This window comes from Loxodonta africana, chromosome 3, assembly GCF_030014295.1.
Source record: "Loxodonta africana isolate mLoxAfr1 chromosome 3, mLoxAfr1.hap2, whole genome shotgun sequence".
NCBI classification, from domain to species: Eukaryota; Metazoa; Chordata; class Mammalia; order Proboscidea; family Elephantidae; genus Loxodonta; species Loxodonta africana.
This window is the reverse complement of record NC_087344.1, coordinates 31,397,096-31,519,650: the sequence shown is the minus strand read 5'-3', so window position 1 is coordinate 31,519,650 and position 122,555 is coordinate 31,397,096. Positions and strand designations below refer to the sequence as shown.

Here is a 122,555-nt window from a genome sequence, read left to right as displayed (position 1 = left end):
CCCCAAGCTGCGCCCTCAGGGCCGCTGAGGCTTCTCAGGACCAGCCCTCCGACCTAATTGACCTAATTAGAGGTTTCCCTGGTGGCCTAGTGGTTAAGTGCTACGGCTGCTAACCAAAAGGTCGGCAACCAGGCGCTCCTTGGAAACTCTACGGGGCAGTTCTACTCTGTCCTCTAGGATCGCTAAGAGTCGGAATCTACTCGACGGCAGTCGGTTTGGCTTGGTTTTTGGTCTGGCAACTCTGCCTCGAGGCCTCAGCCTAGACTCGGCCGCCTGTGCCCAGTCAGCTCTCAGAGCTGCACTTGGGGTGCGGGTGGGTGTGGGAGTGTCTCAAGACCCTCAAGGGCATGAAGGATAATTATAGGTAACATTTATGAGCAGTACTTCCGTGCCTAGCAGTGTTCTCAACACTTTATGTATTTAACCGCCACACCAACCCATAAGGTAGGTATTGTTTATCCACGTTTTATGGTGAGGAAACTGAGGCCAGGGAGGTTAAGTGACTTTCCCAGGCTCCAAAGTGAGAAGTTGGTTTTTGAATGCAGACCTGTAAGACTCAGAGGCCAAACTTTTTTTTACTATTCTTTAAAATAATTTTATTGTGGTGAAAATATAGGTAACAAGACATACACCATCTCAACAATTTCTACATGTATATCAGTGACATTTGATTATACTCTTTGAGTTGTACAACCATTCTCAATATCCTTTTTCAGGAGGCCAAGGGGGCAAATGGTTGGTAGTTCGAACCCACTCAGTGGTGCCTTTGAAGACAGGCCTGGCAATCTGCTTCCAAAAGGTCATGGCCTTGAAAACTCTATGGAGCAGTTCTAACTCTGCACACATGCGATCACCATGAGTCGGAATTGACAGCAACCAGCAAGAAGCTCTTGGTCGATATGGTTTCCTGATTCTCAGAGATTGATGGTCCCAACTGCGTGCTTGGGCTCAGGGCCTCACGTCACTTGCTGGAGCACACAGAGAAGCCTGGAGACTCGCCTGAGGATTTTCCAGAAGATGGCCCCAGCTTCTCCTACTCCCTTCCACCCCAGCTTATTCATCTGCTAATTAGTTCTGGTCAAGAAACACTTCAGCCAGAGCCATTGACCTTCACAGGCCTTACCCTCTGTGGTATTTTTATACTATTGACCACCTTCCCTCTGGAAATTCTCTTTCTTGACACCTCATTTCTCCTACCACCTACCTCCCTTTCTTGGGTACTGCGTCTCATTCCATTGCAGTCTTTTTTGGAGGTCTCTGCTTGTCCCTGAGCAGTGCAAATGGTGAACATGCTTGGCTGCAAACAAAGTTTAGAGGTTCCATTCCCCTGCTCCAAGGCATCTCAGAAGAAAAGCCTGGTGATCTAGTTCTAAAAAATCAACCATTGAAAACTCTCTGGAGCATAGTTCTATTCTGACACACGTGGAGTTGCCATGAGTCTGAGTTGACTCAATGGCAACTAGCAACTTCTTGTTCCTTAAGTGTCGGTGTTCCACATGGTTCTTTCTGTCCTAAGTCCTTTCTTCCAGTATCTCCACACTATTTCTCGGTTCTTTACCCATAGTCCAGTCATGCTTGCATGTCCGAGTGGGTTTGCCAAAGATAGTTTAAACTTAACATGTCCACAACTGAGCTCATCTTCCACTTAGGTGAGGGCAGTGGTGGTTCAGTGGTAGAATTCTCGCTACGTGGGAGACCCAAATTTGATGCCTGACCAATGCCCCTCAGGTGCAGCCACCACGCATCTGTCAGCGGAGGCTTGCATGTTGCTATGATGCTGAACAGTGGAGCTTCCAGACTCAGATGGACTAGGAAGAAGTCCTGGTGATCTGCCTCCAAAAATCAGCCCATGAAAATCCTATGGATCACGATGGTCTGATCTGAAACGGATCATGGGGGGTGACGTAGGACCAGGCGGTGTTTTATTCTGTTGTGCTTGGATCGTTGACTTGATGGCAGACAACAACTTCCACTCAGACATGCGTGTCTTGAATTACCTTCTGTGAAACCTAAGTCTCTGACATCTTTCACCCCTCGCATCCTGGAGCTTCTAAATAGCTCTTGAATTTTGCTCTTCCATTTCCATTTGTTACAGTCAGGTCCTTATATTTCTCCACTGGTCTTCCTGCTCTTTTTCTCTAATCCAGCCTCCACCCTGTAGAATGTTCACTTTAAAACACTTACCTTATTACATCCATCCCTTGCTTAAAATCCTTCAGAGAGCCCCCAGCAGCATAACACCCCAGTCTTTAACCTAGCGTACACCCCACATAATCTAGTCTTCACCTCACCCTGTGATTCACCGATACCTCATGGGGTTGGGAACTCCCCAAGAGCTGAGCTGAGACAGGTTAAAGAAGCGTGGATCGCTTAAGCCAAGTGCTGAGGCATGAGGATGACCAAAACAGTATCCTGAGATTACAGCCTAAGTGGGTGGCAAGAAGGGAGAAAACAGACACGTAAGGGGTAACTTCAGTCTTAACAATGGTAGCACACATAGAGAAGGGGGTTATACTTTATTCAGTGATATTCCCAGCAAACAAGAGCCTGTTGCCGTCGAGTAGATTCCAGTTTGTGGCAACACCATGAGTGAAACTGAGCTCCATGGCTTTTTTTTTGGTGGTCGTAACCTTTACAGAAGCAGATCACCAGGCCTTCTGTGGCGCTGCTGGGTGGGTTCAAATCACTAGCCTTTTGGTTAGCACCTGAGCACAAACCATCTATCTGTGCCACCCAGGCAACGGACAGTGTTAGATAAATGTCAAATTAATATGTTTTTAATTGTACTTGTTAACAGAAACCTGTTTGCATATGCACTTAATTTTTTCGTCTTTCACTTCTCTTTTTGATCCCTCCTCCACCTGCCCTCCCCTGAAATAACCCGTTGTGGTTGAGTCAGTTCCTACTCATAGAAACCCTACAGGACAGACTAGAACATGGGGTTTCCAAGGCTGTAAATCTTTAAGGAAGCAGACAGGCTGGTGAGTTCGAACTGCTGATCTTCCAGTAAGCAGCTGAGTGCTTTAACCACTGCACTACCAGGGCTCCTTCCCCCAAAATAAAGGGACTGCAATTCAGGCAGTGAAACTGGAGTCATCTTGGACACTCCAAGTTCTGTCAGCTCACTCTTGAGGTTGCTTCCTTCAGATCGTCTCTTTCCTCCCGTTCCTTGGCAACCACTGTCCTTATCCTGGTCTTCTTGCCTCTAGTCTGCCACACCCTTCCCATTGTTGTTGGGTGTCGTGAAGTCAATTCCGACTCATGTCATGGTGACAGAGTAGAACTGCCCCATAGGGTTTTCTTGGCTGTAATCTTTTATGGAAGCAGATTGCCAGGTTTTTTCCTCCTGCGGAGCAGCTGGTTGGATTCGGAGCAGCTGGTTGGATTCGAACCGCCAATCTTTTGTTTAGCAGCTGAGCTGTTTGCATCACTAAGGCTTCTTACCCCCCCTTAAAACCCAAAAAAGCCCCAAACCTGTTGCCTTCAAGAGTCGATTTTGACATCCTTTCTTAAAATGAATGCTAAATGGATTTTCCTAATGCAGTACTTAGTCTTCCGTGGCTCTGCACTCTAGACCAAATTAAGTTAAATCTAGGCTTTCATCAGTCTGGACCCAGCCTACCCAGCTTTCTTACTTCTGCAACACACAGAAGGTCTTAACCAAACAGGTCCTGTGCTTTCCTGACTCAGGTTACGTGGGCCATCTTCCCTGCTCCTATCACCATCTATTAAAATTCTACTCATTCTTGATAGCCTGGTTCAGGCAAGATTGGGGATAACTAAGAACAGGAGCTTTTGTGTTACTGAGACAAAGTGCTCTCATCTGTAATATGAAGAACATAATTGTTGAATCATGAAGTCATGATATAAAGCCAGTAAAATTTGCTAAGTTCTTGGCACAGTTACCTTCCCATCAATTGACCAAATATTGAGAAGCAAAGTTGCTGGTATGGGCCCACACATTCTAAAACTGACACAAGTTGTAGTTTATGTAAAAATTTATTTGACCAAAATGTAGAAAAAGAGATACTATTACATATGATACAGTTGCAAGAATCTAAATGAAAAGTGTGGGTTTTATTCAATTGCACAATTTGCTAGTGTGTCTCCTGGTAGTGTGATGCTTAATAAATAGGAGTGAAGGGGAGGGGTTGTGGATAAGCTAGAAGCAGGGTGATTTTGTCCAGAATTGTAAACTTGAGTTGGCCCCCACGCTGCTGGGGAATGTGGAATGTTTGAGCTCTGAGATGTTAACTGAGAAAGCAGAAATATAACAAAGCCAATATGTGCAGCCCTGTCTACAAAATACTCCATTATCCAGTTTAATCAGGAGTTTCTTGGTCTTTTATTAACTTGGTCCCGAAGAAGGAAATGAAGTCCTAAATCAGTAAATCTTCCATCTGCCATTCCCTGAAGTATGGAGGAGATGAAGTTGGGCCAATTATTTTTTCATCTCTACTTTCCTGCCATAGAGGCCCCTTCTGCCCAATGTTTGTTAATAGAAAAATCTCTTTGGTCTCTTTGGTCCAATTTATTGGTGGCTAGCAGTCTTCTGACATGGCAGCCTTGGGCAGGACTGAACACCATATCATTCCTGCTGAGTAGATGGCCTCATATCACAGCAGACAAGCATGGAATAAGACATCTTCTCAAAGGCCAACTTTAGAATGAAAGAAACATGTAGAAGAGCATAACATCAAGGATTGTCCAGCAAACATTTGCATTGTTACTATGACTATTTCCCAAGCATTCTCATGCTGACTACTCAGAGGATGTTTGCCCGGTGGAGTGTGGAAAAGGGCCAAGATGATTAGGCTAATCTGTCTGCGGTTTATGACTTCCCACTACAGTCCCTTTTTTTTTTTTTTTTGGCTCTGGATGGAAAATCCCCACCCATATTAAGTGATGGTCCCTGGCCTCCTGTAGTGTGATCAGTGGTGGCCCAGAAGGCTTTATTCTTGAGCCTTTTAAATCAACACACGACTAGATATTCGAGTCTGTGTTCTTGAAAGTGTGGGGTCGTCTATTCTCCCAGGAGCCAAATGCCCTCATCTGAAGAGAGTATTTTTTTTTTTTAGAGTATGCTCAATATAAAATACCCTGTCTATCTTAGAAGTAAATGCAACTTAAGGATAAAAATAGAGCTGAAAAAGCTGGTGCCATTTGAAAAAAGGGAAGGAATCAGATTGAACTGGTGCTCAAAGCTTCTCTGATACAAAATATTTGGTCATGTATTCCTAATTTGCTCAACATTTCCAGCAAAGAGAAGATGCAGTAACAAAAGAAACTTCTTAAAAGAGAAGAGAAAGATACGGAGCTCTGGAATTTCTGTTGGAACAAAACTCTTCTGTTCTGGTTATATACAGTTAAGTTCGTTTAGTGTCTGATCCAGTGTCTGATGTAAGCCCACGTTCTCTTCTTTGGCCTGGGCAAGTTTTTCTGGTGAGGATTAAGAGTGAAGAGAAAAAGAAATTAGTACCATTGTTAAACATCTTTGTTTCCTTTAACAAATTGTTAAGGGGTGGGGGGCGGGGGGAAGTGTCTAAACCGCAAACTGCCAGAGTGAAAGCCATACCAGAGGAAATACTTTGAATTTTAATTACAACAGCACACCATGGAATACTAGGCAGGGACCACGTACCAAAATTTGGGAGTAAGAAGCGTTGTCAGATAAAATACAGGGCACTTGGAAACCCTGGTGGCATAACGGTGAAGTGCTGTATGGCTGTAACCAAAAGGTCGGCAGTTCCAATCCACCAGGCGCTCCTTGGAAACTCTATGAGGCGGTTCTGCTCTGTCTTATAGGGTTGCTATGAGTCAGAACCAACTTGACAGTAACGGGTTTGGTTTTGGTTTTTCGGTTAAATTTGAATTTCAGATAAACAACAAATAATTTTTTAGTATGCCTCAAATGTTGCCTGAGACACACCAAAAATTACTCATCAACTATCTGAAATTCAAATTTTACTCGGTGTCCTAATTTTTTGTTTTAGTTTGCTAAATTTGGCAACTGTACAGTCAACACCTGGATTTAAGCCTAACTTATCTAAGCTTTCTAGGTCTCAGTTTTCCCATCGGTTATGGGGTTTATTATGAGGCACACATGGGAAATGTGGTGCTAGGAGGTACTGCACAAACTTAGGATTTTAGTCCTAGATATGGGCGATTTAATATTCCCCTTGTTGTTGGGTGCCGTCGAGTCGATTCTGACTAATAGCGCCGCCCCATGTGATAAGAGTAGAACTGCCCCATTGAGTTTCCTAGGCTGTATGCTTTATGGGAACAGATTGCCAGGTCTTCTCTCCCATGGGAGAACTGGTGGGTTAAGCTGAGTGCTTAACCACTGCACCACCAGGGCTCCTTAGATATTCCCCTAGTGCTAGTCAATTTATCCTCAAGCCTTTGATAGGAAAATACACTCCTATAACCCATCTTTCCTGTGGTGTTTCTGGGAATGGTTGGTTGAATTCCAGTCAAAATTGTGTCATCGTGTCTGTGTATGCAGCGCCTTGTAGTCAAACCCCACGTAAATGCAACGTGATAGAGACTTAAACTAGACTATGGCCAGTGGCTCTGCAGGAGAAAGGCCTGGCAAACTGCTTCTGTAAAGATTACAGCCAAGAAAACCCATGGAACGGTTCTATTCCGTCACACAGGGTCGCAATGAGTTGGAATCTACTCGACAGCAATGGATTTTTTTTTTTTTTTTTAAAGTGGGCATGTTATCAAGTGACTGAGCTGATGAAATAAAACAAAAACAAAAGTAAAATGCCAACTAGCGCTACGCGTGACAGAGCACAAGAGAACTGGTTTGTAAATGAGTGACAAGGGACTCAGCCACGATTGATTAAAATACTGGAGGAAAGCAAAATGCCTCATAAGATAGGAGATGATCAACCAGGAAATTTTCAGAAGGAAAAAAAAAAGTCAATGCAGAGAATGGCAGCCTTTCTACTGTGACTGCTGACCCTTTCACTTGACATGGCACTTAAAAAAAACCTAAGCGACCATGATCTGGAAGCAGTCCATCACAGGAAGAACACTGGCCTGGGTTTACCCAGTCTGGATGGACAAATTTTAATCGGGTGCCTAATATGTGTGAGCCAATTTCTCCATCATCTCATTTAATCCTCACGATAACTGAGATATCGCCTGTATTTTGCAGAAAAGCTAAGGCTACACAAGATACAATGACGTGTGGAGCTAGGATCCAAACCCGGGCTTCCTGACTACAAATCCTGCCCTCATTTCCCCTTGCCACCCAAATCCTGGCATCTACTTCGTTCTTTGTTGTTGTTAGCTGCTATCAAGTCAACTGACTCCTGGTGACCCCACGTGTGTCAGAGTAGAACAGTACTCCTTTTGGAAGCAGATCGCCAGTCCTGTCTTCAGAGGTGCCTCTGTGTGGGTTTAAACCACCAGCCTTTCAGCTAGTCCAGTGCTTAACTGCACCACCCAGGGACTCCATCTGAAATAAAATAACTTTCCCTTAAAGAGTTAACTGCTCTTGTGAGTTGTCAACAGGTAGGAGCAGAACTCCACAGCACTAATCTCTGCAAATGAAGTTCCACCTAGCTGCTTACTTGGGCAGAATGACTGGATAGGCAGCGCTGCAGTTATTTTAAAGGGTGGAGGTGAAAAAATGTCTGGAAAAACCCTGGAAGCAAATATGCAGAGAGAGCAAACCAAAAACACCCACCCCAACATGCTCTAACGTTATTTTCCAAGGGCATGTGTATGGCATGTGTGAGGGGAGTGGGTAGTTCATGCAGAAGGTCAGGATGGGTGGTGAATGTGGAGAGGTCAGGGGTGGAAGGGTGTGAGCAGTTTAGGGAAAATGTGTTTTGGCGGAATAACTACAAAGAAAAATTGGGATGGAGGTTCCCACCTGAATAAAAAACTATGAGACATAACAAGCTATGTTGTTACTGTTGTTAGTTGCTGTCAAGTGGATTCCAACTTGTGTGCAGAACAGAACTGTGCCATAGGGTTTTCCAGGCTGTAACCTTTCAGAAGCACATTGCCAGACCTTACTTCCGAGGCACCTCTGGATAGGTGTGAACTGTCAACCTTTCAGCTAATAGTCAAGCACTTAACCATCTGTGCCACCCAGAGACTCCATAACAAAAAACTGATGATCTAATTGGTGACTTTCCTGCCAGTTCCAGCTACAAGGGGAAGTTTGGAAGATGTGGCTTGGACTGTGGAATGTCAGTGCTCCTGGGACATTCTGAGGTGGTGAAGCAGAGAAGAACTGGACAGAGTGGAATTTGGATTATCTCGGAAAAATCTATAAGCATGACCTTTTAGCACCCACGGGCCAACTGTGAGTTCTTACTAAACCAAGGCAAGGTTCTGGTTACAGCTTATTCAAGTGTGAGGGAAGGTAGAAGTCAGTGCCTCAGTCAACTGTCCTTGGAAACAAAGAAGAACTGCCTCATTTCCTTGGAAAGAAGAACTGCCTCATTTCCTTTCTCTGGCACCACAGCAGCTCCCAGTCCCTTCCCCTCCTAATGGGGTGCTCTTTAATCCTTTGTGCAGGCTTGTTCTAAGGGCAGGGTACAGAGGTGAGCTTCAGTGGGAACTTCCTCCCGGATCCGGGAGCTAGATGAACATTCCATGAATGATGAAGACAGGGAACCCCAGGCACCATTCCCAGAGAGTGTAGCACAAAGAGGACAAATGAGAAAAGGAGGAATAAGGAGACCAGAATGCCATTGCCACTATTTGAATTCGTAGCCCAAATCCCATTTGAGGACAGCCTCCTTTTAGACCCAGGCCTGCTGGTCTTTGCCAGTTTCGCTGACTATTAAGATGCCCAAGAGGTTTAAAAGGATGAGCTCCATTCAAAACAATATCTGTTTAAGGGAAAACCACTACTGGCAGCTGCAGTGAGCAAGACACCCTACTTGAGGGCTCCTGCCAAGTTGGCTTTTGTTTCCACGTTTCAGGAGAGCATCACGTGGGCATAATTTTCTCTCTGGAGCAATTTTTGAAACACACTCTTCATTTGTGAGCGCAAGAAGGTGGATAACCTGCCTTCTGTTCCAGCTGTGGTCAAGGGCGTCACAGCTACTGCTCAAAAGCGGCAAGTGGAGAAAAATGAAAATGAGAGGGTGTGAAGACGAGGGCTACCTGTCTTTATTTTGGTCACATAGTCACAGACACATCAGAAGAAGGCTTGAGAGATTAAACCAGGAAGCAGGACACCGGAGCTCCCGGCAGCCCATGGGAGCGTAGGCACACAGTAAGAAGACAGACTTCGGTATTGCTAGGACAGAGGGCAGCACCAAGCAGCCCCTCAGAGAGAGGTCATGTCGTTGAGAGCATGGTCCAGCTCCTCGCTGATAGCTTTGTACTTGAGCTTCTGAGCATATAACTCGTCTAGAGGGTGGAGGTTCCCAGGGAAAGGGTTCGGAAGAAGAGGTATAGGGGAGAGAATGCGAGGGTCGGAATGGAGAGCCATAGATGAGCAATGTGAGGAAGGAAAAAAAAAGTGAGAAAACAAAGCATGAACTGGGAGAAAGAGTTGCGTTCTACGTACAACTGACAAAAACGTCTGTGGAGTGGTTGATAAGTGGTTTGAGGTCCTACAGGGGGTTAGCCATAATGAGAGAGCAAACGAACATTTAAAAGCACAGTGACTAGAAATGGACAGAGCTCTGCCAGCCCCCTGGTTATTTCTGACCTCCAATGATGTCATCCAGTGCAAAGGTTATACTTTGAAACGGGGCATTTTCCCTTATATGGAAACCTCACTTCCCAAACCAAACAGTGGAATGCCTGGACTGACAAATGATTTGTATAGCCTTTCTGGGTAGGACAGGCTGTTTAGATGATTTCTCTTTGAACCCCAAGATTCTGGAATTTCCGGGCTATTCCATGAAGAACAAGGGGCAACATTTTAAAAATTGGAATTCTCCATGCAATTCTGTGATATGTGGGCACCAGACTTGCAGTCTTTATTCAGATATCTAACCAGGATCAGCTGCCAACAGGTCGATTCTGACTCCTGGCGACCCCATGTGTGCAGGGTGGAACCGCTCCATAGGGTTTTCAAGGCTGTGACCTTTTGGAAGCAGATAGCCAGGCCTTTCTTCCAAGGCATCTCTGGGTGGGTTTGAACCTCTAACCTTTTGGCTTGTGGTCAGGTTTTAACTGCTTGTGCTGCCCAGGGACTCTAAATTCTGTATATTTCCATTTTCTCATTTTGCGATAAGCTTGGAGCTCTCTGGGAGAGAGCCTCTGTAAAAATACATCTCCCAGAAATGTACAAACTAAAAGAATTTCTAAACAAACAAAAAAAATCAGAGAGCTGTATTTGGGTCTCTGTACTCACATGTGGAGCTAATTATGCAGAGATTATTTTTTATTTCTTGAAAACGGCCAACTCAAGTCTGACTTTGATTTGCGCTATCCTGTTCCCATGCTCCAGACTCCCAGATGTGACATCACTCCGCACTTTACTTTCTTAAAGGGAACAAAGCCCAGCTCCAGCCCTCCAGGGACCTCCCCTGACTGACTGGCTGGGGATCCATCATCTTTAGAGAGGTACCGCAAACATATTCAGATGATAAGTTCATACCTTCCAGGTCATCAATGGTCTTTTCCAGTTTTGCAACCGTTCTCTCTGCAAACTCAGCACGGGTCTCAGCCTGGAGAAGAAGACAGGAGTCACCATTGTTGCTTCAGGACCAGTCCCCCCCCCACATCACGCCCCCCCCGAAACTTGAACCAGCTGGGTGTAATCATACCTCTTTCAGTTTGTCAGACACAAGTTTAATTTCTTCTTCATATTTATCCTCCTTTTCAGAATACTGTGGGGGAAATCAAAATACAGCTTTAGAAAAAAAAAAAAAAAAAGGAATAAAAGAATGCAGGCTCCAAATTCCCGGAAGAAAAGTATCCTTCAGGCACTGTCAATATGCCAAGAGTTCCTAAGAAGCAAAGCAGAGGCAGGCACCTTTCCAGGCAGAGGAAACGTGCGTGAAATCTGTGGGCGATCCCTCTAGAATGGTAGTGACCTGAAGGTCTGAGCTGACAACTTAGATAAAAGCGTGATGAAGAAAATGGTACAACCACTGTGGAAAACAGTTTGGCAGTTCCTCAAAAAGTTGAACATAGGACCAGCATATGACCCAGCAATGCCACTGCTATGTGTATACCCAGAAGAAGTGATGGCAGGAACGCAAACAGAAACTTATACACCGATGTCCATTATAGCACTTCATACAACCGTCAAAAGGTGGCCCCAACCCAAATGTCCATCAACAGGTGAATGGATAAACAAAATGTCGTGTATACACACAATAGAACAGTCCTCGGCCATAAAGAGAAATGAAATCCTGATGTGTGCCACAACATGGGTGATCCTAGAAAACATGCTGAGTAAACAGTCACAAAGGGAGAAATACTATATGATCTCACGTATACGAAATAAGCAAATATATCGAAAATAAAGATTGTTGCTGGTTACCAGGAGTGGGAGGGCCCTGGTGGTGCAACAGTTAACTACTTGACTGCTAATCGAAAGGCTGGCAATTTGAATCCACCCAGTGGCTCTGCAGGAGAAATACCTGGCGATCTGCTCCTATAAAGATTAACCTTATGGGGCAGTTCTACGCTGTAACACATGGGGTCGCTATGAGTCAAAAATCGACTCAAGGGCCCCTAACAACACAACAACCAGGGATGGGAGGGAAGGGGAAAGGAGGAGTCTTCGCTTAGGGGGCAGTAAGGTTGTGTTAATGGTGGTGGAATGATGTGGAAAAGGATAGCGAGAGCGGTTATATAGCTCGAGCAATATAATCAGTGTTCCTAAATTGTAGAAATTGCTGAGAGGGCCTGTGTTTTCTTGTGCGTATTTTTACCACAGTAAATTTTTTAAAAGTTAAAAAAAAAAAAAAGTGTGATGAACATGGGGCAGATAACTGAACAGAAAAACACTCCGCTCAAGGGCGTTCATAGAGTTGACCTGGCCTGTGTTTCGAACCCCATCTTCCACAAGCTTCCCCAAGGGGCTGGCCACACTCTGAAGACACGTTCTTCTGTCTCCCAGCCCTTGCCTATGAGTGTGCACCCTAGCGTGGAATGTTCCTTTTCCCATTACTACCTGTCGGAGGAGTAGACCTGTCAGAAACCGTATTTGTCCTTCAAGGCTCAACTCAGATTAATATCGTTGTGAACTGCCATCAAGTCGGCCTCTGACTCATGATGACCTCATGCACAACACAGTGAAACGCTGCCCAGTCATGTACCATCCCCGTGATTGGTGGCCGATTGGACCATTGTGATCTGTAGGATTTTCACTGGCTGATTTTTGGAAGTCAGTCGCCAGGCCTTTCTTCCTGGTCTGTCTTAGCCTGGAAGCTCCATTGAAACTTATCCACCTTGGGTGACCCTGCTGGTATTGAAATATTGGTGGCTTAGCTTCCAGCAGCATACCAACATGCAAGGCACCAAGGTATGACAGATTGGCAGATGAGTGGTATACTCATCCTTTAGGCCTCGACTAAAACATCTCTTCTGAGATTTCTCATCTGGGTTGGTTGTTTCTCTTCTGTGTAGCCTATTTCTTTCATTACCTGTCATGGTTTACCACATTTATTGTAATGAATCAATGAATTGTGTGCCTTCCTTGCTAGATTCCAGCTTTTAAGGATAGTACCCTATCTGTCTTTTTCAGAGATGTATCTCTACTACTAGCACTGTACCTGGCACATATTTGATCCTCAGATAATTACTGAATAAATGCAGTGCATATGTGCTTGCTAAAAGTTGCCCTAGGCCTTGGGGGTAGATACCCCTTGAAGAGCTCAGATTCTGGTCTAGAGGAAGAGACTGACATACCAAGTAACAGAGTGCTTTGGGAGTGAGACAGGGGATCCTTGGTAAGTTGGCAAAGAGGTGACATCAGACAAGGCTGTAGAGCTGGAGGAGGGCATCATGTTTGGTGAAGTAGAAGGCCAGCAAGGGTGAGGGAGACCCTCGGTGAGGTGAATTGGCACAACAGCTGCAACAATGGACTTGTATATGCAGGTGATAGTGAGGATGGCCCAGGACTGGGCAATGTTTCATTCCATTGTGCACGGGGTGGCCATGAGTCAGAGCTGACTTGACAGCAGCTACTAATAGCAAACAAATGAGTAGGATTTTATCGAGTACAGAAAAGAGGGAAAGTGACTCCAGGCTGAGTGAACAGCTCAAAGAACTGGATGAGAGGGGAAAACACAGAATGTTTGTGAGACTGAAGCTCAGAGCAGATGGAGGGCAGGAGAAGGAGGGAGAAGGCTGAGGCTGGGAATTCAGCAGGGCCGGACGAGCGTGTACACTGCTCCTAACGTGGTTCTGTCCTGCAGTGACTGCTCTGGGAGCTGTTTCAATCCAAAAGCCCAATCCCACCTCTGGTATCTGCTGTTCAACCATCGAGAAGGTATTTCTGGAGGAACCTGGGGATTCAGGTGAGCGTGGGCTTTGTACTTACACAAGTATGCCCAGATCTTCCTAAGAAGAGCCTTAAACCCCAAAAAACCAAACCCACTGCCACCGACTTGATTCTGACTCATGGTGGCCCCACATATGTGGAGTGGAATTGTGCTCCAAAGGGTTTTCAAGGCTGTAACTTTTGGAAGCAGATCGCCAGGCCTTTCTTCCAAGGTGCCTCTGAGTAGGTTTGAACTGCCAACCTTTCAGTTAGTAGTCAAGCGCTTAGCCATTTGCACCACACGATGACTCCTTAAACCAAAAACAAACTCTCCCCAAAACAAACGACAACCAAACCCACTGCTGTCAAGTTGACTTTGACCCATGAGACCCCACGTGTGTCACAGCAGAACTGTGCTCCATAGGGTTTTCAAGACTGTGACCTTTCAGAAGCAGATCTCCAGGACTTTCTTTCATGGCGCTGCTGAGTTTGAACCACCAACCTTTAAGTTAGTAGTCAAGTACAAACCATTTGCACCAGCCAGGGGCCTAGGGACTCCTCACCAGGTACCAGTCTCCTACTTCATCTCCAGCCTCATCCAAAGTGGAGATAAAAGATGGTTCCAAGACCCCATGGAAGAAGACCTAAGAGCTTGTATGGGAAATCAAGCCACTGGACACCTCCTCATACGAGAAAAGAACTGAGCTGCTGGGCAAAAAACTACTGTTAACAACCAAAGGTCAGATTCCTGATACACCTTGGCACACTCAATGTCCCTTGGGGAAAGACAAGAACAAAGCCAGCAAGTCGCCCTCAAAAGTAGTCACCACCAACCAACCTTTTCTGAGGCCGCCTCCAGCGATTTCAGATTGTTTGTGACATTCTTGAGTTCTTCTTCCAGGTCACCACATTTTCTGCACAAAGACAAAGGGTTTTTGTGACTCGTCCTCCCTCGGAGCAAGTAATTTCTCCCAGAAGAAGTTTTCACAATGGGCCCCCAGAAGGAATGTGGGAAAACATTTTTAGTGGATTTTTCTGAGAGGGAAGGCTGTGTACTTATCAAACCCCAGTCATACCAGGCCAAGGCGCGGCTAGCCTGGGAATATTTGAGAGGTTTGTAAAGGGCTTCTGGGGTCCTGCCAAGGGTGAGGCAACATGGCCTTGTGAAATCTATGATTGATGAGGCCAACCCCAGAAGGTATAAGGACGAGACCGAGGACAGGAGGTTGGGAGACAGCAATCAGAGACTTGGGACGGGTTGTGAAATGAGAGCTCTCTCAGCACTGCGGGAAGCACTCGGAGCCAGGCTCCTCAGCCACTGCCAACAGGGGAGGCCTTCCATTTTTTGGAGCTTGCTGGATTCTGGTCAGGCTTCTCACTCTCCCCAGGAATGTGTCACAGCCAAACACTGACACGAGGAGACGAGCATGTAGACATTGCTGGGGTGGGACGGGCTCCCGAGAAAGCCTCTTTAGGAAAACGGGACTGTGGGGTTCTCTCCTACCACCCCTCTCTCACAATGTCACGGACTGAATTGTGTCCCCCCAAAATATGTGTTGGGATCCTAACCCCTATGCCTGTGGAATAATCCTATTTGGGAAAAGAGTTTTTCTTTGTCGTGTTAATGAGGCCATATCAGACTACGGTCTGTCTTAATAAGCTAATAACTTTTGCAATATAAAAGAAGCAGATTAGGCACAGAGGCAAGGAAGCACAGATGGGGGAGACAGATGCCACATAAAGATCTCCAAGGCTGAAAAGAGACAAGGAACTTCCTCCAGAGCCCATAGAGAGAGCCTTGCCCTAAGCTGGCACCTTGAATTCCGACTTCTATTCTCCTGAACTGTGAGCAAATAAACTTCTGTTCTTTAAAGCTGCCCACTTGTGGTATTTCTGTTACAGCAATTCTAGCAAACGAAGACACACGCCAGTTCCCCAACATCTTTGTAGGAACAATTCACACGTGGGCAACGTCTCCCAGGGCAAGAATAAACAGGTACCATTTCTCTTTGTCACCCATAGAGGCAATGAGGAGGGACCGAGCAGGGTGTCCCAGGTGCTCAGCCACTTCAGCAGAGACCCTGGCCAGAGTCAGTTCCTACCACAGGCAATTCCCGCCTGCTCCCGCCCATGAGCCAGGCCAGACCCCAACCCGTCCGGTTCTGCCACTCACAGTTCAGCCACCTCTGCACGTTCCTCTGCTCGCTCCAGCTCGCCCTCCAGGACGACCAGCTTACGAGCTACCTGTGGAGACAGAAAGGCTCGACTGAGACTGATCCCTGACACCCCTGTCCTGTAGGAGGCCTTCCCCCAAAGGCCCCTATGCAGACAGCAAAGCCACAGACCCAAACCATCTACAGTGTGGGGCTTCCTGCTGGTTCTTCAACCCTGGGGCCTGTTTTTTTTTTTTTTCAGTTGCTGTTAAGTTTCTTCAGAGGTTCTGACTCATGGCAATCCCACGTGTAACAGAGTAAAACTGCTCTATATGGCTTTCAAGGCTGTGACTTTTCAGAAACAGATTGCCAGGACTTACTCCCAAGGTGCCTCTTGAACAAACAAAAAAAACACCAAACCCAGTGCCATCGAGTTGATTCCGACTCATAGTGACCCTACAGGACAGAGTAGAACTGCCCCATAGAGTTTCCAAGGAGTGCCTGGCGGATTCGAACTGCCAAGCCTTTGGTTAGCAACCGTAGCACTTAACCACTATGCCACAAGGTGAGTTTAAACTGCAAACCTTTCTGTTAGAAGTCTAGCACTTAATCATCTGTGCTACCCAGAGGCTCCCTTCCATGGGCTTTTAATGGCTGATCTTTTGGAAGTAGATTGCCAGGCCATTCTTCTGAGGTGCCTCTGGGTGGATTTGAACCTCCAACCTTCCAGTTAGCAGCTGAACCTGTTCACCATTTGCACCACCCACTGACTCCTGGAGAAAATGTAAATTCTCACCCTTACGCCCCAGGAGTAAGGCATACGAGGAAGGGGAGAAGCGCTGAGCTAGGGTGGTGCACCAGAGGGCCTGGGCTTTTCTGGTCTGCAGATTGTGGCCGAGGACCATGCATCTTGATTTTAGCCACACTGTGCAGCCCAAAGGTCCCTTGTGGTCAGCAGCTCACCTAAAGGTGGGTAGTTTGAACCCAACCAGTGGCTCCGTGGAAGGAAGGCTTGGTGATCTGCTTCCGTAAAGATTATAGCCAAGAAAACCTTAGGAAGCACTTCTACTCTGTAACACGTGGGGTCACCATGAGTTGGAATCAACTGGACAGCCACGGGTTTGCATTTTTTTGGTTTGTGCTGCCAAAACATCCAGGTGACAGACAAGAGCGGTTTGATTATCTGGTTTTTCCACCAAACAGAGCTCCCCAGGACCTCTGGCCCTGTGGAAGTTATGGTTTTCTGGCCAAGTGGCCAACTCTGGAAAAACAGATGTGGCTGCAGAAGGACAGCTGACCTAACCAAGAGTTTCTATTAAGCAGCCCTGGGCTCTCTCTATCAGCAGACCCGTTTCCTCCCCACTTCCTGCTGCTGCTGCTGCCATCCGCCAGCCCTGCTCACCTCCTCGTATTTGCGGTCGGCCTCCTCAGCAATGTGCTTGGCCTCTTTGAGCTGCATCTCCTGGATTTCCATCTTCTCCTCGTCTTTCATGGCCCGGTTCTCTATCACCTTCATGCCTCTGCAAGGAGCAACTTCATAAGACCACCGTCCACTCTCACATTGCCCCAAGTCTGTGCATTTCAACATCATCTCCGATCTTTCTTAGAGATTGAACTGTGCCCCCAAAATATGCTGGAATCCTGACCTCTATACATGTGAATGTAATTGCATTTGGGTTTTCTTCGTTATGTTAACGAGGGTGGGTCTCTACCCTAATCACTCCTGAGTTATAACGAGCAGCGTAGACACTGGAGTTGTTGTTAGTTACTGTTGCATCAGTTTCAACCCATGGTGACCCCATGTGTGCGGAGTAGAACTGTGCTCCATAGGGTTTTTAAGGTTATGACCTTTCAGAAGCAGGCTGTCAGGACTGTCTTCTGAGGTGCTTGTACGTGGGCTTTAACTGCTGACCTTTCAGGTAGTAGTTGAATGCTTCGCTGTTTGTGCCACCCAGGGGCTCCACAGCACAGACACAGAAAAAAGCAAATGGAGGGAAGACAGATGCCACGTGGAGATCGCCAGGAACTGAGGAATGCTGGGGCTACAGAAGCTGAGCCAAGGACCTTCTCCCAGAGCCAACGGAAAGAGAGGCTTTCCATAGAGTGGGTGCCTTGAATTCAGACTTCTAGGAGTTTCTGGATGACACACACATGAAGTCTCCATGAGTCGGAATCAACTCGATGGCAACTAACAACAACAACAGCCTCCTAAACTGTGAGAACATAAACTTCTGTTCTTTAAAACCACTTACTCTGGTCTTTGTGTTACAGCAGCTCTAGGGCACTCACTGATTACCAGGCACTGTTCTACGTGCCTCAACCTTTATAACCACCCTGTGAAAAAGGTGCGTTAGCACAGAGAGGTCAAGCTCAAGGTTTGTGGTGGTTGTTTGCTGCTGTCGAGTGAGCTCTGACTCGCGGGGACCCCATGCAAACAGAATGAAATGCTGCTCAGTCCTGAATCATCCCTATAATTGGCTGTGGATCGAACCTCTGGGATCCATTGGGTTTTCTTTCACTGGCTGGTTCCCAGAAGCAATTCGGTAGGCCTTACTTCCAGTGCACCTCTGGGTGCTTTTGAACTTCCGATCTTTCAGTTAGTAGTCCAGTGGTTAACTATTTGCACCTCCTGAGGACACCTTCAGATATTAGAGAACTTCAAAGAGGCTGATCCAGGTTAACATATCAACATGTGTGGAGCCTGCCCAGAGTGGAGCAACATAGACTTCTTGCTGGACTCCAACACGTCCCTTTGGTCTGTCACACAACGCTCAGCTAACTGTCAACACACCCTCTAGTCCTGCACAAGGCCTTACCCTTGGTGTGAGAGCAAGCACACTGACTCTTGGGAAGCACTTTGCAGTGCCTGGAGATCAAAGCGACCTGCTCGCATAGTAAGTGGCAGTGGAGGGCTTGAATCTGAATCCTTCAGTTCCGTGTCAGAACTCTTTTCACCAAAGAAAAAAAAAAAAAGAAACAAAAAACCCCACATCCCAAACCTGTTGCTGTTGAGTCAATTCCAACTCCTGGCAGCCCCGTATGTTACCAAGTAGAACTGCTCCATAGGGTTTTCTTGGCTGTGATCTTTACGGAAGCAGATCACCAGGGCCTTATTCCATGGAGCTGCTGGGTGGCTTCAAACCACCAACCTTTAAGGTAGTAGCTGAGTGCAAACCATCGATGCAACCCAGGGACCTATCAAAACACAGTGGTCTCCAACACATGTGTCACCAAAGACCTCTGGTGATGCTGTGCAAACCTGTGAGTGGCCTTCCCAGGCTCTCTGCCACTAGGGAGATCCTTGAAGTGAGACATCTGCCTGGGCTGGGCTGACTGTGAACATGGCCAGCAGAAGCCTGCACTGGGGTCCATGCCCCTGGCACTGGCTCTTCCATTGCAGGAAACCTTTTCTACTTGTTGTGGATTGAATTGTGTCCCTCCAAAATATATGTTGTAAATCCTCACCCCTGTACACATGGAAGGAGCCCTGGTGGCACAGTGGTCAAGTGCTCCACTGCTAACCAGTTTGAACCTACCACGTGTTCCACAGGAGAAAGATGCGGCAGTCTGCTTCCGTAAAGATTAGACATGGGTACCCTATAGGGCAGTTCTATGTTCTGCTCTGCTCTGTAGGGTGGCTACGAGTTGGAATTGACTCAATGGCAATGGGTATACCTGTGGATGTCATTCCATTAGGGAATCGGATTTTTCTTTGTTATGTTAACGAGGCCGTATCAGTGTAGGGGGAGGTCTTAAACCTACTCACTTTTGAGATATAAAGAGGAGATGAGGCACAGAGAAGCAGGCACAAATGAGGGGAGACAGATGCCATGGAGAGATGGCCAAGGAACTGAGGACTCCAGATTTACAGAAGCTGAAAGACAAGGCCCTTCCCCGAGAGCCGCCAGAGAGAGCCTTTCCTTAGAGCTGGTGCCCTGAATTTGGACTGCCAGCTTCCTGAACTGTGAGAAAATAAATTTCTGCTCATTAAGGCCACCCATTTGTGGCATTTCTGTTACAGCAGATCTAGGAAACTAAGACACCACTTGAACAACTCAAGTCTCTACTTGCTTTTGAATCTCCAGCTTACGGTCCCAACAGCACAGTAAGAAATGACTCATTTGGAGTTTATGCTAGAAGGCCGCTGTGGATGGGCCCAGTGAGGATTCTGGTGTGTTCACGTGGCAGATAGGCTCTGACCACTGTCTGGCCCATGCTGTCACCACAGAGGACCCCACTGGCTACCACACAGAGTCCTCTGCTCTGTGAATCACACAATCCACCCTCAGTCCTTCAGGCCTGTGCCAAAGCATGCCAGAGAGAGAGCCCGCCAGGAGGACACACAGCCCTGCTTCTGGCTGAGCATGGCAGATGCCACGGAGGTGAGCGCTGTCAGTCTTGAGTGCATTCACGGCCCTGGTTTGCATGTGTCCCTGACGTAACAGTGGTCACGGCCTGCTGTGGATTGAATTTGTCATTGTTGTCCATCAAGTTGATTCTGACTCATAGCAGTCCTACAGGACAGAGCAGAACTGCCCCATAGGGTTTCTAAGGCTGTAATCTTTATGGGAGCAGATTGCCAGGTCTTTTCTCCCATCGTGCAGCTGGTTCGAACTGCTGACCTTGTGGTTAGCAGTCGGGTGCTTAACCATTGCGCCACCAGCGTTCCTTCTGTCCCCCCAAACCTCTTTATCTGCGGATGTAATAACATTTGGGAATAGAGTTTTCTTTGTTATATTAATGAGGCCATATGTGCATAGGGTGTGCCTAAACCTAATCACTTTTTTTTTTTATTTGAACATTTTATTGTAGTTTGGGTGAAAGTTTACAGAGCAAATTAGCTTCCCATTCAACAACTTACACACATTTTGTTTTGCGACATTAGTTGCAATCCCTTCAATGTGACAGCATTCTACCCACTTCCTTCCTGGGTTCCTCATTTCTATTCGCCTATCTTTTCTGCCCCTTCCTGCCTTCTGAACTTTGTTTTCGGGCAAGTGCTGCCCTTTTGGTCTCACAGTGTTATTTTCACTTTACAGGACTGTCTATTGTTTGGTTGAAAGGTGATCTCCAGAAGCAGGTTCAGTTCCAGGTCTGATGGGTGTCTAAGGGCCATAGTCTTGGGGGTTCCACCAGTCTCTATCAGACCAGTAAGTATGGTCTTTTTTTTATGAATTTGAATTTTGTTCTACATTTTCTCCCACTCTGTCCAGGATCTTCTACTGTGATTGTGATCAGAACTGTCAGTAGTGGTAGTGGGGCACTATCTAGTTCTTTTGGTCTCATGCTAGCGGAGGCTGTTAAACCTAGTCATTTTTGAAATATAAAAGGGGCAGATTTGACACAGAAAGAAAGAAGCACAGATGGTGGAAGATAGATGCCACATGGAGATCACCAAGAAACCAAGGAAGAGAAGCTGAAAGAGACAAGAACCTTCCCCCAGAGCTGACAGAAAGAACCTTCCCCCCAGAGCTGGTGCCCTGAATTCAGACTGCCAGCCTCCTCAACAGTTAGAAAATAAGTTTCTGCTCTTTAAAGCCACTCACTTGTGCTGTTTCTGATATAACAGCACTAGGAGACTAAGACATTGCCCAACTGCCTAAAGCCCTGCCTGAGAGCATGCCTCACCCGGACAGCTTTTGAACCAGGGTGGGACTGCTCATCATGGTAACTATTCCTGTTGTCTGCTGTCTGTGAGTAATTAAAACAGTTTTCACTGTTGCCAAAACCAGGTACCTGTCTTGTGTGTAGAACATGATCAGGCTAAATGGACATAACACCCAGGGGTTGGTGCCACTGGGTGAGATTCTCATCCCAGTAGTCTGGGGGCTACCTGGGATCCAGATGCAGCCTTTAAGGCAGTGGTTAAGTGTTTGGCTGCTACCTAAAAGGTTGGGAGTTTGAATCCACCAGCCACTCTTTGGAAATTGCACAGGGCAGTTCTACTCTGGCCTATACGGTCTCTATGAGTAGGAATCAACCCGATGGTAACGGGTTTGGTTTTGTGTGTGTGCAATGCAGATCTCACTGACTTTCACCCCAGCTCTGGGAGGTCAGCCGTATGACCACTTTTTTCCAGAAGCAAACGCCGATGCCACTGCATCCTAGGCATCCTTACCTCTCACTTTCATCTGCAGCCTTCTCCGCCTCCTCCAGTTTCTGCAGGGCCGCAGCCAGGCGCTCCTGAGCCCTGTCCAGCTCCTCCTCCACAAGCTGGATGCGTCGGTTGAGAGCTGCCACATCACCTTCAGCCTGGAGAGAGGGGGCAGAGGGCAGCCAGGTTAAGAAATAACAGGAATGCCAGTAGTGGGAGCCACCCCCCGCCCCCCACACCATGCCCCTTCCCTCAGCGAGCACACTCCCTCACCAAAGCCCACCAGGAACCCAGGCAGTAAGGCATCCTTGCTCTTGTCTGGAGAGGGAATGTCAAGTTCCAGTATGATTGTCTCCCAAAATGCCAGGGAACATCTGTCACTCAATAACTAAAGGTGTGTGCCCCAGCACAGGATGGGAGGTCAGGTCAGAACCAGAAGAGAGACATGGAGCATGTCATGGGCTCTGAGACAACAGAGCTGGCCTATCCAAAAACTTGTAATGAACCCAAATGGTAAGGCCCCTGAAAAAGCACAGTGGGTAGACTGCTAGAGTTCCTAAAGTGCAAGCCCATTGGTAACCTGGCTCACCCTGCCATAGAGGGTCTATTCACAATTATGTGAAGGGCAGATAAATGCAAGAATATGGGAGCCTCATTCTGTAGAAGAATCCTGATCAAAAGGGGGGAAAATGTGGAACAGAACCTCAAAGTCTCATTGAATTCAGACTTCCTGGAGCTGTTGAGGCAGGATGAATCCCTGAAACTGCTGCCTTGAGGAAATCTTTAAACCTTAAACCAAAACTATCCCCTGAAGTCATTCTTTAAACCAAACAAACAATAGTTTAGCTGAATTGTAAAAGAATACCTTGCACTTTTTTTGTTTTAAAGAATTATACATATGAGATCAAACTGACAACGGCAACTTGAGAGGTTAAATGAGAAGCTTAGGAGGGCTGTAAGTTTGTGCTAATGATGGTGAAATAATTTGGAAAAGGATATCAAGAAAAGTGGCACAACCTAAAGAATATAATCGATGCCACTGAATTGTACACGTAGAAATGGTTGAATTGGTGTATGTTTTCCTGTGTATATTTTCATAGAAAAATTTAATTGGAAAAGGAATCACTGAGTGGTTAAAAACAACAACAACAAAAAAGAATATGGGAGCCTCACCATAATGAAATACCACCTCACCCCCGTTAGAATGGCAAGGATTTAAAAAAAACAAAAAAACGGAAAACGGGTGTTGGTGAGGTTGTGGAGGAACTGGAACCTTCCTCCATTGCTGGCGGGAATGTAAAATGGTACAGCCGCTGTGGAGAACAGTTTGGGGGTTCCTCAAACAGTCGGGCATAGAACTACCATACGATCCAGCAATTCCACTCCCAGGTGTACACCCAGAAGTGAAGGCAGAAACGTGTCCTCCAATGTTCACTGCAGCCCTTTTCATAACAGCCAAAAAGCGGCAACAAATCAAATGTCCACCCACACGTGAACGGATAAACACAACGTGGTCTATACATACGATAAAATACTAACCCCCAAAACACTAAAGAGAAATAAAATCCTGATACGTGCCACAACACAGACAAACTCTGAAAACATCATGCTGAGTGGAAATAAGTCAGACAAGTATTGTATGATCTCACTTATATGAAATAAGCAAATATACAGAAACCAGTGGAAACCCTCCGCGGCAGTTCTACTCTGTCCTATAGGGTCGCTATGAGTCAGAATCGACTCAACAGCAGTGAGTTAATTAGTGGTTTCCAGGGTTGGGGGCAGGAAACCCTGGTGGCATGTAGTTAAGTGCTACGGCTGGTAACCAAACGGTCAGCAGTTTGAATCCGCCAGGTGCTCCTTGGAAACTCTGTGGGGCAGTTCTACTCTGTCCTATAGGGTCGCTATGAGTTGGAATTGACTCGATGGCACTGGGTTTAGGGGTGGGAGTGGGGGTTAAAGGAGGAGTTTTTGCTTGGGTGGGCACTGAGTTTAAGTTAATGATGGTAGAACAATTAGAAAAAAGATAGGGGTATGGGTTGCACAACACGAAGAGAGTAATCAATGCCATTGAATGGAGCATGTAGAAACTTGAGTCGGTGAATGTGTTATTGTGTATACTTGCACCACACACACAAAAAAAAGAATATGGGAGTCTCACTTAAATGTTGGCTATACAGTTGTGGGGGAGGGGGAATGGAGGATTGGACAAAAAGGTATGCAAAGGAAAGAAAACCTTGTTACAGGCACAGAAGCTGTGTCTGAATGGTGCTGTTGGCTTTGCAACGTGTCTTCATCTACAGTGAAGGTACCATGGTAGAACGTATAAACACAGGACTCGGGTTAGAATCCTGGTCTTGCCACTCTGTAGCCACGTGGCAATGGGCAGGTTGTAGGACCTCTCTGAGCCTCTCTACTCTCCCACCTGCTGTGAGGACTATAACTGAAGGGCGTGGCATTGTACTTGGCACATACCAAAAAAAAAAATAAATAAAACCCAAAAAACCAAACTAGTTGTTATCAGTTGCCCTTGAGTCGATTCTGACTCATGGCGACCCCATGTGTGCAGAGTAAAACTGCTCCATAGGGCTTTCAAGGCTGTTACCTTTCAGAAGCAAATCACAAGGCCTGTCTTCCAAGGCACGTCTGGGTGGGTTCGAACCACCAGCCTTTCGGCTAGTAGCTGAGCACTTAACCATATATGCCTATGTATGTATATACATATTTTTGAAAAAATGCTTGTCACTGCTAGTCATTTAGGGCTCCACCTCTTCCTGCAATCAAAGCCTTCCATACTCTACAAAGGATTTCCCTTATAAGGTAAAAGAGGCTCGCTAGATACATGTGGCAAAGGAACAGGAAGATGTCGGTTAATCACACAAAAATCTAAACGAAACCAGCTGTCTGGAGGCTGCCCCAGAAGTCTGCCACACGCCGGCTCTTGGCTTTCTCTTCCAGCCGAGAGAGGCTTTTTTTTTTTTTTTTGTCTCTCGGCTTAGTTCCTTTGCCCAGAAACCTTCCCCAGCTTCCCCTGCCCAGGAGAAGCACGGTTTGTAAAGGGAAGTTTTTAAGAAGTCCTAAACTTTCCAAGCACATCTTTCCTCCCAACTGGCCTGTCCCATTACTACTAAGTCTTGGCACACAGCTAAAGGCCATTTTTAAGCAGAAGTAATTGTCCTCCTGTGACATGACTTGGGATGAGATCAGACAGAGGTTATGTATATGAAAGAGGCCAAACCAGCTACTGTTTAAGGCACACACAGTTTTCTAAGGCCTCTTCTGGCCAAAGCAGCCTTACAGGATTAACTGCCCAGCAGTTTGGGGAGGAGAAGGCTTCTGGCCTGGGTGCTCTCCGGGATTTGTCCATACACCTCGAAACTCCTCTTCTCCTTCTGGGTCCCAACCTGGAGGTCTGGTGCCCCAGATTCCAGGGCCCCTGGCTTCCCATCCCCCCAACTTCCTTGCCTCTGAGCCTTTGCACACTGAGGTCCCTTGTCCCAGGAAACTCTTATTCATTCTTTAAAACCCTACTCATCCTCCATTTTGAGACCTCCTTCCCTCTGCCATGTTCCCATAACAGAGCCTAGAGAACCCCCATAACACTAACCACACCCCCACCTCATTTGTGTGTCCCTACAACCCCCCGTCCATTATGCTGTGAACTCCCGGGAGAAAGGGAGAGGAGAAAAGCCCTAATTGAGCACCTACTATGTGCCCACCCCCATGCTGGGGTCCTCATCTATGCCCAATGAGGTAGGCACTATTATCACCCCTACTTTACAGGTGGGGAAATAGGTTCCAGGAGGTCAACTACAGAGCTGGACAAGGTGTTAGGTAGTATGCTAGGTAAGATGAGACTAGAATCCAGGTGTCTCCCCATTATAGGTGTGGCCACTCTCTATGCTGAGAGGTGGTGGGGATGATGAGGGGGCGGTGGCGACGGTGAGGGGGAGTCGAAGCCTCTCCTCACCCTTTATACCTCAGGCCCCACTGCATGCTGCGCAGGCACACAGCAGACACACAGATGAGCGTGGGTGGCGAGTTCCATGCTAGCTAGTATCCCGGTCCCTGGTCCCTGCAGGGCCCGGCAGGCTGCTCAGGCAGCACTTCCGCCCCGCGCCCCCCCCCCCCCGCCCGCCCAGGGCAGACACGTCGCTGCCGCGCCCCGGGAAAGTTCGGTGGGAGCCCGGCAGAGCTGTAGAGCCAGAAAGTGAGCCGCCCCAGTGTGCTCCACCGGCCTTGCCCCACACAATAGCAGCTCAGCGTCCCCCCACTCTCCACCCCGGGCCAGGCCGGGCTCCTATCGCGCAAGGAGCATCCCCCTACCCCGGTCGCGCACCCCGCCCCTCCCCCCATTTCCCGTTCCCCGGCCCCGCCTCGCCTGGCTGTGGCGCCCCCTCCCCGGGCCCTGAGGGAGGACTGCGGCAGACCGGGGGTCTCGGCTACGGCCCCGGTGGGGGACTGCGGCGGGGCCCGAGGGCGCGAAGGCGGCTCAAGTGGGCCGCGGGCGCTGAGCGCGGGAACCGGGCGGCACCGAGAGAAAGGAAGAAAGGAGGGGCGCGGGGCAGGAGACGCCCGGGGGCGAGGGGTCCCGGGGCGTGTGGGCCGGGGGACGAGGGGATCGCCGGGGCGGGGATCTCCGGCAGGAGACCTGGGGAGCACGCGGCGGAGGACCCCGGGGTGGGCGCGGGACGCCGGAAGGGATTCTTAAGGGGAGCCGGGCAGGAGGTCCCAGGTGGGGGGCGTCGGGTGCGTGGCTGGAGGCGCCGGGAAGGGTCCCCGGGGAACGCAGCTTCAGGGGGCGCGGGGCTGGAGGCGGCAGGGCGGGTAAGGGGTTCTGGGGGGGCGCCCGTGGGGGGTGCCAGGGCGGAGATCACGGGGCCCGGGCCGGGAGGCGCCAGGCGGGGAGTCCGGGGCAAGAGGCACTGGGAAGGGGTCCCGGGGGCGGGGCGCCGGGAGGGGATCGCGGGGTCCCAGAAGGCGCGGGGCGCCAGACTGGGATTCCTGGGGCCGAAGGGATGGAGGCGCCGGGGCGGGGATGCTGGGGAGGCGGGGCCCGGGCGGGGGTGGCGGGGTCCCGGTGGGAGTGCGGGGCGCAGGGCCGGGGGTGGCGGGGCTCCGCGCGCTCACTTTCTCTCGCCGCTCGCGTTCGCCGTCCAGCTCGCGCTGCAGGCCCTGCGCGCGGTCCTCCGCTTCATCCGCCTGCTGCTGCAGGGCCTGGATCTTGCGCTTCACCGCCTCCAGCGAGTTGAGGCCGGCCATTGCGGGACGCGGCGGAACGCGGGGCGCAGGCTTGGCTAGACAACGTTGCAGCACCGCCGCCCCGGCCGCCAGCCTTTGGAGCGCCGGCAGCCCCCGCCCGTCCCCGCCCCCGGCCCGGCCGCCGTCGGGGTGAGGTCAGCGCGGCCGGGGCGACGTCACACCCCGGGGGCGGGCCTGACGTCTGCACCGCTGGCCGCAGCTGCTGGAGAAGGCCCCGATTCGAGACATATTTGGAGAAAGCGCCTGGAATGCTCCTCCTTTCCCTCCGGCGCGCCCTCCGGCCCTGGACCCTGTAGACCCTGCCGCGCGCGCCCCCGTTACTGCGCACGTACATCGGAGGCTTTCTTCTCAGTCAGCTCCAGCTTCTCCTGCGCGTCCTTCAGGTTCTCCGAGTACATGTCCAGCTCGTCTTCCGTCCCCTTCAGCTTTTTCTGGAGGTGTGTTAGCTCCTCCTCCACCTGGGGACAGATGGGGGCACTTGTCAACCTGGGGGACACCTCCCCGTGGCGCAGGGTTGTCCCCCATGTTCACAAGAACCCGCTGTCTCTCCCTGGGTCTCAGTTTCCTCCTCTGTAAAACAGGGAAAACAATAGTATGTTGTTAATTGCCCTCCAGTAATTCCGACTCATGGTGATCTCAAATGTGCAGAGTAGAACTGCCACTCCATGGGGCTTTCAAGGCTGTGACCTTTCTGGAGCAGATCGTCTCTAGGTGGCTTTGAACCACCAGCTTTTCAGTTAGCAGCCAAGCGCTTGACCATTTGCACCACCCAGGGAATTCTACATAATATGCATTGTCAGTTAAGTCAATTTTGACTTATAGTGACCCATGTGTCAAAGTAGAACTGCCCCATAGGATTTTCTTTGCTATAATTTTTACAGAAACACATCGCCAGGTCTTTCTCCTGAGGAGCCACTGTGTGGGTTCAAACCGCCAACCTTTCCTTTAGCAGCCGAGCGCTTAACCATTGTACCACGAAGGTACGTAAACCCACTGCCGTCGAGTCGATTCCGACTCATAGCGACCCTATAGGACAGAGTAGAACTGCCCCATAGAGTTTCCAAGGAGCGCCTGGCGGATTTGAACCGCTGACCTCTTGGTTAGCAGCCATAGCTCTTAACCACTGAGCCACCAGCGTTTCCAAATAGTATGTGGTGCTCAAAAATGTTACCTGTTAGTATTATTTTCAAGGCCTCTAGGTGGCGCAAACGGTTTGTGGTCGGCTGCTAACCCAGAGGCTGGCAGTTCAGACTCACCCAGCAGTACTTTGGAAGAAAGGCCTGGTGATCTGGTTCCATAAAAACCCTACAGACCAGTTCTACTCTGTAACACATGGAGTAGACATGAGTTGGAATTGACTCCAGCAACAGTACTATTTTCACAGCCTCCATTCTCCCTGCAGCTCTGACCTGGGGACCAGCTGTTCTTATCCTTTTAGGGGTTCCCAATACCCTTGCAGAATCGAGCACAGCTTTCGGGAAGCTGATAGAAGTCCCGACACATTTCCCAGAAAAATACATCCAGTTTTGCATCTCAGTTTCAGGGGGTGGTGCCTCTTCATGATACTAGGTTAAGCAGAAAGGGGGTCTCATTTTCTGGGCCTGAACCCTCCCTCACATCCATCCCCAGCCTATCCCCTGTAGGCCTGCCTCTCTCCACACACACGCTCACACTCACACACTGGCAGCCACAGAAACTTTCTAACCACGTATCTGCCTTTCTTCTGCTTATAACTATCTATGGCTCCCCATTGCCCTCAGGCATCAATTCTTAGACTGTCTCACCAAAACACCCCCTAAGGGCTGTGGGGCTCAGACGCCCCCAATCCAAGACTTTAGGGGTTTGACTAGAAGAGGCCAACCCCTCAAAGACCACTTTCTTTGACGGCCCAAGTTAAATCTTTTAAACTCTTGCACATTTGCCTATGTTTGAATAAAAATGTCCCTTTCCCAAATTTTCAGTCCTCTCCGTTTATCCTGAGGGTCTGTCCCCATTCCCCACGCCACCCCCCTTTGAGAAGCTCAGGTCTGGGGGATACAGGTTCCAGACCGCATGACCTCTCCATACCCTACTCACTCACACCACATAGGTCAAAGGTCAGCTTGGGGAGCCTTCCCTGTCCCTTCTGGCCACACTCACTAGGGTGGTCAAGTTCAGCCTGGAGTCTGGTGCAGCCTTGCTCTAGCTGTGTCTCTGGTGGTTTGACCCCTGGTCCCCCAGGGTGGGCAGACAGCTGCCACTCAGGCCGTGTTCAGTCTCCTGCCTCCTTCTCAGCAGGAGGCCCAGAGAGGTGAAATCACTTTCCCCAGGTCACACAGCGTGGGATTTAAACCCAGCACTTCTGTACATCAACCCCTAGCCTGTCCCTCACCCCGGGCCTGCCCTCCTGATCCCTCCCTTACTTGCTTATCTTCTGTTCTTCCCCGAAGAGGCTGCGCTATAAGAGTTGCTGTTCCCTCGGCTTCTAAACCCAGCTCTGAATCTGGGTTGCAACGCTCACCTGAGATGATGTGCAGAATATACCAGGTACAAAGTACCAGGTGCAAGGTATCAGGTTAAAGTACCAGGTGCAAGGGACCAGGGGCTGTGTGACTGTGTGTGTTTGTGTGTGGATTGGTACAAATTCTTAAAAGGGCCCCTGTCTGGGCTTCTTGTCTCTGGGCCTGCTGAGTGTCCTGCTGAGCTGGGTGGGGTGGGGAGGGGGTGGGGTGGCAGCTGAGGCAGGGCTGGGAGGTTCGGTTGAAGTCACAGAGGTGTCCTGTGGTGGTCCCTAGCTGAGGCACTGCAGAGAGCAGGGAGGGCTGGTCTGTAAAAGGTCTCAAGGGCCACCCAGGCTCCTGTTCTGGGGATGTCCGTGGTGGCTGAGGGAGGTAGCAGGGCCTAGCCCAAGGAGGGTGGGACAGCTCAGGCCAAAGTCGGAATCTGCAGGGCCTGACACTGACCTCCATGCAGGGATCCCAGAAGCCTGACTTCCCATCCTGTGTGTGTGACCCTGTGCCTTTTTCTGGCCTCAGTGTCCTCATCTACAAAACGAAAGCCCCCACACGGCGGTCTCAACCCCCGCCTTGCCTGGGAAATGAGCTGGTTTCCTTACAGGTGTTCCCAGGCCAGCTGACACCCCTGGGGTCACCTGACTTCCTTCCAGTTCTGTGGGGCTTGGCTTTTACTGGGCACCGGCTACGCACCTGGCACAGCACTGTCATAACACGTAAGAGTGAGAGCAGAATTTTCAGCATTGGGCTCATCAGGGTGGAAAGATGGGTTGGGGTCTTGAAGACTTTTTCTGACCACGTTTGGACAGAAACATTGGGGTGGGAACTGAGATGGGGTGGGCAGGGGGCTATGGAACATTTAGAATATGCCAAAACCCAAACCAAACCCATTACCGTCGAATTAATTCCAACTCGTGGGGACCCCATGTGTTGCAGGGTAGAACTGCTCCGTAGAGTTTTCTTGCCTGTAAAGATTATTACGGAAGCAGATCGCCAGGTCTTTCTTCTGAGGTGCTGCTGGGTGGATTTACACCACCAACCTTACGGTTAGTGAAACCAAAAACCAAACCCGTTGCTGTTGAGTCGATTCCAATTCATATCAACCCTATAGGACAGAGTATAACTGCCCCCTAGGGTTTCCAAGGAGCATTTGGTGGATTCAAACTGCTAACATTTTGGCTGGCAGCCGTAACCCTTAACTACTGCACCACCAGAGCGTCACTTAGTAGTCAAGTGCAAACCATTTGAACCAGGCGCATTAAAATACCATCTCCCTGAGCCCCTCTACTACAGTAGGGTAAACTGAGCCTCAGAAGGAGGAATTTGCCCGAGGCCATGAAGAACGGAGATTTGATCCCTTGGCAGTTTGAGCACTATGCTTGCTCTGTCCACTGCTCACCACCTTCTGCTGAGGCGGGGAGCTTCTACTGACCCTTGACACCCCATCCCCAATGCCCCCTGCCCTGGACAGAGACCTCACCACTGCTCGGGGCTGCCCCAGCCCTCCCTCTAGCCCAGCCTTGAGCCTTGAGGCTGGGGGCATCTGTGTCTGGCTGTGTCTCCCCTGGCTTGGGGGCTCTTCCAGAATTAGGCCTGGAGCTGAGGTCACTCTGGGCCTCAGTAGCCCCCAGCCTGGGGCTGGCTCTGATACTCACAGTGGGAGTATAGGGGAAGTTTGTGGAATGAATAAATGCTCTCACACCAAATCCTGCAGTGGAAGGAGGCTAAGTATGAGAATAAAGAACAGTGGCATGAATCAGGTTCCTGTCCCTTCTGTCTGGATTCCATGTACCAGGCATATGCTAGTGTGGAGAGCTAAGCCTGGAAGGCGGAACCTAGCCTGGGAGGCAGAGCTTGGCCCTGGCTCTGCAAGGTCTCAGGCAAGTCACTGTCCCTTGGACCTCAGTTTCCCCATCTGTAAACTGGTCAGAAGGCTGCACACCTTTATCCCTGCAAACAGGGCTGAGGCAGGATGTGGGGTCAAAGGCCAGTTGTGGCGGATATCACTGCCCTGGGAGGGGAGCGGCAGGAAGGGGGAGCTGGGCCTCCCTGTCCCGTTCCCACACTGCACAGGCGGAGCTGGGATTGGTACATAGCTGCAGGGTGCCCGAGGGTCAGGCTGGCCTCCAGACCCATGCTGGCTGGCTGCCTGCAGCATAAACCACTCTGAGTCAGTTGAGTCCCCTACTGCCTCCTGCCTTGTTTCCCAGCCAGCACTGGCCGTCTAGGGGTGCGGGGCCTCTGATTTATGCTTTGGGCCCGGAGGCCTTGAATTCCATCCAAGCCGTCAGAAGGTGTAGTTTGCCCCCATTTCACAGATGAGAACACTGAGGGCTCAGAGAGGGGCAGCAATGTGCCCTGAGTCACAGAGCTAGAGGACCATCCAGCTGAGATTCCAGCCCAAGTCCACTGCAGTAGGCAGCTTTGTGAGAAAGAGGAACAGAATAAATCCAGCAGGAGGTTGGAGAGCCTGCCTGCACCTCCTTGGCCACACAGCCAGCTGGAAGATTTAGAGGACCCTTCTGTTCTGAATATGTGGCTGCCTTGGGAGATTAAGGTATATCAGTCACTCACACTGTAGTGAGAATTAGGGCCATAAACTTACTTTTTTCTGAATCTCTGGTTAAATCCCTCATGGTGAAGGCCAAATGATGAATGAAAAACTGACAGCTCATGACCCACACAGGATGGGCGTCTGTGTTAGCTAGGGAAGGGAATTTGTGACAGGGAGTGCTGGGGTGGGGCTAGCCTGCGCGGATGTGTCACAGGCTCTTAGGGCAGCCCTGGGACACAGGGGGATGGGAGACCCAACGGGGAAGTCAGGCGGGGCAGGAAACAACCCTCAATGATTGAATGCTTACTCTGCCAGGTGCCAGGCGTAGGCCAAGGGCTCCACCTGCACAGCCACCTCTAATTCTTCCATGCAGCCGGGGAGGCACCTCTGTTACTGGCCCCACACTCAGGACCACGGAGGTACAGAGCAGGTCCTCCAGGTGGTCCAGTGGTCGACTTGTGATTTGAATGGGACCTATTTGAGCTCAGAGCTTTTCCCTGAGGGCTGGCCTGGGCTGGTCTGGGCTGGGCATTGGTGCCACCATGGGTGTCTCCCAGGGCTTACCTGAGACCTGGACACTCCTGAGGGCTGGGCGGTTGACACCAGGGCATGGGGAAGCCTGTGGGGAGCAGGGTGCTACAGGAGGGGCAGGACCCCTTCTCTCCTCCCACTGGCTGCTCCTGCCACTTAGACCCAGGACAACTGACTTCTGCTCAGCCCAGGCTCCTGCCCTCTGCCCTTCCATTAGCTCCCTGGAGAGCCTCTACTGCCAGAGCCTCTGGAATCTTGTCCTCAAGCTCTGTGTCCAGGGCCTGTGTGGGCTTCTGGGCCATGGAAGAGGAGGGACTGGCCTTCTTGCCCTCTGCCTGCCAGCAGCAGGGACAGCAGGCCTCCCCTAGAGACGCAGAGAACCACCGAGGTTCTCAGGCCCACCCTCAGGTCTCCATCCACCTGGCCCCCAGGCCTCCACCCTCACCCTAACACACATGGAAACCCACCTCAACGCACACAGACACTCACCCCAACACACACTCTCACCTCGACTCCCCCACACAGACAACAGTCGAACACACACACTTGCACACACATGCTAACAGAAACACCCACTCATCCACCACACACAGACACACTCCAACACACGCTCCCCCTGACACACACCCCAGGCATACCCCAACAGAAACATACATTCACTCTGACAAACACCCAACACACACACATACACGCTTACCCCAACACATATACTCACCCAACACACACACACACACACACACTCTCCAACACATACACTCACCGTGACACACAGACACACACCCCAACACACACAGACAGACACCCCAACACACACAGACAGACACCCCAACACACACAGACACGCTCCAGCAGAAACACACATTCACCTGGACACACACACTCACCCAACACACTCCAATGCAAACACACACTCACCTGGCAGACGCACACTCACACACACATCTAGAGAAACACACTCACAACACACATATTCACCCAACACAGAGGCCAACACAAACACACACTCACCTTGACACACTCAATTACTTTTCTGCCAAATTTTGCACAAGCGCACACACAGACCCAGCCTCTTCCTGCTACACACACATCCCCACTGACAGCCCCTCTGCACACATGCACATACACACCTGTGCCCCTCCTTACACCTCTCCTTGTGTGCATATGTTCTAACAGTCACCTTCACCCTTCCACACCACTCTCCCTCTCCAGTCGAAGCACACACACACGTGTTCACACACACACACACGCAAACACACTTTCATACACACCACAGCATCAACCCCAGTGCACACAACCCCAGGCTGGTCCCCTCACCCCAACACACATACACTCACACACTTGCACACCCACAGACACAAACACCCCACCCTTGCTCACACGTTCTTCCTCTCTCCCTCCTTCCTTTCTCTCAAACCCACTTGGTTCCCATGGTCCCCAGTGATGGTGGGTCCAGTTGCTCCTCCTCTCCAAGCCCCGGGGGTTCCCTCTGGGGAAGACAATGATCCCCTCACTCTCTCCACCCCGCCCCAGCCCCAGGCAACAGGACCCCAGCGACCCTGGCCCTAGCCCCAGGAGCCAGCACAGAGAGGGTGCTGGCTGCCCCTGCGGGGCCCAGCACAACTCACCTGCTTACACTTGTCCTCGGCGGCCTTCTTGTCGGCCTCCGCCTGCTCAGCGCGGTCGATGGCGTTCTCCTTGTCCAGCTTCAGCATCTGCATCTTCTTCTTGATGGCCTCCATGGTGGCGGTGGGGCTGTGGGGCTGAGTGTGAGGCAAGGGTGGAGGAGCGGCCTTTTAACCCCTGTGGGCACCGCCTCCTGCCCAGCCGGGCCAGCTGCCACTCGCCCGCCCCGTCACAGACTTGGCGGCTCACCGGCCTCCCCGGCCCTCGCCTTATTTGGGCTTGGGATTTTCTTCAAGGAAAAAAAAAAAAAAAAGAAAGAAAGGCCCTAGCCATTTCCATTTTTAACCTGATGACATGGCCCTGTGTAAGTATGTGGGCCCAGGGTGGCCTGGGGGGGTCCACATGGTAGGGTCTGAGGTGGGGGCATCAGAGAAAGGCAGAGGAGGACTGGGGAGGTGGGAGGGGGCTTCTGTGCTCCCTCTTCTTTCTCTCTGGGTGTGCCTCCAGGGATGGGGTCTCCGCCAGGCCCCTCCCATCTCCTGCCACAGCCCCAGGTTCTCCATGGGTCACCCTCACAGCCTTCTGGTGGGTCTCTGTGCTGCCATCCTCTCTCGGTCTCTCTCTAGGTAACTGTGTGTCTCTGTCTCTCTGTGCATCTATGTCTCTCTCTGTCTTCATCATCCTCTCTCTGTCTCTTGGTTTTTGTCTCTTTGACTCTCACTGTGTCTCTGTCCATCTGCCTGTCTCTGTGTCTCTCTCTGTCATTTTTTTGTCTCTGTATATCCCTCTCTGTCTCTCTCCCTCTCTATCTCTTCAGCTTTCCCTCCCGTTCTCTCTTTCTCCTCCTCCACATCTCTGTCTCTCTCCATCTCCCCCTCCCCCTGTGGCTTCCATCCCATTCAGCTCACAGGGCAACAAAATCAATCAATTGATCTTGGGAACTCTTGGAGGCCAGTCCAGGCCCCTAACACCCTCCTTCCCCTGCTCAGAACCAGCAGTGCCTTTCAGCACCCGCAGGACACCCAGCTCCCCAGCTTCCTTCCCACTTAAGCCTCCTGCCAGTGCCCCCACCCAACGCTCCTCACCCGCTAGCTCAACACTCGTCTTAGTGCTTCCCAGACACACTGCCGTTCCCACCACAGGGCCTCGGCACGTGCAGCCCCTCTGCCTGCAGCACCTTCCTCTCTTCTCAGCTCCCTGAGGCCAGAGGAGCTGATTCCAGAGAGGCTTATTTACTCACTCATCTGCTCAGCAAACACAGAGGGTGCTCTGAAGAATATGGGAACTAATGCTATTATTACTATTACTGCTACTGTTGTTGTTGTTAGTTGCCATCGAGTCAACGCTGACTCACGGCGGCCGCATGCACAGCAGAAGGAAACATTGCCCAGGCCTGCACCATCTTCACAGACGTTGGTATGCTCTAGCCCACTGTTGTGGCCCTGGTGTACTTTGAATGCCTTCCAACCTATGGGGCTCATCTTCCAGCACTCTATCAGACAATGTTCTGTGTAATCTATAGGGTTTTTCATTGGCTAATTTTCAGAGGTGGATAGCCAGGACTCTCTTCCTAGTCTAGTCTGGAAGCTCCACTGAGACCTGTCCACCATGGGTGACCCTGCTGGCATTTGAAATAGTAGTGACGTAGCTTCCAGCATCATAGCAACATGCAAGCCGCCGTAGTAGGACAGACTGACAGATGGATGGTGGTTTATTTATTTTTGTTAGATCATCATTAATGACTTGGGGCTGCTTTGAGCAGGCTTGTGTCATAGTGTTGTCTGTGACTCCCACAGAAAATCAGAGAATGTTTGTTAAAGAAAATTAAAGTCATTGCATTAAATAAAATTTAATTAGGTAGATAAAATGAACAAAACTAGAAATTTCCACCTATACGCATATACACACACACGCTTTTCTGCCTAGGAAACTTTTACTCATCCTTTAAGGCCCAGATCAGATGGCACCACCCTCAGGAAGCCTTCCTGGTCCTGCAGCCCAGTGTCAAGACCGTAAGCTTCCATGTCCCAGGTGTTCTTCACTCCCCGCTCCTTTGCTGTCCCCGAAACGAGCTCCCTCCTCTACATCACTATGAAAAGTTCAACCCCATTGTCATGGAGGTGCAAACAGAACATTCCAAAACTCTCTTGCTCCAAGGGCATTTGTTTCTCCCTATGTTTGGAGGTTGAGAGGGCCCAGCCCAGATCCCTCCCCAGCTCTGTTCCCCAGCCCTCCCTCATTTCACCCCTCCCCCACACCCTGGCCTTAAGACTAAGTTTCCTTTTGTGATAAAGGAAAATAGATTGGTTGCATTTCCATGAATGTCCATGAAGATTAAACGACTCCAGAGGAAGCATGAAGTATCCTTTACTGAGTGCTCACCACGTGCAGGGAGCTCTGCTAAGCACTTCCCACTGGAGAGATCCCATTCAGCATCCCTGAATCCTAACTGCTAGGGGATTGTTTTTATTCCCATTATACAGATGGGGAAGCTGAGGCTCATCCTCCAGGCCACACAGCTGGGCAGAGCCAGCCAGGCGAGGTGGCTCGAACCAAGGCCTTTCTGTCTTTATGCAAATTCTAGAAACCAAGTACAGCTATTAGCCCCTCCCCATTTTGTTATTGTTGTTGTTAGTTGTCATTGAGTCAGCTCCAACTCATGACGATGTAATGTACAACAGAATGAAATGTTGTCCAGTCCTGCACCATCGTCATGATCTTTGATATGTTTGAGTCCATTGGGTATAGTGTCAAGCCGTCTCATTGAGGGTTTCCCTTGTTTCACTGATGCTCTTCTTTACCAGACATGATATTTTTTTCCAGGGATTGGTCTTTCCTGATGATGTGTCCAAAGTTAAGGTAGGCAAAGTCTCACCATTCTCGCTTTGAAGGAGCATTCTGGTTGCATTTCTTCTAAGACTGATTTGTTTGTTCTTCTGACAGTCCACGGTATACTCCATGTTCTTTGCAACATCACAGTGTGAATATATCACTTTTTCTTCTGTCTTCTTTTCCAGTGTCCAGCTTTTGCATGCATATGAGGCAACTGAAAAGACCATGGCTTGAGTCAGATGGACCTTAGTCCCCATTTTACAGATGAGGAAACTGAGGCTCAGAGCAGTTTGCCCAGGCTCACCCAGATTGTGAGTGGCAGAGCTTGGAGCTGACGCAGCTGAGTCTAGAACAGAGCTTAGACCCCCTTCACCTCCTTGTCCCCCTGCCCCCCATATTGTCTCAGTCCAGATCAGCAGAGGTCAATCTCACCGCCCCTGCTGCCCCCAGAGACCTGGACCAGCCTCACCACAGGTGCTGTGGCCAATTCCAGGTCTGACACTACTGTCTCTGGTAAGGAATCCCTCCCGCAGGAGCAACTGGCTCGTTCTGTGGCCTTGTAGGGCAGCCCCTGGGTCCTGGGATTGGAATCTTGCACAGGGAGCTCCCGGAGGTAGAATCTGATCCTGGCGAGGGAGGAGGCTAGACATGGTGCCAGAGCTGAGCTTCGCCCTCCACTGGGGGGCCTTTAGTAACCCAGGGACACCCCAGGAGTTCTGGCCAGGGCTTCGAGGGTCATCCAGGTTTCCTGGCCCCCGGGGCCCTGGCCCAACTGTCTAGGCTGTGTGGCCTAGTACTTGTAGCTGCCTTTTATAGCTCAGAAAGAGTGAGCTCCTGATCTACTCATAACTCTCCCTCTGGGGGCTTCTGAGAACAGGGAAGGGGATCAAGTCCCCTTGTCACCATCCCGGCCACCTCCCAATGGTAAGGGTAGGGTTGTTTGTGAATGGACATTCATCAAGCATCTAGTTCCTGGGTGGGCAAATGGTGAACATACTTGGCTGCTAACTGAAAGATTGGAGGTTCAAATCCACTGAGAGGTGCCTTGCGAGAAAGGCCTGGAGATCTACTTCTGAAAAATCAGACATTAGAAACACTGCGGCGCACAGTTCTACTTTTACACACATGGGGTTGCTGTGTGTCGGGATCGAGACCATGGCAACTGGTTTGGTGTTTCTGGTTTATTACATGCCAGGCACTGTGTGAGCTTTGGGAACATCGTGGTGGGCACAGGCCAGCCCGGTGGAGAAGCAACAATACCTGCAAATAATTATGAGATTAAGGACAATGGGCAAACTACTCTTGTAGGTTGGACTCCCCTCAAACAGACCCTGAGACAAGGGTTCGAGGGCAAGTAGTTTATCTGGGAGGTGCCCCAGGAGACATGGATGGGGGTGGGGAAGTGAGGCCAGTGTACTAATACAGCTATAACACAAGTGTCAGAAGTGGGTGGCTTTGAAGAACAGATTTTTATTTTCTCACAGTTTAGGAGGTTAGAAATCTGAACTCAGGGCTTGGCTCTAGGGGGAGGTTCTTTGTCTGTTTCAACTTCTGTTGCTTTGTTAGTTGCTGTACAGCCTATCCCGACTCGTGTTGACCCCATGTATACAGAGTAGAACTGTGCTCCACAGGATTTTCAGGGCTGTGACTTTTCAGAAGCGGATCCATAGGCCTGTCTTCCAAGGCACCTCTGGGTGGATTCAAACCACCAAACGTTTGGCTAGTAGCTGAGAACATAACCATTTGTGGCACCCAGGGACTCTTATTTCAGCTTGCTGTTGTGTGCCGTTGAGTTGATTCTGACTCATAGCAACCCCATGTGACAAAAGAGAACTGCCCCTTAGGGTCTTCTTGACTGTAATCTTTATGGAAGCAGATTGCCAGGTCTTTCTCCCATGGAGCCGCTGGGTGAGTTCCAACTGCCAGCCTTTTGGTTAGCAGATGAGAGCTTAACCATTGTGCAACCAGGGCTCCTATTTCAGCTTCTAGTAGCAGGCAATTCCTGGAGTTCCAGTAGTTGTTGCTGTGAGGTGCCATCGAGTCGGTTCCGACTCTTAGTGACCCTATGTATAACAGAATGAAACACTGCCTGGTCCTGCACCATCCTCACAATTGTTGTGCTTGAGCCCATTGTTGTAGCCACTGTGTCAATCCATCTCGTTGAGGATCTTCGTCTTTTTCACTGACCCTCTACTTTACCAAGCATCATGTTCTTCACCAGGGACTGGTCCCTTCTGATAACATGTCCAAAGTATGTGAGATGAAGTCTCACCATCCTCGATTCTAAGGAGCATTCTGGTTGTACTTTTTCCAAGACAAATTTGTTTGCTTTTCTGGCAGTACATGGTATATTCAATATTCTTCACCAATACCATAATTAAAAGGCATCACTTCTTTTTCAGTCTTTCTTATTCGTTGTCCAGCTTTCATACGCGTATGAGACAATTGAAAACACCATGACCTGGGTCAGGTGCACCTTAGTCCTCAAGGGGACATCTTTGCTTTTAAACACTTTAAAGAGGTCTTTTGCAGCACCTTTGCTCAATGTAATGCGTCATTTGATTTCGTGACTGCTGCTTCCATGGGTGTTGATTGTGGATCTGAGTAAAATGAAATCCTGGACAACCTCAATCTTTTCTCTGTTTATCATGATGTTGCTCATTGGTCCAGTTGTGATGATTTTTGTTTTCTTTATGTTGAGGTGTAATCCGTACTGAAGGCTGTGGTCTTTGATCTTTATCAGTGAGTGCTTTAAATCCTCTTCACTTTCAGCAAGCAAGGTTGTGTCGTCCGCATAACACAGGTTGTTAATGAGTCTTCCTCCAATCCTGATGCCTTGTTCTTCGTACAGTCCAGCTTCTCGCATTATTTGCTCAGCATACAGACTGAATAAGTATGGTGAAAGGATATAACCCTGACATACACCTTTCTTGACATTAAACCATGCAGTATGCCCTTGTTCTGCTTGAATGACTGCCTCCTGGTCTAAGTACAGGTTCCTCATGAGCACAATTAAGTGCTCTGGAATTCCCATTTTTTTGCAATGTTTTGCATAATTTTTTATGATCCACCCAGTTGAATGTCTTGCATAGTCACCAAAACACAGGTAAACATCTTTCTGGTATTCTCTGCTTTCAGCCAGGACCCATCTGACATCAGCAATGATATCCCTGGTTCCATGTCCTCTTCTGACTCTGGTCTTGAATTTCTGGCAGTTCCCTGTTGATGTACTGCTGCAACCACTTCTCAATGATCTTCAGCAAAATTTTACTTGTGTGTGATATTAATGATATTGTTAGATAATTTCTGCATTGGAATTCCTAGGCTTGTAGATTCACCTGCTTCCATTGTCAGATGGTATCTGTCTTTCCTGCGTGTCTGTACTGCACTTCTATGTCTATGCTGCTCTTTATATAACTCAGAAGTGATTAGGTTTAGGATCCACCCTACACCAGTATCACCTCCACTGATTGATTATATTGGATTGCATTAGGGAAGGTGATTAAATTAGATAACATCCACAGGTATGTTATTTTTAGTTGCTGTCCAGTTGTCTCCGACTCATGGCTACCTTGTTATAACAGAATGAAATGTTGCCCAGTCCTGCACCATCTTCATTATCTTTGGTATGTTTGAGTTCATTGTTGTGGCTATTGTGTTAATTCATCTCATTGAGTGTTTTCCTCATTTTTGCTGACCTCCTACAGAGCATCAATTGCTCATACACAAGTTCAAGCTGAAGCTGAAGAAAATTAGAATAAGACCATGAGAGCCAAAGTACAACCTTGAGTATATCCCACCTGAATTTAGAGACCATCTCAAGAATAGATTTGATGCCCGAAGCCCAGACAAGTTGTGGAATGACATCAAGAATGCCATATGTGAAGAAAGCAAGAGGTCATTAAAAGGACAGGAGAGAAAGAAAAGACCTAAGTGGATGTCAGAAGAGACTCTGAAACTTGCTCTTGAACGTCGAGTAGCTAAAGTGAAAGGAAGAAATGATGAAGTAAAAGAGCTGAACAGAAGACTTCAAAGGGCAGCTTGAGAAGACAAAGTAAAATATATGCAAAGACCTGGAGATAGAAAACCAAAAGGGAAGAACACGCTCAGCATTTCTCAAGCTGAAAGAACTGAAGAAAAAATTCAAGCCTTGGATTGCAATACTGAAGGATTCTATGGGGAAAATATTAAACAATGCAGGAAGCATCAAAAGAAGATGGAAGGAATACACAGAGTCACTATACCAAAAAAAACCGGTCAGCATTCAACCATTTCAGGAAGTAACATATGATCAGGAACTGATGGTCCCAAAAGAAGAAGTCCAAGCTGCACTGAAGGCATTGGTGAAAAACAAGGCTTTGGGAATTGGTGGAATACCAGCTGAGATGTTTCAACAAACGGATGCAGTGCTGGAAGTTTTCACTCATCTATGCCGAGAAATTTGGAAGACAGCTACCTGGCTAACCAACTGAAAGAGAGCCATATTTATGCCTATTTTCAAGAAAGGTGATCCAACCAAATGCAGAAATTATCGAACAATATCATTAATATCACATACGAGCAAGATTTTGCCGAAGATCATTAAAAAGTGGCTGTAGCAGTATATCGACATGGAACTGCCAGAAATTCAGGCTGGATTGAGAAGAGGATGTGGAACTAAGGATATCATTGCTGATGTCAGATGGATCCTGGGTGAAAGGAGAGAATACCACAAAGATGTTTACCTGTGTTTTATTGACTATGCTAAGGCGTTCGACTGTGTGAATCGTAAGAAATTGTGGATAACATTGCGGAGAATGGGAGTTCCAGAAGACTTAGTTGTGCTCATGAGGAATCTGTACATGGATAAAGAGGCAGTCATGCAAACAGAGCAAGGGACTGCTTCATGGTTTAAAGTCAGGAATGGTGTGCGTCAGGGTTGTATCCTTTCACCATTCCTATTCAATCTGTATGCTTAACAAATAATCTGAGACGCTGGACTATATGAAGAATAATGAGGCATCAGGGTTGGAGGAAGACTCATTAACAACCTGTGTTATGCAGATGACACAACCTTGCTTGCTGAAAGTGAAGAGGACTTGAAGCACTTACTAATGAAGATCAAAGACCACAGCCTTCAGTATGGATTACACCTCCACGTAAAGAAAACGAAAATCCTCACACCTGGACCAATAAACAACAGGACAAATGGAGAAAAGATTGAGGTTGTCAAGGATTTCGTTTTTCTTGGATCCACCATCAACACCCATGGAAGCAACAGTCAAGAAATCAAAAGACACATTGCACTGGGCAAATCTGCTGCAAAAGACCTTTGTGAAGTGTTGAAAAGCAAATACGTCACCTTGAGGACTAAGGTGTGCCTGACCAAGCCAAGGTGTTTTCAGTTGCCTCGTATGCATGCGAAAGCTGGACAATGGATAAGGAAGACCAAAGAAGAACTGACGCCTTTGCATTGAGGTGTTGGCAAAGAATATTGAATATACAGTGGACTGCCAAAATAACAAGCAAATCTGCCTTGGAAGTATACACAGAATGCTCCTGAGAGGCAAGGATGGTGAGACTGAGTCTTACATACTTTGGATATGTTATCAGGAGGGATCAGTCCCTGGAGAAGGACATCATACTTGGTAGAGGGTCAGTTAAAAAGAGGAATACCCTCAACGAGGTGGATTGACACAGTGGCTGCAACAATGGGCTCACTCACAGCAACAATTGTGAGGATGGCACGGGACTGGGCAATGTTTTTTTTCTGTTGTGCATAGGGTTGCTATGAGTTGGAACCAACTCGACAGCACCTAACAACATAATGATGTAATCATTTCCATGATGAGATCTGATATAATGTGATCACCTCCATGATGGAATCTGCTGTGAGTAGCCAGTCAGTTGAAAGGGAGTTTCTTTGGGCCTGCGGCTTGCATCCAATATAGGTGGGCTGTCTGGCAAGACTTGTGGTCTTTTGTTTGCTTTGGATCCTGCAGCTGGCTCCTGTTTGTCTGACCTCCACTTTTTGGAAAATGAGCTAGCATCTTACCTGCTGTCTTGCCTGCTGATCTGCAACTGTTGGTCTCTGTACTTGTGAGCCAGAACCCTGCTGTCTGACCAGCTGGTCTTGGATTCTCTGGCCGCTTTAACTATGTGAGTTGGGAGAAGTCTCCAGCCTGACCTCTGGGACTTGGGACTGTCCACCCTTAACAACCCTGTGAGCCATTTCTTTGATATAAATCTCTATATTTGGGAAATCCTGGTGGCGTAGTGGTTAAGAGCTACAGCTGCTAACCAAAAGATTGGCAGTTCGAATCCACCAGGTGCTCCTTGGAAATCCTATGGGGCAGTTGTACTCTGTCCTATGGGGTTGCTATTAGTTGGAATTGACTTAACTGCAATGGGTTTGGTTTCGTTCTATACATATATATATACTTTACTGGTTTTGCTTCTCTAGAGAACTCAGCCTAAGACACTTGGTACTGAGAGTGGTTACAGAGAAATAAAATTGTAAGAATGAGTTTTCTAAATTGATTTTCAAGTCTGGTTAGTCTTAAAGATGCTGATTACTCTGCTTCCCGTATAAAGAGTGCACTGCTAATCCACGGCGTGCGGTGGCAACAGACATACGAAAAAATATCACCTCTAATAGGTCAGGTAGTGGTGAGAGATGAGGCTCTGGGTGATTGTGTGTTTGATACCTTTCTACAATTTTGTCATAATAAGTATAAGGAAGCTGGTTGGTTGGTCCTACTTTCACTAGTCAAAGTGGTGAAAGAAAGAGATGAGCTCAGGGCTTCCAAGTCAAAGCTCAAGTGCCACATAAACGACTTCAAAGTTTCCACTTGTGCCTTAAAAGAAAGCCTTATTTCTTGTGGTAATAGAGCTGATATTGTCAAAAACCAAACACTGAGTCTTATAAGAGTGGCTGAATTACAGTGCTAACTGAATCCTCAACCTTGAGTGGTGTCTGAAGTTAAAATGAGGGTGTTGATTGGGAAGAAATGGGGATCCTGAAACTTAGGATGGGAACATATGGTCAGATAATCTGCAAGCTGGGGACACTGAGCCCATAAATTCCATTGACTCACTCCTGCCAACAGAAGCAGCCCTCTCACTCCCATCTGAAGAGGGTACTCATCTTTGACTGCTAAGGCACCCTCCCCAATAAAACCATTAGCTGTGTCTAAAGAGCCTTTCTCTGAGCCATTGCCTGGGGCATCACCTGAAGCAGATGCCTTACAAGGCAGTGCTGAATGTTCTCAAAACACACCCCACCACCCATATTGGCTTCTAGACCTGTAACTAGACTTAAGTCACAGTGAGTCTCAAAAAGTAAAGTACAAAGTGTGACCCAGAAGGAGATACACTACATTCCAAAAGAGCTGCCTGACTTTTCTAATATGTACAAACAGAAACCTGGGGAATACGTGTGGGAATGGCTAATAAGGGTGTGGGACAATGGTGCAAGGAACATAAAGATGGATCAGTCTGAGTTTATTAATTCGGGCCCAAGAAGCATAGGTTCTTCATTCAACGTTTCAGCTCAAGAGGTTAGGGAAGGATCTTACAGTTTATTTGCTTGGTTTGCTGAAGCATAGATTATGCGGTGGCCTACGTTAAATCAAGTTGAAGTACCAGACCTGCCTTGGTACACTGTAGAAGAAGGTATCCAAAGGCTTACGGAAATAGGCATGTTAGAGTGGATTTATCAGATTAAACCCACCCACAGACCCACACACGGAGTGCCCAGAGGACACACCTTTTACTGAAAAAGTGAGGAACAAATTTTTGAAGGGAGCCCCAGCATCTTTGAAGACTGCCATGATTCCTATTTTATGTAAGTCAGATTTGACAGTGGGAACTGCCCTAATTGAATTAAAATGCCTAGCTACAATGGGGCTGACTGGACCCTGTAGTGGTAGGGGCCAAGTGGTAGCAAAGACAAGGTGGGTGTGGTTACCATAATGGACAGCGGAGTCAAAGCAGTAATCAGAATAGTCTGACTCATATGAACTTATGGCGTTGGCTACTTAATCATGGTGTCCCAAGTAAATATCTACTAAATATTTACTTATCTGTACAAGGGGAGGAATTCTGGGTCAAGTGAACAGCAGTCTAACTGGAATCACCAGAGTAAAGAGCCATGGCCCCTCAATCAATTCCCAGACTTGAGCCAGTTTAAAAAAAAAATACAGACCCACAATTCCTTGAATGAAGGGGAGGCCAGGTCCCCTTGAGGAAGGGCTTCAGGACACTGCCAAAAACTTATACTATCAATCTTTCTCCCAGTCTTCCCCAGAAGGATCTATGGCCTTTTACTAGAGTGACTTCACTGGGGAAAAGGAAATAATCAGACTTTTCAGGGATTACTGAATCCTGGCTCTGAACTGACACTAACTCCAGGAGACCCAAAATGTCACCGTGGCTCACCAGTCAGAGAGGGGGCATATGGAGATGAGATTATTAACAGAGTCTTAGCTTGTGTCCATCTCACAGTAGGTCCAGTGCGTCCCTGAACCCATTCTGTAGGTATTTCCCAGTTTCAGAATGCATATGGAATAGATATGCTCAGGAACTGGCAGAACCCCCATATTGTATTCCTGACAAGTGGAGTAGGGGCTGTAATGGTAGGAAAAGCCAAGTGGAAGCCATTAGTACTGCCCCTACCAAGGAAAATAGTAAGCCAAAAGCAATACTGATTTCCTGGAGGGATTGCAGAGATTACTGTCGCCATCAAGGACTTGAAGCATGCAGGGGTGGTGATTCCCACCACATCCCCATTCAACTCGCCTATTTGGCCTATGCCAAAAACAGATGGATCTTGGAGAATGATAGTAGATCATCAAAAACTTAACCAGGTGGTGACTCCAATTGCAGCTGGTGTTCCAGACATGGTTTCATCACTTGAGCAAATTAATACATCTCCTGGTACCTGACATGCAGCTGTTGACCTGGCTAATCCCCTTTCTCCATAGCTGTTTTGAACGACCACCAGAAGCAGTTTGCCTTCATCTGGCAAGGCTAGAAATACACCTTCAGTGTCATATCTCAGGCCAATATCAACTCTCCAGCCCTAAGTTGTAATTTAGACAACAGGGACCTTGATAGACTTTCCCTTCTACAAGACATCACACTGGTGCATTACATTGATGACATTATGCTGATTGGGCCTAGTAAAGAAGAAGTGTCAATGACTCTGGACTTATTGGCAGAGTATTTGCATGCTGTTATTGTTGTTAGGTGCCATTAAGTCTGTTCCAACTCATAGCGACCAAAGAGGACAGAGTGGAACTGCCCCATAGGGTTTCCAGGTAGCAGCTGGTGAATTCAAACAGCTGACCTTTTGGTCAGCAGCTGAGTTCTTGACCACTACACCACCAGGGCTCCATTTGTGTGCTAGAGAGTGGGAAATTAATCCCACAAAAATTGAAGCACCTTAGACCTCAGCGAAATTTCTAGGGGTCCAGTGGTGTGGCCATGCTGAGATATTCCTTTCAAAGTGAAGTATAAGCTATTGTATCTGGCCCCTACCCCATCTAAAAAGGAGGCACAATGCTTAGTGGGCCTCTTTGGATTTTGAAGACAACATAGCCCTCATTTGGGTGTGCTAATCCGGCCTATTTATCAAGTGATTGGAAAAGCTGCTAGTTTTGAGTGGGGCAGAGAACAAGAGAAGGCTCTGCAATAGGTTTAGGCTGCCATGCAAGTGGCTCTGCCACTTGAGCCATATAGTCTGGCTGATCGAATGGTACTTGAAATGTCAGTGGCAGATAGAGATGTTATTTGGAGTCTTTAGCAGGACCCTACTGGTGAATCACAGTGCAGACCCTTAGGAGTTTTAAATAAAGCCCTGACATTCTCTGCAGATAACCACTCTCCTTTAGAGAAACAGCTTTTGGATTGTTACTGAGCCTTAGTAGAGACTGAATGGTTAACCATGGGCCACCAAGTCATCATGCAGCCTGAGCTGCCTATCATTAACTAGGTGTTGTCTGGCTCACAAAACTATAAAGTTGGACTTGCACAGTGGCGGGCCATCATTAAATGGAGGCAGTATATACGAGATCCGGCCCAAGCAGGGCCTGAAGGCACAAGTGAGTTGCATGAGGAAGTGGCCCAAATGCCCGTGGTCTCCACTTCTGTCACATTACCTTCCATCTCCCAGTCTGCACCTATGACCTCATGGGGAGCTCCTTATGGTCAGTTGACTGAGGAAGAGAAAACTCGTACTTGGTTTACAGATGGTGTGATATGCAGGCACCACTTGAAAGTGGACAGTGGCAGCACTATGTCCCCTTTCTGGGATCTTCCTGAAGGATAGTGGTGAAGGGAAATCCTCCAAATGGGCAGGACTTTGAGCAGTGCACCTGGTTGTTGACTTTGCTTGGAAAGAAAAATGGCAAATATATGATTTTTTGCTGATTCATGGGCTTTGGCCAATGGTTAGGCTAGATGGTAGGGACTTGGAAGGAACAAAAAAAAAAAAAAGTAGGGACTTGGAAGGAACAAGACTGAGAAATTGGAGACAAGGAGGTGTGGGGAAGAGGTATGCAGATAGGCCTCTCTGAAACGGCCAAAGAAGTGAAGATATTTGTGTCTTATGTGAACGTTCACCAAAGGATGACCTCAGCAGAGAAGGATTTTAACAATTGAGTGGATAGGATGATGCGTTCTGTGAAAACCGGTCGTTGTCTTTCCCCAGCTACTTCCGTCATAGCCCAAAGAGTTCATGAACAAAGTGGACGAGGTGCCAGGAATGGAGGTTATGCGTGGACTTAGCAACATGTACTTCCACTCACCAAGGCCAACTTAGCTACAGCCACTGCTGAATGCCCAATCTGCCAGCAGCAGAGACCTACCCTGAGTCCCCAGTATGGAACCATTCCTCAAGATAATCAGCCAGAAACCTGGTATCAAGTTTTTACATTGCACCACTGTCATGAATTGAATCATGTCCCCTCCAAATATCTATTAATTTGGCTGGGCCGTGATTCCCAGTATTGTGTAACTGTCTACCATTTTGTGATCTGATGTGATTTTCCTATGTGTTGTAAATCCGACCTGTATGATGTTAATGAGGTGGGATTATCGGCAGTTATGTTAACAAGGTAAGAATCAATCTACAAGATTAGGTTGTGTCTTAAGTCAACCTCTTTTGAGATATAAAAAAGAGAAGGGAGCAAAGTGATGAGGGGACTCCTACCACCAAAAAAGCAGTGCCATTAGCAGAGCACATCCTTTGGATCCGAGATTCCTGTACTGAGAAGCTTCTAGATCAGGGGAAGATTGTTAACCATGACCTTCTGCCAGAACCGACAGAGAGAGAAAGTCTTCCACTCTGAATTTGGACTTCTAGTCTCCTAGACTATGAGAGAATAAATTTTTCTTTGTTAAAGCCATTCACTTGTGATATTTCTCTTACAGCAGCACTAGATAACTAGGACAACTGCTTCCATCATGGAAAGGGCAGGGTTTTGTTTTTACTGGAATAGACACTCTGGATATGGATTTGCCTTCCCTGCACGCAATGCTTCTGCCAAAACTACCATCTGTGGACTTACAGAATGCCTTATCTACCATCATGGTATCCCACACAGCATCACCTCTGACCATGAGATTCACTTCACAGAAGTGAAGTGTGGCAAAGGGCCCATGCTCATGGAATTCACTGGTCTTACCATATTTCCCACCATCCTGAGGCAGCTAGCTTGATAGAATGATGGAATGGCCTTCCATTGACGCAATTAAAGCACCAGGTATGTGGCAATTTCTTGCAGGATTGGGGCAGTGTTCTCCAGGAGGCTGTATATTCTGTAAGCCAGCATCTAACATATGGTGCTGTTTCTCCTATGTCAGGATTCGTAGGTTCATGGATCAAGGGGTAGAAATGGGAGTGACACCGCTCACTATTACTCCACTGATCCACTTGCAAAAATTTTCCTTCCTGCCCCACAACCATATGCTCTGTGGGTCTAGAGGTCTTGCTTCCAAAGGGAAGAATGCTCCCACCTAGAGACACATCACTGATTCCATTGAATTGGAAGTTAAAATGCCAACTGGCCACTTTGGGCTCCTTGTGCCTCTGGATCAACAGGCAAAGAAAGGAGTTACCATATTGGCTGGTGTGATTGATCCTGATTGCCAAGAGGAAATCGGATTGATATTACATAATGCAGGCAATTTTGGGTATCTTCCAACCTGAGGGGCTCATCTTTCAGCACGGTATCAGGCAGTGTTTTGCTGTTATTCATAATGTTTTCACTGGCCATTTTTTTCAGAAGTAGACTGCCAGGTCCTTCTTTCTAGTCTGTTTTAGTCTGGAAGCTTAGATAGTCTGGAAATGGACAGTCTGGAAATGTGTCCACCAAGGTATTTGAAATACTGGTGGCAGAGCTTCCAGTATCACAGCAACATGCAAGCCACCACCGTACAACAAACTGACAGACACATCCATGAGAGCAAAATAACACCGTGAGTATATCCCAACTGAATTTAGAGGCCATCTCAGGAATAGACTAGATGCATTGAACACTAATGACTGAAGACCAGAGGAGTTGTGGAATGACATCAAAGACATCATACATGAAGAAAGCAGGAGGTCATGAAAAGGACAGAAAAAAAAAAAGAAAAGACCAAAATGGTTGTCAGAAGAGACTCCGAAAGTTGCTCTTGAAAGTAGAGTAGCTAAAGCGAAAGAAAGAAATGATGAAGCAAAAGAACTGAACAGAAGATTTCAAAGGGAGGCTCAAGAAGACAAAGGGAAGTATTATAATGAAATGTGCAAAGACCTGGAGAGAGAAAACCAAAAGGGAAGAACATGCTCAGCATCTCTCAAGCTGGAAAAACTAAAAAGATTCGCACCTAGAGTTGCAATATTGAAGGATTCTAAGAGGAAAATCTTAAGCGATACAGGAAGCATTAAAAGAAGATAAAAGGAATACAGAGTCAGTATACCAACAAGAATTGGTTGACATTCAACCATTTTGGGAGGTCGCATATGATCAAGAACCGATGGTACTGAAGGAAGAGATCTGTCATAGATTGAATTGTGTCCCCCAGAAGTATGTGCATCAATTTGGCTAGGGCATGATTCCCAGTGTTGTGTGATTGTCCACCATTTTGACATCTGATGTGATTTTTCTATCTGTTGTAAATCCTATCTCTATGCTGCTGATGAGATGGGGTAGATGGTGGTTACACTGGTGAGGCAGGACTCAATCTACAGAATTGAATTGTGTCTTGAGCCAATCTCTTTTGAGATATAGAAGAGAGAAGTGATCAGAGAGACATGGGAAACTCATACCATCAAGAAAGCAGTGCCAGAGCAGAGCACTTCCTTTGGACATGAGGTGCCTACACAGAGAAGCTCCTGGACCAAAGGAAGATTGATGATGAGGACCTTCCTCCAGAACCAACAGAGAGAGAAAGCCTTCCTTTAGAGTTGGCGCTCTGAATTGGGACTTCTAGCCTCCTAGACTGTGAGAGAATAAATTTCTCTTTGTTAAGGCCATCCATTTGTGGTATTTCTGTTATAATAGCACTAGATAAGTAAGACAAGGTCCAAGCTGCACTGAAGGCACTGGCAAAAAACAAGGCTCCAAGAACAGATGGAATACCAACTGAGATATTTCAACAAATGGATGCAGTGCCAGAAGTGCTTACTTGTGTATGCCAAGAAATTTGGAAGACAGCTACCTGGCCAACCGACTGAAAGAGATCCATATTTGTACCCATTCCAAAGAAAGGTGAGGCACAGAAATTACGGAACATTATCATTAATATAACACACAAGTAAAATTTGGCTAAAGATCATTGAGAAGTGTTTGCAGCAGTACGTCCACAGGGAACTGCCAGAAATTCAAGTTGAATTTAGAAGAGGATGTGAAACAAGGTGTATCATTTTTGATGTCAGATGGATCCTTGCTGAAAGCAGAGAATACCAGAAAGATGTTTACCTGTGTTTTATCGACTATGCAAAGGCATTCGATTGTGTGGATCATAACAAATTATGGAAAATGTTGCGAAGAATGGGAATTCCAGAACATTTGATTGTGCCCATGAGAAACCTGTACTTAGACCAAGAGGCAGCCATTCAAGCTGAACAAGGACATACTGCGTGGTTTAACGTCAAGAAAGGTGTGTGTCAAGGTTACACCCTTTCACCATACTTATTCAGTTTGTATGCTGAGCAAATAATCTGAGAAGCTGAACTACATGAAGAAGCATCAGGATAGAAGGAAGACTCATTAACAACCTGCGTTATGCAGGATGTTGCAGGACCAGGCACTGTTTCATTCTGTTGTACGTAGGGTTGCTATAAGTTGGAATCAACTCGACAGCACCTAACAACAACAACAAGGTTGATCCAGAGAGTTTCATGTGTCAGGGTGGTCTGGGGGGAATGAAGGAGTCATTGACTGTTTACCAGAACCTTGTACAGTATGGGCAAATTTTACCCCCATTTCACAAAGACCCCAAAAGTGATGTTGCTTGCCCAAAGTCACACAGCTGGTACATTCCATAGCCAGGACTTGAAACTGCATCTTTCTGATTCCCAGAGACCCTGAAACCACTACCACACTGGCCTTGCTGACACATTTATTAAGAATCACTTGGGAAGACAATCTACAGGAAGGGGCTAGTATGCAGAATATGTAAAGAACCCCTATAACTCAACAAACAGACGAACAACCCAATTAAAAATGGGCGAAGGACTTGAATAGGTATTTCTGCAGAAAAGAAATGCAAACGGCCAATAAACACATGAAAAGATGCTGAACATCATTAATTATTAGGGAGATGCAATCGAAACCACAGTGAAATTATCACTTGACACCCATTTGGTTGACAACTATTAAAAAGTTGGTAAACAATAGGTGCTGGGAAGGATGTAGAGAAACCACATCCGTTGCTGGTGGGGATGTAAAATCGTGTGCAGTCACTGCGGAAAACAGTTTGTTGGTTCTTCAAAATTTAAACATAGAATTACCATGGGATCCAGCAATCCCACTCTTAGGTATATACCCAAGAGAATTGAAAGCAGGGACTCAAACAGGTATGTGTACACCGATGCAGCATTATTCACAATAGCCAAAAGGTGGAAACAACTGAAGTGTCCATCAACAGAGGAGTGGATAAACAACACATGGTCCATTCATACAATGGAGTATTATGCAAATCTAAGGAGAAATGAAGTCCTGATACATATTACAACATGGATGAGCCTTGAAAATATGCTCAGTGAAATAAGCCAGACACAAAAGGACAACGATTGCATGATCCCACTTATAGAAGTATCTACAGTAGGTAAATCCATACAGACATAAAGTAGATTAGTGGTTGTCAGGGGCTGAAGGAAGGGGGAAGGGGGAGTTATTGCTTAAGGGGTACAGAGTTTCTGTTTGAGGTAATGAAAAAGTTTTGAAATTAGATGGTGGTAACATGTATATAACATTATGAATGCAATTAATGTCTCTGAATTGCACACTTAAAAGTGGTTAAAATGGAAAATTTTATGTAATACACATTTTACCCCAATAAAAAAAATCATTGGGGGGGCAAGTCAGGATAAGTGGAGGGAGCAAAGGTCCCCAAAGCCTCCCTGAAGTCTCTGAGACCGACTCTGAGAGAATTTAGCCCATGAATGCTGAAAAACAGGTATGGCCAAAAGCCTTGCGGCACTGTCATGATAAAAGAGAAAGACCCTTAACGAGATGTATTGACACAGTGGCTGCAACAACGGGCTCAAGCATAACAGGGATTGTGAGAGATGGTGCAGGACTGGGCAGTGTTTCATTCTGTTGTACATAGAGTTGCTATGAGTCGGAACTGACTTGACTGCACCTAACAACAACAACATAGTTAACACTTAGAAAGACATCATGCTTGGTAAAGTAGAGGGACAATGAAAAAGAGAAAGACCCTTAACGAGATAGATTGACACAGCGGTTGCAACAATGGGCTCAAGCATAGCAACAGTTGTGAGGATGGTACAGGACTCGGCAGTGTTTTGTTCTGTTGTGCTTAGAATTGTTATGAGTCGGAACCAACTTGATGGCACCTAACAACTACAATAGCAACAACAATGTAGTTAACACTGACATGCTCGTCAATATGCCTGTGCTGTTTGAAGTGTCTTGCACATATAAACTCACTTGATTTTCATAATAACACCTGCAAGGTAGTGGCTATTATCATTTATTTTACAGAGGGAGAAACTGGGGCACAGAGAGGCCAAGTAACTTGCCCAAAGCCACACAACTAAGAAGTGGCAGAGACGGAATTCAAACCTTGGCTGTCTGACTCTAGAATCCATGCATGGAACCTCTCATTCGTGCTCAACTTCCAGCCCAAGTTACCCTCACAAATGATAGCCGCAGCCAATTAGAGTGACAATGCTACTATTAGGGGAGAATTCTCCACGGGTCTCTTGCAGTTTTTTACATCTCATGAGCTGAGGCCCTGGCAGCTTTGGTTCTAGCTATCCTTTTAGTGATGTAGGTATACAAGCCCACCATGTATGTTGTTCTCTTGTGGCTTGCATGTTGCCATGATGCTGGAAGCTATTCTGCCAGTATTTCACATACCAGCAGGGCCCCTCATGGTGGACAGGTTTCAGTGGAGATTCCACTGAAGAAGAAGAAGAAGATCTTCACTGAAGTGGAGATTCCAGACTAAGGCAGATTATGAAGAAAGGCTTGGAGGTCTACTTCCAAAGCTTAGCCGATGAAAACCCTATGAATCACAACAGATATTGTCCAATAAAGTGCTGGAAGGTGAGCCCCTTGGTTACAAGGCACTCAAAATACACAATAGATGCAACAGTGGACTTGAGCATGGCAATGATCATGAAGATGGTGCAGGGCCGAGCAATGTTTTGTTCTGTTGTACATGGGGTCACCATGAGTCAGAGCTAATTCAATAGGAACTAGCAACAACAACAAGCAACAACAACAGCAATAAAATGTAAGAGATGTTAAATAAATAGCTGTTGGAAGAATGAAGGAAGAAACAAGCTAATGGAAAGCAGCATGAAGGAAATAACTAAGATTGGGACTTGCATGGAACTTCAGGAAAGATGGACACTGTCTTTGGACACTCAGACCTCCCTACCCCATGGTCACTGGCTGAAAACTGGCTTTCTGCTGATGGGGACTCCTAAGGTGCCCTTCATGTCACTGCTGTGCAGGCTGTAGATGAAGGAGCTTAGATGGGGGTGACCACGGTGTATATCATGGCCTTGAAGGTGTCCATCTGGGCCATGTGGGAGCCCATGGGACTGAAGTAAACCCCAATGAGAGTCCCATAAAATAGAGACACCACTGAGAGGTGAGAGCCGCAGTAGAGAAAGCCTTCCACTTCCCTCCTGAGGGGGTGATGATGGGAGGGAGCCCACCATGTACGCCATCACATCACTGAGGAAGGTGTCAGAGCAGGTCAACTTCAGCAGAAGACTGAAGTTGCAGAAGAAATGGAGGACGAGGTTGTGGCAGAAGAACAAGATGTGTGTCAGCAACAGGGTGTGAGCCAGGGCTACTGTTCCTGATACCACCACCAGCAGGCCACAGATCCTCAGTGTCCAAGATGTGGTGTAGTACAGAGGGTGGCAGATGGCAGCATAGCGGCCAAAGGCCATGGCGGTCAGCAGGAAGCTGTCGATGCCAGCAAACTAGATGAAGAACATTTGGATTAGGCAGCTGGCATATGGGATGCCCTGGTGTCCTGACACGTGGCTGGCCAACATCTTGGGGATAGTGGTGGAGCTGAAGCAGATGTCCACAAAGGCCAGCTGGCGAGGAAGAAGCACTTGGGTATGTGGAGCTGGGCCTTGGTGATGATGGGCAGGATGGTGACCAGGTTCCCAGACCTATGACCAGATGCATGTAAGAGGATGAAAAGCAGCTGTCGTTTCTCGGGGTCCTCCCAGAGACCTAAGAGGAGGAACTCGGGGACCCCAGTGAGGTTGGCCCCTTCCATGGTCTTCCTGAATCAGTGAGAAAGGGGAGGGAGGAGCTGACCATGTTATTGTCATAAGGCCAATTTGTGGCTTATATAGTTTGCTGCCTTGACACCCATTGCTGTTGCAGTTGTTAGGTGCCGTCGAGTTGGTTCTGATTCATAGTGACCCCAAGTACAATAGAATGAAACATTGCCCCGTCCTGCACCATCCTCACAATTGTTGTTATGCTTGAGCCCATTGTTGCAGTCACTGTGTCAATCCATCTTGTTGAGGCTTTTCCTCTTTTTCGCCGGCACTCTACTTTACCAACCATGATATCCTTCTCCAGGGACTGATCCCTCCTGATAACGAGTCCAAAGTATGTGAGATGTAGTCTCACCTCCTTGCCTCAAGGGAGCATTCTGGCTGTATTTCTTCCAAGACAGATTTGTTCGTTCTTTTGGTAATCCATGGCATATTCAATATTTTTTGCCAACACTGTAATTCAAAGGCATCAATTCTTTTATCTTCCTTATTCATTGTCCAGCTTTCACATGCATATGAGGCAATTGAAAACACCGTGGCTTGGGTGAGGTGCACCTTTGTCTTCAAGGTGACCTGTTTGCTTTTAAACACTTTAAAGAGGTCTTTTGTAGTAGATTTGGCTAATGCAATGTGTTGTTTGATTTTGTTTTTATTTTAAGTGAAAGCTTACAGCTCAAGTTAGTTTCTCATACAAAAATTTGTACACACATTGTTATGTGACCCTAGTTACTCTCCCTATCATGTAATAGCACACTCCTCCTTTCCACCCTGCATTTCCTGTGTCCATTCAACCAGTTCCTGTCCCTTTCTGCCCTTTCATCTCGCCTCCAGACAGGAGCTGCCTGTTTAGTCTCATGTATCTACTTGAGCTAAGAAGCACACTCTTTACAAGTATCATTTTATGTCTTATAGTCCAGTCTAATCTTTGTCTGAAGAGCTGGCTTTGGGAATGATTTTAGTTTTGGCTAACAGGGAGTCTGGGGGCCATGTCTCCTGGGGTCCCTCCAGTCTCAGTCAGATCATTAAGCCTCGTCTTTTTACTAGAATTTGATTTCTGCACCCCACTTTTCTCCTGCTCCATCAGGGACTCTCTGTTGTGTTCCCTCTCTGGGGGGTCATTGGTGTTAGCCAGGCACCATCTAGTTCTTCTGGTCTCAGGCTGATGGAGTCTCTGGTTTATGTGGCTCTTTCTGTCTCTTGGGCTTATATTTTCCTTGCGTCTTTGGTGTTCTTCATTCTCCTTTGCTCCAGGTGGGTTGGAACCAGTTGATGTATCTTAGATGGCTGCTTGCTAGCGTTTAAGATCCCAGACGCCTCTCACCAAAGTGGGATGTAGAAAATTTTCTTAATAAACTTTGTTATGCCAATTAACCCAGATGTCCACTGAAATCATGGTCCTAAGACCCCCGCCCCTGCTACTCTGTCCCTCAAAGTGTTTGGTTGTACTCAGGAAACTTCTTAACTTTTGGCTTAGTCCAGTTGTGCTGACATCCCCTGTATCGTGTGTTGTCCTTCCCTTCACCTACGATAATTCTTATCTACTTTCTAGTTAGTGAATACCTCTCTCCCTCCCTTCTCACCCTCATAACCATCAAAGAATGTTTTCTTCTGTGTTTAAACCTTTTCTTGATTTCTTATAATAGTGGTCTCATATAATATTTGTCCTTTTGCGACTGTCTAATTTCACTAAGAATAATACCTTCCAGATTCATCCATGTTATGAGATGTTTCACAGACTCATCGTAGTTCTTGTTGCATTGTATTCCACTGTGTGAATATACTGTAATTTGTTTATCCATTCATCCATTGTTGTGCACCTAAGTTGTTCTCATCTTTTTGCTATTGAGAACAGTGCTGCAATGACCATGGGTGTGCATATATCTATTCATGTGAGGGCTCTTATTTCTCTAGGATATATTCCTCATGGTGGGATTGCTGTATCATATGGTATTTCTTCTTTGATCTTCCTTATTCATTGTCCAGCTTTCACGTGCCTATCAGGCAATTGAAAACACCATGGCTTGGGTCAGGCGCACCTTAGTCTTCAAGGTGACATGTTTGTCTTGTAACACTTTAGAGAGGTCTTTTGCAGCAGATTTGCCCAATGCAACGCACTGATTTCTTGACTGCTGCTTCCATGAGTGTTGATTTTGGATCCAAGTAAAATGAAAGCCTTAACAACTTCAGTCTTTTCTCTGTTTATCATGTTATTGCTTATTGGTCCAGTTGTGAGAACTTTTGTTGTCTTTATGTTTATCCATTAATTCCTCCTAATGTGAATGTTTTTTGCTTGACTGCTAATCTAAAGGTTGGTGGTTCAAACCCACCCACCAGTACTGTGGAAGAAAGATCTGGGAACCTGCTTCTGTAAAGATTACAACCAAGAAAACTCTGTGGAGCACCTATGGAGCAGTTCTACTCTGGAACACATGGGGTCTCCATGAGTCGGGATCAACCTGATGTCAACTAACAACAACAACAGTTTCCCTTTCACCCAGGCTCTGACGTGGCCATTCGTCTTTCACCCATTGTCTCAACAGTTGTAGTCTCTAACTAGCTCTCTCTGCCATGTTTCATAGGGGATCCCATTGAAGAGACCCTGTTGCTATCATGTAGGTTCCTGGGTGGTGCAAATGGTGAAGCTCTCAACTACTAACTTAAAGGTTGGTGGTTTGAACCCACTCAACAGTGCCATGGAAGAAAAGGCTTGGTGATCTTCTCCTGTAAGGGTTAAAGCCAACAAACCCACGGGTTTTCAGTGGCTGATTTTCAGAAGTAGATCACCAGGCCTTTCTTCCTGTCTGTTATAGCCTAGAAGCTCTGCTGAAACCTGCTCAGCATCATAGCAACACACAAGCCTCCGCTGACACATGGGTGGTGGCTGGGTATGAGGTGCATCGGCCTGGAATAGAACCGGGGTATCCCGCGTGGAAGGCAAGGATTCTACCACCTAACCATGAATGCCTCTTCTAAATACTCTATTTGCACTCAGATTCTTCACACAGAATCTGCTTCTGGATGAACAAAACTAAGACATAAAGCCTCTAACGTTTCTTTCATCTGTGAAAGAATCCCTTCTTTGTCTTTTGTTGTTGTGCTTTAAGTGAAAGATAACAGATCAAGTCAGTCTCTCATACAAAAACTTATATAAACCTTGCTATGTACTCCAAGTTTCCCTCCCCCTAATGGGACAGCACACTCCTCTCCACCCTGTATTCCTTGTGTCCATTCAGTCAGCTCCTGTCCCCCTCTGCCTTCTCATCTGGCCTCCAGACAGGGGCTGCCCACATAGTATCATGTGTCTACTTGAGCCAAGAAACTCACTCTTCACCAGCATCATTTTCTGTCTTATAGTCCAGTCCATTCCCTGTCTGAGAGTTGGCTTTGGGAATGGTTCCTGTCTTGGGCTAACAGAACATCTGGGAACCATGACCTCTGGAGTCCTTCTAGCCTCAATCAGACCATTAAGTCTGGTCTTTTGACGAGAATTTGAAGTTTGTATCCCACTGCTGTCCTGCTCCATCAGAGATTCTCTGCTGTGTTCCCTGTCAGGCAGTCATCGGTTGTAGCGGGGCACCATTTACTTCTTCTGGTCTCAGGCTGATGGAGTCTCTGATTTATGTCACCCTTTCTGTCTCTTGGGCTCATAATTACCTTGTGTCTTTGGTGTTCTTCATTCTCCTTTGCTCCAGGTGGGTTGAGACCAATTGATGCATCTTAGATGGCAGCTTGCTAGTGTTTAAGACCCCAGACTCCACTCACCAAAGTGGGATGCCGAATGATTTCTTAATAGATTTTATTAAGCCGATTGACCTAGATGTCCCCTGAATCCATGGTCCCCAGACCCCTACCCCTCCTACTCTGGCCTTTGAAGTATTCAGTTTATTCAGGAAACTTCTTTGTTTCTGGTTTCATCCAGTTGTGCTGACTTCTCCTGTATTGTGTGTTGTCTTTCCCTTAACCTAAAATAGTTCTTATCTACTATGTAATTAGTGAATACCCCTCTCCCTCCCTTCCTCCCCACCCTCATAACCATCAAAGGATATTTTCTACTCTGTTTAAACTATTTCTTGAGTTCTTGTAGTAGTGTTCTCATACAGTATTTGTCCTTTTGCAACTGACTCACTCAGCATAATGCCTTCCAGGTTCCTCCATGTTATGAAAACTTTCATGGGTTCGTCATTGTTCTTTATTGATCCATAGTTTTCCATTGTGTGAATATACCATAATTTATGTATCCATTCATCCATTGATGGGCACCTTAGTTGCTTCCATCTTTTTGCTGTTGTAAACAGTGCTGCAGTGAACATGGGTGTGCATGTATCTGTTCATGTAAAGGCTCTTATTTCTCTAGAGTATATTTCAAGGAGTGGGATTGCTGGATAGTATGGTAGTTCTATTTCTAGCTTTTAAAGAAAGCGCCAAATCGATTTCCAAAGTGGTTGTACCATTTTACATTCCCACCAGCAGTGTCTAAGTGTTCCAGTCTCTCCACAACCTCTCCAACATTTATTATTTTGTGTTTTTTTGACTAATGCCAGTCTTGTTGGAGTGAGATGGTAATTCATTGCCGTTTTGATTTGCATTTCTCTAATGGCTAATGATTGTGAGCATTTCCTCATGTATCTGTTAGCCACCTGGATGTCTTCTCTGGTGAAGCATCTATTCGTATCCTTTGACCATTTTTTAATTGTGTTATTTGTCTTTTTGTTGTTGAGTTTTTGCAGTATCATGTAGGTTTTAGAGATCAGATTCTGATCGGAAATGTCATAGCTAAAAACTTTTTCCCAGGCTGTAGGTAATCTTTTTACTCTTTTGGTGAAGTCCTTGGATGAGCACAGGTGTTTGATTTTTAGGAGCTCCCAGTTATCTCGTTTCTCTTCTGGTGTTTGTGCATTGTCAGTAATGTTTTGTGTACTGTTTATGCGATGTATTAGGGCTCCTAGCGTTGTCCCTATTTTTTTCTTCCATAATCTTTGTAGTTTTAGATTTTGTATTTAGGTCTTTGATCCATTTTGAGTTTGTTTTTGTGTATGTTGTGAGGTATGGGTCTTGTCTCATTTTTTTGCAGATGGATATCCAGCACCATTTGTTAAAGAGAGTGTCTTTTCCCCATTATACTGACTTTGGGCCTTTGTCAGATATGAGCTGCTCATATATGGATGGATTTACGTCTGGATTCTCCCTTCTTCATCTTATACACCCCTACAGCTACTGCCCCACTTCTCTGCTCCTTTTGCCCTGGACGCTGCTCAAAAGCGTTGCCTGTCTTTGCATGTCAAGACAACCATGACCCCATAGTGCCAATCTAGGGCTAATATCCCGTCAGTATGCACCTGTCTTGGTCATCTAGTGCTGCTGTAACAGAAGTACCACAAGTGCATGGCTTTAACAAAGAGAAATTTATTCTCTCACAACCCAGTAGGCTAGAAGTCTGAACTCAGGGTGCCGGCTCCAAGGGAAGGCTTTGTCTCTTTGTCGGCTCTGGAGAAAGGTCCTCATCATCAGACTTCCCTTGGTCTGGGAATATCTCAGTGCAGGAACCTCAGGTCCAAAGGATGCACTTTGGGCCCAGCACTGCTTTCTTGATGGTATGAGGTCCCCATGTCTCTCTGCTCACTTCTCTCTTTTATACCTCAAAAGAAATTGGCTTAAGACACTATCTAGTCTTGTAGATCCTATCAATATAACTGCCACTAATCCACCTCATTACATCTAAGTGATAGGATATATAACACATAGGGAAGTCACATCAGATGACAAAATGGTAGGCAATCATACAATACTGGGAATCATGACCTAACCAAGTTGATAGCTATTTTGGGCGACACAGTTCAATCCATGACAGTACTATTGTCCCATTGTTAAAATCTGGGAATATTCAGCACAGGCTGGCAAATATCCAGATAGTACTTCCAAACGATAGTAAAATTAATGAACACTATAAATTATAATTAGTTTTACTTGGATGCCCAATCAATACCCATAGAAGCAGCAGCCAAGAAATCAAACGATGCAGTGCACTTGGCAAATCTGCTGCAAAAGTGTTAAAGTGTTATAAAGATGTCACCTTGAGGACTAAGTTGTACCTGACCCAAGGCATGGTATTTTCAATGGCCTCATACACATGTGAAAGCTGGACAAAAAATAAGGAAGACCAAAGAAGAATTGATGCCTTTGAAGTATGGCGTTGGAGAAGAATATACCACGGACTGCCAGAACAAACAAACCTGTCTTGGAAGAAGTACAACCAGAATACTGCTTAGAAGCGAGGATGGCAAGACTTTGTCTCATGTACTTTGGACATGTTATCAGGAGGGACCAGTCACTGTAGAAGGACATCATGCTTAGTAAAGTAGAGGGTCAATGAGAAAGAGAAAGACCTTCAACGATGTGGATTGACACAGTGGGTGCAACAATAGGCTCAAACATAGTGGTTGTGAGGATTGCCCAGGACCAGGCAGTGTTTTACTCTGTTGTACATGGGATCTCTATGAGGCAGAACTGACTTGATGACACCTAATAACAAACAGCATAAATTATAATGAGAGTCCCTGAAAACCGCAAATAGTGAATCGGTTTGGCTGTTAACTGAAAGGTTGGAGGTTTGAGTCCACTCTGAGATGCCTTGGAAGAAAGGTCTGGCGATCTACTTCAAAAAAATCAGCCATTGAAAACCCTGTGGGGTACAGTTCTACTCTGACGTATATTTTGAAGAACTGGGGATTGAAATATTGGGAAGTGGAGAGTATTTGGACCCAGATGGACAACCTCAGGGGCTCCAGCAGCAAAAGCAGTCTGAAAATCTTGTTGAGTCTTGTAAATTTTTCTCAATAAAAGTTGTGAGAAAGGAGCAGGTAAGCGTTTAGAAAATACAGATTTTTTTTTTTTTTTTTTTTTTGAGATAAGTGCTGTTCTAACAGGGATGTCAATAACTTGGCTTTGCAAGAAAGGAATGCTTCAGTAATTAACATAAACAACAATTTTATATATAAAGGGTGATTGAGGAGGAAAAGGGGAGCCCACTGCCTAGGGAGCCCTGAGTTTCTGTGAAGGGAAAATCTGGAAACAGATAGTGGCAATGATGGAACATGATGAACCTAATCAATGTCACAGATTTGTACATATAAAAATGGTTGAAATTGCAGATGTTTACATATGTATGGAAACCCTGTTGGTGTAGTGGTTAAGTGTTATGGCTGCTGATCAAAAGGTCGGGAGTTCAAATCCACCAGGCGCTCCTTGGAAACTCTTTTATGGAACAGTTCCACTCTGTAATATAGGGTCCCTATGAGTTGGAATCAACTCAACAGCAAAGGGTTTTTTTTTTTGTGTGTGTGTATATATATATATATTTTACCACAATAAAAACTTTTTTAAAAAAGTGATTGAACATTAACGGTTATGGTTGATTAGCGTGATGAACATATTTGATGCCACAGAACTGTGCATGTTAAAATGGCGAATGTTTTGTTACCTATATATTTACCATAGTAAAAAATATTTTTTAAGGCCGTAATACACCACACAAAGAGCATACAAACTGTAATTAACAATACACAAATACCACAACATAAGCCAGATAACTGGGATCTTGTAAAAATTAAACGGTTATGCTCATCAAAAGTCTTCACCAAATAAACAAAAAGAGAACCTACAGACAGGGAAAAAATTTTTGGTTATGACAAATCTGACAAAGGTCTAATCTCTGAAATCTATAGGAAAATCCAACACCTCTACAACAAAAAGACAAATAATCCAATTAAAAAATGGGTGAAGGATATGGACACCTCAACAAAGAAGACATTTGGGCAGCTAACAGACACATGAGGAAATGCTCGAAATCACTAGCCATTAGAGAAATGCAAATCAAAACTACACTGAGATACCATCTCACCCCGACGTTACTGGCACAAATCAAAAAGACAGAAAATAACATGTTGGAGAGGCTGTGGGGAGCTTAGACTCTTATGCACTGCTGGTGGGAATGTAAAATGGTATAACCATTTTGGAAAGCGATATGGTGTTTCTTTAAAAAGCTAGAAATAGAAATAGCATATGATCCAGCAATTCCACTCCTAGGAATATATCCTAGAGAAATAAGAGTCGTAACAAGAATAGACATATGCATACTCCTGTTCACTGCAACATTATTCACAGTAGCAGAAACATGGAAACAACCTAAGTGACCGTCAACAGATGAATGGATAAACTAACTATGGTACATGCACACCATGGAATTCCAGGCAACGATAAAGAACAATGATGAATCTGTGAAGCATCTCACAATATGGATGAAACCGGAGGGCATTATGCTGAGCGAAATAAGTCAATCGCAAAAGGACAAATACTGTATGAGACCACTATTATAAAAACTCATGAAAAGGTTTACACACAGAAAGAAACAATCTTTGATGGTTACTAGGGAGGGGAGTGGTGGGGAAAGAAAAACACTAACCAGGCAACAGATAAGTGGTAACTTTGGTGAAGCGTAAGACAGTATGTCTGGGGAAGCCAACACGACTTGACCAAGGCAAGGTTGTGGAAGCTTCACAGACACATCCAGACTCCCTGAGGGACCAAATTACTGGGCTGAGGGCTGGGGACCATGGTCTCAGGGGACATCTAGCTCAACTATGATGACATAGTTAATAAATAAAATGTTCTACATCCTTTTTTTTGGTGAGTAGTGTCTCTGGTCTTAAAAGCCTGAGTGGCCATCTAAGATATGATCCCACCCCTCCTGCAGCAAGGGAGAATGAAGAAAACCAAAGATACAAGGGAAAGATTAGCCCAAAGGACTAATGGACCACAACCAGCACAGCCTCCACCAGACTGAGTCCAGTACAACTAGATGGTGCCCGGCTACCACCACTGACTGCTCTGACAGGGATCACCATAGAGGACCCTGGACAGAGCTGGAGAAAATGTAGAACAAAATTCTAACTCAGAAAAAGACCAGACTTACTAGTTTAACGCAGACTGGAGAAACCCTGAGAGTGTGCTCCCTGGACACCCTTTTAACTCAGTACTGAAGTCACTCCTGAGGTTCACCCTTTAGCCAAAGATTAGACAGGCCCATAAAACAAAGCGAGACTAAATGGGCACACCAGCTCAGGGGCAGGGACGAGAAGGCAGGAGGGGACAGGAAAGCTGGTAAAGGGGAACCCAAGGTCGAGAGATGGAGAGTATTGACATGTCACGGGTTTGGCAACTATGTCAAAAAACAATATATGCATTAATTGTTTAATGAGAAACTAATTTGCTCAGTAAACCATCTAAAGTACAATTAAAAAACGAATGTAAAAAGAAATAAAATAAAATACAAATGAATACAAAATTTGAAAAAGATTTTTAAAAAGTGGACACATAAAAGTAAGTTATGAGAACTATGAAACAGGAGTGTGAGATATTATGTTGTTGTTGTTGTTTGGTGCTGTCGAGTCAGTTCCAACTCATAGAGACCCTATGTACCACAGAACGAAACACTGCCCCGTCCTGCACCATGCTCAAAATCATTGTTATGATTGACCTCATTGTTGCAATTGTGTCAATCCATCTTGTTAAGGGTCTTCCTCTCTTTCCCTGACCCTGTACTTTACCAAGCATGGTGTCCTTCTCCAGGGCCTGATCCTTCCTGACAACATGTCCAAAGTATGTAAGATGCAGTCTCACCATCTTTGCTTCTAAGGAGCATTCTGGTTGGTATTATAGAAATGGAGAAATGGGATATCCTAGTTGAAAACCAACAAGATAAATACCAGTCCCCAAAGTCAACACAACTCGACCAAAGCAAAAACTAAGAAGTTTCCTGGACATATCCAAACACCTTGAGGGACAGAGTAACTGGGGTTGGGGTGTTGGGACCATAGCTTATGGGAACATCTAGGTCAATTGGCATAACAAATTTTATTAGAAAATGTTCTACAACCCACTTTGGTGAGAGGCGTCTGGGGTCTTAAAAGCTTGAGAGTGGCCATCTAAGATGCATCGATTGGTCCCATCCCACTTGGAGCAAAGGAGAATGAAGAAAACAAAAGATACAAGGAAAATATTAGCCCGAGAGACTAAAAGACCACATAAATCAGAGACTCCACCAGCCTGAGACCAGAAGAACTAGATGGTACCCTGCCATCACCAATGACTGCCCTGAGAGGGAACACAACAGAGAGTCCGAGACGGAGAAAATGTAGAGCAGATCTCAAATTCTTGTAAAAAGGCCGGACTTAATGGTCTGACAGAGACTGGAGGAACCCCTGAAACTATGGCCCCTGGACGCTCTGGTAACCCAGAACTGAAACCATTCCCGAAGCCCACTCTCCAGACAAAGATTCGTCAGGACTACAAAACAAAAAATAATACATATGAGGAGTGTGCTTCTTTGTTCAATCAGATACACTAGAACAAATGAGCAGCTCCTGTCCAGAGGGAGGATGAAAAGGCAGGAAGGGATGGGAACTGGTTGAACGGACATGTGGAACCCGGGGTAGAAAAGGGGAGTATGTTGTCACATTGTGGGGATTGCAATTAATGTCACAAAACAATATGTGTAGAAATTTTTGTATGAGAAATTAACTTGAGCTGTAAACTTTCACGTAAAGCACACATACACACACAAAAGCACAATCAAAAAAAAAATCAGTCCCAAGACAAAAAACTATTAGGAAGGATTACTAACTTTAAAAAAAAATACATTTTGTTTGATGACAAAAGCAAAAAAAGTATAATTACATTGATGGAACTTGATGAAAGGATATTTAGGGAACAAATAGTAATAAAAGGAAGCTGACCACCTTTCAGACCATATAAATATGACAGTGAAACCATTGAGGTGACTTAATCAACGGAGGAGATATGGAATTAACAAAAATCTCAAACAAGATTAGGATAGCTGGGACTTTGCTTGTTAGTTTAGCAGAAACTGCGAGAAGACTCTGCGCTTGAACAATGTTATTAATATTAAAAGAAAATCACTCCATCAGCAGATGAATGGATAAACAAAACGTGATACATACATTCAATGGAATATTTCCTAGCCATAAAGAGAAATGAAGTCCTGATACGTGCTACATCATAAATGAACCTTGAAAACATAATGCTGTGTGAAAGGAGTTATTCACAAAAGAACAAATATTGTATATCCCGCTTATATGAAATATCTAGGCTAGACAAGTGTATTAGAGACCAAAGCGGATTAGTGGTTACCAGGGGCAGGTGGAGGGAGGCGGAAAGGGAGACTCATTGCTTAGGGGACACTGAGCTTTTGTTGAAAAAAAAAAAAAATTTTTTTTTTTTTTTTTGTTGAAGGTGATGAAAAAATTCAGGAACGGTTAATAGTGATGGTTGAACAACATGACGAGCATAATTAATGTCACTAAATTGCACCTGTGAAGACTGTAGGAACGGGAAATGTTCTGTTACAGCATATCACAATGAAAAAATTATTTTTTAAAAATAAATAAAACTAAGGAAAAAAAAAAAAAAAAAAACCTTGTCATCGCTTGGGGCATACTGAGGTTCTTTTAAGGGTGATGGAAAAATTTCGAAACGAATAGTGGTCATGGTTGCACAACGCAAGGAATGTCATTAATGTCACTGAATTGTACATGTAAAAAGTGTTGAAATGACAAATACTAAATATTTCTATATATACACATATTTTGCCATAATAAAAAACAGTCTCAACTTTTTGAGGCTGCAAGAGACCTAATGATCATTAATATGAACCTGTCCCCACCTTCATCTTCCCCATCTCAGTAATGGCAGCTACATCCTCCTATTCGCTCACACCCCAAATTCTGCAGTCACCTTTGACTGCTCTTCTTGTCTCACACCCATCTGAGCCTCTGAGCCTTTAGCAAATCCTGTCGACTCCACCTTCAAAATCTATTCAGTGTCCAAACAGGTCTCACTACCTTTTCTGCTCCAACTCTGGTCCCACCCCCACTTTCATCACCTGAGTCCTGCAAGAGTCAGCTAACCTGTCTGTCTGCTTCTACCCTTGCCCTGACGGTCTCATCTCCACATGGAAGCTGGGGTGGGGGTGGGAGTTCCTTTTTCTTTTCTTTTTAGTTTTTAACATAATTTTTTTTTTATTGTCGTAAAATGTATGTAACAAAAAAGTTGCCCTTTCAACCATTTTGACATGTACAATCCAGTGACATTAATTATATCCTGCATGTTGTACAACTATCACAACTATCTGTTTCCAAATTTTTTTTTATTACCCTTAACGGAAACTCAGTGCTCGTTAAGCAGTAGCATCTCTTTCCCCCTTCTCTTACCCCTTGTTACCACTAATAAACTTTAGTTTCTGTGCCTTTGCCTATTCCAGATATTTCACGTAAGTGAGATCATACAATATTTGTTCTTTTGTGAATGACTTCTTCCACTTGGCATTATGTTTTGAAGGTTCATCCATGTTGTAGCATATATCAGAATGTCATTTCTATTGATGGCTCAGTAATATTCCATTATATGAATAGACCAGATTGGAAGCAGATTGCCATGTCATTCTTTCTAGCCTGTCTTGGCCTGAAACCTGTTCAGCATTATAGTAACACGCAAGCCTCCATTAACAAACTCATAAAAGTTATCTGCTGAAGGACACTTGGGTTGTTTCCACCTTTTGGCTATTGTGAATAGTGCAGCTGTGAACATTGGTCTACAAGTAAGGGAACTCATTTATTTATTTTTTTAATTGTACTTTAGATGAAGGTCTACGGAACAAACTAGCCTCTCTTTAAAGTTAGTATACATATTGTTTTATGACATTGGTTAACAACCCCACGAGATACCAACACTCTCCCTTACCGACCTTGGGTTCCCTATTACTAGCTTTCCTGTCCCCTTCTGCCCTCTCGTCCTTGCCCCTGGGCTGGTGTGCCCCTTTAGTCTCGTTTTGTTTTATGGGCCTGTCCAATCTTTGGCTGAAGGGTGAATGTCAGGAGTGACTTCATTACTGAGCTATAATGGTGTCTGGAGGCCATACTCTCGAGGTTTCTTCAGTCTCTGTCAGGCCAGTAAGTCTGGTCTTTTTTTGTGAGTTAGAATTTTGTTCTACATTTTTCTCCAGCTCTGTCTGGGACACTCTATTGTGATCCCTGTCAGAGCAGTCGGTGGTGAAAGCCCAGCACCATCTAGTTGTACTGGACTCAGTCTGGTGGAGGCTGTGCTAGTTGTGGTCAATTAGTCTTTCGGACTAATCTTTGTCTTGTATCTTTAGTTTTCTTCATTCTCCCTTGCTCCCAAAAGAGTGAGACTAGCGGAAAAAACAGGCATTCTTGCAAACTGGAAACACATAATCCCCAAATAACTTTCCAATGCATTTTGGGAGACACTAAAGCCGACATTAATAAAGTTGACACCATGTTGGCTTTAGTAGACATTTCATTTATTGATTTTGATTTCGCAACTTTACTTTTGTGGTTTAAATTGCTAAACTGTGTGTGGCTTTTCATTTCTTTTTTCTAGATCTTGAACGTTTTTAGAGAGTTCTGGAACTTCTACAGGGGAGGATCTGGGTCTCTGGGTCTGGGATGGAACAGACTTTGAAACATCTGTTGAATAACTGTCCCACGGATTTTTGAAGCACCAGCGCCCTCAAGCGTCTTGATTGGGCAACGTATCCTTCAAGGGTAGAGGACCAGCAACCTCTGCTATGCTCCTTGATCTCAAAGTTGTCCTGTCTTCACAAAAAGCCAGCCAGAAAGAAGGAAGTGTCCTCCCCCAGCACAACATTCCTTTCATGCCTCTCTGCCTTTGTAGGTGCAGTTCTTTCTTCATTCTGTTATTTTTATTTCTAAAACAGCTTTTATTCCCCTAAAACCAACCATCAATTTGTTCACATGCAGGTTCGAGTTGAAGCTGAAGAAAATTAAGATAAGTCCATGACTCAAAATGAGAAGAAACAGCTGCAGACATCCATTGATAATCAGAATGTGGAATGTGTGAAGTATGAACCTAGGAAAATTGGAAGTTGTCAAAAATGAAATGGAATACTTAAAGATCCATAACCTAGGAATTAAACAACAACAACAAAACCCACTCCCATCCAGTCAATTCTGACCCATAACGACCCCATAGGGTTTCCAAGGCTGTAAATCTCTACTGAAGCGGACTGCCACATCTGTCTCCCACGGAGTATCTGGTGGTTTCAAACCACCGACTTTTTGGTTACCAGGCAAGTGTTTTAACTGCCGTGCCACCAGGGTTGCCAGGCATAAGTGAACTGAAATGGATTGGTATTAGCCATTTTTAGTTAGACAATCGTGTGGTCTACTACGCTGGGAAGGACAAATTGAAGAGGAATAGCATCACATTCATTTGTTAATGAATGTGCTTTTGTTAAAAGCACATATCAAGACCTACCTAAAGTACAACGCTGTCGGTGATAGGATAATATCCATACGCCTAGAAGGAAGACCAGTTAATAGACTATTTCTCAAATTTATGCACCAACCACTAGTGCCAAAGATGAAGAAACTGAAGATTTTTACCAACTTCTGCAGTCTGAAATTGATCAAACATGCAACCAAGTTGCATGGATAATTACTGGTGATTGGAATGTGAAAATGGGAAACAAAGAAGGATTCCCACTAACCAACCAAATTCGTAGTTGGAAAATATGGCCTTGGTGATAGAAATGACACCAGAGATCGCATGATAGAATTTTGCAAGAATAACGACCTATTCATTGGAAATGCCTTTTTTAAGAACATAAATTGTGATCATACACATGAATCTCATGAGATGGAAAACAGAGGATTCAAACTGACATCAAAGAGACAATGGAGAAGCTCAATATCATCAGTCAGAACAAGGCAAGGGGCCGAGTGCAGAACAGGCCATCAGTTGCTCGTACGGAAGTTCAAGTTGAAGCTGAAGAAAACTGAAATAAGTCCACAAGATCCAAAGCACAACCTTGAGTACATCCCATCTGAATTTAGAGACCATCTCAAAAGTAGATTTGACATACTGAACTTCTATGACTAAGGACCAGATGAGTTGTGGGATGACATCAAGGACATCATACATGAAGAAAGGAAAAGTTCATTAAAAAGACAAGAAAGAAAGAAAAGACTAAAATTGATGTCAAGAGAGACTCTGAAGCTTGCTCTTTTTTTTTTTAATTGTACTTTAGATGAAGATTCAGAGCAAATTAGTTTCTCATTAAACAGTTAATACACATATTGTTTTGTGACAGTGGTTCCCAACCCCATGACATGTCAGCGCTCTTCCGTTTTTAACTTTACATTCCCGGTTACCAGTTTTCCTGTCTCCTCCTGCCTTCCCTGGGCTGCTGTGCCCATTTAGGCTCATTTTGTTTTATGGACCTGTGTAATCTTTGGCTGAAGGGCGTATGTCAGGAGTGACTTCAGTACTGACTTAAAAGAGTGTCTGGGGGCCATACTCTTGGGGTTTCTCCAGTCTCTGTCAGACAAGGAAGTTTGGTCTTTTTCTGTGAGTTAGAATTTTGTTCTATATTTTTTTCCAGCTCCCTCTATTGTGATCCCTATCGGAGGAGTTGGTGGCAGTAGCAGGGCACCATTTAGATGTGCTGGACTCAGTCTGGTGGAGGCTGTGGTAATTATGGTCCATTAGTCTTTTGGACTAATCTTTCCCTTTTGTCTTTGATTCTTCATTTTCCCTTGCTCCAGATGGGGTGAGAACAATGGAATATCTTAGATGGCTGCTTATAAGCTTTTAAGACCCCCAGTTGCTACTCACTAAAGTAGAATGTAGAACATTTGCTTTATAAGCTATGTTATCCTAATTGAGATAGATGTTCCCTGAGACCGTGGTCCTCAGCCTTCAGCCCAGTAATTCAGTCCTTTAGGGAGTTTACGTGTGTTTATGAAGCTTCTGTGGCCTTGAAACTTGCTCTTGAATATAGAGCAGCTAAAGTGAATGGAAGAAACGATGAAGTAAAAGAGCTGAACAGAAGATTTCAAAGGGGGCTTGAGAAGATGAAGTAAAGTATTATAAGGAAATGTGCAAAGGCCTGGAGTTAGGACACCAAAAGGGAAGAACGTATTCTGCATTTCTGAAGCTGAAAGAACTGAAGAAAAAAATTCAAGCCTTGAGTTGCAATTTTGAAGGATTCTATGGGTAAAATATTGAATGATGCAGGGAGCATCAAAAGAAGATGGAAGGAATATACAGAGTCACTGTACAAAAAAGAATTGGTTGACGTTCAACCATTTGAGGAGGTAGCATATGACCAAGAACTAAGAGTACTGACGGAATAAGTCCAAGCTGTACTGAAGGCATTGGCGAAAAACAAGGCTCCAGGAATTGACAGAATACCAACTGAGATATTTCAACAAACAGATGCAGCACTGGAAACGCTCATTCATCTATGCCAAAAAATTTGGAAGACAGCTACCTGGCCAACCAAGTGGAAGAGATCCATATTTATGCCTATTCCAAAGAAAGATGATCCAACTGAATGCAGAAATTATTGACCAATATTATTAATATCACATGCAAGTAAAATTTTGCTGAACATTATTCAAAACTGGTTGCAGCAGTACATCAACAGGGAATTGCCAGAAATTCAAGCTGGATTCAGAAGACGTTGTGGAACAAGGGATATCATTACCAATGTCAGATGGATCTTGGCTAAAAGCAGAGCATATTAGAAAGATGTTTACCTGTGTTTCATTGACTATGCATAGGCATTCGACTGTGTGGATCATAACAAATTATGCATAACTTTGTGAAGAATGGGAATTCCACACAACACTTAAATTGTGCTCATATAGAACCTGTACATAGACAAAGAGGCAGCCATTTGAACAGAACAAGGGAATACTGCATGCTTTAAAATCAGGAAAGGTGTGTGTCCAGGTTGTATCCTTTTACCATGCTTATTCAGTCTGTATACTGAGCAAATCATCTGAGAAGCTGGACTATATGAGGAAGAAAGTGGCATCAGAATTGGAAGAAGACTCGTTAACAAACTGTGACATATAGATGATACAACATTGCTTGCTGAGAATATAGAAAACTTGAAGCACTTGCTGACGAAGATCAAAGACTACAGCCTTCACTATGGATTATACCTCAACATAAAGAAAACAAAAATCCCCACAACTGGACCAATAAACAACAACGTGATAAATGGAGAAAATATTGAAGTTGTCAAGGATTTCATTTTACTTCAATCCACAGTCAATGCCCTTGCAAGCAGCAATCAGTAAATCAAAAGACGAATTGCATTTGACAAATTTGCTGCAAAACATCTCTTGTAAGTGTTAAAAAGCAAATATGTCACTTTGAGGACTAAGGTGAGCCTGATGCAAGCCATGATCTTTTCAATTGCCTCATGTGCATATGAAAGCTGGAAAATGAATAAGGAAGACTGAAGAAGAATTGATGCATTTGAATTATGGTGTTGGTGAAGAATATTGAATATGCCATAGATCACCAGAAGAATGAACAAATCTGTCTTGGAAGAAATACAGCCAAAATGCTCCTTAGAGGCGAGGACGGTACGATTTCTCATTTACTTTGGACATGTTATCAGGAGGAACCATTTTCCAGAGAAGGGCATCACACTTGGTAAAGTAGAGAATCAGTAAAAAAGAGAAAGTCCTTCAACGAGATTGACACAGTGGCTGCAACAATGGGCTCAAACATAGCAACGATTGTGGGGATGGTGCAGGACCGGGTAGCCCCTTCGTTCTGTTGTGTATAGGGTCACTATGAGTTGGAACTGGCTCGACAGCATCTAACAACAACACTCCATGTAAACTTGTAAAGAATGTGCATTTTTGCAGCTGTTGCTGTAGTATTTTGTTGCTTGGGTTTTACCGAGATTCTTATATCTGGGGGTTGGTGTCTTTCATCAGTTTTGAAGACATTTCATCCAATATCTCTTCAAGTATTTTGTTCTGCCCCATTCTCTCTCCTCCCATGCATCTGTCAGTTTGTCATACTGTGGGGGTTTTCCTGTTGCTGTGATGGTGGAAGTTATGCCACTGGTATTCAAATACAAGCAGGGTCACACATGGTATACAGGCTTCAGCTGAGCTTCCAGACTAAGACAGACTGGGAAGAAGAACCTGGCAATTCACTTCTGAAAAAAAAATTAGCCAATGAAAACCTTATGAAGAGCAGCGACACATTGTTTGATATAGTGCTGGAAAATGAGCCCTTCAGGTTTGAAGGCACTCAAAATACAACTGAAGAAGAGCTGCCTCCTCGAAGTAGAGTCGACCTTAATGACAAGGACGGAGTCAGTCTTCCTGGACCTTCATTTGGTAATGTGGCACAGCTCAAAATAAGAAGAAACTGCTGCAAACATTCATTAATAGTAGGAACATGGCATAGTGGTTAAGAGCAATGGCTGGTAACCAAAAGGTTGGCAGTTCAAACCCACCAGCAGCACCTTGGAAACTCTATGGGGCAGTTCTACTCTGTCCTATAGGGTTGCTATGAGTCAGAATCTACTCAACAGCAATGGTTTTTTTTTTTTTTGGTTAGGGAACTAAGACACATGCCAACTGCAATTGTTTGATCATGGCTGCCTGGAGTTTTGAGAAAGGATGATAAGCCAAAACCAGCCTTAGCAGGAAAAAATGCCATGATTGATTTATTACATCTGCTGTGGTCAGGAGATGGGGAGTAGCACCATAATGCCCTATTTTTGTCATTTCTGAGTTAAGGTCTAGCCTTCACCCTCCAGGCAAGCACTATCCATCAAAATGTGCAGTTAATCTGTCTGTCCCCAAGCTAAAGAGCACAAGACGGCCCCAGTGAAATGTTGGAGTATGCCTAACTTTAGACGCCCTGAGGCCAATGCAGAGGCAGGATTCCAAAAAGACTTGGATTTGAAGTTGAGAGACCTTGCCCAAGATGATAGGGGATGATGGGGCTGGATCAAAAATTAAGTCCAAAACCACGAGGAAAAGCCTGTTTCTAAATTCTGAGATGAGAAAAGGGATGAGAACAAAGGCCTGGGAAGAGTCAGAGTGGGGATGATACTTAGGATGTGACACAGGGTGTCTATACCATGAAGGAGCATATGAGTGACAGGGTTGGAAACCAATGGTGTGGGGAGGTGGGTGACAAGTTGTCCTGAATATCAGCCATCTGTTTGATGCTTGATTTCACAAGATAGGAATGGAGAACTGTCATGGATTGAATTACGTTCCCCAAAAGTATGTGTCAACTTGGTTAGGCCATGATACCCAGTTTGTGTGGTTGTCCTCAATTTTGTGATTTTCCTGTGTGTTATAAATCATAGTCTCTGGCTGTGGTTCAAGAGGATTAGGGTGGGATGTAACACCCTTGCTCAGGTCATATCCCTGATCCAATGTAAAGGGAGTTTCTCTGGGGTGTGGCCTGCACCACCTTTTATCTTATAAGAGATAAAAGGAAAGGGAAGCAAGCAGATAGTGGGAACCTCATACCAACCAAGTAAACAGCGCCTGGAGCAGGGCAGGTCCTTTAGTCCTGGGGTTCCTACACAGAGAAGCTCCCTGTCCAGGGGAAGATTGATGACAACAACCTTCTTGCAGAACTGATAGAGAAAGCCTTCTCCTGGAGTTGACACCCTGAATTCCGACTTTTAGCCTTCCGGACTGTCAGTGAATAAACTTGCGTTTGTCAAAGCCATCCACTTGTGGTATTTCTGTTATAGCAGCACTAGGTGACTAAGACAGGAACCCACACACATTTTGGGGGATACAATTTACTCCATAATAATGCCCATGCTGTCATCTTCCAGGTAGTCTCTGTCTGGTTCTTGATCATGTATGTGATCAGTGCCTGTCTCCCCACTAGATGTGAGCCCTGATTTAGGAAATAATATTGGTTCCATTATTCCCTGTCCTTGAGCATAGAGAATGTGACCCAGCTGGAGATGGGCTCACAAGGACTCACAAGGACACATCAACTGGGCCCTGAGGTAGAAATGAAACAGGCTGCTCAGCCATATTGAAAACCCCAATCAACACCCCTTCCCCCCTTTCTTCGTCTTGCTAACCACAAGCTTGTTTTGAGCAGGAAGTCGCAGCAGGTAGTGGCTCCGTCCACTGAATAGCCCTAGTTACACCTTGAAGCATGCGCAGATTGAAATCACAGCCTTCAACTGACTCCCCCACCCCCAAATACAGGCATGGGAGGGCTAAAGGCAGAAAATTCTGGGTACCAAACCCAACCCCTTGACACCGTTGGAAACAAAAAGCTCCCCAGCCCCCTTAGTCAGCGAGCATGTGGCCTTAACGTCACTAGACCCCACTGTGCTGTATGCGCAGACAATAAACTTGCCACTTTCTGTTTTTGTTGCAAGCAGTGTCCATCTTATTGCAATCAGCTAGTAAGACAGGACAAGAACTGAGCGGCATTCGGTTACGTAAAGACTGTAGACAGAATAATCTTAGAAAATGTCTTTTAGGAAACTTTCACATAAGCCAGAACACAAAAGACTTTCCACTCTAATCTCTTTTTATTAACAAATAGTGAATAGAAATTTGTTGGACCAACGAAGACTCTCCTGACTGTCATTACTGAAACCTGTACCAATGGTCATTAATAAACCAAACCAAAACCAAACCCAGTGCCGTCGAGTCAGTTCCGACTCATGGCAACCCTATAAACCAGGGTAGAACTGCCCCATAGAGTTTCCGAGGAGCGCCTGGCAGATTTGAGCTGCCAACCTTTTGGTTAGCAGCCGTAGCACTTAACCACTACGCCACCAGGGTTTCCATCATGAAGAAAGACAATTCAAAACGTAGGATCACAGTTTCTAGTCAATCTGTGAAAAGGTGAAGCTTTCAGTGTTTTTGCCCATTTGTAATGTTAATATGTACTGATGACTCAGACATGGCTGTGGCAGCGTGCTTGTCTGTTTTCCCAGTCTTGCTTACTCTACGATATTTCCTTGGACTCAGACAGACATAGCTGTGGCAGCATGCTGGCCTGTTTTCCCATTCTTGTTTATTCTGTAATATTCTCTGGACTCTGACAGACACGGCTATGGCAGCATGCTTGTCCGTTTTTCCATTCTTGTTTATTCAGTAATGTTCCTTGGACTCGGGCAGACATGGCTGTGAAACGTGTTTGTCCATTTTCCCATTCTTGCTAACCCTGTAATATTTCCTTGGATTTGGGCAGACATTAGCTCTGGCAGCATGCTTGTCCGCTTCCCACTTTTTTTTTTTTTTTTTGAATAATTTTTATTGTGCTTTAAGTGAAAGTTTACAAATCAAGTCAGTTTGTCACATATAAGCTTATATACACCATACTCCATACTCCCACTTACTCTCCCCCTAATGAGTCAGCCTGCTCCCTCCTTCCAGTCTCTCCTTTCATGACAATTTTGTCAGTTTCTAACCCTCTCTACCCTCCTATCTCCCCTCCAGACAGGAGATGCCAACACAGTCTCAAGTGTCCACCTGATACAAGTAGCTCACTCTTCATCAGCATATCTCTCCAACCCATTGTCCAGTCCCTTCTATGTCTGATGAGTTGTCTTCGGGAATGGTTCCTGTCCTGGGCCAACAGAAGGTTTGGGGACCATGACCGCCGGGATTCCTCTAGTCTCAGTCAGACCATTAAGTCTGGTCTTTTTATGAGAATTTGGGGTCTGCATCCCACTGATCTCCTGCTCCCTCAGGGGTTCTCTGTTGTGCTCCCTGTCAGGGCAGTCATCGGTTGTGGCCTGGCACCATCTAGTTCTTCTGGTCTCAGGATGATGTAAGTCTCTGGTTCATGTGGCCCTTTCTGTCTCTTGGGCTCATAGTTATCATGTGACCTTGGTGTTCTTCATTCTCCTTTGATCCAGGTGGGTTGAAACCAGTTGATCCATCTTAGATGGCCGCTTGTTAGCATTTAAGACCCCAGACACCACATTTCAAAGTGGGATGCAGAATGTTTTCATAATGGAATTATTTTGCCAGTTGACTTAGAAGTCCCCTTAAGCCATAGTTCCCAAAACCCCGCCCTTGCTCCGCTGACCTTTGAAGCATTCAGTTTATCCCGGAAACTTCTTTGCTTTTGGTCCAGTCCAGTTGCGGTAACCTTCCGTGTATTGAGTATTGTCCTTCCCTTCACCTAAAGTAGTTCTTATCTACTAACTAATCAGTAAATAACCCTCTCCCACCCTCCCTCCCTCCCCTCCTCGTAACCACAAAAGTATGTGTTTTTCTCAGTTTATACTATTTCTCAAGATCTTATGATAGTGGTCTTATACAATATTTGTCCTTTTGCCTCTGACTCATTTCACTCAGCATAATGCCTTCCAGGTTCCTCCACGTTATGAGATGTCTCACAGATTCGTCACTGTTCTTTATCGATGCGTAGTATTCCATTGTGTGAATATACCATAATTTATTTAACCATTCATCCGTTGATGGACACCTTGGTTGCTTCCATCTTTTTGCTATTGTAAACAGAGCTGCAATAAACATGGGTGTGCATATACCTGTTCGAGTGAAGGCTCTTATTTCTCTAGGGTATATTCCGAGGAGTGGGATTTCTGGGTTGCATGGTAGTTCTATTTCTAACTTTTTAAGAAAACACCAGATAGATTTCCAAAGTGGTTGCACCATTTTACATTCCCACCAGCAGTGTATAAGAGTTCCAATCTCTCTGCAACCTCTCCAACATTTATTATTTTGTGTTTTTTGGATTAATGCCAGCCTTGTTGGAGTGAGATGGAATCTCATTGTAGTTTTAACTTGCATTTCTCAAAAAAAAAAATTTTTTTTTTTAATGGCTAATGATCGAGAGCATTTTCTCATGTATCTGTTAGCTGCCTGAATATCTTCTTTAGTGAAGTGCGTGTTCATATCCTTTGCCCACTTCTTGATTGGGTTGTTTGTCTTTTTGTGGTTGGGTTTTAACAGAGTCATATAGATTTTAGAGATCAGGCGCTGCTCGGAGATGTCACAGCTGAAACTTCTTTCCCAGTCTATAGGTGGTCTTTTTACTCTTTTGGTGAAGTCTTTATAGGCGTTTGATTTTTAGGAGCTCCCAGTTATCTGGTTTCTCTTCATCATTTTTGGTAATGTTTTGTATTCTGTTTATGCCTTGTATTAGGGCTCCTAACATTGTCCCTATTTTTTCTTCCATGATCTTTATCGTTTTAGTCTTTATGTTTAGGTTTTTGATCCACTTGGAGTTAGTTTTTGTGCATGGTGTGAGGTATGGGTCCTGTTTCATTTTTTTGCAAATGGATATCCAGTTATGCCAGCACCGTTTGTTAAAAAGGCTATCTTTTCCCCAATTAACTGACACTGGGCCTTTGTCAAATAGCAGCTGCTCATATGTGGATGGATTTATATCTGGGTTCTCAATTCTGTTCCATTGGTCTATGTGCCTGTTGTTGTACCAGCACCAGGCTGTTTTGACTACTGTGGCTGTATAATAGGTTCTGAAATCAGGTAGAGTGAGGCCTCCCACTTTCTTCTTCTTTTTCAGTAATGCTTTACTTATCTGGGGCTTCTTTCCCTTCCATACGAAGTTGGTGATTTGCTTCTCCATCACATTAAAATATGTCATTGGAAAGAAGGACACTATATAATGATAAAAGGGACAATTGATCAGGAAGACATAACCATATTAAATATTTATGCACCCAATGACAGGGCTGCAAGATACATAAATCAAATTTTAACAGAATTGAAAAGTGAGATAGACACCTCCACAATTATAGTAGGAGACTTCAACACACCACTTTCGGAGAAGGACAGGACATCCAGTAAGAAGCTCAATAGAGACACGGAAGACCTACTTACAACAATCAACCAACTTGACCTCATTGACTTATACAGAACTCTCCACCCAACTGCTGCAAAATATACTTTTTTTTCTAGCGCACATGGAACATTCTCTAGAATAGACCACATATTAGGTCATAAAACAAACCTTTGCAGAGTCCAAAACATCGAAATATTACAAAGCATCTTCTCAGACCACAAGGCAATAAAACTAGAGATCAATAACAGAAAAACTAGGGAAAAGAAATCAAATACTTGGAAACTGAACAATACCCTCCTGAAAAAAGACTGGGTTATAGAAGACATCAAGGAGGGAATAAGGAAATTCATAGAATGCAACGAGAATGAAAATACTTCCTATCAAAACCTCTGGGACACAGCAAAAGCAGTGCTCAGAGGCCAATTTATATCGATAAATGCACACATACAAAAAGAAGAAAGAGCCAAAATCAGAGAACTGTCCCGACAACTTGAACAAATAGAAAGAGAGCAATGAAAGAACCCATCAGGCACCAGAAGAAAACAAATAATAGAAATTAGAGCTGAACTAAAAGAATTAGAGAACAGAAAAACAATTGAAAGAATTAACAAAGCCAAAAGCTGGTTCTTTGAAAAAATTAACAAAATTGATAAACCATTGGCTAGATTGACTAAAGAAATACAGGAAAGGAAACAAATAACCCGAATAAGAAACGAGAAGGACCACATCACAACAGAACCAAATGAAATTAAAAGAATCATTTCAGATTACTACGAAAAATTGTACTCTAACAAATTTGAAAACCTAGAAGAAATGGATGAATTCTTGGAAAAACACTACCTACCTAAACTAACACATTCAGAAGTAGAACAACTAAATAGACCCATAACAAAAAAAGAGATTGAAATGGTAATCAAAAAACTTCCAACAAAAAAAAAGCCCTGGCCCGGACGGCTTCACTGCAGAGTTCTACCAAACTTTCAGAGAAGACTTAACACCACTACTATAGAAGGTATTTCAAAGCATAGAAAATGACGGAATACTACCCAACTCATTCTATGAAGCCACCATCTCCCTGATACCAAAACCAGGTAAAGACTTCACAAAAAAAAAAAAAAATTATAGACCTATATCCCTCATGAACATAGATGCAAAAATCCTCAACAAAATTCTAGCCAATAGAATCCAACAACACATCAAAAAAATAATTCACCCTGATCAAGTGGGATTTATACCAGGTATGCAAGGCTGGTTTAATATCAGAAAAACCATTAATGTAATCCATCACATAAATAAAACAAAAGATAAAAACCACATGATCTTATCAATTGATGCAGAAAAGGCATTTGACAAAGTTCAACACCGATTTATGATAAAAACTCTTACCAAAATAGGAATTGAAGAAAAATTCCTCAACATAATAAAGGGCATCTATGCAAAGCCAACAGCCAATATCACTCTAAATGGAGAGAACCTGAAAGCATTTCCCTTGAGAACGGGAACCAGACAAGGATGCCCTTTATCACCGCTCTTATTCAACATCGTACTTGAAGTCCTAGCCAGGGCAATTAAGCTAGACAAAGAAATAAAGGGTATCCGGATTGGCAAGGAGGAAGTAAAGTTATCACTATTTGCAGATGACATGATCATATACACAGAAAACCCTAAGGAATCCTCCAGAAAACTACTGAAACTAATAGAAGAGTTTGGCAGAGTCTCAGGTTATAAAATAAACATACAAAAATCACTTGGATTCCTCTACATCAACAAAAAGAACACCGAAGAGGAAATAACCAAATCAATACCATTCACAGTAGCCCCCAAGAAGATAAAATACTTAGGAATAAATCTTACCAAGGATGTAAAAGACCTATACAAAGACAACTACAAAGCTCTACTACAAGAAATTCAAAAGGACATACTTAAGTGGAAAAACATACCTTGCTCATGGATAGGAAGACTTAACATAGTAAAAATGTCTATTCTACCAAAAGCCATCTATCCATATAACGCACTTCCGATCCAAATTCCAATGTCATATTTTAAGGGGATAGAGAAACAAATCACCAATTTCATATGGAAGGGAAAGAACCCCCGGATAAGCAAAGCACTACTGAAAAATAAGAAGAAAGTGGGAGGCCTCACCTTACCTGACTTCAGAACCTATTATACAGCCACAGTAGTCAAAACAGCCTGGTACTGGTACAACAACAGGCACATAGACCAATGGAACAGAATTGAGAACCCAGATATAAATCCATCCACATATAAGCAGCTGATATTTGACAAAGGCCCAGTGTCAGTTAATTGGGGAAAAGATAGTCTTTTTAACAAATGGTGCTGGCATAACAGGATATCCATCTGCAAAAAAATGAAACAGGACCCATACCTCACACAATGCACAAAAACTAACTCCAAGTGGATCAAAGACCTAAAGACTAAAACGATAAAGATCATGGAAGAAAAAATAGGGACAACTCTAGGAGCCCTAATACAAGGCATAAACAGAATACAAAACATTACCAAAAATGATGAAGAGAAACCAGATAACTGGGAGCTCCTAAAAATCAAACGCCTATAAAGACTTCACCAAAAGAGTAAAAAGACCACCTACAGACTGGGAAAGAATTTTCAGCTATGACATCTCAGACCAGCGCCTGATCTCTAAAATCTACATGATTCTGTCAAAACTCAACCACAAAAAGACAAACAACCCAATCAAGAAGTGGGCAAAGGATATGAACACACATTTCACTAAAGAAGATATTCAGGCAGCCAACAGATACATGAGAAAATGCTCTCGATCATTAGCCATTAGAGAAATGCAAATTAAAACCACGATGAGATTCCATCTCACACCAACTAGGCTGGCATTAATCCAAAAAACACAAAAGAATAAATGTTGGAGAGGCTGCGGAGAGATTGGAACTCTTATACACTGCTGGTGGGAATGTAAAATGGTACAACCACTTTGGAAATCTATCTGGCGTTATCTTAAACAGTTAGAAATAGAACTACCATACAACCCAGAAATCCCACTCCTCGGAATATACCCTAGAGATACAAGAGCCTTCACACAAACAGATATATGCACACCCATGTTTATTGCAGCTCTGTTTACAATAGCAAAAAGCTGGAAGCAACCAAGGTGTCCATCTACGGATGAACGGGTAAATAAATTGTGGTATATTCACACAATGGAATACTACGCATCGATAAAGAACAGTGACCAATCTGTGAAACATTTCATAACATGGAGGAACCTGGAAGGCATTATGCTGAGTGAAATTAGTCAGAGGCAAAAGGACAAATATTGTATAAGACCACTATTATAAGATCTTGAGAAATAGTAAAAACTGAGAAGAACACATGCTTTTGTGGTTACGAGGTGGGGAGGGAGGGAGGGAGAGGGTTTTTTATTGATTAATCAGTAGATAAGAACTGCTTTGGGTGAAGGGAAAGGCAACACTCAATACATGGAAGGTCAGCTCAATTGGACTGGACCAAAAGCAAAGAAGTTTCCGGGATAAACTGAATGCTTCAAAGGTCAGCGGAGCAGGGGCGGGGGTCTGGGGAACATGGTTTGAGGGGACTTCTAAGTTAATTGGCAAAATAATTCTGTTATGAAAACATTCTGCATCCCACTTTGAAATGTGGCGTCTGGGGTCTTAAATGCTAACAAGCGGCCATTAAGATGCATCAATTGGTCTCAACCCACCTGGAGCAAAGTTAAATGAAAAACACCAAGGTCACACAACAACTAAGAGCCCAAGAGACAGAAAGGGCCACATGAACCAGAGACCTACATCATCCTGAGACCAGAAGAACTAGTTGGTGCCCGGCCACAATCGATGACTGCCCTGTCAGGGAGCACAACAGAGAACCCCTGAGGGAGCAGGAGATCAGTGGGATGCAGACCCCAAATTCTCACAAAAAGACCACACTTAATGGTCCGACTGCGACTAGAGGAATCCCGGCGGCAATGCTCCCCAGACCTTCTGTTGGCACAGGACAGGAACCATTCCCGAAGACAACTCATCAGACATGAAAGGGACTGGTCAGCGGGGGGGAGAGAGATGCTGATGAAGAGTGAGCTAACTAAATCAGGTGGACACTTGAGAGTGTGTTGGCAACTCTTGTCTGGAGGGGGGATGGGAGGATAGAGAGCGAGGGAAGCTGGCAAAATTGTCACGAAACGAGAGACCGAAAGGATTGACTTAATAGGGGGAGAGCAAGTGGGAGAAGGGAGTAAGATGAATGTAAACTTACATGTGACAGACTGATTGGATTTGTAAATGTTCACTTGAAGCTTAATAAAAGTTAAAAAAAAATGTCATTGGAATTTGGATCGGAAGTGCATTGTATGTATAGATGGCTTTTGGTAGAATAGACATTTTTACTATGTTAAGTCTTCCTATCCATGAGCAAGGTATGTTTTTCCACTTATGTAGGTCCTTTTTAGTTTCGTGCACTAGTACTTTGTAGTTTTCTTTGTATAGGTCTTTTACATCTTTGGTAAGATTTATTCCTAAGTATTTTATCTTCTTGGGGGCTACTATGAATGGTATTGATTTGGAGATTTCCTCTTCGATGTTCTTTTTGTTGATGTAGAGGAATCCAAGTGATTTTTGTATGTTTATCTTATAACCTGAGACTCTGCCAAACTCTTCTATTAGTTTCAGTAGTTTTTTTTTTAATCTTTTTTAATATATTTTTTTATCTTTTTGAGTATATGCCAAATAAAACTTTGTTTTTGTTTTACTAAATTTTGTGATGTTTTTCTCCTACAACAGCCTCTTAAGGGCAGAGACTGTGCCTGCTGTGCTCACTGCTGCCCACCCCCATGCCAAGAACAGTGCTGAGTGCACAGAAGGTGCTCAGTGACCTTGCAGTGTGTGCATAGCTCTGGGAGGTACAGATTTTCCCCTCAGCTTAGAGCCGAAGACATAAGTGTCAGAGGAAATAAAGCCCGAGGTGCTGAGTCATGGGGTTTCTGTTTTACACTGCCTGACTCAGAGCTCGTGCTTCAGGTTCTCTCTGCCAATGCCTTTCTGGGCTGGCTGCCCACCAAGGCGGAATCAGCCAGGGCTCTGGGGATTGGATGGTTCAACTGTCTCCGGGTTGAAGGACAGGCCAGGGGCAAAGAAGTCCCAGAAGGAGGTAGGGGAGGTTGTGCAGGACAAGCTGCTGGGGACAGAAGGTACCAAACTGGCAATGGCAGGGGACGGCAGGATGGCCTGGGATGGGAGGGGACACTGCTCATGGTTAGGTGGCTCCAGGGAGCAGGTGACCTGGAGCCACCTGACTAATGGGTAAATAGAACCCCTGACCACCTTGATCTTGCTTTGGCTTATGTTGGGTCTTTTTGGACTTCAACTGCACCCCACGTCTCTCTCCCTCCACTCACCACTTCCCCTGGACTCCCCTGGACTCCCTCTCTCCCTCCCTCCTTCCCTGCTTCCACCTCTCACTCTATATCTTCTCCCGGCCTTCCCTGGGCCTCCCTCCCCTCTTTGACCCCACCCATGTTTACCCAACTTTGCCCCCTCCCCTGTCCTTGGAGCCAACAACCTTGGCCTCTTCCTCTACTCTGTGTCCACCCCTCATCTACCTCTGAGCTCACCATTAGCGCCCTTTTTTCCTAGGCCTGTGGGATGTCTCTGCTCAACCTGTTGTGGCTGGGACTGTGGCCCGGGGCAGCCTCCCTATGGCTGATCCTGCTGGTGGCTGGGGCCTCCTGGCTCCTGGCCCGCTTCCTGGCCTGGACCTACACCTTCTATGACAACTGCCGCCGCCTCCAATGTTTCCCACAGCCTCCAATGAGGAACTGGTTCTTGGGGCACCTGGACCTGGTGAGTGGGGCAGTAGGACAGATTTGGGGTGTCAAGGCCAGGGCAGTCAGGACAAGGAGGCTGGGGGCCAGAGGTGGGTAGAGTCTAGGACAGCAGAGCAGTGGGGGACAGAGAGGGGAGCCCTACTTTCTTCCTTCACCCTCCAGGTCCACTCTTCTCCTCTCTGCACCCCCCCCATGCCTGAGTCTCTTCTCTCATTCTTCCCTCCCCCCCGCCCCCGCCAGCCTGCTTTGGGCCATTTTCCTTCTTGTGTTTCCCCCATTAGTGCACTTCTGGCTCCCTTGACAGGCTCCCAGGGTAGGCTGGACAGAGCCAGACCTCCTGACTTTCCTATAATCTCACCCTGAAAAGGGGGCCTCATCAGGGACACAGTCCAGGGTCCCCCCATCTGCTGCCAGGCCCACCTCTGCTGGCCTCAGGCCAATGCCCACCCCTCTGAGGGCTGCAGCTCCCGCACCCTCTCCCCCGACCCACAGGGGCACAGCTGGGCTGGAGGAGAGGTGTGGGCGGTCTCCCCAACCAGCCCCTTCCTGGGACCCCTTCCTCTTCTTATCTTCCCCTCCACCCCTAAGATATACCAATGGGTCGCACTACAGAATCCATCCTGATGGCCATTTGGAAAACATTCACCTTTGATGAGAAATACCAGTCATGTTCTCTTAGGCTTTCTCCACAATGGTGCCAAAGACAGATGACCGTGTAAATCCTACCCACCCACCTCCAATGTGTCTCATCTTCATCCAAACCTCTGGTCAGCCCGCTTTGCCATCTCCACATGGACTAATCATTGTCTACTCTTGTTACCTCAATTCCCCCAATCGCTTGTCCGCTGCCCTAGTCTGATCCCTGTCCTGCCATGCTATGATGACCCACAGATGACGTGAACCTCCCTCATCTCATCCCCCACCCAGCTGGCTGCCCAGTCATTCCTGGAGCTCCTCTTCTCCAGCTTCCAGATGCATCTTCTTTGTCTCCCCCACCCTCCCCGTGGTCCTTCTGTCTCCAGCTTTGGCTCTCGCTCACCTGCCTTTTTGAAGTGGGACCTCCCAGGTACTCTGGGCCCAGAGGAGTCTCCTGTGGCTCCTCCATGAGGTGATCAGCCACCTTGCTTGTAGATCACCCCCACAGAGCAGAGTCTGGTAGACCTGAATCAGCTGGAGGCCACCTACCCCCAGGGCTTTAAGTCTGATTAGGCCCCATCTTCCCCTTCATCATCCTCTGCCACGCTGACACCATTTGGTCAGTCACCAACACTGCAGGTACCACCCGGAGCACGTGGTTGAGCTTGGGTGCAGTCCCTGCAGGACCCTATTCTCTTGAGTGCCCTTGTTCACTCTTGCCTTTCTCTCAACTATTTGCCAACCCCTATTGTGGTGTTTTGGACACGAGTCCCCACCTGGGGAGGTCTCAGCCCCCAGCCCTCGCCTGAAGGAACTCCCAACCTTGGGAACACAGAACTAGATGGAGATACCACAAACCTGTGTCGTCAGGGCTAGGCCAGAGGGAGAGATGAGGCTGAGTAGCCCAGCGGGGAGGTGAGATGCCTGCCTTTGGGGCAAGCAGGGGGGCTTTCTGGAAGGGGAGCTGCTGGAAAAAGGAACTGGTTTTTTTAAACCAAGAAGAGAGAGGGTGTTCTGTCTGGACTAACAGCCCCAACAGAGGATGAAGGAGAGCAAATGAACACCTGGCCAAGTAATCAAGGACTGCCCAGTTCTACTGACAAGGAAGGAATTGACCCTGCCTAGATCCTGACTGGAGCCCTGGTGGCATAGTACTTAAGAACTTGGCTGCAAACTGAAAGGTCAGCAGTTCGAATCCACCAGTGCTCCTTGGAAACCCTATGGGACAGTTCTGCTCTGTCCTATAGGGTCGCTATGAGTCTGAATTGCCTCGACAGCAATGGGTTTGGTTTTGGTTTTAGACCCTGATTTGGACTTCTAGTGTCCAGAATTATGAGACAAAAATTCTTATTCTTTAAAGCCACCTATGTGTGGCATTTCTGTTACAACAGCCCTAGGAGAACAAGAGAAAACCCAAACACAAAACAAAGCAAACAAAAAAGGGAAAACAGACATAGAGAGACACACACAAGGGGTTTCACCATGGGAGAATTTGTCTGCAAGCCTAGAAACATCATGAAACGCCCAGGGCTACTAGAAGCTGAAACAGACAAGGAAGGGTCTTCCCCTAGAGCCCTCAGAGAAAACATAGCCCTGCCAATGTCCTGATTTGAACTCCCAGCTCCAGAACTGTGAGAGCATAAATTCCTTTTTTTTTTTTTTTTAAATTAAAGCCACCCACTTGTGGTATTTCTGTTACAGTGCACTGGGAGACCAAGACACAGTGGGATCAGTCTGAGATTGGGCTCCATCTGAGCCCACTTCTTTGGGGTGATGTTCTCACTCAAGGGCTCCCCATGGAGTCAGGTTGAACTAGAGTCCAAGCGAGTCCACATTTTTGTCTGCTCCCATTGGGTTTGCCAGGGGAGTCTGGGGAAGGTTCCCTAGATCTTCCCAAGTGGAGGATCTGGAGGCTGTGTGCATTGGTGAGGAGCAGAGAGGACGTAGAAACAACTCAAGATGCTGGAGCCCTGAGGCCACACTGCTGCCTGGAAGCCTCCCCACGGGCCCTGCCCCTGTTATTGTCCCAGCCCAGCATGCAGGAGGTGCTCTGTGGTGCGGGGCGGGGGTGGGGGGGTTCTGTGTAACGGGCAGGCAGAGTTCATGCCTGCTCCTAGAGAGCGTTCAAGGCTGGCAGGTCCCAGGTCTACTGATTTTCCCGGGTGGGGGATCCAGTGGCTTCGGTCCCGGGTTGGGGATCCAGTGGCTTCAGTGTGGACTGCCAGGGCCCAGACAGAATGTGGGAACAAGCCCTTATGCTATAGCCCTGAGACCCCACCGCTGCCTGCAGACCTCCCCACGGGGACCTCCCCCAGTAACTGTCCCCTGTGCTGCAGCCACACCCAAGATGAGAAAACCCATCACCTGAAGCCAAGCTCTGTGGCTAGAGAGCATGCCTTCTCCCTGTGCTCTTGGATACACTCTTGGACTTTGAGACTGCCACGAGGACCCTCCCATCCCTGAGGGACCTTTGTTCCTTTGGACAGAGCAGGAGGAGGCAGAAGTCCCCCCCTCAGGGCAGAATCCTGACAAACATTCACAGCAGAAGCTGTGCCACCTCTGGAAGCTGAGAAGGGATGGACGCTTGTGGCTTTTTCTGGAGAGGTGGCCACTCTTTGTTGTTTGCAGGTCCCCCCCACGGAGGAGGGTTTGATGGAACAGACTCATCTGGTGGCCACCTACCCCCAGAGCTTTAAGACCTGGTTGGGCCCCATCTGCCCCGTCATCACTCTGTGCCACCCTGACATCATTCGGCCTGTTCTTAATGCCTCAGGTAACACGCAGAGCTTGTGGTGGTGGGCGCTGTGGCAGCATCCAAGGGCTAGTGCCCCTCTGCCCCTAAGCTTCTGGGTGGTTCCAGCAAGACCCGGTCCCCTCCCCTCTTCTCTCAGCCTTCTCTCTCTATCTTTCATACATTTACCAGCCCCCATCTCACCATCTGCAACTTTCCTGGTGTTCTCAATCCAGTGCCCCATCCTGGAGAACCCCCAAGCATGGGGAGAAGGATCTGGACAGACACCTCTAACTTCATGTGGTCAGGAATAGGGCTAGAGGGAGAGACGGGATGGGCAGCCCAGAGGAAGAAGGCTTCTGTTGGGGCAGGCTGGAAGTCTTCCTGGAGGAAGGTTTACTTGAGCTAGATCTGGAATAATAAGTACAAATTTTTTTTTCTCTTGGCCAACATTGTTTTTTTCCCCCTCTCTATTTTATTGTGGTGAAAATATACATAACAAAACATACAACATCTCAACAATTCATACATGTGCAATTCAGTGACATTGATTACATTCTTCATGTTGTACATCCATTCTCACTATCCTTTTCCAAATCACTCCACAACCGTGAACAGAAAGTCAATGACTCCTAAGCTTAAAGTCCCCCTTTCCCCTCCCTCCCACCCTTGCAAATACTAATAATCTTTGATTTATCGGTATTTACTTATTTCATATAAGTATGACTGGCTTATATTGCTCAGCATGATGTTTTCAAGGTTCACATTGGGGCATACATCAGGACTTCATTTTTCTCTGTTGCTCAGTAGTACTCCATTTTATGTGTGTACCACATTTTGCTTATCCACTCATTTGCTGATAGATATTGTAGTTGTTTTCACCTTTTGGCTGTTGTGTAAAGTGCTGCAATGAACATGGGTGTACAGTTTTCTGTTTGCATTCCTGCTTTTACTTCTTCTGGATCTATACCTAGGATTGAGATTACTTGGTCATATGGTAGTTCTATGTTCAGCTTTTTGAGGAACCACCAAACTGTTAGTAGGCATTTTTAAAGCAGAAGTAGGGTGGTGTGATGGGCAGTGGTAGCTTCTGAGCCTCCTGCCAGGCCTGGCCTCCACCCTGCCCACCACAAGTGCAAACCATGAAGAGGGCTTATGGCTATTGGAGGTTCTGGGTTGCTACTTCCATGATGTCCACCTCTGGTGGGTCAATTCTTTCTACCCCATACCATTGCTTGTCTACTCTAAGTTCATGCCTCCTCTGCTTCACACCCCATGTATCTCTCCTAGAAGACCCCCCTCATCTTTGCTACATCCCTTTACCCTCTGCCTTTTGCATCCTAGACAAGGGAACAAACAACATCCAGCAGAGGTCGCAGCTCCATCATTAACCTGCACGGTGACTCTGGGCAAGTCCCTGGTTCTCTGGTTGCCAAGGTCCTTTTCAGTTGATAGTAGTAGAAACTCAACTCTGTGTGGCCTAAGCAAAGAAAGCAACCTGTTGACTGAAAACTTCAAGGAGGGTGGCATAAGCAAGGCTGGATCTTGGCTTTGGGCTCTCAGAGCTGTTGTTTTGGGGACACAAATAGCTCGATGGTCATGAACTCAGGCTCTGGATTCAAACAGACCTGGGCTCAGGTCTTAGGCAGTCACTTACTTTCTTGGGGACCCTGGGCAAGTAGCTTAAAGGTTCAAAGTCTCAGTTTTCTTACCTGGAAAATGGGTGTAAGAAGAGCACTAAGGTGAAAGTGTTATTGGGTTCCTGGTGGGAAGAGGCCATTTCTGCCCCTGTTACTGAGGGACCCTGAATGGTTGTGTGTCAGACTGTGGGCCCAGGATGGGGCTTGGCACACAGAGTATGAGTGGATGGATAGAGGTCTCAGGGCTGGGTTGGGTCTCTTTGGGTCCTTCTCTCAGGCCCCTCCAAGGGCATGAACTTTGTGCTCTCTGTTCCTTTGCAGATCTGGAGTCCGGAGGAGGGTCCCTGGTATACACAGGGCCTGGCTAGCATCTTTGGGGATGCGTGCTGCTGGCAGGCGAGGCCCTGGCATGCATCTTCCACCCCACCTTCATCAAACCTGACCTCTTGGCCCTAGGTGGATGCCCGCTGCCCACAGCTTGCTGCTGCTGAACCCTGTGCTGCCTTTAGCTGGGCAAGGGACTGGGCGGGTAGACAGGAGATCTGTGGGAAAGTGTGGCTGTCCCAGCACACCTGAACATGACCTGTCTGGCCCTGGTCATGTCTGGTCACACCTAGGGTGTGTCTGTGTGATACTTGCTGTGTGTCCATGGTAGTCACGTCGGGTGTGTGTTTGTACCTGGGACCACTTGGAGATGGTCTTGGTCACATCCGTGCTCAGCTGAGGCCCAGGACATTGAGGCCTGCTGGAGTCTGTCTAGGTCTGTCTGAGACACCGTTCAAGATTGTCCTGCTTGTCACATGGAGATGGCATTTAGGCATGTTCTATGTCAGGGCTGGGCTGTGTCTGGAACCAGAATCCCTCTGTGAAGTGTCTGAGAGGTTATTTTAACCTTGTGTGAGACAGATCTAAGGTATGTCCAGTCACACCTGAACCATGCCTGGGACATCAATGGGACCATACTGAAATTCTGTCTAGGGTTCATGTGTGGGGCATGCCAAGGTCATGTCAGACACCTCTGGTCCACATCAGAGCATGTTACGTCATGTATTGGACATATCAGAATGTGTCCAGTATGTTATGGGCATGTCGGGTATGTCATATTTGCCGTGAGCATGTCAGGGCATCTTAACATGTTGTGGCTATGTCAGCTGTCTCTGCTGTATATCCGGAGATGTCAGAACAGTTTGGGCATATCAGGGTGCCGTAGGTCCATGCAATGCATTCTAGAGTGTTGGTCTATGCTTGGTGTTTCAGAAATGTTAGATGGTGGAGAAGACACATCAAGCAGCACTAGGTTATGCTGTGCCATAGTAGGGTGTGTGTAGCATGTTGGGTGTGCCTCAGTCAGGGTAATCTAGGGAAACAGAACCAGTGAGATTGTTGTTTTTAGGTGCTGTCAAGTCAGTTCTGACTCATAGCGCCCTGTCATGGATTGAATTATGTCCCCCTAAAAATGCGTGTATCAACTTGTATGTATTAACTCTTTGTTAAAGCCATCCACTTGTGGTATTGCTGTTATAGCAGCACTAGATAACTAAGACATAATTTGGTACCAGGAGTGGGGTGCTGCTCTAACTGATACCTAAAATGTGGAAGCAGTTTTGAAACTGTGAATGGATTCAGTTGCAACAGTGGCAGAGGACCAGCTCAGCAGAGAACTTGCAGTGGCAGAGAAGGGGCAACAGCAGAGAACCAATAGCAGCAGAACCAGGAGACCAGCACCTGGTGGTGCTGGAGCTGACCCACGAAAAATTGGAAATCATCAAAAATGAAATGGAATGCGTAAACACTGATATCCTAGGCATTAGTTAGCTCAAATGGACTGGTATTGGCCATTCTGAATCAAACAATCATATAGTCTACTATGCCAGGAATGACAACATGCAGAGGAATGGTGTTGCATTCATCATCAAAAAGAACATTTCAAGATCTATCCTGAACTACAATGCTGTCAGTGATAGGATAATATCCATACACCTACAAGGAAGACCAGTTAATGCGACTATTATTCAAATTTACACCCCAACCACTAAAAAAAAAACCACTAAGATGAAGAAATTGAAGATTTTTATCAGCTTCTGCAGCCTGAAATTGACTGAACATGAATCAGGATGCGTTGATAATTACTGGTGATTGGAATGTGAAAGAAAGATCGGTAGTTGGAAAATATGGCCTTGATGATAGAAACAATGCCAGGGATCGAACTTTGCAAGACCAACTACTTCTTCATTGCAAATGGCTTTCTTCACCAACATAAACAGTGACTATACACATGGACCTCGTCAGACGGAATACAAAGGAATCAAATACAACAAGGCTAGGGGCCGACTGTGGAACAGTTGCTCACATGCAAGTTCAAGTTGAAAGTGAAGAAAATCAGAGCAGTTCCACGAGAGCCAAAATACGACCTTGAGTATATCCCACCTGAATTTAGTTCTATTTCTGTTTTTTTAAGGAAGCACCAAATCGATTTCTAAAGTGGTTGTACCATTTGACATTCCCACCAGCAGTATATAAGTGTTCCAGTCTCTCCACAACCCCTCCAACATTTATTATTTTGTGTTTTTTGGATTAATGCCAGCCTTGGTGGAGTGAGATGGAATCTCATTATAGTTTTGATTTGCATTTCTCTAATGGCTAATGATCGTGAGCATTTCTTCATGTCTGTTAGCTAGCTACCATGATGTCTTCTTTAGTAAAGTGTCTGTTCATAATCCTTTGCCCATTTTTTAATTTGGTTATTTGTCTTTTTGTAGTTGAGTTTTTGCAGTATAACGTAAATTTTAGAGATCAGATGGTGATCAGAAATGTCACAGCTAAAAACTTTTTCCCAGTTTCTAGGCAACATTTTTGCTCTTTTGGTGAAGTCTTTGGATGAACATAGGTGTTTGATTTTTAGGAGCTCTCAGTTATCTGGTTTCTCTTCTGCATTGTTAGTAATGTTTCGCATACTGTTTATGCCATGTATTAGGGCTCCTAGCGTTGTCCCTATTTTTTCTTCCATGATCTTTATCATTTTAGATTTTATATTTAGGTCTTTGATCCATTTTATGTTCGTTTTTGTGCATGGTGTGAGGTATGGGTCTTGTTTCAGGTATGCCAGCACCCTTTGTTAAAATGACGGTCTTTTCCCCATAAAACTGAATTTGGGCCTTTGTCAAATATCAGCTGCTCATATGTGGATGGATTTATGTCTGAATTTTCAATTTTGTTCCATTGCAAAGGACCTCTTTAAAGTGTTGAAAAGCGAAGATGTCACCTGGAAGACTAGGGTGCACCTGACCCAAGCCATGGTTTTTTCAATCACACCATATGCATGGGAAAGCTGGACGATGAATAAGGAAGACCGAAGAATTGACACATTTGAATTGTGGTGTTGGTGTTACTGCAAATTGCGGATTCGTGCCACCTGCCCCAAAGCCAACACTGAGATAGGAGGAGGTAAGCAGTAAGAGGGTTTATTGAATACCGGTATTCAAGAGACAGAGAGGGTTAAATTTCTCTCAAATTCTGTCTAAACCTAGAGGACCAATTGGAGAGTTTTTATAGGGGGAAGGTCAGGGTTTAGAGGTTTTCAGGAATGTTGGTTTTTCTTTGAGGTAGACACAATGATAAAGTGATCTATTATTGAAGTCCTGCAAGTCTCTTCATGCCATTCTGGAGTCCTCCAAGTCTCTTCATGCCATCCTGGTTTCTGTCACAAGATGGATCTAAGCTTTATTCAGCTACCTCAGTTTTGTGTATTTTTTTCCTTGGGAGAGGACCAAAGTTTAATCAGCAACTAAAAATTGATTACCTTATTTTTCTTTAAAGGAACAACCGTGGGACAGATTCCAGAGCAAGTAATTACGTTTTAAAGACTAGCTTATTCAGTTATACTAAAACATTAGAAAATATATTCTCTCTCCTTCAATACTAAAACACTAAAGAAAATATGTTTTCTCCACTTCATTGGCAAGGAATATTCAATATGCCAGGGACTGCCAAAAGAACGAACAAATCTGTCTTGGAAGAAGTACAACTAGAATGTTCCTTAGAAGCAAGGATGGGGTGTCTGCGTCTTACATATTTTGGACATGTTGTCAGGAGTGATCAGTCCCTAGAGAAGGATATCATGCTTGGTAAAGTACAGGGTCAACGGAAAAGACGAAGATCCTCAACGAGATGGACTGACACAGTGGCTGCAACAATGGGCTCAAGCATTAACAATTATAAGGAAGGCGCAGGACCAGGCAATGTTTCGTTCTGTGGTACATAGGGTCTCCATGAGTCGGAACTGGCTCGATGGCACCTAACAACAACAACAGCTTTCTAAGGACGTGCCATATTGTTTTCCAAAATGGTTGTATCATTTTTCATTCTCAACAGCTGTACATAAGAGTTCTGATCTCCCTGCAGCCTGTCCAATGTTTGTTATTTGATTTTTTGGATTCCTTCCAGTACTGCCGGGGGTGGGATGGTGTCTCAATGTTGTTTTGATTTGCATTTCTCTAATGGCTAGTGATTGCTAGCATTTCTTCATGTGTCTGTTGGCCACTTAAATGTCTTCTTCTGTGAAGTGTCTGTTCATTTCCTTTGCCCATTTTTTAATTGGATTATTTGTCTTTTTGTTGTAGAGGTGTTGGACTTTCTTGTAGATTTAGGGATTAGACCTTTGTCTGATTTGTAATAGCCAAAAATCTTTTCCCATTCTGTAGGTTATCTTTGTACTCTTGGTGAAGTCTTTTGAAGAGCATAAGTGTTTAATTTTTAGAAGATCCCACTTATCTAGCTTATCCTCTGGAGTTTGTGTGTCGTTGGTTATGGTTTGTGTCCTATTAATGCTGTGTAGTAGGATCTCTAACATTGATCCTATTTTTTCTTCTATGAAGTTCATAGTTTTTGGCTTTATGTTTATGTCTTTGATCCATTTTGAAGTAGTTTCTGTATATGGTGTGAGGTCCTGTTTTATTTATTCATTTTTTTGCAGGTGGACATCTGGTTTTGCCAGCAGCATTTGTTAAAAAGATTGTTTTTTCCCCATTTGATGGACTTTGGACCCTTGTTGAAGTTCAGGTGACCACAGGTGGATGAATTTACACCCGGGTTCTCAATTCTGTTCCATTGGTCAAGGTATCTGTCATTGTACCAGTACCACACTGTTCTGACTACTGTAGCTGTATAGTAGGTTCTGAGGTCAGATAGTGTGAGTGTGCCTACTTTATTCTTCTTCATAAATTTACATCTTTGTTTCTAAGGTGTGTCTCTTGTAGACAGCATATTTATGGATCCTGTTTTTTACTCATTCTGTCACTCTCTGTCTCTTTATGGGTGCATTTAAGCTGTTTACTTTCAGTGTAATTATTGATAATTATTGATAGGGGTGAGTTTATTGCTGTCATTTTGCAGTGCTTTTTTTGTGGTGGTGACATTTTCTTTGTTCCTCTTCTGTGCTGAGTTTCTTTTGTTTGTGGAGTTTCTTTTTCGTTCCTTTTCTTTTTGTAGATTTTGTTTTTATTGTGATTTTGTTTTCTTCTTTATTTGGATGAGTGGGTTTGTTAACTTTGTTTGTGGTTACCTTGAAATTTACCCTTATCTTCCTAGGTTTGAACGAATCTATTATTACTTGATATTGCCTTGCCTTCCTCTCCATTAGAAAGTTCTATACCTACACTGTTCATTCCCTCTTTTATTGTTCTGATGTTGTTGTCATTTACAGATTGACCTCTCTGATTCCCTGTTGTAATACTTTTGGTTTTGAATAGTGCTTGAGAGTTCATTTCCTAGGTTGGTATCTGGCTGGCACAATCTTGCATCCTAGATTCAGGCTGTGGTCTGATGTTTGTTCTCATTCCAAAGGACCCCCTTTAATAATTCTTGTAGGTTTGGTTTGGTTCTTACATATTCCTTTAATTTCTGTTTATCTGGAAATGTCCTAATTTCACCATCCTATTTGAATTAGTTGGAATCGACTCAATGGCAGTGGGTTTTGGGTTTATTTGAATGAGAGTTTTGCAGGATATATTATTCTTGGCTGCAATTTTTATCTTTCAAAATTTTATATATGTCATCCCATTGCCTCCTTGCCTGCATGGTTTCTTCTGAATAATCAGAGCTTAGTCTTTTTGTTTCTCCTCTAGATGTGATTTTTTTTCTTGAGCTGCTTTCAGGATTGTTTCTTTGTCTTTGGTTTTAGCGAGTGTGATTATAATATGCCTTGGTGATTTTGGGGGTGGGTCTATCCTATATGGGGTTTGTTGAGCTTCTTGTATGGTCAGCTTTTCATCTCTCATGATATTTGGGAGTTTTCTGGCAGCAATTCTTTAATGATCATCTCTGTGTTTCCCTCCTCCCCATCCCATCTGGAACTCTGATCATGGGCAAATTTTTGCTTTTGATTTTATCCCACAAATTCTCAGGTTTCTTCATTCTTTTTTCTGATTTATCCTCAAACAGAGTTGTATCTAAGTGTTTGTGTTCAATTTTGTTGATCCCGTTTCCCATCATTTCAAATCTGCTCCTCAGCCCTTCTATGACACTGTCCATTTCTAAAATCTTGTTGCTTATCTTTTGGATTTCTAGTTGTTGTTTTTGTATGATTTCTAGTTGTGAATTCATTTTGGCTTTTTGTTCCTGTGTTATTTTCCTGAATTCTTCCATTTTTTTGTCTGTATTTTCCATTAGTTTGTCTGCCTTTTCCATGAATTTGCCTATTTTTTCCTCATTTTTGTCTGCTCTTTGCTTCAGCTCTTGGATAGCGCTGAATATTAGAGATCTGAATTCCCTATCAGGTAGTTCTAGTGCCTTGTCTTCTACTGGAAAGTCATCTGGTGTTTTATTTTGGAGGCCTACTGGAATCATCTTGTCCTTTTTTTTTTTTTTATGGTTTGGTATTGTCTGCTGTCTTTGGGACATTCAGTAGTTATTTTCTCTGTTTATTGATTGTAGATCTGATCATTTCATCCTGCTTTTTTTTTTTTAAATTTTTTATGTCCAAATTGGAGGGCTGTGTGTTCTTTGTTGTTTACTTGTCTGTAGTCATGGTATTTTCACCTCCTTGTTCAATGGGCAGAGCCAATTACTCAGCTATGGTGCAGCAGGGCAGGTCCCGTTGAAGGGGAGGGGCTAGGATGGGTAGTTTTTGACACGTACTAGGGCCAAAAGGGTGAGCTGAGACTCAGTGCTGGGCAGGTTTGGGTAGGCTGTGCCTGTGGTGCTCAGCTGTGTGATGTTCAGTGCTCAGTGCAGGTAGGCAGGAAGGAGGGGGGAGGTTGTGATGTGTGGAGCTAGAATGGGTATGGGGAAGAGGAGAGAGAAACAGGAGCACCCCCTGAAAAAGAGTGCTAAGGGAGCTTGCCATTGGAGTGGAGAGATGAGAAACCAAGAAATGGAGAAAAGAAAAAGGGTGGAAAAAAGTGGAGGGAAATGAAAAAAATAACTAGACAAAAATTTGGAAAAAAGAAAGAAAGAAAGAAAGAAAACTCCGCCCAGGGGTCCCACTAGTAAGGGTGCAAAAAACCATGGAAGGCTACCAGGCTGAGCAATATAGTCTGGTAGAGGGGGTATAGATGTCGCACAGCACCAGGTGTTCAGGAGACATGAAAAGGAGGTAAGTATAGAGAGATGAGAATGGAGAAATGAAGACAGACAGAAAAAAAGAGAGAAAAAAATAAAGTATAAAGAAATGCACCCAGGAATCCCACCCTCACGGCTGCACAGATTGGGACAGTGGCTCCTAGGCTGTGCAGTGAGCCTGGCTAGAAGGGGCTCCCAAGCCACGAAAAGAAAAACAAACAAATAAACAAAACAGAACAAAGCAAAACACAACAAAGCAAAAAAAAAAAAAAAAAAAAAACCTCCGGGATCCCACCAGCCTGCTGTCACTGGCCTGGGAAGTGGTTCCCCAGAAAAATGGCACTTCACATCCTTTGAAGAGGAAGTAACGATGGCACACAGAGCCAGATGTTTCATAGTAATGAGGGCGAGGTTGTGGGAGGCACAGAAGAAACCAAAAGAAATGGAAGAAAGCAAGGCCAGCAACAGACAAATGGCACTTAGTGTGGGTGGGGTGAATCCAAGCAGTCTGGGGCCAAAGCAGTTGCCTTCTAGCCAAAAGACTTTGGCCAGCCGGAACCAGAGGAGACCTAAGGGGATGGGGAAGAAGGGTAGGAGTTAGGAAAGCATGTATCGCTGGTTACCGGGTGCTCTGTCTCCTGCTGGGAACTTCATGAAGCTGCTTTCCGCGCTCTCTGTCCACCAATCTCCGAAATGCGTGAGGTGAATCCTAGCGGCAGGGACATTGCACTTCCCAGCTGACCCAGCCACCACTGCCAGCTAGGAAGCACGGAGGTAGAGCAGGGGGAGAGAATGAGGGGTGGGAAAGTGAGTATCTCCGGTTACCGGGTTCTCTGTCTCCTGCTGTATTAAGTGGTAGGGGATCTCTGCACATACCTCTCCTCACCCTCTGTTCTGTCAGTTTCTTAATCAATTCGGTGACTGAGTTCTTTGTAACTCTCAGGGTCTCTTCATTTTTCTTCGTTCTTTGAGTTGTATCCACATATCTGTCTCCAATTTCATTGATCCTGCCTTCCATCATTTCAAACCTACTCCTCAGCCCTTCTATGACACTGTCCATTTCTGAAATCTTGTTGTTTTTCTTTTGGATTTCTAATTGCTGTTTTTGTATGATTTCTAGTCATAAGTTTATTTTGGCATTTTGTTCCTGTATTATTTTCCTGAATTCTTCTATATTTTCTACACTTTCCATTAGTTTGTCTGCCTTTTCCATGAATTTGCCTATAATTTCCTCATTTTTGTCTGCTTTTTGCTTCAACCCTTGGATAGACCTGATTGTTATAGATTTGGATTCCTATCAGGTATTTCTAGTGACTTTTTTTCTGCTGGAAAGTCATCTGGTGTTTTATTTTAGACTCCTACTGGAACCATCCTGTCCCTTTTTTTTTTTTTAAATACGTTTTGATATTGTCTGCTGTCTTTGGGACATTCAGTATTTTCTCTGTTTATTTATTGTAGATCTGTTTGTTTTGTCCTGCACTTTTGCATTATTTTGCATGTCTGAGCAGGCGGGCTGTGCATTCTTTGTTGTTTGCTCATTTGTGGGCACAATACTTTTCACCTCCTTCTCTAATGTGTAGGGCCAGTCGCTCAATTATGGTGCAGCACGGCAAGTCCAGTCGAACGGGAGGGGCTGGGATGGGTAGTTTGTGGCACATACTTGGGCCGACAGGGAGGGCTGGGAATCAGTGCTAGGCAGGTTCCTGTATGTCGTGGGTATGCTCTTCATGGATGTGGTGTTCAGTGCACAGTGCAGGTAGGCAGGAAGGAGGAGAGAGGTTGTGATGTGTGGATCTAATACGGGTATGGTAAAGAAGAGAGAAACAGGAGCCAAAAACAAATAAACAAAAAAGCAGCCTGGGGCCAAAGCAGTTGGGTTCCAGTCAAGACAGTGTGGCTGGTGGGAAGCAGAGAGGCCAAAGGTTGGGGGGCAGAAAGGTGGAGTTTAGGAAAGCATATATAATTGGTTACCAGGTGCTCTGTCTCCTGGTGGGAAGTTTGTGAAGCTGATTTCCCATACTCCCTGTCCACTGATCTCCAGTGTGGGTGGGGCAAATCCAAGCAGCATGGACGCTGCACTTCCCAGCTGGCCAAGGCACCATAGCCAGCCAGGAAGCTCAGAGGTAGAGCAGTGGGGAGAGGATGGGGGGCAGGAAAGCATGTATTGCTGGTTACCAGGTGCACTGTCTCCTGCTGGAGCTCTGTGAAGCTGCTTTCCTGTGCTTCCTGTTTGCCGATCTCTGACAGGAGTCCAAGATGGAGAATCCGTGCTGCATTAGCTGATAAGGGACCTTGCACATATCTCTCCTTGCTCTCTGTTTGCTGTCAGTTTCTTATGCTATTCGGTGCTTGGCTGAGTTCTTTATCTCTTCATTTGACACTTGGGTTCCAGAAATAATGTTTGTCTCTGTGTTACTTAGTTTTCTGTGTCTTTGCTGTGGAGGAACGGCATGGTGCTTCCGTCTATGGTGCCATGTTGGCCAGGAGTCTCATTTTTAAGTCCATCTGTTTCCTCTCACATTTTATATTTACTGCAAGCAGCAAGGAGAAATCAGGCAACCCCTTTAAGATCTTGTTCTGAAATCGCATCAGCCAGATATCCAAGTTCATCACTTACAAGTTCTACCTCCCACCAAACATTTGAACATAATTCAGACAAGTTCTTTGCCACTGCATAGAAAGCATTGCCCTTCCTCCACTGTCCAATCATATGTCCATGATTTTCTTTTAAAGTCTCACCAGAAGCACATTTAATGCTCCTCCTACTGAACTCTCTGCTTCTCTGCTGGGTTCGATAATTTGTTGCAATGGCCAGTAAGAGGTTACAATTAAGAATCAGAAATGACTGTGAACACACTTCTTTGATTGCAACAGCATCTTCTCGGCTGTGCCCACAGGCAGGCCTTTCTCGCACCCTTGTATCCTCAGTCCCTTGGTCTGGCTCCTACCCTACTTGAGCAAGTATTACAAAGCTCTTTAGTTTCTCTAATAAGTGCCAAGAGGCATCTCACCCTGCCAGTAAGCCTCAGCCTGAATGCATAAAGCTTTTTTGCTCCATGGGCCGGGAAGCCCACCACAGTGTCTCCAGCCAATCTTCTGTTCTTCTGCCTCTGCTGCTGCCATTTCTTTGTTGCTGCTTCTCACCATCTCTCGCCATCTGTGGTACTATATCTCACTGTCTGTCTCCTGGGTCTAGGAAGTTTCCAGTGCAGGGATTCCATGTCCAAAGGATGCCCTTCACTCCTAGGTCTTCTTCCTTGGTGGCGGTGGGATCCTCCGTCTGCTCTGGGATCGGCTGTCCTTTAAGCCTCGCAGGATGGCAAAACTGACCAATCCCCTCAATAGGGTTCCATGCACCTTATTTTCATGGTCCCACCCTTCAGGGTTTCATTATTTGCATTATTAGCAGGCTATCCAGTCCTCTTGGTGGGCCACGAGGACCTCATCTGCATAGTCCCACTCAGTCATTTGGTGAGAGTTCAAGACCGTGGTGAGAAAAGCCATATAAAATTGACCCATCATACTGTACCAACCATTCCCCAGTGGGATTATAACTACAGACATAGAGGCTAGGATTTACAACACATATTTTTATGGGACACAATTCAATCCGTAACGTCTGTATCTATGTCTATGTCTATATCTATCTGTTTATCTCTATTTACTTCAAGGATTGTCTCATGCTATTGTGGGAGGCTGGCAAGTTGAACCCACCCAGTGGTGCCACAGAAGAAAGGACTGGTGATCTGCTTCTATAAGATTACAGCCCAGAAAACCTATGGAGCATTTCTACACTGTATCATATGGGGTCGCCATGGGTTAAAATTGGCTTGATAGCATTGCGTTTGGTTTATTGGTTTTTGGAAATCCAAAATCCTTAGGTCAGATGACAGGCTGGAAACTCCTATAGTCTAGTGTTCCAAGATCTGTAGGTCAGGTGACACAAAGAGGGCAGAATGAAGAGAAAGAGAGCAAGCTCTGCCAAAATATCTATTTATATTCTGGAGGCAAAGCACACCCTAGGGAAAATCCCTTTTCAACTGATAGATTGATTACATTGCACTGCATTGCACTGCACTACACTACACTATATTCCATTCCATTCCACGCCACGCCACGCCACGCCACGCCACGCCACGCCACGCCACGCCACTCCACGCCACTCCACGCCACTCCACGCCATTCCATTCCATTCCATTCCATCAACTAGATTAGTGTTTGGGCAAACCACAAGGAACCACAACATCACCAAGCTGACACATAAAATTCACCATCATAGAGTGTTGTGGGCTCTGAATTTGCTCTACTTTACTGCTGCAGCCTGGTCTGGTAGCCCCCTCCTCCCTGATCCTCTTCCCTTGTTTCCACTTCTTTTATCCTGGAATTGGCTGGAGAAATGACAGACCCCTGTCTGGGAGCCCATGTCTCTACCCAAAGTGCCTCCCCTTCCCCACTTCATGGCCCTTCATAATCCATTTTCTTTTGTTAGCTGCCATTTTACCCAAGGACATTAAGTTCTACAGCCTCTTGAAGCCCTGGCTGGGTGAGTAATTATGGGTGGAGGGGACTGGGGACAACCTTGGGGTCCAGAGGAAGGTGCAACACTTGCCCACTGCCTGTGGCTGGCCCTACCAGGGGACGGGCTCCTGCTGAGTGGTGGCGACAAGTGGAGCCGCCACCGCCACCTGCTGACACCCGCCTTCCACTTTCAAGTCCTGAAGCCCTACGTGAAGATGTTCAATGAGACCGTGAACTTCATGCACGTGAGCACCCTGAGCCCAGTGTCCCTGATGGAGCCTTGGGGAGAGGGGCTACAAATATTTTCTGGGGTCCTGGATCTGCTGGGTGGCTTTGGGGCCATTGCTCTTCTTCTCTGAGTTTCAGTGTCTTCATCTGCAAAGTGGGGATAATAATCCCTAATTTGAGGGGTGTTCAAGCTGACATAATTGAATCATTTCCCTGGCACATAGTAGGAGTCCCAAACAAACAAACAAACAAAAAAACCCCAAATCCACTGCCGTTGAGTCTATTCTGACTCGTGGAGACCCCACTTGTTTCAGAGTAGAATTGTGCTCCATAGGGATTTTGATAGCTGTAATCTTATGGAAAGAGATCACCAGGACTTTCTTCTGTGGTGCTGCTGGGTGGATTTGAACCACCAACCTTTTAGTTAGTAGCTGAGAGCAAACATTTTATACCACCCAGGGTCCTTAGTAGGTGCTCAGAAGGTGTTAACTTCTAGTCTCTCTCACAGAAGCCTTGTAAGCTTGTTGAGTTGACCCCGATTCATGGTGACCCCATGCATGTCAGAGTAGAACTGTGCTCCATAGTGTTTTTAATGGCAGATTTTTCAGAAGTAGATTGTCATGCCTTTCTTCTGAGTCACTTCTGGGTGGACTTGAACCTCCAACCTCTAAGTTAGCAGCTGTGATGGTTAAGGTTGCGTGTCAACTTGGCTGGGCCATGATCCTCAGTGGTGTGGCAGTCTTATGACATTGTGACCACTTCCATGATGAGATTTGATATAATGTGGTCACCTCCATGATGGGATCTGCTGTGAGCAGCCAATCAGTTGAAAGGGAGTTTCCTTGGGTGTGTGGTCTGTATCAAATATAAATGGGCATTCTGGCAAGGCTCATGGACTTTTGCTTGCACTGGATCCTGCAACTGGCTCCTGTTTGTCTGTCTTCTGGTTCTTGGGACTTGAGCTAGCAACTTACCTGTGGTCTTGCCTGTCGATCTTAGGGTTCGTCGATCTTTCTACCCGTGAGCAAGAGCCCTGCTTTCTGACTTGCTGATCTTGGGTTCACCAGCCCTTGCAATTACGTGAATCAGGAGAAGCCTCTATCCTGACCCACAGACTTCGGATGTTCCAGCCTCTACAATGGCACAGCCATTTCCCTGATATAAATCTCTCTCTCTATATATTTATATGCTTTAGAGGTTTTGCTTCTCTAAAGAACCCAGCTTAAGATATTTGGCACTGGCAGAGTGGGGTACTGCTCTAACAGATGCCTAAAACATGGAAGCACTTTTGAAACTGAATGAGTAGATGCTGGAAGAGTTTTCAGACTGCCTTAGGAGGCTGTTGTTGGAATTATGGATGTCAAAGTCAATTCTGGTGTGGACTCAGAAGGAAGTGAGAACAGCTGTCACACTGGAAATGGCAGCAGAAGAGAAACAGCAGCACCAGAGAAGCTGCAGCAGCAGAAAAACTGCAGCAGCAGAACCAGGAGACCAGCGAGAGACGGCACTGGAGCCGACCCATAGAGCAAGACAGCTGAGTGCCTTTGTGCAGAAGGCTTCCTGGTGGAGTGGAGTGCCCCCAGGCGCTTATCTTTGGAGTTACGCTTGCCTACCCATAGAGCAAGACAGTTGTGTGCCTTCCGACTGAAGTTTACTGGTGAGGTGGGGTGCCTCCTTATCAGTGGAGCTAAAGAGCTTTGGAACACTTGTCACAGCAGGGAAGATTTGGGCAGTGAGACTTGAGGGTCCAAGAGGCCGAGGAACCAAGAAGCAGAGGCTGAAGAGACAAGGAACATAGGAAACAGAGCTGCCTCAGTCTCAAACAGTAGGGCCATGACCTCTGGGGTCTCAAAGGGTGGAGTTGCCACTCAGAATGACTAGGAGAATTAGGGTTACCCAAATGTGAGGGAACAGTGTTGCCGTTCCAGTGGACCTGGGAGGCGGAGCTAAAGCCCAGGGCTGAGGGGCCTTGACTCAGTACCTGGAGAGTTTGGCCAAGACCTAGAGTCTGGAGGGCAGGGGCATTGTCTAAATGGTCTCAGAGAACAGAGGATTGTTTTCAAGCCTTGATAGCTAATGTAATGTGTTCTGCTGACTGGCTTGATGCCTCTTATCTCTTCTTTCCCTCCAATTTCTCCCATTTGTAATGGAAATGTCCAGCTTGTGCCTGTTCCATGATTGTACTTTGGAAACAGATAACTTGTATTCTAGATTTCACAGATGAAGAAGAACTTTTGGATTTCGGACTTGGAGTTGATTTAAGACTTTTTTGCTATGATGTGATGGAGTGAATGTGTTTTACATGTGGCAAGGACATGAATTTTGGGGGGGGTCAAAGGGTGGAATGTTGTGGATTGAATTGTATCCCCCCGCCCAAATGTGTATCAACTTGGCTAGGCCATGATTCTCAGTATTGTGTGATTGTCCACGATTTTGTCACCTGATGTGATTTTTCTATGTGTTATATAAATCCTACCTCTATGATGTTAATGAGGTGGGATGAGCAGCAGTTATGTTAATGAGGCAGGACCCAATCTACAAGAATAAGTTTTCTCTTAAGTCAATCTCTTTGGAGATATAAAAGAGAGAAGGAAGTAGAGAGTCAGGTGAATCTCATTACCACCAAGCAAGAAGAATCCAGGAGAATAGTGCATCCTTTGGACCTGGGGCGTTGTGGTGAAAAATTTTTAGCTCAGGGGAAGATTGATGACAAGGCCCTTCTCCCAGAGCTAATAAATAGAGAAAGCCTTTCCCTGGAGCTGGCAGCCTGAATTCAGAATTCTAGCTGCCTAGACTGTGAGGGAATAAATTTCTCTTTGTCAAAACCATCCACTTGTGGTATTTCTGTTAGAGCAGCAGTAGATGACTAAAATAGCAGCCAAGCACATTAACTGCACCACCCAGGAAATCAAAGCTTAAGACAACGTTGATGATAAAAATGAATACTGCATAGCAGCTATTTATGCATAACAGACCCTTCAAATCTCAGTAGCTGGAAAGAATAGGCATTTATTGTTGCTCACGAGTCTGCGGGTCAGCAGGGCCATTTTTCTGGGCGTGGCTGGGCTCCCTCACTTCTCTGTGGTCAGGTGTGGCTCAGGTAGGCAGTTCTGCTGATCTACCTGGGCTCTCACATGTGTGGTGCTCAGCTGGCTACAGGCTGATCCAGCATGGCCTCAGCTTGGATAACTGGTCACTTCATCTGTCTCTCATCCTTCAGCAGACTGGCCCAGGCTTGTTCACGTAATGGAGGTTGTGCTCCAAGGGAGTGAACAGAAACATGCAGCAGCTCTGGAAGCCTAGGTTCAGAACTAGCACACCATCATTTTGACCACATGCTATTGGCCAAATCCTACCACCCCTCTGTCAGTTTATTGTACTATTGTGGCTTATGTGGTGCTATAACCCCGGAAGCCGTGCCACTGGTATTTCAAGTACTAGACAGGATAGTCCATGATGGACAGGTTTCAGTAGTGCTTCCAGATTAAAAGAGACTAAGAAGAAAGACCTGGTGATTTGCTTCCGGAAATTAGCCAATGAAAACCTTAGGGATCACAACAAAACATTGCTTTGGACACATCATCAGGAGGGATCAATTCCTGGAGGACATCATGTTTGGTGAAGTAGAGAGAAGCGAGGATGAGGGAGACCCTAGGTCAGGTGGTTTGGCACAATAGCCACAATGATAGACTTGAGCATGCTGGTGATTGTGAAGATGAGGCAATGTTACATTCTGTGGTACATGAGGTCTCCATGAGTTGAAATTGTCTCAATGACAGCTAACAACAGCAACATGGACAAAGGCAAGTCCCAAGGCTAGCTCAGACTCAAGGGATTGGGAGGGGAATTGGCTCTACCTCCTAAAGTAAGGCGTTTCAAATTCTTATTGGAAAGGGTGAGGACAGGGAAGGATGACAAATTGGGGCCATTTTTGCAATCATCTAGTACTAAGATCCTACAACATGTCTGTCAGTTTGTCATACTGTGGGGGCTTTTGTGTTGCTGTGATGCTGGAAGCTATGCCACTAGTATTCAGATACCAGCAGGGTCACCCATGGAGGACAGGTTTCAGCTGAGCTTCCAGACTAAGACAGACTAGGAAGAAGGACCTGGCAGTCTAGTTCTGAAAAGCTTTAGCCAGTGAAAACCTTATGAATAGCAGTGGAACGTTGTCTGATACAGTGCTGGAAGATGAGCCCCCCAGGTTGGAAGGCACTCAAAAGATGACTGGGGAAGAGCTGCCTCCTCAAGGTAGAGTCGACCTTAATGACGTGGCTGGAGTAAAGCTTTCGGGAACTTCATTTGCTGATGTGGCACGACTCAAAACGAGAAGAAACAGCTGCAAACATCCATTAATAATCAGAACCTGGAATGTACGAAGTATGAATCTAGGAAAATTAGAAATCGTCAAAAATGAAATGGAATGCATAAACATCGATATTCTAGGTATTAGTGAGCTGAAATGGACTGGTTTTGGACATTTTGAATCAGACAATCATATAGTCTACTATGCTGGGAAGGACAACTTGAAGAGGAATGGTGTTGCATTCATTATCAAAAAGAACGTTTTAAGATCTATCCTGAAGTACAACGCTGTCAGTGATAGGATAATATCCATACACCTACAAGGAAGACTAGTTAATACGACTGTTATTCAAATTTACGCACCAACACTAGGGCCAAAGATGAAGAAATAGAAGATTTTTATCAGCTGCTGCAGTCTGAAATTGATCAAACATGCAATCAAGATGCATTGATAATTACTGGTGATGGGAATGCGAAAGTTGGAAACAAAGAAGGATCAGTAGTTGGAAAATATGGCCTTGGTGATAGAAACAATGCCGGAGATCGAATGATAGAATTTTGCAAGACCAACGACTTCTTCATTGCAAATACCTCCTTTCACCAACATAAACAGTGACTATACACTTGGACCTTGCCAGATAGAACACGCAGAAATCAAATTGATTACATCTGTGGAAAGAGACGATGGAAAAATCTCAATATCATCAGTCAGAACAAGGCCAGGGGCCGACTGTGGAACAGACCATCAATTGCTCATATGCAAGTTCAAGCTGAAACCGAAGAAAATCAGAGCAAGTCCATGAGAGCCAATATATGACCTTGAGTATATCCCACCTGAATTTAGAGACCGCCTCAAGAATAGATTTGACACATTGAACACTAGTGACTGAAGAGCAGATGAGTTGTGGAATGACATCAAGGACATCATCCATGAAGAAAGCAAGAGGTCACTGAAAAGACAGGAAAGAAAGAAAAGACCAAGGTGGATGTCAGAGGAGATTCTGAAACTTGCTCTTGAGCCTTGAGCAGCTAAAGCAAAAGGAAGAATTGACGAAGTAAAAGAACTGAAGATTTCAAAGGGCCTCTCGAGAAGACAAAATAAAGTATTATAATGACATGTGCAAAGAGCTGGAGATGGAAAACCAAAAGGGAAGAACACGCTTGGCATTTCTCAAGCTAAAAGAACTGAAGAAAAAATTCAAGCCTCAAGTTGCAATAGTGAAGGATTCCATGCGGAAAATATTAAATGATGCAGGAAGCATCAAAAGAAGATGGAAGGAACACACAGAGTCATTATACCAAAAAGAATTAGTTGATATTTAACCATTTCAAGAGGTGGCATATGATCAGGAACCGATGGTACTGAAGGAAGAAGTCCAAGCTGCTCTGAAGGCATTGGTGAAAAATAAGGCTGCAGGAATTGATGGAATATCAATTGAGATGTTTCAACAAACAGATGCAGCACTGGAGGTGCTCACTCGTCTATGCCAAGAAATATGGAAGACAGCTTCCTGGCCACCTGACTGGAAGAGATCCATATTTATGCCTATTCCCAAGAAAGGTGATCCAACCCAATGTGGAAATTATAGAACAATATCATAAATATCACACGCAAGCAAAATTCTGCTGAAGATCATTCAAAAATGGCTGCAGCAGTATATCGACAGAGAACTGCCAGAAATTTAGGCCAGTTTCAGAAGAGGACGTGGAACCAGGGATCTCATTGCTGATGTCAGATGGATCCTGGCTGAAAGCAGAGAATACCAGAAGGATGTTTACCTGTGTTTTACTGATTATTCAAAGGCATTTGACTGTGTGGATCATAACAAACTGGATAACACTGCGAAGAATGGGAATTCCAGAACACTTAATTGTGCTCATGAGGAACCTTTACATAGATTAAGAGGCAGCTGTTCGGACAGAACAAGGGGATACTGATTGGTTTAAAGTCAGGAAAGGTGTGCATCAGGGTTGTATTCTTTCACCATACCTATTTAATCTGTATGCTGAACAAATAATATGAGAAGCTGGACTATATGAAGAAGAACGGGGCATCAAGATCGGAGGAAGACTCATTAACAACCTGCGTTATGCAGATGACAACCTTGCTTGCTGAAAGTGAAGAGGACTTGAAGCACTTACTAATGAAGATCAAAGACCACAGCCTTCAGTATGGATTGCACCTCAACATAAAGACAACAAAAATCCTCACAACTGGACCAATGAGCAACATCATGATAAATGGAGAAAAGATTGAAGTTGTCAAGATTTCATTTTACTTGGATCCACAATCAACAGCCATAGAAGCAGCAGTCAAGAAATCAAAAGACACATTGCATTGGCCAAATCTGCTGCAAAGGACCTCTTGAAAGTGTTGAAGAGCAAAGATGTCACCCTGAAGACTAAGGTGCGCCTGACCCAAGGCATGGTATTTTCAGTCGCATCATATGCATGTGAAAGCTGGACAATGAATAAGGAAGACCGAAGAAGAGTTGATGCCTTTGAATTGTGGTGTTGGCGAAGAATATTGAACATAGCACGGAGTGCCAAAAGAACGAACAAATCTGTTTTGGAAGAAGTACAACCAGAATGCTCCTTAGAAGCAAGGATGGTGAGACTGCGTCTTACATACTTTGGACGTGTTGTCAGGAGGGATCAGTCCCTGGAGAAGGACATCATGCTTGGCAGAGTACAGGGTCAGTGGAAAAGAGGAAGACCCTCAATGAGGTGGATTGACACAGTGGCTGCAACAATGAGCTCAAGCATAACAATGATTGTAAGGATGGCTCAGGACTGGGCAGTGTTTCATTTTGTTGTGCATAGGGTCGCTATGAGTCGGAACCGACTTGACGGCACCTAACAACAACAACACTACTAAGATAATGACGAAGATGATGATGACTGCTAACATTTATTGAGCACTCACTGTATTCCAGAAACGATGTGCCAATTCCACGACACATATTGTGTGAGTTAAACTTCACAGCCCCATGAGGTAGAGATGATTGTGAATGGCCACTTTACAGATGACAGAACAGGCTCAGAGAAGTTTCAGAGTTTGCTCAGGCTGACCTAGCTAGCAAATGAGCTAGTAAGGATGGAGCTGGGATTGCCACCTGTTTTTTTTTTTTATCTGACAGCAGAGCAGGTCGTCTTAACTATTGGTAAGTACTGAAGAGTTGGGACCCGGCGGAGGGGAGGGGGCAGGATTAATGAGTTCAGCAAGGGCACATAGAGCATAAGGGGCAGAACGGGGACTTGATCAGGTCTTCTGACTTCCAGCGATGGGGTCTTCACATCTTAATAGTGACAGATTCTACTCCCACTCAAGCCTGGTCCACTCTGGGGATGGGTGCCTTGGGTGCATGACTAGAAGGCTGGGTTCTGGGTGGAGTTCATCTTGGTGATTGAGGCTGAAGAGGGGGTCCCAGAGGAAGTAGAGCCCACACCCAGCTCTGTGCCTTCTCTGGGCAGGCCAAGTGGCAGCGCCTGGCCTGTGATGGCAGTATCCGTCTGGAGATGTTTGAGAACATCAGCCTCATGACCCTGGACAGTCTGCAGAAATGTGTCTTCAGCTTTGACAGCCACTGCCAGGAGTGAGTCAAAGCCTGGATCTGGGAACATGGACCATTGACCCAAGGGAGTAGGTGGGGAGGGAGGGCTGACCAGGGTAATCGGAATAGCCTTCCTGGAGGAGGTGGGCCATAGCCTGGCATAGAAGGACAGGGAATGAAACAGATAAAGAGAGGTCCTTCTGGGTATGTGGGAATGTTTTATGAGCAGTTTCTTTGCCTTTTTCAGCTTCTAGAGGCTGCCATATCCTTTGGCTCATGGCTCCATATCACATTGCCTTTTTCTTTTGCTGTGCTTCTGTGATCGCAGAGCCTTCTCTCTAACTTTGATGCTCTGCCTCCCTCTTATAAGGTTCCTTGGGCTGTATTTAACCCACTCAGATCATCCAGCATAATCTCTCCCATATCAAGATCCCTGCATTAGTTGTATCTGAAAACCTCTTTTTCCATGCAAAGTAACATACTCAAAGATTTGGGAATTAGGATGTGGACATATTTGGGGGACCATTGTTCTGTCCACAGGCAGTGAAGAGATACCTTGGAAATGAGGCTGGGGAGGTAGGCAGGGGCTAGATCTTAAGGATATTAAGGATATTAACAAGCTGGGCAAAGAGGTAAGGACTTTATCTTGGGGTTTCCATGGAGTTATGAAAGACATTTGAGCAGATGAGGGGCATGGCCAAGGTTTAGCTTTAGAAATCTGGGTCTGTGGAAGACTGACTGTCGTGATGACACTGGACAGTGTTGACACTGGGTAGAAAGAGACCAGGCAAAGGGCTGAGCCCATGAACCAGCTGGGAGAAGATGAAGACGAGCTACATGGACAGCTTGGGGAAGGAGCAGGGAAAGGACTAGATTTTGTGTAGGAGAAAGTGATGAACATTATGGCGAAGCTCTCCCTGGTCCCTGGGACCTGGAGGCAGCTCACAGAGATAAGGAAGCAAGGAGAGAAGGAAGTGTGGCTCCATCTCTTGGCTCATCCCCACCATACATCTTTGAGGTCATCTTCTCCTGGATGCTCAGTTTTCTGGCTTATGGGTGAGAGATACACCCTGGGCTTTAGGTATGGGGAAGTTACTGCATTGCTTCTTGCCCTCGTCCTGTAGGAAGCCCAGTGAATACCTTGCTGGCATCTTGGAGCTTAGTGCCCTTGTGCTGAAACGGTACAATCGGCTCTTCTTCTTGCGCTTGGACTTCTTGTATCACCTCACTCCTGATGGGCGGCGCTTCCACAGGGCCTGCCGCCTGGTACATGACTTCACAGATGCCGTCATCAAGAAGCGGCGCCACACCCTCTCAGATCAGGGTATCGGTGAGTTCCTCAATGCCAAGACTAAGGCCAAGACTTTGGACTTCATCGATGTGCTCCTGCTGAGCAAGGTGAGTGCCTGTAGGTTCTGATTTGAAAAGTAGGCAAGATCTCAATTTCAAATGTCAGATTGAAGAAGTTTATGTGAGCCAGAGGGTACTTGGGAGCCACAGAAAGTGCTTGAAGATGAGACGGAAGAAGCATCAAGGAGGATAAGATGCTCTGTGCAAGGCTGCCTTGAAAGGGCAAACAGGACGCAGGAGACCAGGAAGGGAACTGTGGGGAGGGGCCCTGGTGATGGCAAACAAGGGATGAATTTTCAGGCATTTCCTCAGCTTCAGCTGAGTCCCTCAGAGCTGAGGTGATTCTGAGTGTCTTGCCTTCTCTCCAGGATGAAAATGGGAAGCAGTTATCAGATGAGGACATCCGAGCGGAGGCAGACACCGTCATGTTCGGGGGTGAGAGTCCAACGCAAAATAGGATTGGGGCGGGGTCTGTATAATCTCAAGGCTGCGTGGGTGGATCTTGGACAGCCCCATCCCGCCCTACCCTAACCCACCCTCCTCGAAGACCTCAGTGCAAGGGAGCTGTCCACCTTCCGGTGCTGAAGTAGCCCAGTGTTTCAAGCCCACCTGTGCTCTTAGGCCACGACACCACGGCCAGTGGCCTCTGCTGGGCCCTGTACAACCTTGCGAGGCACCCAGAATACCAGGAGCGCTGCCGGCAGGAGGTGCGAGAGCTCCTGAAGGACCGCCAACCAGAGGAGATTGAATGGTGAGCGTAGCCTCTCATGACCTGTTCCCCAAGTCCCTTGCACTGGGGATGGAAGAAAATCTTTCTGCTAATTCTGACATTTTTCTTTATTAAGATGAAATTCCCATTTCATATAATTAACCATTTTAAAATACACAACTCAGCAGCATTTAGTATATTCAAAATGTCATGCAATCATCACTCCTCCTAGCTGCACAATGTTTTCATCACCCCAAAAGGAAATCTCATACGCACTAAGCAATTTTTCCTTATTCTCCTCACCCCTCATCCGGTGCCAACCCCCACCCCCATGTGCTTTCTGTCTCTGAATTTGCCTCTTCTGGATATTTCATATAAATAGCATCATACCATACATGACCTTTTGTGTCTGGCTTCTTTCACTTAGTATGCAGCTTTTAAGATTCATCCATGTTATAGCACCTTATCAAGACTTCATTAATTTTTACGGCTGAATAATATCTCACTGTATGGATATACCACATTTTGTCTGTCCATTTATCTTTTGATGGAAACTTGGATTTTTTCCACCTTTTGGCTATTGTAACTAGTGCTGTTATGAACGTTCGTGCACAAGTTTTTGTTTGAATACAAGTTTTCTATTTTTGAGAGTATGTACATCTGGATGGAATTGCTGTGTCTTATCTTAATATTACTGGATCTTATGCTAATACTGAATATACTATGGACTGTCAAAAGAATGAACAAATCTGTCTTGGAAGAAGTATAGCCAGAATGCTCCTTAGAAGCAAGGATGGCGAGACTTCGTCTCACATCCTTTGGACATGTTATCAGGACATTTGGTCTGGTCCCTGGAGAAGGACATCATACTTGGTAAAGTAGAGGGTCAGTAAAAAAGAAGAAGACCCTCAACAAGATGGATTGACACAGTGGGTGCAACAATGGGCTCAAACACAGCAAAGATTGTGAGGATGTGGCTGGACAGTAAATTGTTCTGTTCTGCTGTATGTAGGGTCGCTGTGAGTTGGAACTGACTTGAAGGCACCTAATGACAACATGTTAATTCTAAAACCTAGCTGCCATTGAGTTGATTTGACTCATGGTGACCCCATGTGTGTCAGAGTAGAATTTTGCTTCATAGGGTTTTTAATGGATGATTTTTTGGAAGTTGATCACCAGGCCTTTCTTTCGGAGTGCTTCTGGGTCTACTTGAACCTCCAACCTTTTGTTTAGCGTCAGCCATCTGTCAGTTAGTTGTACTGTGGTGGCTTGCATGTTGCTATGATGCTGAAATCTGTGCCACTTGTGGTGAAATGAGTTCCTTTATGTGTCTTTTGCCTTGGTTCTTTGGAGAAACAGTTTAAGAGATTTTCCCCATAACCCTGAGAAGTTACATTTGCCCTAATTTTGTACTCCAGAGGGATTGTTACTTTTGCCAGATTGATCAACATTTCCTGGGCAAGCCTTAAACAGCTTGATGATTTGATACCTTTTGTCTGCCCCTGGGCTGCAGCCTGCTTTGTGATTAGTCTATTTTACACACCTTTTTTTTTGTTTTGCAGGGTCAATATACTTACACATATCAGTGACTATAGCCTATTACGCAAATCAAGTGACTATGGCATACTGAGGCAGGCGGTGGAACTGGCTAATTTGTGGCCCCAGTGGTAGGGCTATGCCTTGAAATTGACCAGGAGTTTGCTTATATAGGCAGCCAACCACACAGATGTTTGAAGACAAAAACAGAAGGCAGAAATAAGAAAGGACAAGGTAAGAGAAGCAAGAAGAGAGAATAAGCATAGGAAAGGAACCTCCTAAAAGAGTTGTAACACACGTTAAGGGCTGTAACACTGAAGACAGTGAGAGGCCCTGGGGCAGAGCCAGTGGCAACAGGCCCAGAAGGGGCCGTGCAGCAGAGTCAGTGGTGTTAGCAGAAACCTCCTGGTAGGAATGCAGCTAAGAGAGCTGAACAAACTTCTACACTAGCTATAAGCTGGGTCAGTTAGCAGTGGAGAGGACAATGGCAGGGAAGCCAAAGGCAGAGAGGCCTGTCCTGAGGAGATAAAGAGGAATGTGAACTGAGTGGGTCAAGAAGGGCCTGTCTTGAGGGTGCTGAGAGGACCTTGTCCCAAGGCGACTAAAAGCAGGTCTGCGTGGCTGAGAGGGGGCATTTATGGCAGAGAGAAGGGCCTGCTTGTTTGCACGGCCTAGAGGAGCTAAGAGAGTTGTCATGCACTCAAGAAAGGGGAAACGTGCGCTCTACTTTGGTGGAGATTTCCAGACTTTGCCTGCATGCTTCCTGATCTTGAGTTGTAGCCTAAACCCTAAATAAACCACTTAACTGTAAGTATTGTCTATGAGTTCTCTGTGGCCACTAAAATGAGCCCAGAAGAGAAGTAGAGAGTACTGTGGGAGGGACAGCTGGTGTCAGGATTGGTAAAATGGTTGGAAAGTGGAGGTATGTCTGACCTTCACCTCATTGGACTCAGCTTAGTGCCGGTGCTGATTTTCTTTTCTCTTCCTGAAGTTAGAGGGAGTTCAGGCGTTCCTAGAACATTACACTGTTGGCATTTCAAATATTAGCAGGGTCACCCATGGTGGACAGGCTTCTATTCATTTCTTTTTCTCCCCCTCTGTGACTTAGCCATAATTTTTTGTTTCTCTGAATGCCTTATAATTTCTGATGGCAACTGGATATTTCGTATCATAAGATGGAAACGCTCTCAATAAGATTCTACTCGCAACCCTAGGTTTGTTTTTGTTGTTAGTTGTGGGTTGGTTGTTGAGTTTTTGTTTATTTGTTTAGTGACTTTTCTAAACTATTTTTGTGAAGTCTGTATTTTTTGTCTGTGTGGTCACTGCAGTCTCTATTCTGTTATCTCATTGGTCAGCCAGTGACCTGAGAGAGATTTCCTAAAATGCCCGGAGCCAGAAAAAAAAAAAAAAATGATGAAGAAGAAAGAAGATAAAAGAACAAAGAAAGAGGAAAAAAAATTCTGTCCTCCCAGAGTTTGCACATTGCTTCTGTGTAGGAACACTCCTCCCATACTTAGACTGTTTACAACTCTACATTTGCCTTCACCTTCTGCTTGCATGGAGTCTGAAGATCAGCTAGAGTTGAGCACTTAGGGTCTTCTCAGACCTTTTCTGAGCATGCATCCAACCCTGGGCATGTGAACCAAAAAAACAAAAAACCCAAAACCAAACTCTTTGCCATCAGGTCAACTCTGACTCAAGAGCCTTCTCAGTTGATTCCCTTACATATGTGGAAAATTTAAAAGCCCTTATTCCCCCAAATATCTCCTGTCTGAATTTCTTTCTTCTTAGGCTTTTTCAGTTTGTCTATTACTTGTCCCTAACCCCAGCTGTTGTGGGCAAAACTTTTGCGTTTAGTTGCTGTCAGCAAATGCTACCAGGGAAGGTTCCCCAGCCCTGGTAACACTCTAAGTAGGATAAAACAAAAGCAAGTCCTTGTGCTGGTCCTTCAGGAAGCTGCCAGACAGGTTAAAATACTCAATCACAGGAAGCAGTTATGCTGTAGCTGCAAGTCAAGGAACATCTGGGGCTACCAGAGGAGGGAAAGACAAGAAAAGATCTTCGCCTAGAGTCTTTCAGGAGAACATGGCCCTGCAGACACCCTGAATTCAGACTACCAGCCTCCCAGATCTATGAGACAATACTTTTCTGTTCTTAAAAGCCACCCCACTAGTGGCACATTATTATGGAAGCCCTGGAAACTAATACACTTTTGGCATTGGGAAATGGGCTGCTGCTGTAACAAATATATAAGAATGTGGAAGTGGTTTTGGAATTGGGTAATGGGTAGAGGCTGGGAGAGTTTTGAGGCACTTGGTAGTAAAAGTCTAGCTATCCTTGAAGAGACTGTTGGTAGAATTATGGATGTTAAAAGACAGGTTTGGTGAGGATTCAGAAAGGACTAGGGAGAGCTGTACAGAAAGTGCTTATCATTTTAGAGAATACGCATATAGTCATGAACAGAATACTGCTGGAACTGTGGATGTTAAATATGCTTCTGGTGAGATCTTAGGAGGAAATGATTAACATGTGCCTGGACATTGGAGGAAAGGCAATCATTGCTATAAAGTGGCAAAGAACTTGCCTGAATTATGTTCAAATATTTTGTGGAAAGTAGAACTTATAAGTGACAAACTTGGATATTTATGGAGATTTCTAGGCAAAACCTGGAATGTGCAGCCTAGTTTCTCCTTGCTTCTCACAGTAAAATTTGAGAGGAAAGAGCTAAATCTAGGAATGAACTGTGCAGAAAGGAGCCAGAACTTGAAGACTCGTTAAATTCTCATCCTATTCATATTGTAAACATTGAGAAAGTGAGCTCTGGAAAGAATGCCAAGTATGTGGCTGGACAACCATTTCCTAGAGATTTGGTGTGGTACATGTGGATCCAATGAACCATGTCAACAAAATGCTGCCAGCTTAGACTAAAGGAGTCAGAGATGGGATAAGATGAAGTAAGGCTGTTGAACTACTGGATTCTACAGATAGAAAATGGGATGATGGAGCTCCTTGGCTGCAAACATCCACTATCTTTCAAGAGAAGGGAATAGTGATGTTGAGAGCAGTCTGGAAGCCAGTGGGGTGTCACTGCCACCAGTCCCAGAAGGCATGGGCCTGGTGGATGGGGCCACTGCTCAGGTGAGCTGGGAGAATGGGCCACTGCCCAGGGCCTGAAGAATGGGTCTGTCACCCAGGTGATCCCGGAGGACAAAGGATTATTTTCAAGGCTTCAAATCTAATGGAATTTGATCTAATGGGTCTCAGACATGCTTGGGACCCCTGATCCTTTCTTGCCCTCCAATTTCTTCCTTTTGGAATCAGAATGTCTATCCTGTGCCTATCCCAGTGCTGTATTTTAGAAGCAAATAACTTGTACTCTCCTGATTTACAAGTCCACAGATCGAGAGGAATTTTGCCTCAGGATGGACCATAACCAACGTCTCACCCATGTCTGATTTAGATGATTTAGGAGATGGGGTTTTGGACTTAGAATTGATGCTAGAATGGGTTAAGCCTTTGGGGGGTGCTGGGATTAACTGAATGTATTTTGAACACAGGAAGGACGTAGATTTGAGGGGCCAAGGGGCAAAATGTTGTGGATCGAATCATGTCCTCCCAGAATTGATGCTCAAGTCCTAATGTCTGGTAGCTGTGAAATAGGACCTTTGAAGATGTTATCATAGGGTCGTACTGGAGTGGGATGGATCCTAATCCAAAATGACTGGTGTCCTATAACAGGGAAGAGACACAGACACAGACAAAGGGAAATGTCCATGTGATCTGCAAGCCAAGGAATGCCTGGGGCTACCAGAGTCAGGAGAGATGAGGAAGAACCTTCCCCTAGAGTTTTCCTAGAGGACATGACTCTGCTGATACCTCATTTCAGACTACTAGTCCCCAAATATGTGAGACAATAAATTTCTGTTCTTATAAGCCACCCACCATGTTGCACGTTGTTACTGTAGCCCTAGAAAATTAATATACCAAGAATAAAATAATATCTTGTGAAAAGGGATATATTTCCCTCCACATTTCAAATTACTCTACCCTTCCCTTTTTTTTTCCTTTGTTCTCTAAATGCATCAACAATTGATTCTTGAATGAGTCAGAACTGACTCGGCAGCAATGGGTTTGTTTTGCTTTTAGTAATTCTAGTTCAATGCTAAGTTATAGATTGTAATAAGTGATCATCTTTGTTTTGTTTCTGACTCACCTTTTTTTTTCTTGTTTGTTTTGATTTTTTTTTTTTTACTATGCAGAAATTTCTAATTTTCATGCAAATGTTTTTACCATTTAGAGGATGCTTTCTGGGCATTGTGTTTCTTTCAGAAGACCCAAAACCAAACCGAGTACCGTCGAGTCGATTCTGACTCATAGCGACCGCTTCTAAAAATACTGGCCAAATGTTCTTTTAGTACTTTTGTGACTGTTTTTCTACTGCTTACAGATTTGATCCAACAGAAATTAATTTTGTTATGGGATCAGAGGAAGGTGGTAAGAGGGTGTCACTGGTTGGCAGAGGGCTGGGGGTTAATTGTTGGAGGGTGGGTTTCCTTAGGGACGACCTGGCCCAGCTGCCCTTCCTGACCATGTGCATCAAAGAAAGTCTGCGGCTGCATCCCCCAGCCACCTCCATTTCCCGCACCTGTACTCAGGACGTGGTGCTCCCTGACGGCTGTGTCATCCCCAAAGGTGCCCATAATGGCAGGTGGGGAGGTCCTGGGCAGGAAGAGGGGCCCATCAGACAGTGGGGACCTCATTCTGACTGCCCCCCACCTCCCTTACAGGGAACACCTGTGTCATCAACATCTTTGCCATCCATCACAACCCATCTGTGTGGCCGGATCCTGAGGTACTGCCCTTAGCCCCTCCACCTTTCATGGAGACCTGAGGGAGGAGCAGAGCCCTGACCAGGAAAATCAGACTCTCCTTCCCTCGCATTGTACCCACATGGATCTTTTCTGGGGGTGGCTGGCTGTGCTGAGAGACCCCGCCCAGCGGTCCTGTCCCCCCCCCCCCAGGTATACAACCCCTACCGCTTTGATCCAGAAAACATCCAGAAGAGGTCACCGCTGGCTTTTATTCCTTTCTCAGCGGGGCCCAGGTGAGGCCTGTGAACATCTAACACCAGGATGTGGTGAGGGGTGGCGGGGAGGGAGTCTGGGAGGCAGTCAGATCCTCCCCCATCCCTGAATAGAGGCAGCCCATTTTGGGGGGGGTTATCTGGGGAGGTTTGCATAACATTGTACAAGGAAAAGGGGATCGGGTCCAGGGACGGGTCCCAGTGTGCTCAGAGCCCCTCCCCCATCTACTGTTCTGAGTCTGGAATTGGAGTCTTGACCAAGCTTAGGGAACACAGAAGTCCACGTGGAAGTTTCCAGCATGGTCAGCACCCTCTCTATTTCTCCAGGTGCTCAGGGTGGGGTTGGGGGTCCTGGTCAGGGTTCCAGGCGAGATGGGGGCTGGGATGGGCGTCTTGGGCGCAGTCAGACCCTGACTCCGCCTGCAGGAACTGTATCGGGCAGACGTTCGCTATGACTGAGATGAAGGTGGTCCTAGCGCTCACGCTGCTGCGCTTCCGCGTCCTGCCAGACCAGAGGGAACCTCGGCGGAAGCCAGAAGTGGTCCTGCGCGCTGAGGGCGGGCTGTGGCTGCGGGTGGAGCCCTTGGTCGAGGGCCCGAAGTGATCCATCCCCCTTCGTCCGCCCCTTAGACCTACCCACCTACCTTGGCTGACTACCGGGAATAAAATTCTGCTGTAACCTCTGCCTGAGCCTCTCTGGGAGCCGACAAGGGCGCTTGGGGACCACAGGGACCCACGGGTGGGAGTGGCTCCGTGGAGGCGGGGCCGGTGTCCCTAAGCCCAAGACCCTGACTTCCTCTCTGGCTGAACACTGGGGCCCCCATGCTAGCGCGGGTTCTCCCAGAGCTCAGCCATGGAATTAACCTGTGGGCAATAGGGAGCAAGACAGGAACCAGGGTTGAGGACTGACTGTAGGGGCAAGATTGAGGATCTGAGTCAGGTATAGGGGTTAAGATGTGTTCAAGCCACATCCGTCCCCGAGAAGAGTCACTGGGACAATTCCCTGAATTGAGATTCTACAACTTCATTGTGCGAACTTGAGAGCATGTTTCAGGTAAGCTGCTGAAGCAATGTGTGGGGTGCAGCCAGTCCAGGAATTTGGGACTCACTTCTGGCTTGTTGCATGCTCCTACCACCTTGGAACGCAATCCGGTTTGCACAGGAACCTGGGCACCAGCTGCCTTGTGCACCCAGGTGCTCCAGTCCTCTTCCCAGCTGATATCAGCATCTTGGATCTGGGGCCCCATGCTGAGCCAGAAAGGAAGAGAAGGATTGGAGGGCTTGGGGAGGGGCGTGTTTTCTTCTAAGGGCTGGGAGAAGTCACCCAGAACCACCATGCAGGGTGAGGGCATGTCAGAGCCCAGCGAGCTGCACCCATGGCTGAAGGTGGAAACAGTGGCTGAAAGGACACCCAGAAGCCCACAAAAGCGGGGTGCCAAACTGGCTCCCCAGGCCATGGGATGGTGATGAGTCAAGAATCAGGGACCAGGAGGTGAAGTCAAGATGGTGGAATAGACAGACGCTTCCGTGGAGCCCTCTTTACAACAAAGACCCCAAAAAACAAGTGAAACGAGTATATTTGTGACAAGCTGGGAGCCCCGAGCATCAAAGGCAAGCTTAGATAATGAACTGAGGGGAAGGCGGAGGAAGAGGCCATTCAGAAGCGGAGAGGAGTTGCAGGACCTGAATCACGGGGAGCCCTCAGGCACCATTCCTGGAGTGGCGGCGGCAGCGGCAGTGGGCTGGTTCTAGCGTTTGGCCACAGTTTCCTCAGGGAGAAGCAGCCAGCCACACAGCCCACTCACACCTCCAGAACCTAAGCAGAAGGGTGCTCTCGGCAAAAGCTAAGCATGTTTTACTGCACTCCCCCCCACCCCCAAGTGAGCTTCAGCGGCTGAATCCCTAGGTCTGAGATAGACCCTGGTGAGCACCTAGAGCCGTCCTCCTGGCCTTGGGGAAGGAAAAAATTTGCAACTGGGGGAAAAAGATAATTTGCTAGCTCCATTAACTGGGGGAGCTCAGGACAGAAGCAGCTCCTGTCCAGGCATAAACCGTCCATGGATCTTGAGCACCTTTCCCTTCTGCATGGACCTGTGTGGGGCTATTTCGGGAGAATAGGCCCTTGCTGGCAAACTCCAACCATTTCAGCAGTGTGGTGGGGAGGTGGGTGTTTGCCATTTGACATTGCTTTGCCTATTAAACAAGGTCCTCACCTACCCACAACAGGGACCTAAGGACTGGTGGCTCCACTTGGGTTGCCCAGCCACCCGCGACAGGGGTCCAGGGATAACTGGAACTTCCCAGTCTTTACAACAAAAACTTTGGGTGCCCACGGTCCCTCTGCAGAGCCCACCCACCAACACGCTCTAGGGAACAGAGACGTGTTTTCCTCAGAGACACTTGGGTGTCGGTTCTCAGCCCCCTGCCTTGTTCAGAGCATGACTCCCTGCTATAATCAGATATGGCTATGTATGCCAATCACCCCTGCCTCTCTAAGACTGTAGGACAGAGCCTGTACCACATACTTGATATCAGCTACCTGGAAACCTGAGCTGAATTCATACAAGAAAACTGAATGGACTCCTAGACTGATATACCTGATAACAGCTCTAGCCAGCTGGGGACAGGACACCAGAGCTCCAAAGGCAAAAATAGTCAAGCTAGCTCACTCAAGCAACCCATAGGGGTATACCAAAACAAAACAAAGCAAGAAGCTATGACACAGTAAGCAAGCATAAACTAATACAATAACTTATAGATGGCTCAGAGACAACAGTCAATATCAAGTCACATAAAGAAACAGGCCATGATCACCTCAACAGGCTCTCAAAATAAAGAATCCAGGGATCTTTTAGATGAAACTGCATTCCTGGAATTACCAGATGCAGAATACAAAAGTTTAATATACAGAACCCTTCGAGACATCAGGAAGGAAATGAGGCAATATGCAGAACAAGCCAAAGAACACACAGATAAAGCAACTGAAGAACTCAGAAAGATTATTCAGGAACATAATGAAAAGTTTAATAAGCTGGAAAAATCCATAGACAGACAGCAATCAGAAATTCAGAAGATTAACAAAAAAATTACAGAATTAGATAACTCAATAGAAAGTCAGAGGAGCAGAATTGAGCAAGTAGAAGCTAGAATTTCTGAACTTGAAGATAAATCACTTGGCACTAATATATTTGAAGAAAAATCAGATAAAAGAATTAAAAAAAATGAAGAAACCTTAAGAATCATGTGGGACTCTATCAAGAGAAATAATCTAAGAGTGATTGGAGTACCAGAACAGGGAGGGATAACAGAAAATACAGAGAAAATTGTTGAGGATTTGTTGGCAGGAAACTCCCCTGATATTGTGAAAGATGAGAAGATATCTATCCAAGATGCTCATCGAACTCCACATAAGGTAGATCTTAAAAGAAAGTCATCAAGACTTATTATAATCAAGCTTGCCAAAACCAAAGATAAAGAGACAATTATAAGAGCAGCAAGGGATAAAAGAAAAGTCACCTACAAGGGAGAGCCAATAAGAATAGGCTCGGACTACTCGGCAGAAACCATGCAGGCAAGAAGGCAATGGGATGACATATTTAAAAAATTGAAGGAAAAAAATTGCCTGCCAAGAATCATATGTCCATCAAAACTGTCTCTTAAATATGAAGGTGAAATTAAGACATTTCCAGATAAACACAAGTTGAGGGAATTTGTAAAAACCAAACCAAAACTACAAGAAATATGAAAGGGAGTTCTTTGGTTAGAAAATCAATAATATCAGGTATCGACCCAAGACTAGAACACTGGGCTGAGCAACCAGAAGTCAACCCATACAGGGAAATAAAACAAAAACAAAACAAAACAAAACAAAGCAAGATTAAAAAAAAAAAAAAAAAAAAGCCCAACACAGGGTAACGGTGATGTTATTATATAAAAGAAGACAAAATTAAAATAATAAAGAGGGACAAAGAAATGTAATCATACACCTTCCCTATGGAGAGGAAGATACGGTGATAAAAAGAAATAAAAGTTAGTTATAAATTTAGAAAAATAAGGGTAAATAATAAGGTAACCACAAAGGAGACAAACTATCCTACTCATCAAAATAAAATACAAGGGAAAAATACAGATGCAGCAGAAACAAAATCAACAACAAGAAATATCAGGAAAGGACAATATATAAAGAAAATCTACTCAGCACATAAAATCAAGTGGGGAAAAGAAGCTG

The 122,555-nt window shown here is 45.7% G+C and overlaps 2 protein-coding genes and 1 pseudogene across 3 annotated transcripts; 1 reads left to right on the top strand and 2 right to left on the bottom strand.

The window, feature by feature from the left end:
- Positions 1-3,980: 3,980 nt before the first annotated feature.
- TPM4 (tropomyosin 4) lies at positions 3,981-34,287 on the bottom strand. 2 transcript variants are annotated; one of them, XM_003413042.4, is made up of 9 exons: positions 34,135-34,287; positions 27,265-27,390; positions 21,695-21,828; positions 16,979-17,096; positions 15,597-15,667; positions 14,262-14,337; positions 10,755-10,817; positions 10,586-10,655; positions 3,981-5,439 (listed from the first exon to the last, which is right to left on the bottom strand). In XM_003413042.4, exons 1-9 carry the CDS (start codon positions 34,246-34,248, stop codon positions 5,357-5,359), a joined length of 855 nt encoding a protein of 284 aa, XP_003413090.1. In that variant the 5' UTR covers positions 34,249-34,287; the 3' UTR covers positions 3,981-5,356. The 2 variants fall into 2 exon arrangements, with proteins under 2 accessions (XP_003413090.1, XP_064136971.1); XM_064280901.1 differs by lacking the exons at positions 27,265-27,390; positions 34,135-34,287 and adding an exon at positions 26,801-26,981.
- Positions 34,288-54,076: 19,789 nt separating this feature from the next.
- On the bottom strand, positions 54,077-66,687 carry LOC100656695 (olfactory receptor 1F1-like; annotated as a pseudogene).
- A 15,915-nt stretch (positions 66,688-82,602) lies between these two features.
- LOC100656972 (cytochrome P450 4F2-like) lies at positions 82,603-118,990 on the top strand. The gene is made up of 13 exons (XM_064280900.1): positions 82,603-83,844; positions 84,290-84,496; positions 87,745-87,889; positions 101,534-101,587; positions 101,680-101,807; positions 109,570-109,691; positions 110,774-111,047; positions 111,368-111,434; positions 111,621-111,750; positions 117,803-117,936; positions 118,032-118,096; positions 118,266-118,348; positions 118,754-118,990. The coding sequence occupies exons 2-13, from the start codon at positions 84,299-84,301 to the stop codon at positions 118,929-118,931; spliced, it is 1,578 nt and encodes a 525-aa protein (XP_064136970.1). The 5' UTR covers positions 82,603-83,844; positions 84,290-84,298; the 3' UTR covers positions 118,932-118,990.
- The last annotated feature ends 3,565 nt before the right edge of the window (positions 118,991-122,555 follow it).

What these genes read in the sequence shown, in the direction of transcription:
- TPM4 (XM_003413042.4), bottom strand. Translation starts at nt 34,248, where the DNA reads ATGGAGGCCATCAAGAAGAAGATGCAGATGCTGAAGCTGGACAAGGAG. An exon ending in GCTGCAGATGAAAGTGAGAG is followed by an intron (nt 17,097 to 21,694) that starts GTAAGGATGCCT and finishes TGCTCCTTGCAG; the next exon opens with AGGCATGAAGGTGATAGAGA. An exon ending in CCGACCGCAAATACGAGGAG is followed by an intron (nt 15,668 to 16,978) that starts GTGAGCAGGGCT and finishes CTGTCTCCACAG; the next exon opens with GTAGCTCGTAAGCTGGTCGT.
- LOC100656972 (XM_064280900.1), top strand. Translation starts at nt 84,299, where the DNA reads ATGTCTCTGCTCAACCTGTTGTGGCTGGGACTGTGGCCCGGGGCAGCC. An exon ending in CCTCTTGAAGCCCTGGCTGG is followed by an intron (nt 101,588 to 101,679) that starts GTGAGTAATTAT and finishes TGGCCCTACCAG; the next exon opens with GGGACGGGCTCCTGCTGAGT. An exon ending in CAACCAGAGGAGATTGAATG is followed by an intron (nt 111,751 to 117,802) that starts GTGAGCGTAGCC and finishes GGGTTTCCTTAG; the next exon opens with GGACGACCTGGCCCAGCTGC.